The sequence below is a fragment of the Myotis myotis genome, unplaced genomic scaffold (assembly GCF_014108235.1).
Source record: "Myotis myotis isolate mMyoMyo1 unplaced genomic scaffold, mMyoMyo1.p scaffold_m19_p_6, whole genome shotgun sequence".
Classification (NCBI taxonomy): domain Eukaryota; kingdom Metazoa; phylum Chordata; class Mammalia; order Chiroptera; family Vespertilionidae; genus Myotis; species Myotis myotis.
In genome coordinates, this window is record NW_023416368.1 from 47,061,707 (window position 1) to 47,205,885 (window position 144,179).

Here is a 144,179-nt window from a genome sequence, read left to right on the forward strand (position 1 = left end):
CAAATTGGATAAAGGGCTTAAACATAAGACAGGAAACCATAAAAATCTTAGAAGCCATGGGCAGCAAAATAGCAAAATTTGTTGTAGCAATTTCTTTACTAATAAAGCTCCTAGAGCAATGGAAACTAAAGAGAAAATAACAAATGGGACTATCCTATCTAATAAAAGAGAAACATGGTAATTAGCTGTACATCTGCTACCCTTCCCATTGGCTAATCAGGGCAATATGCAAATTAACTGCCAGCCAAGATGGCGGCCGGCAGCCAGGCAGCTTGAAGTGAACAGGAGGCTTGCTTGCTTCAGTGATGGAGGACTCCAACGTTCCCCGCCTGCCTGCTGGGCTCTTAGCTGCTAAGAAACATTGTTACAAATATAGAAGCTAAACAAAACCCCAGAAACCTGTTTTCAGTCAGCCGGGATCTCAGAGCTGGAGTCGCAACAAAGTTTCAAATACAGAAAGTAAACAAAGCCAGAAACCTGCTTTCAGCAGCAAGGTCTCACAGCTAAAGCCGGCTCTCAGCTCCAGTGACAGCCATAAATCCAAGAATAAAAAAAAAAAGGAAAAAAGGAGCGGTTGGGAGCTTCAGTCACCTGCCATCCTGAAAACAGCCCTTAGCCCCTCACCCAGACTGGCCAGGCACCCCAGTGGGGACCCCCACCCTGAAGGGGGTGTGAACAGATGCAAACAGCCATCATCGCCTCATCCAGGCTGGCCAGGCACCCAAGCGGGACCCCCACCCTGATCCAGAACACCCTTCAGGGCAAACCAGCCGGCCCCCACCCGTCACCAGGCCTCTATCCTATATAGTAAAAGGGTAATATGCCTCCCAGCACGGGATCAGCGAAGCCGCGAGGCCTCCTGGTCCCTGGAGCAGTGTGACAGAGGGCAGCGCCCAAACCCCCTGATCGCCCCGCGGCTCTGTGTGTGACAGGTGGTAGGGCCACAACCTCCCTATCGGCCCTGCTCTGTTCGTGACAGGGGAAGGCGCCCCAACCCCCTGATCTGCCCTGCTCTGTGCCTGATGGGGGGAGCTCCCCAAACCCCTGATCGGCCCTGCTCTGTGTGTGACAGGGTGTGGCCCCCTAACCCCCCCATGGGCCCTGCTCTGTGTGTGACAGGGTGGAACCGCAACCTCCCCATCGGCCCTGCCCTGAGTGTGACAGGGGTTAGTCCCCCAACCCCCTGGTCTGCCCTGCTCTGGGGGTGATGGGGCGGCGCTCCAACCTCCCCATTGACCATGACTTGAGTATGACAGGGGGTGGCGCCACAACCCCCCAATTGGCCCTACCCTGAGTGTGACTGAGGGTGGCATCACAACCTCCTGATCGGCCCTGCTCTGTGCATGACAGGGGGGAGCTCTCCAACCCCCTGATTGGCCTTGCTCTGTATGTGACAGGGGGGAGCTCCCCAACCCCCTTATTGGCCCTGCTCTGTGTGTGACAGGGTGCGGAGCCCCAAACCACCTGATGGGCCCTACTCTGTGCATGACAGGGGGCAGCATCCCAACCCCCTTATCAGCCGGCTGTGTATGTGACAGGGGTGGCACCACAACCCCCTGATCTGCCCTGCTCTGTGTGTGACAGGGGGTGGTGCCGCAACCTCCCCATCGACCCTGCCTTGAGTGTGACGGGGGCGGCGCCCCAACCCCCCAATCGGCCCTACTCTGAGCGTGACTGAGGGTGGCATCGCAACCTCCTGATCCGCCTTGCTCTGTGCATGACAGGGGGTGGCGCCCCAACTCCCCAATCGGCCCTGCTCTGAGCCCGACCAGGGGCTGCACCTAGGGATTGGGCCTGCCCTCCGCCATCCGGGAGTGGGCCTAACCCAGCAGGTCGTTATCTCCCGAGGGGTCCCAGACTGTGAGAGGGCACAAGTGGGGCTGAGGGACACCACCCCCCACCAGTGCACAAATTTTTGTGCACCGGGCCTCTAGTATCAAAATAAAAAGCTCTGCACAGCAAAAGAAATCATCAACAAAACAAGAAACCCACTGCCCAGGAGAACATATTTGCCAACGTTATCTATAATAAGGGTTTAACCTCCAAAATTTACAGGGAACTCATACAACTTAACAAAAAGAAGATAAATAATCCAATCAAAAAATGGGCAAAGGACCTAAATAGTCACATTCGAAAGAGGACATACAGAAAGCCAAGCGACATATGAAAATATGCTCAAAGTCACTAATCATCTGAGAGATGCAAATCAAAACAACAGTGAGGTATTACCTCACACCTGTCAGAATGGCTATCATCAACAAATCAACAAACAACAAGTGCTGGCGAAGATGTAGAGAAAAAGGAACCATCCTTCACTTCTGGTGGGAATGCAGACTGGTGCTGCCACTGTGGAAAACAGTATGGTGTTTCCTAAAAATATTAAAAATGGAACTTCCATTTGATCCCGTAATCCCACTTCTAGGAATATATCCAAGAAAACAGAAACACCAATCAGAAAGGATATATGCACCTCTATGTTCATACCAGCACAATTCACTATAGCTAAGATTTGGAAACAGCCTGAGTGCCAACCATGAGATGAGTGGATTAAAAAACTGTGTCATATCTACACAATGGAATACTACGCTGCTGTAAAAAAAAGAATGAATTCTTATCATTTGCCTCAGCATGGATGGACCTGGAGAGCATTGTGCTAAGTGAACTAAGCCAGTCATTGAAAGATATAAATACCACATGATCTCACTCATTTGTAGAATATAATGAACAACATAAAGTAATGAACAAAAATAGAACCAGAGTCATAGAATCATTGAACAGACTGTCCAATCCCCAGACTGTCCCATGCCTTCCTGAGGGAAGGCAAGGGGTGAGGGGGTAAGAGATCAACCAAAGGTCTTGTATGCATGCATATGTGCATAACCAATGGACACAGACTGGGGGGTGGGTGAAGGCATGTGTTGGGGGTGGGGGTACCTTGGGAGAAGTCAATGGGGGAAAAAGGAACTTATGTAATACTTTAAACAATAAATAATTTTAAAAATAATAAAATTAAATATATATATATATATATATATATATATATATCTTTCATTATAAATTTATAAAAAATTGTGGGTTGGCATTCATAAAGAACTTCCAAGGTAAAATAAATAATTAATGAATATCTCAATTCATCTCAAACAAGGGAATTCTAAAAATGTATTATCAACCCTTCTGATAAGATTCCTGAACATAAAAGTATGAAGGGAAATACCAGATAAGCAGAAATGTTTTGCTAAATTAAAATAAGCTTTCTTCAATTAATTTTGATATCACTAGTTTTTTCTATCTCTGAATACAATAGCTGAATAATTTTTTAAAATTGCGAAAACTATTAACTCTTTCGCCCTTTCAAAGGATTACATGTTCCTAATTATATCTAAATATGTTCACATTTGCCTTAAAATAGCCACTTATTGCAGCAATTAAGTTAATATGCAAAAAATTGTTTCTGCTAATAAGAGAGATTAATATGCATCCTCACAGTTAAAAAATGGAGCTTAAATACTGGCTCTCATATGTTACTAAACATTTCTGAAAAAGATCACTTACATACTTGCATCAATATTTTGAATAATAATGGATGCTTGGCCCAAATATCCAATGAGTTTTACAAACTTTTTAAAGAGAAATCTTTTCTTTCTTGAATTCTATGCACTTGGATTAACAGAAGTAACCTAATGCATGTTAGCCTAATGAAAGAGAAGTAGTGAATCAAACCACATTTATTTCAGTTCACTTGTTCACAGGCTCACTCATTTGTAAAATCTAATGAAACACTTCTGGAATGAAAGGAGAAAGACAGAGAGGCTATAAAAGATTTGTAGGAAATCTGAATTAATTTTGAACAATAAAATAAAGAGTTTAAGAAATCTGATACTTCCTGTCAGAAAACTTTATAACCACTAATTCTACTGAATTCAATACATATTATTTCATAAAATTGAATTGAATATGTTAAGCCATGTTTCATTGTTACTAAAGTTTAGAAATAGTTACCTTGGGCTACTCATACATAGGAAGTGGAATTATGTATATTATTGTTCATTAATTGAAACACAGATTTTAATTAATTATTCACCTGGAAATCTATGAACAGCTCCAGATCACTTGGTTAATCTCAAATAATATTGTAATTAAACCTATTGGAAATTTTCAGCAGCTGGAAAGAGTGAATGTGTGTGGGGGGAGGTGGAAATCACAGCAGTCAATTTTCTGCTATCGTCATGATTTTTTTGGTCTTTTTAAATGGTTATTTGAGGTTTTGAGTCTAATCCAGTCTTGTGGTACTACTAATACAATTGTAATTTACTTGTTTTTATTATTTTATATATGCAGATATATGTATGAATATATCCTTCAGCTTAGCTGACTGCTGATAAATACATTTAACTCATTCCAAATCAGCTGTAAAATATGGTTGCATGTTGATTTTTAAAACTACACATATAACAAACCAATAACAAATCTGTAAGACTTTAGTTGAAAATCTGATAATGTAAAACTATCTGATAATCCTCCTTTTTTCACATTTTCTGTGTTAAGTTTGTATAGAAACACAGTAGAGTGATGTTTTAGAAAACTCAGAAATATGCAAGACAGGAAAGCATTCCAGAATCATTTTTATTACAGAACTCAGATGCCTTCTAATGAAACACAAAATAACAAAACTGTTTACATATGCTGGGTCCTGCTCAATACTAAAAACAGGAGATTATAAGAATGTCTTCCCCTGACACTTGATCTATCTATATAAAAATGTAAATCTAGTACATACCTTCAAGTAAGTAAAAATCTATATAATATTTTAAGGAGCTTCATATGAAACTAAAATATGGTACTTTCACAATGATTTTAGCCATTGCCCTCTTCATGAACATACAGATTACATCCAGGTTTTATTTTTTCCTATGAATACCGAAATATACATTCTCACCTTTGCATTCTTCTTATTGGGTTTTTACTTTTGCAGAAAAGATAGACAAAAATATTAAAGTCCTGAATCTAAAAATATGGGCATCTATATAATAAAAGCCTAAGCAACTGTTATGATGGAATGACCAAAACAATTGGTTGCTATGATGTGCAGTGACCATCAGGGGGCAGACGCTCAACATAGGAGCTGCCCCCCGGTGGTTAGTGTGCTCCCACAGGGGTAGCGCTGCTCAGCCAGAAGCTGGGCTCATGGCTGGTGAGCGCAGTGGCGGTGGTGGGAGCCTCTCCCGCCTCCGTGGCAGCATTAAGGAGCAGCGAGTAGGCGGGTGGTAAGGAGTGAGGGGTCCTAGACTGCGAGAGGGATGTACGCTTGCCAGCTTAGGCCCGCTCCCCACTAAGCTGGCACTTGGACATCCCCTGAGGGGTACTGGACTGCAAGAGTGAGCAAGCAGGACTGAGGGATGCCCCTCCCCCCACCCAGTGCATGGATTTCATGCAATGGGCCTCTAGTTTTAAAATAAAGCATATTGAATCATGTTCACCACGATCCCCTTATACGAAGTTATTCTCCATTTAATATTTATTACTTTTAATGATAAAAGTGGTAACTGTTACTTGTATTTGTTATTTATCTCCACTAAACAATGTATTTACCTGCTTTCTTTGACCCACTCTAGCCCATGTTTTGCAGTAGACCTTCTATAGGGTCTCTTTCTCCACTCCAATCCCCTCCAGTTCCTAGATGTTATCATGTTTATCAGTCCTACTACAGGTCATTAATAGTTTATTCCTTATAATATATACTCATAACACTGCAAGTGTGTTTAAATGCCTAATCATGCTTTCAATAACATCTATTAAGATAAACATGCATGTCAAAATGTATTGGCCATAATTATTTTCTCTTGCTTTTCTCCCTACCTTGATGTATTTCTGGTTTTGTTCAGTTGCCAGGAGGGCAAATTATTTTTTCAACTATTTTCTCTGATAGTATATGCCGGTAATATACTCTCTAATTTCCTTTCCCTAAATATTTTTCTTTATCCTAAAATAAAAATTATATATTTTGTGAGTATATTATTCTTTGACTGAGTATTTTTCTTTCTGTAGCATTGATTTTTACCAAGTTGTGCTATCAATGAGAAGCCAATGCTAACATATTTCTTTTTCTTCTATAAGTAATTTGTTGTAATACTGGAGGTTGTGGGTTGCTGTTTTTATCCTTGAAATTCAAGCTATTCACTATTATGATAAAGGCATTTTTTAAGTTACTCTGGCCTGGGACTTGATGAGATTTTTAAATCTTTCTTTGGATCAGATAAATTATCCCCTGTGATTCTTTGAGTCATTTTTTTTTCTATTCATTTACTTTTTCTAAAACATGTTATTTTCATATTATAACTCTGGCAGCAATCCTACAAACATCTATTGTTTCCATGAAGTGCCACCTCTATTTTTTCCTGTAGGTTCTGAGTTATTAATTTCACACGATCTGCCAGGCCACTAATTTTGTGCTGAATACTGATGACCCAGTCTTCCAAACGTTTCAATTAGTTTCACAAAGTTAATATCATGATTTTAATAACTTAATTGGTGATCCCCCAGGGCTTGTATCATCATGCTGTTAAGGTTGTTGTCTGCTGATTCCAATAACTCCATTTCACTGTGAGCAACTTCATCTCCGGGTTCTGTTGGTTATTCCTTCTTGTAGCTCAGTGGTTCTCAACCTTCTGGCCCTTTAAAACAGTTCCTCATGTTGTGACCCCCAACCATAAAATTATTTTCGATGCTACTTCATAACTGTAATGTTGCTACTGTTATGAATCATAATGTAAATATCTGACATGCAGGATGGCTTAGCCGACCCCTGTGAAAGGGGAAGTGATAAAGGTTGGGAAGGGGCAGAAGAGTAAGAAAAACCAATTACTTGTTTGCAAAATACACTGTGAATTCCCCCTTGCCCTCTCCTACACTTTCCTATTCTCCATATGCATAAATCCTACTTATGAAACACAGTGAGATGTAGCATTAGTGGAGACACACTGTGACTGCAGAATGGGTTCTAGAACCCCGTTAAACGAGCAGACCACGCGTAAAAGCTGCTCACATAAAACTGACCCCTTCACTCACATTGTCCTCATAAGTATGAGCACCATTCAGGACGCCTCCTGCAAGAAGCATCGGCTGGGCGCCATTGTGTGGGTGCCAGCTGCTTTCATTGGGTTTAGTTCATAACTCACAAGATTCTTATTCTCAGAAGTGTATAATAAGTGTTTAGAAAGAAGCTAAATTTACGGTGTAAAATAAACCTGTGAAGAGTGTTAAGCAGGTTAACTATTACTGCTGAAGTAAATATATCTAAAATCAAAGGCACAAGAATATTAGGAGTCTTTTGTGCACTTATTAACCTAAGAAGGTCGTAATGGGAGGGTTATCTGTTATTCAACACAGTCAATAAGGGATCCTGGTAGACAGCAGCTCTGCCATCTTCAATAAGTGGTTTCCACAATTGCTGTATGGGTTGTCTTCATTCTTATCAGTCAGAAGAGGATACAGCCTAGATGAATAGATCTGGGCACTTACACAGGTCAGTCTGCCAGTGGTTCTGAACACATCTACTCCAATTCTATTTACTTGACCCATCTAACTGCAAGGGAGGCTGGGAAATGGACTCTAAGCTCTACTCAGGGCAGAAGAGAAAATGAAGTCTTTGCTTCATGAGGTGAATTACTAAATACAAACATATTTTTAAATAATGTAATATGGTTTAAAGTTATGGATGGGCCATGCTTATATAGAAGCAATGATGAAAATGTTTCAATGTTTTTATTTTTTCTACTCTTATAAACTATACTTTCAAAATGTTTAACATGGGTAGCCTGCTCATAGTAAATTGTACTCTTTTTTTTTTTTTTTTCTTTTGAGAGAAATGTTATCGGTCACTCCAGCTTTGGGTGAAAAGGAAATAATATTAAGGAGAAAGGGATACATTTGGGGGATATCTACATTTTCTATACTATCATTCTGTTTAAGCAGAATTTCTCTTTGACTTTGCTTGGTGAAGCCTGAATTGCACATTGGGCCACTGCGCATGGTTCTTGTGGAAATGGCTTCAGCAGACCCACTCGGTGCCACATTGCAATGGAATGATGGGCATGTGCACCAGCGGCGTTAATCCAACGATACCGCTGGGCATTGAAAGCCTACCTGGAATAACACAAAAAATACTGACATGGACAAGAGATTCTGGTTAATTATCATGTCAATGCTCTGAACGAGAGGCATGCTCTGCTGCTGAGGTTGAGGAGCTCACTTAGATTTTTGTTGTTTTTCCTACCTGAAACCTTGATTTTAGGCTTTGCCTTGCTTTAGTGAGCAGTATCTCTCCAATGATATATTTAGTGATTTTTTTTAAATAAATTACTTAGATCCAGGATCTTTTGCTTCTGTCTGATGAAACTAACTATCTCAAACACCATCTGAAATCACCTAGGTTGGCCATTGAGGGAAAACATAAGACACTGGACCCACATTTGTAGTTAAAAAGATACAATTTTAGTGACTAGTCTTTTTTATTAAGTAAATTATGAAGTAGAATTGTGGGGATATATGGTGTTAGTGGTAATAGATGGCATCCAAGGAGGCAAAAAATAAAATAAAATGCAGGATTCATTAGGAAAGAAACTTTGCCTCTCTGTACAGGGACTTGCCATATTTCTCAGTGACATGAGGCATTGCTCCAGTGTGACTTTCAAACCTCCATTCCAAAAAAGGTTTAGAAACTAAAAATCCTCTTTTCAGGAATCAAAAGCTCACCAGATTCATGGCTTCAGCTTCCACCCAGAAGAAATCAGTCAGTGCTGCTAACTACCTGTCTATTTATTCTCCAGAGACTCTAGTTTTATGACCTTGAGGGCACATTATACAACTTAACTTTTCAGGTCAAGAACCAACAGTTGATAATTAATATTCTCTTGCTGCAGCTATTTTTATTTTTTGGCTTGAAAATATTTAATTAGCATGTGCCCTGAGGCTTTTTGCAATGGGTTTATCTCTACAAAGAGTTAATCATCAACATTAAGAGCAATTATTTTTAATTTCTAAGCAATTTAACTGTCCAACTTTTATGTATGTTGTAGTCATCTTTTTGTTAGTCATCTAAGAAAAGCATATTTAACAGATGAATGTCATCAGAGTTAACACAAAGGGGGCTAAGAAGAATGCAGTAAGTTGATTAAGGCAGCAATTTCAAAAATACCATTTGAAAAGAAAAAGTGAATACTATGAATTTATTTTCGAATTTGCCTCTTAACTATTCATTTTGGATACATGTTTATAGCAATGGCCTAAGGCTATCAAATACATATGTCAATCTCAGGTATGACAATATTAATATTCTAAACTCAAAACCATCTATATAACACAACAATCAAACGACCATAAACCTTGACTCCACAGTCAACAACCTTTAGCGTCCAAAGAAAAAGTAAGGTCTTAGGTATTTTGAGCATATCATGAACCAGGAGCTTCACATATGGCACAGCCATTCAAATTCGGGTTATTATCGCCATTTCCATTCTGAAGATAACAATGCTAATTCAAAGTCAGTCAATCTCTCTCTCTCTCTTCCTCTCTCCCTCTCTCCCAACCCCCATCTCAACCTCTCCATCTGTCTCACCCTCCATCTGTATTTCTATCTCTTTCCTCCACCCATTTGTGAAATCAGACTAATTTAATGCTTAAGTTTATAAATCTCCAATTCCAACTTTGGATTTCTTCCCTCCCCCCAGCAATCAACTATTTATTTCAGCCATTTGTGGGTTTGGGGGTTTTATCTGATGCTGTTACCTATCTATGAAGTTGGAACAAAGGCATGGAGAAGGGAAAGAGAGGACAGGACAAGCAAAAAGAGTCTATTCTGGTGTCAATATGTGAATGTGTTGCTGAGACTGACAATGGGTCTGTTCAGTCCTCAAGGGTTAGGATATGTAAGACTCAGCAGCAGCTGACAGTGTCAGAGGTGGTGCCCAACATGCTATCATGCAGCCCTGATCGCCCCCCGCCTTTCCTACTATCAATTCCACCATCCCACCAGAGGAGTGCTCCACCTGGTTTGTCAAGCCCAAAGCCAAGATGGAGCTCAGTAGCCTTGTAATTCACAGGAGAAGGGGGCCAGAAAATGCTTCCAATCTGGGGTGCTGGAGATGGCTATGATCAGGAATGGGTTTGTTACTGAAAGGATTTCTCTTAATGTCTGGCATAATGTATATTCCTTTTAGTTAGTAACGCACGTGCATGGGTATTATGTCAATGTCTGTATTGATCTATCTATCTTCTTGAGCAACAATGAAACAAAAAAGCACAAGGGAATCTCAAATACATTATGTTTGAGATATTTGAGATGCTATATCGATATGCCCACAGATAAAAGGAATTAAGTGAAAATTAGTTCAATTAAAAATTGAACAATGGGAAATACATATAATCTACAAAAATGAGAGAATCAAAAACAGTCTTCCTACTGTAACTCCTGGATCAAAAAACATCATGACAATTTTCATTATGGTGAGGAATTCACTGATCTCCAACGAGGCTGCAATTTCAGATCACCTCAGCCTCTTTTTAAGAGAAAAAGGAATATTGGGAAGGAAGCAGTTACATCAATGAGCAGGGAGATGAACAGAACACTAAGGCCAGATGCAGATTAAAAGATCATGATTTGGCAGACCTTGGCTTGGATTACTAGCAAGCCAAGTCCAAAGACTGCATTAAGAAGAAATTGACTGAGGGTTTTCAGAATGAGGAAGCCGTAAGCCTCTCTATCAGGGAGTAGAAGAGCAGACACTTATGATCCTCTCTAAGAGCACACTTAGGCCTTTAAGACACTTCAGGATGGAGCATCTACAAGGAAAATTTTCTGTTGCTAATAGGAATTACTTTTCTTAGGAAGACATCAATGTAATACTGTGCCAATATATTCTACTCCTCACTAGGAAGAAAATGAGGAAAACAGGGAAAAAATATTACTAGTAAGATTACTTTTGTTCCCTTCTCCGAGATCCAAAGCAGTTTAGCTTTACATAGTTATATACATTGAAACATTCTGTAACTTCCCTAAAATGTATTTTAAAGTGAAAATAACCACCCATTGCACTTTTAGAGCTAAGGTTGGTAAGTTTCCTGCTATTGAGAGTCCCAGGGTAACCTCTCATTCCTTTTGGGATCACGTTAATTTTACCATAGCTTTGTAAATACTCCATTTACTAAATTCATTTCCACAGTTTTGAGTGTTCTGTCTGATTCCTATCTGACTGATACAGAGTCCTTGGTTTCTCTTTTTCTTTCAGTCCTACAAAAAAAATGATTAGGAAACGTAGACATCCCTTTCAAACTATATCCATACTCCAAAGGTATGGATTTGGTCACTGCTACCCATTTGCCAGTGTTTCTCCTTCTATGCCATGGCATAAGGCAGTGATTTTCAACCGTTTTTATTTCATGCCATACGTAAACAAATTACTAAAATTCTGTGGCACAGCAAAAATATCTATTTTTACGATCTGACAAAAAAACAAAAGAAAAACAAAACAGGTGTAAGTTTGATTGAATTACAAGACAATAATAGTAATTACCTACTCTTTTTTCTCCAAAGTGACTTTTTAAAAAGTCAGGTGCCTATACGTGTATATAAAGATTTCTGGTACCAAGAACTAACCAATCAGATGCAATTTTATTATGTAATGTGAGAAATAAGATACACTCTATTATATAACCTATATATTTATGGGCATGCACACTAGACAGCTATTGTTATGTTGGCTGTTGATATATTTTTTTATTTGACAATTTAAGGAAAAAGAGGTCAGTGCCTCTGACTAAATAGTCAGATATAGCATGTTCTAAAAATTCTTGTGGCACACCAGTCAAAAATCGCTGGCACAAGGATATTAATACTAGTTTTCTCAACACTGAGGTATAAACAAAACCACAAGACTGCCTACAACTTAAGTGATAGGACATTGGGGACAGAGACACCTGGATCCACCAAGCTTCCCTTGAGGACTAAGAGGACTGACACCCCTGCACATAGCTAGGGAAACTGTTCTCATCTAAGCTACCATTTTCAATGCCTGAATTATGGCTGGAGCCTTCTATCTGCTCTCCCAACCCCCACTCATCCCCTTGGTCAGAGCAGTTGGGTTATTATTTGAATCCTGCTTCTTATCTTGTTTCCAGGCCTAAACCCTCAAGTTATTTTCCATTACAGGTGGAATAAAAACCAAACTACAAGAATCATCATATGGCCTGTCTTCTACCAACCCTCCCTCCCAACTCCTCATCTCCACTGCATTTAACAAGCACCTGATATGTTGTAACTCAGAAATCCCTTGTTTATACTCCTTTTGGCACATTTTTAGTTGTTCCTTTTCCTGAGGACACTCCCCTGGAGTTTTGTTACTTTGCATGCATCATACACAACTTCATTCAAGATACACCTCCTTGGAAAACTCTTCTCCGGTCCAACTTAAAATAACTTCCTGGAAAAGTCACTCTCCACCATACCATCGATTTTCCTCATAGTAAGCTTATCCTATACTAGAATCCTGGTGCACGAAATTCATGCACTTGGGGGGTGGTCCCTCAGCCCAGCCTGCGCCCTCTCACAGTCTGGGAGTTCCACAATTCATCGCCTCAAAGAAGTAGGCCCAGCCCACCCGGCTGGGGCTCTGCGATGGATTGCCCTGCAGGGGGAGGTCCCACCCACCTGCTGCAGCATCACTGCCAGGTAGCCTGGGCCTCCCTCTTCAGGGCGATCATGGGGCGATGGCCAGGCCCCCGACCAATTGCATTGCACCTCCCTTGGCTGCCCTGGCGCCAGTGGGTGTCATAGTGTGGTTGTCCAGACAGTTGTTATGCTGTTCTGCTGTTTGGTTGATTTGCATATTACTCTTTTATTATAGACTAGAGACCCAGTGCACAAAATTTGTGCACTGGGGAAGGGTGTGTGTGTCCCTCAGCCCAGCCTGCACCCTCTCCAATCTGGGACCCCTCGAGGGATGTCCAGGATCGGGCATAAACAGGCAGTCAGACATCCCTCTCACAATCCAGGACTGCTGGCTCCCAACCGCTCGTCTGCCTGATCACCGCCTAACCACTCCCCTGCCGGCCTGATCGATGCCTAACTGCCCTCCCCTGCCAGTCTGGTCATCCTAACTGCTCTCCTCTGCTGGACTGGTCATCCCCAACTGCCCTCCCCTGCCGGTCATCTTGTGTCCACATGGGGGCGGCCATCTTGTGTGTTGGAGTGATAGTCAATTTGCATATTACCTCTTTATTATATAGGATATTAGTTTATTGATTTTTATGTTTTCTCACAGACGCTTTTTGAGGGTAGAGATCTTTTCATGGATCAACAGCTGGAGGAAGAGGATCTGATTCACAGTAGGCCTTCAAAAATTCATGTAGATGGTTGCTGTCTGATTTGAGAAATATAAATCTCCTTTAAGCCTCTTATTACTTTCCTTTGAATCATACCTAACTGCACTGTTATTCTATCATTGTGTGGATTTGAGGATTAATTGACATATTTATGTGAAAGTGTTCAGTGTTCTACAACATGCCAGACACATGCAAGGGGTGTGTTACAGTGGTAGGCAGCAACCAGCGTCAGGCTTGCAGAAGCTATTTCATTTTCAGAAATTTTGTGAGCTGGCTGATAGCACATTATAGCATGAAAGTGGCCATGGTACAGGTAAATAGATCATGGAAATTAGAAATTATGAAAAATCAGGGCCATTTTGTCCTCAAGGATCTGGCTGTTAAATATTCATGAGCACATCACTGAATCTCAACCTACGTTAATAAATGCCTCTTTAGTATCAACACTACAAGGAGTGCATTGTGACAAGGTAAAACATTTTAAAATAATAGATTCATGAATTAGGAACCAAAATAATATTAAGAATAGTTTAAATTATATTTTATTTAATTGTGTGTTTGAAGTAACTAAGTTATACTTGTATCATCAAATATGCTATTTTAAAATGTTCAAAGAAAGCAGCATTCTGTCATTTCAAAGGAATATTTATACAATCTAAGATACTACCTTTCTCATGTAAGCCCTTCTTAAAATCCTAAGACAGTGGTTCTACTATTTCACTGGACATTAGAATCACCTAGAGAGCTTTTAAAATTTCAATAACTATGAATCAATGTCCATGACCAACTAAAACTAAATTTCTGATGATGAAACCTGATATCAGTATTTTTTTTTTAGCTCCCCAAGTGATTCCAATATGCAGACAAAGTTGAAACCCACTATCCTAAGACATGAGACTCTTTAAAATTGGGCAGTATGCCTTATAGATATGGATATAAATATAGATAGAATATTTCTACTTAAACCTTAAGCCAGTCAAGTTAAACTCTTGTAGATACATTATATCATTATCTCTGAAATGTGTTTGGTTGAAATCCAAGGAAGATAAATGAGCACCCTTCTTAGGAATGGTTTAATTTGGCAGACACTACCACTTCCACAAACAAACTGTTCAACAAATCAGCTCTTGGAATCATTATAACTTTAAGAATAGGAATTAAAGAATTATGTGGCAGTGTTATATGTAGTGGAGTTAAATATAATGGAAACACTCCTATTCATTTCATTATAAACAATATTAATTCTCAGGATGACTATTCACAATTTTAAGTATATATATATATAAGGTTGGCTTATCCATTATTCTCTACCATGGCCTAAACATACTCTCTTAAGATAAGAATGCACTACTATTATCTATATAGGGGAATCTCTAATAGTGTCAGTTAAAATGGATCAAGTGTCAATTATTTTATTAAGTAAAATAAATGCCATACCAAAATATTTCAGAAAAATATTCACAACTATTCCAAAACCCAATGTATTTATCTATAAGGATAATTTTTATCTATCTATCTATCTATCTATCTATCTATCTATCTATCAATCTATCATCTATCTATCTAGATTAGGTAAACTCATTTCAGGCTATGGTTATTGTTGCTATTTTCTTATATGTGAGACTCACATAAGGAATTTTAAAGCAAAATAAAGACAACTGAAGTGGAAAAAATCAGTTTCAGGAAACATCACAAGCTGCACCAGGGATGACAATAAAAAGTCCTTCTGTATTAGGTGAATTAAAGGTTTTAGCATCACTTCTCACTACTTTTTTTTTTTGCTCTGAAAGAAACAAAAATTGAATAGACAGCATTTTTGTTTAATTCTCAGTCATTCCTTTTTTTTCCCAAATGAAACAATGTATTTTTCCCCTTTTTTGTGTGTGACAGAGATTTCAAACTATGCTTGTGTATCTTGTAGAATGCCCAAATATATAAAATGTAGATTGCTTTCAATTAGTTTTTATGATAGGTTAAAAATTTGCTTTAAAGAGCATTCCTCTTATTTGAATTACCATATATGTTATTTAGAAATTTCTGTTTAAAGGAAAGAAGTATTTGAAGCTTCCTATAAAGGAAAGAAGTATCTGAAGCTTCCAATAAAGTGATTTCTAAATATTTTCTATTCCAGAATAATTTTCTTTTATACAATCTGATATATGTTCTTATGGAAATATTTAGGTTTTCCCAAGTTTAAAATAAAAACCATAAAATATGTAAATGTTAAGAAATAACTTTAAAATGTTTAGAAGATCAATATTGATGAATTATTGATGATTTCCAGCATATTCTGGATCATGAAAATATTGGAAATTATAAGACTTAAACCAGGTAGTCATTATTTCAAAGATCATATAAGAGCGACATGGAAAGATAAACTAGTGCATAGCTCTGGACTCCCTCTGTAAATCCACTTACCACACAGTCCACCTCACACAGAGCCCACCCATTTCCCTGGTGTACAGTCATGCTGAGATTCCATTGGATGGCATCCTCTTGTGTTGGTGGGGAGAGGTCCCTGTCCCCACCGGTTGCTTCTTGCAATATCCTGAGAAAATGGATTTTCTAAGACAGACACGGGAGGATGAAGTACTGTAGACAATACTGTGGAATCACAGCCCTGAGTTTCCAAGGCCCCATTTCCCACCAAGGAGGAAGCATAGCTGTGGCTTCAATAAGGCCAGAATCAACACCAGTGTTCAGATTTTCCCTTCCAGGTTTACATAGTCCAACACAACACCGGGCTAGCTTAGTTTGTGTTTCCCACTGTAGTCCATCAGTCCATCATATGAAGGGAACACTAGCAGGAGAAAAGCCAAAGGAACCAGAGAGCCAAGAGCCAAGAGCCACAAGAGAACAAACTCCTTTGTTTGGGGAATTATGCATCCCCAAATGTTTGTGGGCTGGTAGTGGCTCATTCTGGTCAATGATTTCAGTTACTTTTAACTACATATTAAATTACATTTAAAAGCTATGTTTCTTTGGAAAACATTAATATGGAATAGTCTTTGTTAAGTTCCAGTTTTATATAAACACATACATGAACTCAAAAAACATTGTGAATAATTACTTTCCTACTTGGGGTCATCTGTTATATTTATAAATGTAATCCTTACTTGCCTTTAAATACAGTATATATGATTTATATAACTGGAAAGGTTTCTAAGATCTATTTATTAATATCTTGTGCCATTCATTTAATTTTAAAGCATGTTTCTTTTGAAAGGTTTATTTTTATTTTCATTGTTTTGTTCATGTAATTGAAGAATGTAACATAGACATATTATAAATATTGATCATTTAACATAGAACAAGAGAACCTGTGCATTTGAAAATTATAATAATGATAAAAATGAATGTTGCTGAACAAATATAAAATTTTACCATATTGACATAAGCATGTGTCTTTATAGTGTAATAAGTGTCATTTTATAATATGTAGTTTCTAAGAATAACCACTGGTTAAACTTTTGCTTCCAAAACACAATTTCAGATTATAGAAATATGTATTCAACAACGTAGATAAACAGACCTGTACTCAAACATTGGAGATATACCTCCTCACACATATCTGCTAAGATCCTGATAGATTATTGTATCCCAAAGAACACAGATTAATATTTGCCTACCACAATGAAACCATGACCTTGATTTTGTCAACTGAGTTCAATGTAATATCTCTCTGCCTTAATTAATTTATTCATGGACACCTTATTATTTGGAGAAGACCCAAAGAAATGTAAACATTCCCCCACCTCCTCTCTGGAAACATTTAATAATATGTTCTCTCAGAAAAAAAAATCTACAATCAACTAACTTTAAAATAAATGGGGAAAAACAATACAACTTCCAGTATAATCCTTCTGAAGGTTCCTTTCAAGGTCTAATAAGGGCTGTGTCTGCATAACATAAACTATAATGAAATTACTGAAAATATTAATCAAATGTCTCATTTCTAAATCGGAAATCAAACTACAAGGGTGATATTTCCATACTTCAACTACTTAAATGTTGATATCATATGGACATAATCTAGAGGTTTTCTACCAGATGCACAATACATTTCTTTCCCGCATAAATACCGCTTTTCAGGGAATACTTTGGCATTGGTGCAGGTCCTTGATGTTGACAGTCTTTGTGTAAATGTGACACACCTGGCCATTGATTTTGTTCCCAAATAATGTTTTCTCATCTTTATTTTCTAAAACCACAGGTGAATCATCTTGAACAGAGCTTCAAAAACACCAGTTGTATGAAAATATCCAGTTTAAAATTCAAATCAAAGCATGCTCAGTAGGATGATGGGAGATATTTATGCACTGTTTATAAAGTTGGAGCATGCGTGCATTCAATACAAGTACAAATAATGAGAATGGGACAAAAGTATGTTTTCTTCTTATTAAATATGCTGTTACCCACTATTGGAAGAGGAATTTTATTTTCCAGACTTAATTTAAAAAGGGTATAATAATAATAAAAGCATTATATCCTAGGTTTCTCAGTACATATACATAATGATCATATCTAAAAGGAGAAAATAAAATTCACAAAGTTTAATAAAAATATCCAAAGCTTTTACCACAAAAAAGGACAGACTAAGGTTTAAATATACAGCCATCTAACTCGAAAACCTAGGCTCTTTGATTTCACCATACTTCTTTTTGTTAGTGTAAATTTTAATAGGAAGAAGAAAAATACAAAATTATATACTTATTTGGAAAACTTCGAGTGGTGTGTGGTTATGTGAAGGATAAAAGGAAGTATTTCCTAGACCAGTGATAGTGAACCTATGACACGCGTGTCAGAGGTGATACGTGAACTCATTTTTTTTTGGTTGATTTTTCTTTGATAAATGGCATTTAAATATATAAAATAAATATTAAAAATATAAGTCCTTGTTTTACTATGGTTGCAAAGATCAAAAAAATTCTATATGTGACACGGCACCAGAGTTAAGTTAGGGTTTTTTAAAATGCTGACACGCTGAGCTCAAAAGGTTCGCCATCACTGTCCTAGACCAGAGCAGTTAATAATGAACCAAGTCAGCTTTAGAAAACAGTTTATAGAGTTGTTAAGACCTATTTGGCATTGTTTTCCACTAAACTGTAGTTACAAAAGAAAAATTATTTTATTCCATACCAATCTCTGTTTCTTCAATTTTAATGTTAACAATATACAACACTTCTGTGACTTCTTATACCACTAGAGAAGACAACGAAAATGAGCCCAATGTGTAAAGTCCCAGTTTTAAGCACAGCATTTAATTTCAACCACTGAAAACGTATAGGGTTTGAAATGGTGAGTGTGGGTCCATCCAGTCAGAGGCCAGAAGGAGAAAGGCTGGGAGGCAAACACTCCGTATTCCTTCAGTTTGTAAACTGTGAGCTTTTATTAATTCATTTGAGGATGACCTAATTTTCAATGATCTCCGTATGCTCCTAATAACTACCCATTTCATCCCCATATGCTCCTAATAACTTATCTAACCTAGCTAGTACACGTTTGCATTACTCCTGGAAACATTCCGAGAATGATAGCGTTTCCAGTGAATTAGGCATGCCTTTTATTCTTGCGGGACTTCTGTGTTTAAATGAATACTCACACACTTCATTACAGTATCTCTAAAATACATGCAGACCCTGAGGCATGCCAAACTACTGAATTAAGGTGACATAATTCTTAGAAAAGGAGTTCAGTCCTTTGCTCCTAAAATGTACCGATGTCTCCAAGGTTCTGACTAATTTATACTGCTAGGGGAACTGCCCCAATTTACTTTGGTTTTCAATAAAATACCTCCAGCTGCCTCCAGCTAGAGCTTTGATTTGAGACAGAGGTACCGCCAAATTAGTGCTATCGTAGTATCATTATTTTTAATAGATCTGCGCTTCATCAGAGTGAAAAGATCAGGACCCAATCTAACATGTTACATTTGCTGTTACTCAGAGAGCTCAGCATGCTTCCAAATGGCAGATTAATATTAGTTTGCAGCTGCACTAAAGAAAACATGTTCTTCTCTATATAAATAACACCACCTATAAATCTGGGACAATTTTATTCATCTAATTTAGTTGTCTGAGAATTCACAGAAGTGCAGAAGATAGTTAAAATTGAAAAAAAAAATGGTGAGATGTTATGGAATGAAATAATTTTTTGTATGTCCATTAATTGACACAACTGGACTCTTACCTTTTGAATAAAATGAAGTAACATGATAGAAATATATTTCAAATGAAATATCAGGTATATTATTTCTGTAGCTTTTCTAAAAACTGAGTTATAGATACCAGGTGGGTAAAGCTAAAGGGCTTGGCTATAAACAAGGAAGAATTCTGTACAGTAATGAGAGCCAGACACACATGGAACAATTGGCTATTGGTTTTCAGTTTATTTGAGTCAACTGTTTAAAACTCTGATATACTCAGCAAGGCTGGTGTGGCTCAGTGGTTGAACAGTGAGCTATGAACCAGGACTTCACAGTTTGATTCCCAATCAGGGCACATGCTCAAGTTGTGGGCTGGATTCCCAGTGCAGGGTGTGCAGGAGGCAGCCCATCAATGATTTTCTCTCATCATTGATGTTTCTATCTCTCCCTCTCCCTTCCTCTCTGAAATAATAAAAATATATTTAAAGGAAAAAAAATAAATAAAGCTCTGATACTCAATTTCAAATCCAGCTCTGTGTTGATGCATTACGTAACTTGAAAACTGCATATCCAAAATGGAGCTGGGTCATTTATAAAATACTAGAGGCCTCATGCATGAAATTCATGCAAGAGTAGGCCTTCGCTGCCCAGGCTGTCTTGGCCAGCCCTTGCAGCCCCAGCTTCATCTGGAAGGTAGTCCATAAGATCATCCAGACGGTTATTCCACTGTTTGGCCTTTCGGTCGATTTGCATATTATGCTTTTATTATTATTGATGTACATAACCTTCTGTGGTATAGATAAAAATTAATCCATGAAGTATTGTTTGATTATTTTCATTATTTGAGTCCTCATGGAAAAGGAAGAAGTCCTCCTAGGCAAACAACTATACTCAAAAAAGCTTTAACAAGACTCTGGATCTTTCTTAATGGTCTGAGGAGTTCTGCATATAAACAAGAAGCCTCTGAAGTCACCTTGGTTAACCTTTCTGGGATGGTGAAAATAATGATGCAATTCTGGTTCCCCTATTACTATAAAGATTAAATTTGTGATTGCCTCACTCCCCCATTCATATTTTGTCTCTATGCTAGCCAAGAATTGGAAGTAGCTCCTGCCTTCCCCCCTATATTCAAAAGTAAATTTCTTTTGAGATATAAATTTATAGTTAGTAAATTACTTCTCCCCAAATACCAAATATGTTGTGTTTTCTGTTCTTAAAGATATGAAAAATTAACTCCTTTCTACTAGCTTACTAATAGTTTTAAACGATACTATTTATGATTTCTGATTTATTATTTTAATCTTCTGTTAAAATACTCATGAAAATCCAAAATAATTAAAACAGGTAAAATTTCAAGAGTTCTGTTAACAAAATTTACTGGGAACTCATCTCTCAGATGCAAAAGGACAGTCAAATCATATCTAAATCTTACAGGTAGCCCTAGCTGATTTGGCTCAGTGGATAGAGCATTGACCTGCAGACTGAAGGGTACCAGGTTCGATTCCAGTCAAGGGCACATGCCCAGGTTTCAGGCTCAATCCCCAGCAGGGGGCTGTGCAGGCGGCAGCTGATCAATGATTCTTATCATTGATGTTTCTATCTCTCTCTCCCTCTCCCTCTCCCTTCCTCTCTGAAGTAAAAAATATATTTAAATCTCTCAGGTAAAACTGAAAAAATTATTTGCCCTACTTGGTTTGGCTCAGTGGATAGAGCGTAGGCCTGTGGACTGAAGGGTCCCAAGTTTGGTTCCAGTCAAGGGCACATGCCCAGGTTATGTGCTCGATCCCAAGTGTAGGGTGTGCAGGAGGCAGCCAATCAATGACTCTCTCTTATCATTGACTAGAGGCCTGGTGCACAAAATTTGTGCACTCGGTGGGGGGTGGGTATCCCTCAGCCTGGCCTGTGCCCTCTCGCAGTCCAGGAGCCCTCAGGGGATGTCTGACTGATGGCTCCCTCAGGGAGTGGGCCTAAGCCATCAGTCAGACATCCTTAGTGCTATCATGGAAGCAGGAGAGGCCTCTGCTACCACCGCTGCACTCACCAGCTGTGAGCCAGGCTTCTGGCTGAGTGGCACTCCTCCTGTGGGAGCACACTGACCACCAGGGGGCAGCTCCTGCATTGAGTGTCTGCCCCCTGGTGGTCAGCGCATGTCATAGTGAGCAGTTGAGCGGCTTTAGCATATCATTAGCATATTACGCTTTGATTGACTGAACAGCCAACTGGATGACTTAGCATATTAGGCTTTTATTATATAGGATGTTTATCTCTCTCCCTCTCCCTTCTTCTCTGAAATCAATAAAAATATATTTTAAAAAAACTGGAAAATTATGTAGAAAGCAAACTAAAGTACTTCCATTTTATCCACCAATCCGATCTCTAGATGTACTAGTAAATACCAAAAAGTATGTGGGGTTTTTTGTTTGTTTTGTTTTGTTTTTTGGTAAGCCAAATGTAGGGAAGGCAATCTGGCATATGCTCTTTATAAGGGAGAGAGTGAGGGTAAAATGACAAAGTTTGAACACATATAGATCAGTTGAAAGCAATTGGAAAAATACTGGACATTGTGATATAAATTCTTGCCATATTGTGAAATGCTTAAATGGAGCAAAGACAATTATATTATTTCAATTAAGGACACACTTAACAATGAAGATTTTGTAGTCAGGAGTCTCTATCAGTTTTAAAATCAGGAATACCTGACAGAGTAATAGTGTACCGTGGGGTTTTAGGGCTGTATTCAGGGCTCTAATGGGAGCCATGTATATGGTGGTTAAAATCAAGGACACTGGAGCCCGATGTCCTAAGACTGAATTGAACCTTCAATTTACTGCAAATATGACCAAGGATAAATTGCTTAAGCACTCTAATTCTTAATAACAATATCACCAATAAAATTGTTGTAGATATTAAAATATAGCTAATATGCCTATTTACTGCTGCCTTGGCCTTGTTTAAGCATTAGAGTTGAAATTTACAGGTTGATTGTCAAAGAAAAGGGATATAGAGACCTACAAATTCTCAAACTCCAGTTTTTATGAGAATTACTTAGGAATGTAGATAATGATGCTGACTTATGATACTCATACCTATGGATTTCGATTCAGTAGGAATACAAGAGGTACCAGTCATGTCCATTTCTAACAACCACCTTAGATCTATCAACCACACTTTTAGAAAAGTCCACAATATTACTAGATTGCTTTTATTAATATATATTAAAAATTGAACATCACAGAGATAATAGATCTCATTATTTGACGAGTTCATGGAACACTTCAAAAACTGACTTTAAAAAAAGATGGCGCATAGACACAAAACACAATTATGACTCCAGGTGAAGTTGTAAAAAAATCATGTTTCCCCGATTAAAATGCCAAACTTTATAATATAGCAGAATTGTATTCAGTAGTTTTATGTGCTTATATTTTTAAAGGAACAGATGACATAAGATTTAATCTCAGTGAGATAGAAAATCAAATTTAAAAAAACCCTTTAAATTGAATAAAGTGGGTCAAAATAGTTATATAGGTATGCATGCATATGACACTGCCTGGTTGGGGGGGAGGGGCAGAGAGGGTAAGGGGAGGAGGAATGGAAGAAATCCTCATATTTATCGAATCCTCATCTTAGTAACTTATAAAGATTATAAAAACTTATTTTAATGACAGATAAAACAAGAAAATAAATAGTCCAAAACATTCCAAATTTTGGACATATCTAATTTAATCATCTTGGTAATTATTTGTAACAAGGGTTCTCATTATTTAAATTTTCAGAAGAAACTGGTGCATTTCAAGCACACTCTTAAGTATGAACACCATGATTAAAACATCAGCAAAATTACTTGTACTCTTAATATTTTTAAAACTCTTATTTGCTTTCTTGCCTCCTCATGCAGAGATAGTTGAATTAAAGTACTAGAATGCTTCCTGTTTATTATATATACTAGGGGCCCAGCACACGCATTTGTGTACCTTGAAAGGAATTGTGAGTCGTGAGGCTGTGGTAGGCACAGAGGCGGGTCTTGGCCCATCCTCTGCACCCCTGCCCAGCCCCTCCCACTGTGGCCCTGGTCCTCTGTCTGCTGGCAGTCCCGCTCTTGCTGCCACCGCTCGCTGGCACACATTGATGGTGCGGAGTGATTGGGGCCAGCGCCAGCAGCAGGTGCGAGCGGGGCTGGCACTGTCAGTGAGTGCGAGTGAAGGCTGCTGCCCTGATCACCCTTCAGAAGCAGGGGGAGGTGGAGAAGCCCTAAGGGGCAATCAGGGCTGGCAGCCGCAGCTCACACCCGCTGAGGGTGGCAAGCGATTGGGACTGGCGTTGGGCACTGGCGGTGGGTGCGAGCGGTGGCTCCAGTGACAGGTGCGGGTGTGAGTGGGGCCGCTGCTGGCAGTGGGTGCGAGTGCCGGGCAGGACCACAGCACGCGAGAGCAAAGAATTTTCAATAACCCCCAGAGGCTTGCCCCGATGACAGCGATGGATGCCTGCTTTGGTCTGAGCCCCCGATCACCTGCTCCACCATCCCACTGCGGCCTATGCCTGCCATGCTCCATGCACGCCTCCTGGTGGCCAGTGCACATCATAGCGACCAGTTGTTTGGTTGTTCGGTTGTTTTGCCGTTCAGTCTATTTGCCTATTAACCTTTTATTATATAGGATATGTTCTAAAATAATTATAAGGTGATACGATGGTTTCTAAAACAATCCTTATACCTTTTATTATTACATTATTTCTATTTCATAGAAGAGAAAGTGATTTCACTCATATATGGAATATAAAATTAAAACCAACAAATAAATAAACAAGAAAAACAAACAAAAACTCACAGATACAGATGAGGGTATGGTGGCTACCAGAAGTGGGGTGGGACATAGTAAAGATAAAGGTAGTCAAATATATAGTGACGGAAAATTATTTGACTTTAGTGGTGGGCACAAAATGCAATAAACCTAAAGATCATGTATCATAGAAATGTACACTAGAAACCTATATAATCTCATTAACCTATGTCACCCCAATAAATTTAATGAAATATAATTTTAAAAGGATAATGTTTGGAAGCATGTCTTGCTTTCTGGTAAAAACATACCCTCAAGTATCGGGTTGGTCATTTACCTATTCTCCTTAAACATTTCAATACATACTTATGGCTGCTATGGTGAAATTGTCAGGCAAAATTGGGATAGATTTGATATTTCCTGTGCATCTACACCTTGAGTCTTTGATTCCAAACCGGCACATTATTCCTTAAGACAGTATGAATATGAACTGCTCTAAAGCAACAGAAACACATGGACCAGCTAAAGAGTGGTTAGGAGTGAATGGGCGGCTCCAGCTTTTCCATGGATTTAAGGCCAGAGACGGAAGCAATAACAGAAGGTAGAGCTGCTGCTCCTTTTTTGTGATTTCACGGCACATGCATATTCATTTCTAACCAGCACCCCTCCATCTGTGTTCTCCTGTTCCATACATGTTTCCCTCATTAGCACACTTGTCTTTGAGGTGTTTGATTGAGGAGATTTGCTCTTTTTTCAACACACATATACAATGCCTTAACCAAAGAAAAACTGTGTATACTAAGTGTTTATAACAGAGTGTTATAATTAATAAATGCACTGAAGGGTAAAAAAAAGGGCATTAATCATATGTGCACACTATGAATTATTGCATTTTTCAGACACATACCAACCGTAAGTCTTATTAATAGCACACTATTAGAAAATAGACACTTTGAAACAAATGAATGTTATCTCAGGCATGGTGCTCTTTCATGCAACAACTGTTAAAAAACAAAGGTTTGTCATATTTACATATATTGTTTTCATATAAATGTATTATACACTGAAAATTAAACAGCTATTAAGTATTATATTTATACATATTTATTATTTTAAAAGGAAATAAAATGTGCACATATTTTATAGCTTCACTAATAAACTAATTCCAAAACAGACCTTTATGTTACTTGGAATTGTGTTTTCAATTTTATGTATGATTTTTTCCAATAAATACTAAGTTCAGTTCAATATCCATATTTCGTGCAGGATAGCTATGGCTCACTCAAGTGGGATAATGTGTAAGAGTTTAATGAAGGGAAGTTTGGAAAAGGCTAAGGGAAAACAATAAAGAAAGGTACATGTCTCTGGTGACCATGGGTGGATGGATGGATGGGTGGTGTCTGCTGGGCCTACAGAGGTTGCAGGTACCTGGACTGCAGCAAAGGGTAACTGGAGAATAAGGATTCACTCTGACTTCATTCTCCTCTGCCTCCTGGGAAAAGATCCCCTGCTGGAGCTCTAAATTTTCCAAGTAAAGATAGGACTTCATAATGATGTCTGCTGCTGGAAAGGGAAGGTAAAATTTCAAGTATCAGTTTCCATAGCCCCCAAAAAAGAAAAATTGAGGTTATATACAAAGATATAAGAAAGAACTGCATCCATGGAATAACTTTGTTTTCTTCTTATATATCTCTTTGGCTGGGATCAGCTCAGAAGATACAGCCCATCGAAGATCAGCATTCCAGAGCATAGCAGGGTGAAAGAGAATGGAGAAAGAATCTGGAGGGACAAATGGAATATACCCAGAACAGTCCATGTCTGTGACATTATCATTACACTAGAGGCCTGATGCACAGAATTCATGCAAGAGTAGGCCTTCCTTCGCCTGGCTGCCAGCATCAGCTTCCCTCTGGCTCCCGGGATCTAGGCTTGCTTCCCTTAGACTGCTGGTGGGCACCTGGGACCCGGGCTTGCGTCCCTCTGGCCTCCTGCTGGCACCTGGGACCCAGGCTGGCATCCCTCCAGCCCCGGCTTCATCCAGAAGGATGTCAGGTCTAATTAGTATATTACCCTTTTATTATTATAGATAATAGCAATAAAGAAAATTATTGCTCTGCTTTTATTGTTGCATGACTAAAAACAGATAAAATTATATAGATTTCCATTAGACTATGAAACATAAGCAATCACTAAAATATACACTGTGTGGCCAGATTATTATGACCACCTGACGTTTGTAGGCAAATTAGCCATACACTGCATTGTATGAGATATGGAAGCCGAAGGCCTGTTCGAACACCTTTGCTGTCTGCAGTTACCAAGATAAAACGTCTCCAATTCACACAGGAACATAAGGATTGGACAGTCAAGCATTGGAAAAAAGTCATGTGGTCCGATGAATCACGTTTCCAGTTGCATCATGCAGGTGGCAGAGTGAGAATTGGGCGGAAACAGCATGAAAGCATGCACCCCACATGCATGAGTACAACTCTTCAAGCTGGTGGGGGCAGTGCTATGGTTTGGGGCATGTTTTCCTGGCATGATTTGGGCACTTTAATTCATGTGGAACAACATCTGAATAGCACAACATACCTACATATCGTTGCTGATCAAGTTCATCCTGTCATGGTGATGGCGTATCCCAATGGAGATGGCTTCTTCCAACAAGACAATGCACTATGCCATGGTGCTCGTATTGTGCAGGAGTGGTTTCAAGAACATGAGGGAGACTTTACCTTGCTTAGGTGGCCCCCACAATCACCAGATCTCAATCCAATTGAGCATTTGTGGAGCGAAGTTAAAAGAGCCATCAGGCAGCTGGTTCCACAACCATCAAATCTCACAGAACTGGACAGTGCTATTCATCAGGCATGTTGTCAGATTCCTCGCATCAGCTTTCAACATCTTGTGGAGTCAATGCCAAGAAGAATTGCCACAGTATTGAAGGCAAAAGGTGGCCCAATGAAGTACTGATGGGGCGGTCATAATAATCTTGCCACTCGCCCTAGCCGGTTTGGCTCAGTGAGCAGAGCGTCGGCCTGCGGACTGAAGGGTCCCGGGTTCGATTCTGGCCAAGGGCACATGCCTGGGTTGCGGGCTCGATCCCCAGTGTGGGGCGTGCAGGAGGCAGCCAATCAATGCTTCTCTCTCATCATTGATGTTTCTATCTCTCTCTCCCTCTCCCTTCCTCTCTGAAATCAATAAAAATACACATTTAAAAAAATAATAATAATCTGGCCACTCAGTAAATATATATATATATATATATTCCACATTCAAAGGCTGTTAAATCGCATTATTTACCCATATCTTCTGAAAAAAATCACTTCTGCTGTCGTCGTAAACAACCTACTTCCCTATTTATAATGGTCTGGCCCTCTAGCAAATTCAGCGCGAAATTATAGCTAATTTGCCTACAAACGTCAGGTGGTCATAATAATCTGGCCACTCAGTGTATATAAAAAATAAATGTCTCATCCTTCTCAAAGTTGTGTGTGTGTGTGTGTGTGTGTGTGTGTGTGTGTGTGTTTAGTACAAATTCTAATCTTTATAGCAGTGGCTAGTTCACAGAACATAAGCCAGAATAATTCCCTGAGATGAATATCTGATTAAATTTGTCAACCAAAAAGATGGTATTAGATTAAACCACAATCACAATCACATTTTCATACATTTTCTTCACAGCTACTCAAATATTGAAACCTTCACACATCAACTTCCCAGAATGTCTCTGTACACTGAATTTATACACTAGAAAACATCAATGCTTTCCTATATATTTGTAATATAACCTTAATTATTTTGGGAGGGGCTATGATAACTTCTACTTAAATTTAATCTTACTTTCCTGGCAGCAGACATCATTGTCGGTACTATCTTTTTTAAAAAAATATTTTTATTGATTTCACAGAGGAAGGGAGAGGGAGAGAGAGAAAGAAACATCAATGATGGGAGAGAGTCATTGATTGGCTGCCTTTTGCATGCCACCTACTGGGGATCGAGCCCACAGCCCAGGCATATGACCCAGACCGGAATCAAACCCGAGATCCTTTAGTGCACAGGCTGTCGCTCTATCCACTGAGCCAAGACAGCTAGGGCTGTTAAGTACTATCTTTATTCAGAAAATTTAAATGTGTTTTCAATATATTGATTCAGTAACACATTATTTTTTAAACCCATTAATAGCATATCTATACACAATTTAACTTTACTTAACAGAAAAAACGTGTCTACAACAATTTGAACAATTTGAATCTGTTTGAACAATTATTTGTTCAAAACTTGTTTGGAAGCTGGTCAGATTATGGTGCTAATGTACCACCAACAACCCTGAATCACATAGAAAAATGGAATCAGCATTTTGCTTCCAGAGCAGTTTTCTTACAAGCACTTTGAAACAGTAAATTTAGGAGAACTAATGAGGTATTAGTGCATGAACAATGACTGTGTAGCTTAACCAAGCCAGGTCATCTAAGTAGAACTCAAGGAAGGAGTGGAGGGTTTCATAGGTCACACTGGGCAATTTTTCCAACACTGCCCTAGGGCTGAAAAGCTCCAAGTTGGGAAACAGGAAAGAAAAAGCAGGATGAATACAACTGGGCATCAATCAAGGAAAAGCCAGAATAACTCTTTTGAGGGTGACTTCTGGAGCTAACCATGAACTTAGGGGCATACTGTCAGTGACATGCTCCACAATGTCCAACAATTAAAGCATTATTTACAACTGTGCTCACGGTGGGAAGGACTGTTATTCATACATAGATAATTTGAGACACACATGTCACACAAAATTTCAGTGAATTATATAATTTCTTTATACCAAAAATGTAACATCATCTTCCCTTATATAGTGAGCAACAACATAGAAAACAGATTGTAGAGCCTTAAAAAAATATTTATAAATAACCACCTATATATATAAAAGCCTAAGCAACCATTATGACTGGACGACCAGACAACTGGCTGGTAGTTATGACGACACTAGCCACCAGGGGGCAGACTCTCAACACAGGAGCTGCCCCCTGGTGGTCAGTGCACTCCCACAGCCAACCTCCTGTGGTTGGCCAACCTCTGCAGTCCTTCCCCCAGCTGGCCAGCCCCGGCTGGCCACCTCGATAGCTAGCCAGGCTGAGGGACCCCACCTGTGCACAAATTCGTGCACCGGGCCTCTAGTTTCTTAATAATAGTTATAATCAGTAAATTGAGGTCAGTACCCAGCTTCTTTTTAGCAGTGAACTGATCTCTTAAAACAAAGAAAACGCCTATCTACCACTGTATTTATTATCTATTTTTCAGAACAGGCTTATTATAATGCTTATGGTGCTATAATCCTTAAATTCATGTTCATTTATACTGGAATTCCACTACACAGAATACTACCAAAGCCTATTATACCCATAAAGTAGGCTTTCCCTGTTCTTGTTTGGTGATCACATTTTGCCTTGACAAATAGCAGCTATTACAATAACAGGATATCATGAGTTTTATATCCATGTTGAAGCTATAGCTAATTTTAATACTTTTGTCTTAACTTTATTTTTTTAATCCTCATCAGAGGATGTTTAGAGAAAGGAAGAGAGAGAGAGAAACATCAATGTGAGAAACAGCTATCTATTGCCTCCCCTACATGCCCTGACCAGGGATCAAAACCATAACCTTTTGGTGTATGGGGCAATGCTCCAACCAAATGAGCCACCCAGCCAGGGTTCTTATCCTTTCTTTATACTAGAGTTGATTGGTTAACCCACCAGCATATTGCAGTATTATAGTATTCTGGGAAAAGACATATTGAACCTAATGTTGTCTTATAGTTCGGTTTAATTATACAGAATTTTGCTAATGATTACTTCTTCTCACTTAAAGTTTAGCATAAACTGCATGTTAAAAAAGGGAAAAAAAAGTTCAATAGTAAGAAAGTGATGCTCTTATCTGTAATAATAGAAATTTGGTAAATATGGTCTAAAATGGAAAAATAAAACATGACTGTGATTAACATAATAACCATGTAATTTTTGCAAATATGTGTATGCAAATAAGCCTACACAAGCGTTATGACTGGATGACTGGCCAGTAGCTATGACGTGCTGACGTGCACTGACCACCAGGGGGGCAGATGCTCAATGCAGGAGCTGGCCCCTGGTGGTCAGCGTGTTCCCACAGCCAATCTCCCACGGTCCCTCCTCCCAGTCAGCTGGCCCTGATCGGCTGGGTAGAGAGACCCCACCTGTGCACAAATTCATGCATTGGGCCTCTAGTATGAAATAAATTCCAAAAGAAACAATGTAAAGAGCTGAAAGAGGACTTCAGGAAAGGGAGAGGAATATGAGATCAAAAGCTCCTATTATTTGTTATAAACTTACAGTACTTTTTGGCTTTTCAAACCATATATTTGCACTATTTTAATACAAAAAATATTAAGTTAAAACAAAATATATCTTAAGTCAGGTATTTGATAGTGATATAAGAATTTATTATAGTCTTATATGGGTTAACAATTCCCCCCTCCCCCAAATGTGCCTCCATCCACATATACAATATAATATGCACTCTATTTCATTTGGGCTGACACAAATAAAGAGAAAGGATGGTAACAATTGTGAGACACTAAGACCATAAAAACAGAAATGCTTTCATTTCATAGAATGGTTATAACATATAATATTAGTTCCTGAAAGACCTTCAAGATCATTTAGTCAACTAACTGCTCACAGAGAATTCATCAGTGCATCATTGAACACTTTTCCTTATATGTATTAATTCATAAAGTTCAGTATTATTTATTAACATAATTGGGAGTCAAACTGATAAGAATTAAGAGCTATATTTAAAAATTTCTTTAACATTATTGGAATTTAAAATCTTACAAATTTACCAAAAATAATGTAGTCAAATTAATTAAGTTAGTTAATATAAGTAATTTTTTTAAAGGTTAAACTAATTTAAGCCCTGGCTGGGTAGCTTTCAGTTGGTTATAGCATCATCCAGATACGCCAAGTTGTGGGTTTGATCCCTGGTCAGAGCACATACAAGAATCAAGCAATGAATGAATAAATAAGTGGAATAACAAATCAATGTGTCTCTCCTTCCCTCCCTCCTTTCCTCTCTCTCTCTCTCTAAAATCAATAATTTTTTTAAAGTTAAAATAATCTAGAAATCAGTAAAATTACATTATTTCTCCTTGATTACTTAAGTCTTATAAAAATGGTGCTTTCTTTTGTGTTCCCAGCCAGTTCAGTTTGCTCCTCATGGCTAGAACATCTACCTACTGCTTTGAAAATGTATGTATACATTTAATGGAAAGCTATATGATACTAGCTTATAAATCTTGTCCCAGTGACATTTTAAATACAGATGTTATTTTTGAATTGAAAGTAGTACTAATGAGACCTGAAAAAAATGTGATTTTAACGCCATTCAAGTCTGTTTACAGAAAAAATGGCCTGTTGCAGCAATGCTTTTTTTTTTATTTTATTTATTTATTTTTTTTATGATTCAGATACAGTTCTCTGACATAGAAATATTTTATTAGAACACATTTTTAATGTTTAAAATTTTCACATTTTTAAAAATTTTCTTTAAAATTCTAAGTATCAAAGTTAGTCTAAAATTAGAAGCCAGGCTACTTCCCCATTTATAAGATGTGAGTAATTTAGTCATTTAATGTACATATCTTGTTTACTACATGGTATGACAAAATGTGATTTATTACTTAGAAGCCATTATTAATTAACATGAAGCTTACAGAGAAATTACCTAATGACCTCTCCAAGAATACAGTTAGTTTCACACCTTCTCTAAACACAAGAATGCCTTTTCTTAATGAAAAAACAAAACAAACAAAAAACAACAAAAAACCTTTAAGCTGTTAACATTCGAAGTATATTTAAACATTAAAAACATCATTTAACAATTTTTCTACTATCTATTGATTTTCAACAATTCCAATATCTCATGATAAAGCTACTTTTTAATCTTAATAACTGTCAGGAAGCTAAGTAAGAAAAAAAAAAAAACACAAAACCAGACCTGACCGGTTTGGCTCAGTGGATAGAGCATCGGCCTGCAGACTGAAAGGTCCCAGGTTTGATTCTGGTCAAGGGCATGTACCTTGGTTGTGGGCACATCCCCAGTGGGAGATGTGCAGGAGGCAGCTGATCCATGTTTCTCTCTCATCGATGTTTCTGATTCTCTATCCCTCTCCCCTCCTCTCTGTAAAAAAATTAATAAAATGTATTTTTAAAAAGGAAAAAACAACAACATACATTCCCATTTTAAATTAAGGGAACCTCCCAATTTCACTATACTGATGTTATTCTACCCTATATATTTCTTTAAATATGTAATATGAATGGTCTATGCTCTAGGTCACGTTTAGGGACATGTCAGCAAACCTAGTGGATTATATTTTATTATAACTTGGTCCCCATTGGAAATAAGAATAGAGCAAATGATAAACAGGCATTATAGAAGAAAAAAATGGACATATGTAATATTTTCAACAATAAAAATTTAGTTACAATAGTGTTATTCATTATAAAAAATGTAATAGCAGTTGGAAGACTTGTAAAAGAAGAAATTGAAAAAACTGTACCAAGTCCTCAATTTAGTATAAAGATGTTACTCAAAACCATTGCAAACTAAACACAGAATAAAATCCCAATGTGTGCTATATGAAGATAACTTTTCAGTTGGTTCTGTTTTCCTTCCATTTAACTGTGTTATTTCCTCTATTATTTCCCTGCCTTGTTTGCTGCTACCCAGTTTAGAAACACCTACTCAAAAGTAACACTTTAATTATGTCGATTACTTTCACTTTAAATGTGTAGTTAAAAATTATCTGTCATTTATTCCTTGTTCATGTAGCAGGAAAAAAAAAGTGATGACTATATATTTGTCCCCTTCTAGAGATGGGAAATTAAATTCCCTTCTCCTACAGAGTGACATAAATCTTATTTTGAATCATAGCACACCTGTTCTTTATTGCTTATCATGCTAGATAAATAATTAATCTCTCATTTTTCAAAATGCTAAGATCCATTTACTATGCATTTTTAACTAAAAGTATTTTCTAGGCTTTAAATATCTAAAAAATTATCCAATCATTCTAAAGCAGAGATGTATCATATCTCTTTAATTGATATTATTATTATTGAGCCATACATAATACTACCTAAAGTGTATAACTTCTAACCAAACCATCAATATTCATTTAGTTTCTTATAGCCAAGAAATCCTGGTTCCTTTTACACATGTTAAAAGCAACAAGGATACTTTATACTCTTTAAAGATTCATTTTGATCTCTTTGCAGTTAGCTTATGTTCTGACCTTCAGAATATTCTTCGTGGATTCTGGGTACTGCCCCATGCTTGGCCTGGCTTGACAGATACTGGGCGAGTTGTTCTCACTGGCACTCTGCCCCATGTATTTAAGACCCGGCAGTGACATCTTTCAGCTTAGAAAACCCAGCATGAACAACTGTGCTCAAAATTCTACACAGTGACATTCAAGAAAAGTTTACTTTTGGGGAAAATAAAAATTTATCCCAGCCAAATCAATGATGCTAGTTACAGACCACATATATTTCTAAAACAGAGAAACCTATTTATTTAGAGTTTTAAGGCAAAAATAATATTCAAGATGAAAATTGTTGAGGTCTGTAAACATTCATGACTTAATTTACTTAAAGGCAAATTTTAAGCACTCAAATAAATTTCAGCTCTGCATTCCTTTGTCATTTTTATTCAGTAACTCTAATTTAAGAAAGCACTTTATGTTGAATGGTTTATGCATCTGTGTTTTTAAAAAGTTTAAAACAAATAAAATCTTTATAAATCTATGGTTTAAATATTTAAAAATTATGTTTATATGTCCAACTAGATGCCTAATATGCAAGTTATCCCCATGGGAGTTCGACCGGGAAACCAATTGCTCACTATGATGTGGGCTGACCACCAGCGGGCGGTGCAGAATGAATAAAGGCCCCAGCCAGCAGCCAGCAGCCAGCAGCCAGGGAAGGGAGGCCCCGGATAGCAGCCAGAAGGCCCCGATTGCCTCACTGACGGTCAGACCTAGGGACCCTATCCACGCACAAAATTTTGTGCACCAGGCCTGTAATACCTACATAAGATGTTACTTAAAATTAGTTTTCTTACATTAAGTATTAAAAAGATAACTGAATATGTTTAAAACTAATCAGATGTATTATCTGTTAATGCTAAAAATGTTAAAAAGTAAAAATGAGATTCACTAAAATACTGAGAGTTTTTTCTTTATTTGATGTGGGAGAAGACAGTTCTTGCAATAATTCATTCCAGACTTAATTATACAGTCTATTCAAAAGTTGAAATACATCTGGTTTCATTGTAGCCTGATTGCATGATGCTACCCTCTGAGGCCACAGGCTGTGATGTGTTTTAAAATGCTTGAATCAGTGTTGGAAATGCAAGAGGTAGCAAGCATCTGTTATTGTCTAGAGAGACTATGCTATTTTGCTGGCTCCAACAATCTGCAATTAAGAATACTAGATTCCATGTAACGATATCTTTTACTATTAAGTCTAGAATCTTCCTTCTAGGTCTGAGCAAAGGAGAGCACATGTGCAAATGATAACTTAGTTATGTATCAATTTACAGAGGTTATGTTTAACTCTGCTAAAACTATTTTCATATGACAATTGTATTAATAGGGTATAGCATAATGATAGGAAAAAAAAAAAAAAACTAGCAGCTTAATCCAAACCATGTACTTAAGATAAAATTTCACATTTATCCTGCAATAAAAAAGAATGAAATCTTGCCATTTGCGATAACATGGGTGAATCTATATGGTATTACGCTAAGTGAAACAAATCAGACTAAGACAAATACCACATGATTTCCCTTATATGTGGAATATAAAGTAAAGTAAAATAAAATAAAATAAAATAATATAAAATAAAATAAAATAAAAACAAAGATGAGCCCATCTGATGTGGTTCAATGGTTGAGCATAGATCTATGAATCAGATCACAGTTTGATTCCTGGTCAGGGCACATGCCCAGGTTTTGGGTTCAATCCCCAATGGGGGCATGTAGGAGGCAGTTGATAGATGAGCCTCTCTCATCATTGGTGTTTCTATTTCTCTCTCCTTCTCCCTTCCTTTCTCTAAAATCAATAAAAATATATTTTTTAAAAAATCAAAGAAGAAATGAATAAACAAAACAAAAAAGAAACAGATCCATAGATACAGAGAATAAGATGATAGCTGCCATACTTGAAGTGGGTGGGTGATGTGTAAAAAAAATTTTATTCTGCTAAAATTTTACATATTTTGAAGCCATCTTTAAGGTATTGAGATCCTATCCTGTGTTTACCATCTTTTGAAACATTCTTTATTGATCACATATCACTGATATTTATTCTTTCATATTTTTCTACATTTTCATATTCAATAGAAGATGCATATCTGTCATAAGTATTTCACATCTGTCCTGCCATGCCATTGCACCTTCATTGCATTTGAAGTTGAATGTGTCCGTATGACTTATCTTGGGCAGTGACATGAGCAAGAGAGGCCGGTGTCACTTCTAGGTTGACATTTAAAAAAAAATCATGTGCACTTCATCACACTATTCCCCAGACTGAGGATAGAGTGGAACAGCACCTCCTGCTGGTTTTCAATGGATAGGTGGCAGACCAGAAAAATAGCCTTCATTTTTTCATTACCACATAAACTAAAGAATCCTAACTGACGAATTTGAACAGAAAAACTGCAAATAACGTGAATATATCAGACACAATCTCACTTTTGATTTTAACCTCTCCCTCTTATTCACAACATAAAATTCTTATTTTCAGAAAGTTTTAGGACTTTCAACATAAAAAGACATTTTATTAATTTTAATTATAACCTTTTTTTAAAAAAAGAATATGATTTGCTTATGTAAATTATTTGTGTAAAAGAGGTATGTAAAATCCTTGGACCTTTTATTTCTATTTTTGAATACCTTAATTAACATGAAATGTTGGGAATAACACAGCATATCAAAGGATGTTCAGAATCACGAAACTGGTAAGAACAAGATCTGAAGCAATTTTCGAACTCTTTCTTCCTAAAATTAAATTAACCTGATTCACCTACTGAGTATAATAAAAATACTAAAAGAATACAAATAAATGAATCATAAGGCCTTTCTACTTTTATAGCACTTTATGTATTTAGTTTAATAGCTTACTGCTTTTAAGGATCCCCTCCCCCCCACAATAGGAGCACTTAAAGCTATATTACTAAAAGAACACATACTGTTTGATAATCTTCAAACTGCTTGACTCTTTTGTAGCTAAATGACTTTATTCCAGGAAAGCAGATAAAATTTAAGTTGACTGGAGTTATAAATATGTCAAGAATCATTCTGAATCCACAATTAAATAAGAAACTACAATTTGAGATGCTCTACAAATACCGACAAAATATCAACTTTGAAGTTTTAAAAATAAAACTTTAAACCAGCCTTGGCATTAGAAATATGAAATTAGCACTCAAATATACATATAAAGCATTCAATTGCTTTGTATTCGCGATTATATCACATGAAGCATCAAGTTTTCCTTTATCAAAGTTCAATTAAAAGCACGCAAATGCTTTGATTTATTAAAATGCACTATAAATGTAATTTATATATGGTAATACCTTTGAATAAACTGGTATATGTTAAATAATCAAAAAATGTTAAAAATGTTCAATTAGATATCTTTTTTAGCTCATAATCTAGTTTGACTTAGTTTAATATTTTATTTTACATTAATAAACTCAGAATCATATTATAAATTTTAAATGACATTATTCTAACCACATTAATAGTTAATTCTCAAATTAAAAAAAAACACAGGAACATATTTTTAGTGTTTTCTTTTCTATTTTTTCTTTGAAATTCATGTTTCAGCATGAAAGGGCAGAATATGCCACTTCAAAATAAGCCACTATGGGATTCTTTTGAGCTGCAGACTACTGAGAAGAAGCACACACAAGACAAGTTCTTGTCTTCCCACCATTTGCCTAAAAGCAGGAAATAAATATACAAAGCTGTCCCTTCTACCCTCCTCCCCCACCAGGAAAAACAAAAGTTAATCCCTGGAGACAACTTTAGACTCTATCAGCCTGGAGAGGCACTAGAAGAATCTACATAACAGACCTAACTAGCTTTTTCCACCACTAGTTTCCCCCACATATTTACCTTCCCACAGTTTGCCACCCTTAGAGGCCTAAAACTACTTTCCTTTGCCATGTCATTTCTCCACAAATGTTACTGTTTTTTGATGAAGATGCTCTATCAACCAGAGGTCTAAGCTGTTGTCTTGAGTCACTCATTTTTCTCAGGGTGCCTCCCATTTATACCCGAGGAATGCATGGCAATCTGTCTTTTGTTATAGGGACCCCAGATAGAACTTTGAAAGATAGAATGAAATTATTTTTTCTTTGCCTAGAACTATTTAGTAAGAAATATCAAGAATGTGCATTCTAAATAGCAATCCTATCTAATAAAAGAGAAACATGGTAATTAGCATACCACCGCTACCCTTCCCATTGGCTAATCAGGGCGATATGCAAATTAACTGCCAGCCAAGGTGGCGACCGGCAGCCAGGCAGCTGGAAGTGAACATGAGGCTTGCTTGCTTCAATGACAGAGGACTCCAATATTCCCTGCCTGCCGCTGCCGGCCTCTGAGATGCAACTCTAAGCAACTATGTTACAAATATAGAAGCTAAACAAAACCCCAGAAACCTGCTTTAGTCGCAGGGCTTCAGCCAGCAGGATCGCAACATTGTTTCAAATACAGAAGGTAAACAAAGGCCAGAAACCTGCTTTCAGCAGCGGAGGCCTAAGAGCTGGAGCCAGAGCTAAAGCTGGCCCAGAATAAAAAAGAAAAGAAAAGAAAAAAAGGAGCGGTTGGGAGCTTCAGTCACCCACCAGCCTGAAAAGAGCCCTCAGCCCCTCACCCAGACTGGCCAGGCACCCCAGTGGGGACCCCCACTCAGAAGGGTGTGTGACCAGCTGCAAACAGCCATCATCCCCTCATCCAGGCTGGCCAGGCACCCCAGTGGGGACCCCCACCCTGATCCAGGATACCCTTCAGGGCAAACCAGCCGGCCCCCACCTGGGCACCAGGCCTCTATACTATATAGTAAAAGGGTAATATGCCTCCCAGCACCGGGATCAGCGTACCAGGGGGCAGCGCCCAAACCCCCTGATCACTCTGCGGCTCTGTGTGTGACAGGGGGCGGGGCCACAACCTCCCTATCGGTCCTGCTCTGTTCCTGACAGGGGAAGGCGCCCCAACCCCCTGATCAGCCCTGCTCTGTGTCTGATACGGGGGAGCTCCCCAACCCCCTGATTGCCCTGCAGCTCTGTGTGTGACAGGCTGTGGTGCCCTAACCCACTGATCGGCCCTGCTCTGTGTGTGACAGTGTGCGGCGTCCCCCCTCCCCCCACGGGCCCTGCTCTGTGATGGGGTAGAGTCATAACCTCCCCATCGGCCCTGCCTTGAGTGTGACAGGGTGCGGCGCCCCAACCCCCTGATCTGCCCTGCTCTGTGTGTGACAGGGGGCGGTGCCCCAACTCCCCTATCGGCCCTACTCTGTGAGTGACGGGGGGAGCTCCCCAACCCCCTGATCGGCACTGCTCTGTGCATGACAGGGGGGAGCTCCCCAACCCCCTGATCGACCCTGCTCTGTGCGTGACATGGTACGGAGCCCCAACCCCCCTGATGTGCCCTGCTCTGTGAGTGACAGGGGGCAGCGCCCCACCCCCAATTGGTCCTGCTCTGTGCGTGACAGGGGGTGGCGCCACAACCTGCCCATCGACCCTGTCTTGAGTGTGACAGGGGGCGGTGCCCCAACCCCCCAATCAGCCCTACCCTGATCGTGACTGAGGGTGGCATCGCAACCTCCCAATCTGCCCTGCTCTGTGCATGACAGGGGCGGCACCCCAACTCCCCATTCAGCCCTGCTCTGAGCCTGACCAGGGGCTGCACCTAGGGCTTGGGCCTGCCCTCTGCCACTAGGGAGTAGGCCTAAGCCAGCAGGTCATTATCTCCCGAGGGGTCCCAGACTGCAAGAGGGCACAGGCTGGGCTGAGAGACCCCCCCTTCCCCCTGAGTGCACAAATTTTTGTGCACCGGGCCTCTAGTCTATCTATAAAAGCCTAAGTGACCGTTTGACCATTCGACCAGTAGCTATGATGCGCACTGACCACTGGGGAAAACATTCAATGCACAGGTATGGTAACATGGAACAGACTGATGAATCTCACAAGGAAGGGGGAAGGGGGAAGGCTGGGAAGAGATTAACCAAAGATCTTATATGCATACTAGAGGCCTGGTGCACGGATTCATGCACTGGTGGGGTCCCTCTCCCTGGCCTGAGGGGATTGGGCTGAAACCGGCAGTTCAACATTCCCCGAAGTTCAACATTCTCTCCTGGATTGGGAGAGGGTGCAGACCAGCCCGAGGGACCCCGCTGGTTAAGATATAATTTTCAAAGTTGCATCAGATGGAACCTGTATCTTACAATATTTCAACCAGAAAATGAACAACAAACAAGATTTTCTTCTCCAGGTCTAATCTCCCACTTCCGAGACCATGTAGGTGTGTCTATTTCAAACAACTGTCAAACCTATCCTTTAAAATAACTTCAATAAAATTTACCTTTACTGGAATAATTCCCTCAATTTATTTTATTAAGTATTCATGCGTTAATTAAGTCATTCATGCATTAATTAAGTCATTCAATAAACATGTATCAATGCACACTATAGTGAATCCAGGAGCAGGCATAGAGAAAGACAATGTATGTTTCTCACTCCAGATGATGTCTCTTAGAATTGTACACTTGAAGCTTATATAATCTTATTTACCAATGTCACTTGTCAGATTTATCATAAATCTATTTTCATTCACATCCCATACAAATTATGAGCCGAAAAGTGATGAAACTAAAATAAATAATGGTTCAAAAGGAAATGAGGACACCATTAAAATTTAGCAACAAAACAGGAGCATGTGTAATAATCTAACTTTGCAAAACAAACTGAAGTTTTATCGAAGTGTTCAAAGCTTTGAAAGAACAGCACGAATTGAAAATAAAATGAAAACTAACAGAACTGAAAAACAAACATAAACCATATCTATCAGTGTAAATAATTGAATTTAATACTGTTAGGATGTGAAAAAAAATTAGATAAGCTGCATTTCCATGGATAAATGAATTCCATATCCAGGAACTACAAAATGAAAAGGTCAGTAATTATGTCTTGAATTGCAAAATGACTAAACAAATAGCACATGATCAGTAAGTGTGATAGTTGGATTTGAGGAATATACAACTAAAACCACAGAAAAGGAATTAAAACATTTTGACATTAATGTAAATTAGCCCTGATGAGAATATATTCTAGAATTATCTCCAGTGGCACTAACAGGGTAGAGTGATATTGTCAATCTTGTAGTGGTTGGGAATGAGGGTCGAGAGAGAAGACTCAAGGACAAATTCACGTTAGAAATTTAGGTACTGAAAGTACAGATGCTGACAGATTCACTGTAGAAAGTAAATAAACTATTTAAATGTGAACATTAAAGAATGCAACATACTAGAAAGTGATGTTGAAATGGAGCTAGTCTTGTTTGACAGTTTTAGGTAAACAGCGATTAGGGTAAGTATTAAGCATTGTGTCAATGTTGTTTGCTTTGACACCATCAGGTGACACATTTTAAAAGATTATCAGTATTTTGTTATTCTCAGGAAGAAAGACTAATTTTTAAGCAATCATTATCACCACAGATACATTCCCTGGGAAATTTTCTCAACATGTTCATTTCAAATAAAATATCTTTTAGCATTCACTGTGTAAAATAAATACAGTTTAAATTGTACAGTAGTGATAGAGGAGGATATCAGGTACAAATGTAAACAAATTCAAACAGTTTTGAATAAAATGAAATTAATAGTCAACAAGAATCCCTTGGCCCAAAATCTACATTACCTACCCAATGTGCATTTGCTGCACACCTGGCTTTCTCCTTTCATGATTTCCCAGTACGCAGTGGCTATGCAGTATTGGCTTTAAGGAATCCTTAGGCATTCCTCCGGTCTAGCTGCCTAGAGTTTTCCACCTCTGTTTCCTGTAAAAATTGTTCCAGTTCCTTGGGTGCCTTCACAGAGGTTGGAGAAGGGCACAAGAGACACAGTCTTCTAGATGCTAGGAGGGAAATGTTGCCACTAGAGTGGGCAATGAGCACGCTCTACCTAAATTGCTTCTTATTTCCCTCTAGCTGCCAATCAGGTTGCAATCCAGGTTGGTGGGTAAAGGCTTTGAAGACAGAGTCCTCTATTGCTCCCTCTAACAGAGGACTCTAGGTGAAGAAATAAAGCTTACCGTTTTGAGGAAAAATGTGAATGGGTTCTACTTTTTCTTTAGCTCAGAAGTTAGACTTCCCCTAATAAAGTTAACCAGAGACAACTACACCATCACTTTAAAATGTTAAAGTAGCAACTGACCAACAAAACCACATAAAATAAATAAATTTTTGGGCTAATTCTGGCTTTCAGAGGTCACTTCCTATTTTTACATGATAAGGTATTAGAATTGGCATTATTTACACACTAGAGGCCTGGTGCATGAAAATTCATGCACTGGAGGGGGTGTCCCTCAGCCCGGCCTGCCCCCTCTCATAGTCTGGGAGTCCTCAGGGGCGGGAGGCGACCCAGCAATCAGGGGAAGATGATGCCCCATCACACCTCTGCTGCTGCCACTGCCGGCAGCGCAAGCCTGGGCCGGCCCTGGTTACCTGAGCCTCGGGCAGCCCTGGGCGGCTGGGGGACTGAGAAGACTGTGGGACTCTGGAGGCAGGTAAGCAGCAAAGCCAGGCCCGCCTAGGGGCAGGCCTGGCCTTGCCACTCACCTGCCACCCCAGCAGGGCTGAGGGGACAGGGCGCCGCCATCTTGTGGCTATGGGCACCACCATCTTTGAGGGCGGGGCAGTCAATTAACATATTCCCTCCTTATTGGCTGTGGGTGCTGCCATCTTTGCGACAGCACGAGGGTCAGTTAGCACATTCCCTCTTTATTAGATAGGATGGATATATTTTTTTAATTTCCAGTTTAAGGAGATGTAAATCCAATGACTCAGGTTTACATTTATCTTCAAGTTACATTATATAAAAATAGATTCTAAACATTTACTGGTATACTCTTGGTTTAATGTTCCTCCAAAATTGTCTCCATAATTAAAACTTATTTATTCTGAAGAATGTCAAGGTCTATGTCTTGACCAACAGAGCACATGGGCTCCGTAAAATCAATGTGATGAAATTCACCAAGAAGGCATGGGGACAGGGAGAAAACAACTAGTAGGGGAAAAGGAAAGACCAATAAATATCACACCTAAAAGTCTATATATTAAAAGCTTTCCAATAACGTATCACACAATCTGTGTTTATTTCAGAGGACGCTATAGTAAAGACCCTTTATACATATATACATGGGAGAACAAAAGTATGTTTATAGTTATGAGTTCATGAAACAGAGTTAATTTTTTTATATTATTTATTTATTGTATTATTTACTTGTATCACAACTGTACACTTACTTTTGCCTACCCCTGTATTTAACTGCCAGGAGTAAGTAATTCATATGCTTCTTAAACTAGCCTAAAGCATAAAAGAGAGTTTGCAATCAATTTAAAAAGCTATCACAATGCAAATAAAACAGTGAAATGTCCTAAAATAAAAATACATAAATCAATACAGTATAATAGTACTGAAAATACTTAAATAAAATACTAACAAATTAAAGATTCTTTGGGTTCTTATTTTCATTCTCCACAATTGATACTATTTCAAAAATAGTAGTCATTTTCCCTTTCACGTTCATACACAAACACATATTTACATAAATAATTGCTGTATTTAGAAGAATAAAAACTGGGGGAATTTAGGAGTCAAAGCAATATTATTATTACCTGCTATCTGTTGAGAGCCTAAGCTCCTAACGAAATAAAATGTTTTATTTTCTTTCTTTCTATTATTCTCTTTCTTTCTCTCATTCCTTCATTCCCTCCTTTCATTCCTCCTCTCCTTCCTTCTCTCTTTTGCTCTATCAAGAGCTTTAATATTCTATTTAGAACATTTCAGACAGTAAATGCACCTCTTTTCAACTATATCCTCAATCCAGGTTTATAGTTAGGTGTTAAGCGCATAAGAAGAGCAAATATATCTTACTAATACCCATTTGGTCATCTTTACACAGCTAAAATCTCCTTACAGGAGATTTAATACAGCAAGAAACAAATACCTAATTCTTCACTCAAAGCCTACAGAAACTCAGCTCAGCTTCCTTGTGACTTCCTGTCCCTTGCTTTGATTTTTTAACTCATTGTCTCCCCAACCTTTTAAAAACTACATCCAATTTCTAAGCTTCACCTATTAATTGCATTAAATCTAGTTTGTCTCCACAATGGGTAAGGGTATGGGTTGCACCTTTTTCTGAAAATAGCACAGCATGCCTTTCCCCATGCCTAGCCAGTCGCACCTGCCACCCGAGTCTCTCGCTGCTGCAGTTCACGCATGTGCAGCTGTGCCCACTAGTCCCCAAATTCCTTCTTCCTCAGTGTGTTGCATCCTACACTATAAAAAGAGGCTTTTGTCTGATCAATATACAATCGCTATTTCTGAGGGAAATATCTGAGTTTATGAAATAATTTGCTCTTAACCAGAGTGAGAAACTATATTACATATAGGTAGACATGTTAGTTAAATCATTTCAGCAGATATACTCTCAATAGTTTGGATATTGACTAGCAAGAATTTCAGAACATAAGTTTCTCATTTTTTTCAAGAATATATTTAAGAATACTAAAAAATTAAAAAATGTATCCCTCAATAAAAAATGATCTTATTTATACAAGGAAAATATGCTCTTATTCAAAGTGTCAAAATAAAACTGCCTATATAGTGTGGTGTGATCAGAGACACACTTAGAAGCCTATAAATTCCCTGAATATCCACACTTTCTTGTACAAAGATGACACTCCCATGACCTTGAAAAAATTATCACCATACCTTCTGTTGATTAAATTATGAACTGAGAAGACATTCATACAGCACTAACTGTTTTACTCCCTTTCAGGCTTGGTGCCTTGACCTTCATTATAACCTAAACTATAGCTCAAGTACATTAGTTAAAAATTTCTGCTTCCCTACCTATCCTATATAATAAAAGCCTAACATGCTAGGTGCCCGGTCATCCATTCAACCAATCAAAGTGTAATATGCTAATGATATGCTAAGGCTGCTCAACTGCTCGATATGATGTGCACTGACCACCAGCAGGCAGACGCTCTGACTGGTAGGTTAGCTTGCTGCTGGGGTGTAGCCGATCGGGACTAAGCAAGACGGGCCGGGTACACCCTGGAGTCCTCCCGTGGTCCCTCCCCAGCTGGCTAAACTCCTGCCTCCCTCCCCAGCACCGAGGATGAGCCCTCTCGAAATCTGGGACTCCTCGGGGGATTTTAGAGAGCTGGTTTCGGCCCTATCCTGCAGCAAGAGACCCCACTGATGCACGAATTTGTGCACCGGGCCTCTAGTCCTATATAATAAAAGCCTAATATGCTAAGTGTCTGGTCATCTGTTCAACAAATCAAAGCGTAATATGCCAATGATATGCTAAGGCCTCTTAACCACTCGCTATGATGTGTACTGACCACCAGGGGTCAGACAGTCAACAGGTCGATCCGCTATGACGTGCACTGACCACCAGGGGGCAGACGCTCAGACTGGTAGGTTAGCTTGCTGCTGGGGTCCGGCTGATAGGGACTGAGCGAGATGAGCTGGACAGGTCCTGGAGCCCTCCCGTGGTCACTCCCCAGCTGGACAACCTCCTCCGTCCCTCCCCGGCCCTGATCATGCACCGGTGGGGTCCCTCGGCCTGGCCTGCACCCTCTCGCAATTCAAGACCCCTCATGGGAAGTTGGAGAGCCAGTTTCGGCCCTATCCTGAAAGGCCTCTAGTTTTTACACAAAAACTGACAATTTTTAAAATTGATTTATCCATATCTGATAAATATTTCTTTAGCCACTGTTAATATGCAAAACTTTCCATTTGTTTTTGTTTTTTTTTAATATATTTTATTGATTTTTTACAGAGAGGAAGGGAGAGAGATAGAGAGCTAGAAACATCGATGAGAGAGAAACATCGATCAGCTGCCTCCTGCACATCTCCTACTGGAGACGTGCCCGCAACCCAGGTACATGCCCCTGACTGGAATCGAACCTGGGACCTTTCAGTCCGCAAGCCGACGCTCTATCCACTGAGCCAAACCGGTTTTGGCTCCATTTGTTTTTGAAAACACAGAGATAAATACGAGAGTGTCTGTCCCCATGGAGCTTACCAACAGGTATCTAAGATTCCATTTGTCTCTCAATATTTATTAAAAAATCTCTGGCCATCTTTCACAGTTATCAGTTTTAAGGATACCAATATATTAATACATGGCATTATAAGGTATAAAACTGCTGGTAGTTTTGATGTGATATGGATCAGCTATCACCCCATGCCTTCATTTGCATTTCTAAGGTTCTTTCTCCAGTGAATGAATTGTACCATACCCATTACTGAGATCTTCACCCAAATCCACTTTTCATTTTACTGTACAACTGCTGATATTATTACTATCCTTCTCCCAAAGAAAATGCTGAGCAAACATGAGTTGTATAGAGAGTTCTGAGATGTGGCTTATCTTCTAGAAGAAGGAAATAGATAGGAATGTAGGCAGAATCACCTCACCTATTCCACCTAAAAAGAAAGCACAAGGGGCCAGAGATAAGGAGCTGTCCAGAAGCAAGGCTCTGAAATCTGAACGTCAGGGAATTAGCACTGCAGGAAAGACCGGAACAGATACAGTGACAGTCCAGCTCTAGAGCGCTACGGTCTAGAATAAAAAAGTTGAAAGAAGCAATATGATTGGTGAAAGCTAATAATTTATGTATTTACAAGTATGTTGTTAATTTTGCATTTTATATGTGTTTCTTCACAGCCCTTTCAGTCTCCACCAATAGTTTCCTGTCTTTCCAACCTTCCCCTAATGCAGTCCCACAGCCAACAGCAAATGCTTTGGGTTCTTATCATGGAAACACACCAGATTCGAGGGTGGGGAAAGAGGTTAATGCTAGGAACTTGAAAATTACATAGGGATGTCTGCATGCCAGGATGGGAGGACTGCTTGGCTAGTACTGATCAATGAAGTAGTTATGCAACAGTTTGGTAGAAATTGGTTTTCATGGAATGGTAAGACAAGAATTGGAGTTAGCAAATCGACTGTCCTTTCAAAGAGTTATGTTATTCAGATATAGAAATGGAAGGTAGCTAGACAATTCATTGGGGTCAAAAAAGTTTTTCTTTTGTTTTGCTTTATATTTAATGAAGAAAATTACAGCATATCTGCAAACTCATGGAAATAATATAACAGAGAAGGAAAAATTAATGGTGCAAAAAGAAAAGGGAAAACTGAGTGATATCTTCGTATGAGTATGAGAATATGTCATCCAGTGTACAATTTAATAATTAACCAAAATAAAAAACAGAGACAGTTTTTTTTGTGGTAACAGGAGGAAGAGTGGAGGATTGGACATAGATGCTATATACATGCTATATTGTGGTTCCGTGAATTTGATTAATTATTTAGTGACTGCTATTGTTTTAACTTCATCACATAAAAACTTCATTTTTATATGTTTTCTATACTACTTGACTTTCATTAACTATATTTTTATATAAATAATATAAATCATGTAATAAAATTGAATAAATAAAAAAATCAATGTTTAATATCACGAATTAAATACTGTGCCTTTCTTTTTAGTCTAACAATTTTCAGGAAATGTATAAAGTGACTCTCTTGCTATGATTTGTTTTGAATTTTATTGGTAGATGACAATATATGTTTCAAGGACATCATTTCTCCAAACTCATATGAAGAGAAATAATTCACAAGTTGGTGCAGCTTTGCACAGAGTATGGCCCATCATTATTGCCTACCATTGCCATTTCAATCAAGAATGTTCCCTATGGGGCTATAAAGCAAATAATATAGTATCAGGAAATCATCCCAAATATGAAAAACCCTGTTTTGACTGTATATATTTTTTCACATTGGATTTCAAATTTACCCAGGGATTTAAAGTACTCTGATTTATTTTATGTTTTGTCTCTATAAAACACAACTTGTCTATGTAGCCTTGCTATTCCAAATCATGTTATAGGTATAAATAACAGAAATGGCGATCTACCTGAGGATGTCTGCATGTGGTTATTATAGTTCCCGGTCGTTTCAGTCGGTGTCGCGCTTCTCCTGAGCACAGGGCCCGGCGGTGGTGAATTGTGACTCCAACAGTGTATTTTTCCTATGGCTTATGTGGGATTTGGATGAGGGAGAGTCACTACTAGTTAAAGTATCTCCAAAACTTCACAAATCAATCGTTCCCCAAGTTAGCTACACTAGTTAACGACTAGCTCTAGGTAGCTCTTTTGCTTCATTCACTCACAGGAAAGACAATGTTTTCTGAGATGTGATAGAATTAATTTAAAAAATATGGGAATCACTGGATATTAAATATCACTTGTCCTTTAAAGGATCTTGTAATATGAAATAAATACTAATTTAAAGGGTTCAAAATAAATAAATTATATATAACAAATATACATGTAAATTAAATGTTACACATATATGTATTTTATATATGAAATATATGTATATATAGAGACTCAGGATGACATTGGAGGAAACAGTATAAATGATGTGTACAGTATAATAAAACTGATTGGATGTTCTGTTTCAAAATTAATAACACATTTTACATAGTTAAATTTCTTATCAATATGCACTATGTCTAAATCTGAAGGACAAGTATCAAGATTAGAGTACTATCTACAAATCATCAAGCTTATACTTTTCCAATAATAAAATAATACTCCTAATGGGTAGCTTCAGCATGAAAATAGAAAGAAACTAGACATGGAACCTGAACTTGGTCTGAATCTAAGTTATTGGCTGTATGACCAGGGATGGCTCATGCAATCTCTGAAATTCACTTTTCCCATCGTAAAATGGAGAGAACAGTAACTTAACAGCTTTTCTGCAGCTATCATAGGAGACAGAGTACATGAAATTCAAATTTTCTCAAAAGTGTTAGCTAATTTAATTTAATTAGCTAGAGGTCATATTCTAATGCACTTGACATCTACATTCTTTTTCAGTCCCATTTAGAGTTAGGAGAAGTCATTTACTAATCATAAGGTTATTATTAAAAATTGTTTATAATTCAAAGGAGGCAAATGTTAATTAGGAAAATTACAAATGCCACAAATTAGAGCAACACTTACTTTCTGGGGTACTATTCATGGTATTTGGGAATTTAGTGTTAGATGATTGCAGTAATAACGATAGATAATTAAATTCATGTGTTCAAGTGGCCCTATTATATCTGAGTGTGTGTGTTTATATTCATGTGAATACAAAAAAATGAGCATTTTAAGATAATATTGTTCCCTGCTTATAGTTTATAAACATGAAAATATTATTAGCATAAATTATATTTGTCCAAATACAATGTAAATATAATGTCAATCCAATAAATATTTCATTATTAAATAAATTTAGAAATATAAAGAGAAATAATGTATCACCTTCTTCCTACTATTAAATCAAATTATATACATAAAGTTTCTTGTGAATGTATCTTTGTAAGAAAATATGTTTCTTTAAGACACATTCTAAAGTTAATTACTCCATATATTTTTTATTTAAACAAATTATCACAACTTGAAGTAGAAATTATTTAAAAATGCAGTCTTCCACTGGATCTAAAAAAAAAGAAAAGACCATTTTTCCAAAAGCCATTTTTGCTACTGATAATTAGTTTAAAGTAACACATCAGAACACAACTAGGAAAATTTATTCAACATTGTTTACAGTGCTCTTTAACTTCACCTTATTATTAAGATTGTTCTATAAATATTTGCGTAATGGTTTTGCTTAACACTGTTTAATTCACTTCATAGTATGTGATAATAAACTACTCTCCTATGCAAAGAATTTAAAGTTGTCTTTAGTATAAGTTAATTTAAAATGTTCACATTTTGAATGTTTAGCTTTCTTTGAAGATTTAATAAAAGATAAATAAGAAACCTTTCAAATGACAAGAGAAGCTCTTTTTATGCTGTGTAAATTCTGTGAATGTTATGTATTGCTTAATTGTAGCATAAAAGAGGCATTATCTACTATCTATTAAAAGAATACTTTGATTTAAAATAGAGAACTGGGGGAAAATAAGAATCCATTAATTAGTATCACCTGAAAACATCTCTAAATATGGACAACACCATCATTTTAAGCACACATATTCTTAAATAGACTAAAAAGGATGTGTAAGTATCATTGAAAGTTCCTCTTACAAAGAACAGCAGATTTTAAGTGACAACTCATTACAGTAAAAGAGGATGAAGTGTGCATTAATATTTTAAAGCAAACTATTTTTATGTACATGGGATAAATATATGGAATTTCTTTTTTCAATGACCCCCACCCCAATATTATTCATTGAGTTAAATAGAAGCATATGTGGGAATGATTAAAAGAACTATTGTCTGTAAGAGGACTGAGCATGTACTCTAATACCCTATTTGACTGGGTTTCTCCCCTGGCTCAGCTACTAACTAACCTGATCAAGTCTTCTAACCTCTCTAATTTATCCCATGCTGAAATGGGAAGCCTAACCTGATCTACCTCATAGGATGTACATGAGAATTAAAGTTACAGACTTTATACTAGTACACATGATGAGTGCTATGTAAGTTTAGCCACTGTCATTGAGTTACTTCACTGATATTAAATGCCTATAATTGCTTTTCAGTTTCCATAGAGAAGTATCCAAAAACAATAAATGAGTGATTTCATAATCAAATGCACTGATGAAGGAAACCATGTACTACAAATGTAGGAAGAACCCTGTAGGACATAAATAAGAGAGCCTGCATCTTTTTCCAACTCCGTTTTCCAGACAAAATTTGTGTTGGAAGTGACATTCGTTTTGGTAAGGCACTCCACCATCACTGTCCAAGAGACAGCCTGTCTCTAATGGGCTAGGACGGGTGGTGGTGGGATGGTGGTGGTGGTGGTTAGGCTTGGATTGAAGGCCAGCGGGCTAGTGCACGGAGTTCTTTGGATTGGCTGAACTGAAATTTCTGTGTAAAAATACTGCTTAGACATTTAACGTTTTTCATGAAAATATTTTATGCTGCCCAAAGTATCTCCTGTATTGCCTCTGTTTTCCTTTGATGTAACCTTTTTCTTTGACAGCATTCTTGGGTTTGGGCACAATGTTTCAGCGCATCTTTCCTGTTTCGTTTTGCAGCTACCGTTGCTCCTTTTATTGGTGAGAGGTATTTAGAGAAGTCACAGTCCAGATGCCACTCCATTACCATTGCCTTTTTAGGAGACAGAGCTAGTGAAAATGTCTTTTAGAACAAAACAAATGCATGCCCTCGTATTTCTCTAATTCAAGTTCATGACTGCAGAATTTGCATCTAACCTGTTTTATTTTAAACCTGTGTTTATTTTTTCTTATACTGAAAATTTTGGTTCCAGAATAAAGTCAATTTTATTATTTCTCTGCTTTACCTAATCACAAATAAATTAGTTTCAGTCTTTTTTAAAAAATATATTTTATTGATTTTTTACAGAGAGGAAGGGAGAGGGATAGAAAGTTAGAAACATCAATGAGAGAGAAACATCGATCAGCTGCATCCTGCACACCCCCTACTGGGGATGTGCCCCCAACCAAGGTACATGCCCTTGACTGGAATCGAACCTGGGATTGAGTCAGCAGGCTGACGCTCTATCCACTGAGCCAAACTGGTTAGGGCAGTTTCAATCTTATAACACCATTATTGCTAATAAAAAAAGAAAGTTTAATGAGTTTCAAGAGTTCTTTGCAGTTCAATTTTTCCTTGAAACATATTTCTCTGAGTTTGAATAGAAAAATACATTATGTTCTAAATTAACCTGGACAGAAAAAAAATATTTTTAAATAGACCTTGATAGGTAGTTAGTTTCATTAGTTTTGATTTTTAGGTACTTTACTTTCTGATTAAAGATTCATATTTTTTCATGTAAGACTTAGATTGTTACAATTAGAAATTACATGACAAGATATTTAGGTAAAAGCTTGCTTCCATTCCCTTCTCCTCTATTTTGACTCTTCCTCCCCATATAGATAATTGGAAAAAATTATATATGCCATTCTATACTGTTTCTTTTCCACATATAAGCATATCATAGAAATCATGTTACATCACTGTACAAACATCTTATTCATTCTGTCTTATGGCTACAGTGTATTCCACTGCATTATATATAGGACACAATCATTCAGTTCCCTATTGAGGGACAGTAAGTTGTTTTCAATCATTTGCTATTAAAAAAAACACCCACAAGTATATTTTTGCCAACATATGTTGGTGAGAGATTCATAAAAGTGGAATTGGAGAATTAATTTACTGAGTGATTTCACTGATATTACCAACTATTCCTCTAAACCATAATGTTTGGGTTTTTTCCACTCAACCCCATGAGTAATTAAGGAGACTACCCATTTCTCCATGGCTTCATTAATAAGATATTATGTCATGCTTTTGGAATTTTGTCATTTGCTGTCATAAAATGCTCATTCACCTTTCTCTGATTTATTTATTTATTTATTTATTTTAAATATATTTTTTCTTGATTTTTTACAGAGAGGAAGGGAGAGGGATAGAGAGTTAGAAACATCAATCAGCTACCTCCTGCACACTCCCTACTGGGGATGTGCCCGCAACCAGGGTACATGCCCTTCACCGGAATTGAACCTGAGTCCCTTGAGACCGCAGGCTGACGCTCTATCCACTGAGCCAAACCAGTTAGGGCACCTTTCTCTTATTTATAAGTGATGGTGAGCAACTTCTCATATGTTTAAGGACATTTTTTTCTGTGAATGCCTAGTTGATATCATTTCCCATTATGCTACAAGTCATTGATTTTTAGAGCTCTTGGTAGATAGGGATATAAACATTTTGGTCATATAAATTGAAAATATTACTTCCCAATTTGCTGTTTGGTTTTGACTTAGCTTATTGTGTAATTCCCCCAAGTTTTATCCATTGAAAAATTCACACTAATTTTCTTCTAGTTCATATATTGTTCCATTTTTTAAACTTTATTCTCTAATTAATTTGGAATTTATTCTGAGTGGGAAGGAAAAAGAATCCAACTTATCTTGTATCAAATAGCTATCCAATTGTTATAACATGATTTAAGGTCTTTCATTTAAATAAATATCTAAAATATGAAATTCTTTTTACTTCTGGCATATGTCTTAGAAATATGTTTTCCAGTTACAGTTTCTATAAAGTGAGAGAACTTAAATATAGATATGTAGAAACTGTATTTTTTTAGAATTCTTTTAGATACTAGCACTTAAAAGATAGTCTTAAAAAAGAAACTAAAACATAGAGAATATTTTTTAGTGATTTTCTGTTATCAAATCTTTATAAATAACTTATTTTTTAATAAAAATAACGAGTTAGTATATTCTTTTCTATATGATACTATACTGTATCATTTTAAATAATCAACATTAATTTTTAATGGTAATAATAAGTATAGTGGCATAAAGTATTTTATAAATGAACAATTGATTCATGGCATTAGAAATTGGCCAATTTGTCACAGGTGGTGAGCATATTCTATGAGCATGAGTTAGCCTTTTTCTCTTTGTCTTTTAAAATTAAATTTATTGGGGTGAAAATGCTTAATAAGGTTACCTATGTTTCAAGTGTCCACTTCTATATCATCTGTATATTGCATTGTATGTTTATCACCCAAAGTCAAATCTCCTTCCCTCACCATATAATTGACCTTCTTTACCCTATACTATCTCCCCTCACCCCCTTTCCCTCTGGTTAACTACTATACTGTTGTCTGAGTTTTCATTTATTTGTTTGCCTTGTTTGTTCATTTTATTGCTTTCAGCTTTATACTCCACATATGAGTGAAACCATATGGATCTTGACTTTTTCTGTCTGATTTATATTGCTTAACATGATATTCTCAAAGTCCATTCATGTTGTCACAAATGGCAGTATTTTATCTTTTCTGATTGTTGAGTAGTATTCCATTGAATATATGTACCATATCTTTATCCAATCATCTATCAAAAAACACCAAATTCAATAGCCTAGAAGAAATGGATAAATTCCTAGAAATATATAACCATCCTAGGCTGAATCATGAGGAATTGGAAAATCTAAATAGACCAATCAACAGTGAGGAAATTGAAACAATCATCATAAACCGCCCAAAAAGTAAAAGTCCAAGAACACTCCTATCCTTCTCAAACTCTTGAAAAAAATTGAAGAAGAGGCAATACTTCCTAAAATACTTTATGGAGCCAACATAACCCTGATACCAAAACCTGCCAAGGATAAGACACAAAAAATAAAACTACAGACCAATATCTCTGATGAATACAGATGCAAAAATTCTAAACAAGACACTAGCAAACAGAATGCAATAATACATTAAAAAGATAATACATCATGATCACTCCAGTGGGATTCATTCCAGGGTCACAAGGAAGGTTCAACATATCCAAATTGGTCAATGTGATACACACATTAACAAAATGAAGGATAGAAATCAAGATAATATCAACAGATGCAGAAAAAGCACTTTACAATATACAATGTCCATTTATGATTAAACTAGAGGCCTGGTGCACAAAATTCATGCATGGGGGAGGGGGTGAGGGAATCCCTCAGCCCAGTCTGCACCCTCTCCAATCTGGGACCCCTCAGGGCATGTCCTGCTGCTCTCCCCTGCCAGCCTGATTGCCCCTAACTGCTCTCCCCTGCTGGCCTGGTCGCCCCTAACCGCCTCTGCCTTGGCCCTGTCACCATGGCTTTGTCCAGAAGGACATCCAGAAGATGTCCAGTCTATCCAGTCTAATTAGCATATTACCCTTTTATTAGTATAGATTAAAACAATAAAATGGGTATTGAAGGAAAGTACCTCAACATAATAAAGGCCATATATGACAAACCCTCAGCTAATATACTCAACGGTGAAAATGAAAGCTTTTCCTCTATGATCTGGAGCAAGACAAGGATGTCCACAATTACTACTATTATTCAACACAGCTAGAAAGCAAGCATTAGCATTTTTAACAGTCAATAGAAAGTATCAGTTACATCAGATAGTTAAGAGGAATTATTTAAAGTAGCTTTTTTTGTACACAGATTCCAGGGATCATAAAAGTTGTTATTTTACTTTTGAAATAAATGAATTCATCATTTCCATAAATAGAAGATGAAATTTTCTCTACAACTATTCAAAACATTTTTCTTTGATTTAGAAATCAACAAATTAAAGCATCAGGTATGAGAAATCTATTGTTCCAGAACTATATTTTAGAAATAGTTTTAGAATGTTTATAAAATAATACTTGCAATAAAAACAGGAAAAAAACCTAAAAGTTTTAAGCACTGAGAAAAAGTTTCAATAGGTTTAAAGCTCATTTCTAAAATAAATTCAGCTTCTTAGAAAAGTCAGATATGAGTTAATTTTTATATCTAAATATTATTTAGTCTTCTTGCTTGTGTTGATGTATTTAAAATTCAAATGTATCACTATTCCAATCTTGATTTCAGGCCAAACTTAATGTGGCTACATCTCCCTGGATCTATGTTGTCTCAGGTTACTGGCCAATAATGACACCCTTTTCTGTCCCCGTTGGTCTTGCCTAAGGCACAAAACTATATTAATCACTACTGATGGATGATACAGTTGACTTCAATCTATACCATATTTACAGATTATTTTATGAATTTAATTCTTAGTTTCCCAGTAAATGACAAATTCTTTTAGAGGAGTAATTATAACAAAGCATTCTATTGCAACCACATACTAGTATACATTTAAAGTGTATGACATTGGAGGGTATAAATAGTTATGAATTTCTTACTTTCCTTTAGTTTCACTTTTATAATAACTGATTTTGCAAAACCAAATGCAAAATCTATAGGTTTATAATGATTGGTATACTGAGAAAAATAACTAAAATAAAGATCAATCTTAAACATTTTGATACAAATTATAACTATTATTGTTTTAAAAAGGTGTAAAATGGGTGCTTTATATACAGTTTGAATAAAGTGTGTGTAGTATAGATTTTTCTTGATGTATTACTGAATTTTAATAATCTAGATTAAACCACATTCTAATGTATTCAGTGTAGGTCTGACTTCCCTTTACTAATTTTGATGTGTTTAATACTATCTGAAGTTTTATAAGAAAACATGCAAACTACCATAAAATAAAGATTGACATTTTTTTAAATTCTTCCTATAGATATAAATATGAGCACAGAAATGAAAACAAAAGCTTTTATATATTGCAATTTATGAAATGTTTATAATAGTTTTGATACTATTGAAAGAATCTTCCCTTTTCACATAAAATTTATGATTAAAGCCAAAAAAGCTATTCTATGTGGTGTATAATCTACATAGAAGTGTACCTAACTAAATTGTCAGAATTATGAAGATTAGCTATCATGTATGTATTTTCCTTTTCTTTTACACATTGTCTATATACAAAAGACATGGGTGAAAATGTAGTACACTATTTAGTATTTAAGACAAAGTACGTTATATATCATAAAGCAAAGGAAACATGTTGGCATGCTATAATTTAGGTCATGAAGATTACCCTTCTCATACTCAGGATCTTTTAAGTGTATGTATATATTTAGTTATTACAAATATAATAACTAAGAATTTTTCTTTTAATTTTGAGATAGATAGTACATATTTGCCCCAATACCTAAATCATGTCCCTGGTAGTAAATTGTATAGTCATTAACATTTTACATAATATTTGAAATTCTTCAATAACCTGAAAAGTATTTTAAGTGGAATAGGCATATGATATGCAAAAGAAGTATATGCATATTCATAATATTCAGGACATAATATAGCAAATGTGTGTGGGCAACAGTGGGTGTTCTTATGATGGTTTTGCATTTCCACACTTGGTTTAAAATAGCCGTTGGTAATTTTATACACTCATGGAAAGATACTGATCCTTCTAGGACACTGAGATGCTAAAAGTCATTGAGATAATTTCTTACCTATTTATATTCCTTTAACTCTGATGAACTTCATTTTGCTTCCAAAGATGTCATTTACAAGCGTGGAACACTAGGAAAAAGAAAAAGTCACACTTAGGGATTGAAGATCATAGAGCGTGACTTCACCAGGAGCCACATAGTCTCCCTATTGTTTTCCAGAGGCAATATCAAATGAAAATTAGTTTCAAGGTAAGAAACTGGGAAAAGAGGTAGAAAAGTTATAGCATAAAGCTGTCATGCTATCCAGATGAGCTTCAGTCACTCCTACAGGGAATGTGTTGATTTTATTAAAGAAAGATTAGGAGATGAATAAGATTGAAAACATCCTGCTGTAGTTATAATTCTCCTTCACCTCCCCTGGCTTTTCCCCTAAATAACGTCAGACAGGTGCTAAATCCCCTGGGAAGGGGCAAGGAGGTGGCAGGAGACAAGTGGGTTTAAGGCCAGGACCAGCCCCAGTCGCCAGGGCAGGGCATTCTTGATTGGGAGGATTTTGCTCAATGGATGATCATGTATGGGTTGACTTGCCATCTGGATGATTATAAAATACTTCTTAAATTTCCATGTCTTATTTAATTTTTAAAGAAAATAAAGGCACGTATTTTAACATTAGAGTTAAATATCACTGATAGCTGTTCCACAGATGACTAAATAAAAATACTAATAATACTTTTAGATGTATTACCATTATGACCTTGTTATTCTCCATTTTATACATATGGGAAACATTAAGTAGTGGAGCTAGAATTTAAAACTTTATAGCATTTCATTTTATCATTTTCCATCTCTGGTCTTCAATGTAATAGCCAAATGCTAGAAACAAAAGCTTTTTTTTTTTTTTTTTGGTCCTTCTGGACTCATCCTCTAATTTTTAAAAATTTGTCCTTATTGTTAAAAGTATTACAGATGTCCGCTTTCCCCCTCACTGATCCCCTCCACCCCCTCATGCCCCCCCCTACACACACACACTCAGGCTTTCACTGCACTACTGTCTGTGTCCATGGGTTATGCATCTATGCATATTAGTTCTTTGGTTAATCTCTTCCCCCTTCCTCCCTCCTTCCCTCTGAGAAAAAAAAGCATTAAAAAAAATAGATAAAATTTGGGAATAGGTGTGGTCTTGTTTTTGTTACTATGTTCTTTGCTAAATTCCAGTCAGTAGCCATATTAAACAAATTATTCTATGAAAATCAATCCCATTTTTTAAAATGCCACTTGACACTGAGCAGACAATTAGACAAAAGTCTATGCCCTTTTTGAAAATTTAAAGCAATATTTAAGTCCCCTGTGAAATGCAACTGATATATTGAGGCATCCTCTGCACTGTGGTGCAATATAAGTTGCCTATACAAATATACCCAGGTATAAATATAGGGAGCCTGTCCATTTATTTTAGATAAAAAGGTAGATTAAGTATGCAGAATCTAGATTTTGCAGGTGAGGAACTAATCACCCATGGCAGCTGTCATATTTAGAGCAGCATATGAGAGGTAGGAGCGAAGTACAAGTGTCAGGGAAAGAAAAGTCCTTTTAAGCATCAAGATTTTTCCAACAGATGGCTTGGTAATTTATTTTTTATATTCTATGAGTTCTAATTTTCTCCATAGCAGATATATTTTACTAATGCCTCATGTGTTGAATTAATTTGCTGGAGAAATCAAATGATGCAAAGTAGGTTTACACAATTTTAAATATGGAACTGAAAAGCATTCTTTTGGGTTATGTGTCATACTGAAAGTCAGTGGTTGGAATGTATTGAATTTCTAGCCTATGAGATACTGTAGACATGAGGTTTAGGGAAAAGGCAGGGCAAAGATCAAGAGGAATAGGAAGAATGACTATCAAAGAAACTGGACTTCTGAAAGAGCTCCCAATGGCCAAAAGTAGCACTCAATGTACAAAATTAATAGTCATTTTGGATTATAACCCAATTATAAAGCACATAAACACAAGTCCATACTGATATAAATAAATGACTGAATAAGTGAATCAATGGACAAATGTGTGCAGAAGAATCCCAAATAATATACGTAGATATTCTACATCGCAGGGGGTGGAGCGTCATTCCTGCCACCCATCCTCACCCCTCTCTTCCTCAGAGGGTTCTAGACTTAGTGACTTGCTTTCAAAAGTAGGGTCAAGAAGGAAAAAGTAGTAACATTGCAATGAAAGAACCTGGCAAACACCACCTTACCTAGGTGGTAAAATGCATTAACCTTACCAGTGGAATCACATGGATATTGGTTACCCCTGTGACAGTGCAAACTTCACCTCTGTGGTATTCCAAAAAAACCCATTACCCTAGACCAGTGGTCGGCAAACTGTGGCTCGCGAGCCACATGCGGCTCTTTGGCCCCTTGAGTGTGGCTCTCCCACAAAATACCATGTGCGGGCGCGCACGGACAGTGCGATTGAAACTGCATGGTCCATGCGCAGAAGTCGGTATTTTGTGGAAGAGCCACACTCAAGGGGCCAAAGAGCTGCATGTGGCTCGCGAGTCACAGTTTGCCGACCACTGCCCTATACTAATTAAAAACAAAGGAAAGGCAACCCAAATTGAGTCACATTAATTTTTTTCATATTACAAACAATGCTGCAATGAACATTTATGTTTAATTTATATACAGTAGAAAATTTATCTGCAATAAATCAAAAAATCACAATCCCTATGCTCTCGAGGAGAAATAAGTTTCAGCAAGTTTCCTTTTCTCTTCCCTAGGCTAAGGGGTTTCAAGTTTTGTTTTACTTTTTTAAATTTTCTCTGTTTCAGTAACAGAGCATACTTTTGACGAACAGCATCCTATAGATAGATACATTGCTAAGTATAATTGAAACTACAAAGAAACAAGAGACACAATGCACAATATTTCATGATATAGGACAGACTGTGACAGGTGCACCAATAGAATCACCACCTGACCTAACAGAGATTTGTTTAAAAGATTTTTTATTGATTTTTTTTAGAGAGAAAGGAAGGGAAAGGGAGGGAAAAGGAAGAGAGGGGGAGAGAGAGAGAGAGAGAGAGAGAGAGAGAGAGAGAGAGAGAGAGAGAGAGAGAGAGAGAGAGAGAGAGAGAGAAACATTTATGTGAGAGGGCAATATGGATCAGCTGCCTCCTGCACACCCCCTACCGGGGATGGAGCCCACAACCAGCAATGGAACCAGCAATTTTACCGTGAGCAGGATGATGCCCAACCAACTGAGACACACTCCAGGGCCAGATGGAGAGGTTTTAAATTTCAGTCAGAGGAATAGGGTCACCTCATGAGTATTGTGGTTTTTTAACTTAAGAAAATAATAATAATGTCAATAGAAAAATAGTTTTGAGGCATTACAAGTGGAAGGAAAACATGTTTCAAGGCAAATGAGAGAAAAATTCTAAAACTTGTTCGAGAACAGTGAATTGACAGATTATTTTAAATGGAGCAAAAAAAAGTTCTCAAGAGTCGTTATGGGAGATAAAATTGGAAAGGTATGCAACAGCCAGTTCATACAGGTCCTTAAACGCAATGCTATGCGCGTTATAATTCTGAAGGGACTAGAGAACAATTAGAGCAATAAAGTGATTTGAGTTGCAACAAATATGCTTTGGGATCTAAATAACAGCCCCACATAAACGAACTTACCTAGTATATAAAGGCTTTAAATGTAAGTGGTTTGTTATATTACATAAGAGTTACTATACGCAGTGCGGTTAAAGGTCAGCAAATCCACTCTCTCAGTGAATTCATTAAAGACCATGGGCTCTCCATCCATAGGCCTCATCACTGCACCTGCTGACGGAGTCTCCTTCGTGACTGAAAGGATACTGTACCAGTTCTGGGCTTCGCATGCAGGAAGCTGATGTCCTGTTAAAAAAACAGGGGCATTTTCACCCTTGAATCTCATTTAACCCATAAGAAAAACCATTCCCAGAAGGTTACAGATTTCCCATCAGCGACAATTTGGTAGAAATGAGTCACAGGCCGTGACAAAAACAATCATGTCAAGGGAAGGAAAACAAACCTGGACTGACTGACAAACCTGAGGAAGTACAGTCATTGTTACTAAGGACAAAGGACAGTAAACGCTCAAGCAGTGCTAGGCTTACCCAGTAGAGAGGAAGGTACTGGTGTGGGCACACACACACACACACACACACACAAAAGCATTATCTGGCTTCTTTGTATATAACACTTATGGGAGGAAGGGATAGTGGCAATAAGCTGGTCAGTGCAGGGTCTATTTTAAGAGTTGCAATGAGGGCATACATCAGGACAGTAACAGTGAGGAATGAGAAGATGAGACAATCTTCAGGAGTCTCATCTTTTGACGGGAGTCTACCTTTAGGGAGCCAACTCTAAACCAAAGTCAGGCATTTTATTTATTTATTTTTAAATATATTTTTATTGATTTCAGAGAGGAAGGGAGAGGAGGAGAGAGAGATAGAAACATCAATGATGAGAGAGAATCATTGATCGGCCGCCTCCTGCATGCCCCACACTGGGGATCGAGCCCGCAACCTGTGACCTGATCAGAAATCAAACCATGACGTCCAGGTTCATAGGTCGACGCTCAACCACTGAGCCGGCCGTCTGGGCAAAGGTAAGCATTTTAATAGTTTTGAGCTGTACCAAAAATGAGGGCCAGATAGAAAGTCTCAGGCCTGTGAAACTAAGGAGACACGAGAAACTGCCTCCTAACAGCCTCCTGCAAGATAGGAAGCAAAGGAGAAATGGCCTGCTCATAAGACTGCCTGTCTCAGTCCACATTCCACCAGCATTTGGCTCGGAAAGTGTTTGCTGCGTGCCATGGCGGAGACTACTGCATGCAGGAGTCATTTTGGTTCACTTCTTACTTTCTTTTAAAAACTTCTTTTCTAAATGTCTCTTGCACCATTATCTCCAAGAAGACCTATTTCTTCACAAAGATTAAAATTTCATGACTTGTTGCTTTTACTTAACAAAGACACTGACATACTTTCATTTCTCAGTGCGATTACTTATTAAATCTCAATGGTATGACATTTCTTGTTAAAGGAGTAAATGAATGTATTTTCATACCTTTGTCAATGTAAAATGATCAAACCTCTATATTAATGGCTCACATCAAAGACATTAGTCTAAATCACAAGCATAAAATGGAGATCCCTATTAAAATGAAAAGGGAAACTGTAACAGTTGAAAATATGAACAAAAAAGATGCGTATGCAGAGAGAGCTACTAATCAAATTTATCTACTCAGGATTTCTTTAGAGGGAAACGCAGAACAGTTGAAAATGAATGAACAGCTCAATGAGCAGGCAAATGAGAATGATTATAAAAACACATTCTCTTACATAAAAATAGGAATATGTAAAATAAAGTGTATGTGCATTTTATGCACATTTTGTTAGTTTTACTTAATGGATTCTGGATTTTTAGCTATTTTTTAAAGTTCGTACATTAAAATTAAGATTCTTAGATTGACATGTTGATCCCTCAATTGCCTTCACTCATTTCCATTCCCAAGGCCAAAAACCCCCAGAAATACCTGTACAAGCCTTTCTGCTTGACTCCAGATCCAATTCTAAGGAGACTATAAGGGGAACTGGAGACTGTGCAGGAGTGTTACTCGGGGTTCTCCAGAGAAACAGGACCGTTAGGACATAGGTATATGCGTGAGGGGATTTATCATAGAAAATGCTCACATGACCATGGAGGCCAGTAGTTTCCACAATGTGACCTGGAAGCCGAAGAACCAGAGAAGCTGGTGGCGTGACTCATTCTGAGCCCAAAGGCCTGAGAACCAGCATTTCTGACGTCCAAGGACTGGACTTCAGCGTTGGCCGTTGGCAAAATTGAGTCCAATTAGTGAACATGGAGACAGATATGATGAAAAGAAGCAAGGTAAGGCAATATTACAAAACGTTCCCTGAACTGGAGACTATCTTATAGAATATAGCAGAACCAGCTCACCAGACTTAACCCATTTTATCGCTGTGCTTTTCAAAGTCACACGCACAAAACAGACAACAGTTCCAGGGGAAGTGAAAAAATGCTTGAGTACATTTTTTGCTACTTTGTGATGACATTGAAGCCAATTTAAATAAAGAAATATACCTGTAAATATACTATTATAGCTATTGTTTTATTATAAAGTTACCATTGTTATTAGCTAACTTAAAATACCAGACATGATATTCTTTCTGTAGCTACTGTGAATGCAAGCAGGGAATTTTAGGAAAGCTCACGTGTAACTGTACAGAGTTTGTTTTTTTCTCATGAGAATTCTATCTCTAGTTTTCAGTCTCTCAAGGCATGAATAATTAGTATAAATAGATAGCTTGCATATTGAGGAGCTTTGGAACCAAACATTTTTTTGAAGTTTTTTGTAACTGGTGATAAGAGAAAAGAGTGCATTTCTTCTGGAGCTTTTTAATAGGATACGTAAAGGTTTTTTTTAAAGAAGAGTACAGTAATGCACACTTACAGGCAAAGGTATATAGTTTCAGGAATTACATGAAGGAAAAAAAAGTTTATTCATTGCAACTTTATTCATTTTAGTTCAAATACTTTAAAAAGTTTACAAAAATGAAAGATTTGAAAACTGAAGTTATTGAATTTATGATGCTGAACTATACTTCCAATTAACCAACTCATTGTTTTCCAAATCTTATGTGGATTATAAAATGGCATGGAAAAATATGCTAAGACAGTCCTGTCTTGTTTATTTTATCCTCTCATCTTCCTTCATTTTCATACTCTCCTGTCCCATTCTATTTTTTTCTCCTCATTGTTCCTTTTATGAAATTACATTTTAAGCCCCTATTAAAAAGGCATTTTAAGTAACAGAAGAGTCTCTGGAGGCCAAGCCTCCTTATCAGCATACAGGGGAAAACTTACAAAACAGTGAGCCCACCCGTTTAACTACCAAGGGAACAGCCCATGCTGTGGACACATCTCCATCATATAACTCAACCTGAAAGCAGGCAGCTGGTAAGGTATTCATCTCAACAGAGAGGTACCTACTTCTCCTTTGTACACCCTGGTGAAGACCCTCTTAAGTTCTTCTATCATAGTATCCTGGCTCCCCCAGTGCCTGCCTGGGACATTGGACAAAAACTTTCAGAGCCCCTCTTTCTGTCTCCATTGCATTATATCTAACTTATTTCCACAGCCATTTCTCTTTCACTCAGCCATCTCATTTTCCTGGAGGTGGCATTAAATTGGTACCATTGTAGAAAAGAAATAAATTGTGAATGGTCACGAAGTCAAAGATTTCTCATGGGAGGATAAAATACAGCCAAATTGCTATAGTTCATTTTTAATGACTGCTTTTTGTCCAAAAAAGAAAATCTAATAATGACTAGAGGTCACTTCAATAGGGTTAAGTATTTTATAGTGGATCAAATTAGCCCTAGAAGGTTTGACTCAGTTGGTTGAGCGTCATCCCATGCATTGAAAGGGCCCAGGCCTGGGTTGCAGGTTTTATACCCTGTGGGGAGTGTGCAGGAGGCAGCTGATCGTTTCTCTCCCACACTGGTGTTTCTCTCTAAAAATCAATAAAAACATATTAAAGTGGATCAAATTATAGAGGAAAACAGGATTCAAAAAAATAAACACATATCATTATAATTTGGTATTTCAAGAGGCTCTTGGAATCTTATTTAAAGTCTATCCATTTTAAAGTATCAGAGAAAATAAAAGCATAAAGGAGAATTTTCATTTTAATCCTTTAGCCTGTAACTAGCAAAGAGACAGAAAGAACAAAGATATGAACAAAAGAAAATAATGTAGGCACAGCCATAGAGCAATGACAAATTCCTCCTAAATAACCAAAGACAAAAAAATTTAAAAGATTGATAATTCTCAATGTAGTATAAATCAAATTTTCCATCTATCAACCAGGACCTATCTATCTATATTGTTACTGAAGAAAGTATCATTTTTTTGACAAGCTGTTGCTCTTAGCAACAAGTCATCATGATATTTTCTTTGATTATAACTAAAGAGCAATATCCATTCTTGTTACATGGGTGTAAAGTATAATTTAAAGCTCATTAAAAGTGTAGCAGGTGTTCATGTATAAAGTGCAAAAAAAAAAAGAGAGAGAGAAAAGAATTTCTCTATGCCTGAGCTGTCAGCGCTCTAAAAGCCTAATTTATTTTGCATAACCTTTTAGAAAATAGACATGATAATAATAGAGAAAAGAGAAGTGGGAAACAAGAAAGTAAAGGGACTTAGCCTTTTGATTTGACCTCGATTCCCACCCTTTGAAAATATTATAGTCTTTTAACAATTGCAACTTTGACATATAACACACTTTTCTTCCCAGGAGATAGAAGTTCTTCAGACATTTCCTTAGCATAAAAGCTGCTCTAAAGTAGAAAATGAGTAGGTGTATAAACTGAAATGGAGTCAGTTTATATTCACTGCAAAGCAGGAAGGGAATGAATGTTCAATTGCCCGGCTTTCCATGGATGCGTTTTTCATGTGGAAAGTTCCTACTCGGCAGAGAGAAAATGCAAACTTGAATTCAAAAGTGAGTAAAAGTCTAGCAATTGCAGCTATTCCTCAGTACCTTCCATTGTTGGCACAGATTAGGCAAATGGCGAGAAAAAGACCTAAGTACATCAGATCTAAACGCAGATCTGAAACTGAAAGTTAAAATTGTTAACGCAGTGACACAATTTGCACTGTGGATTTGCATCGTCCTTTCAACCGGTAACTCTAATGATAACCCAGGATTGCTGGAAGTCACTGGATTTTCAATAACTCAAGTTATTAATATTTTTCTCCTTTTAGATAAAAAAAGAAAGAACTATACACTTTTTTAAAAAGGCAGGGACATATAAAAGGGACATATAAAATGGTGGTATTCGGAAAAGAATGGTGGGAAATTAAACAAAATTGCAATTGAGTTTTGATACTGCTTTTTGAGATCTATGCTGTGGTTAAAATTAATTTTTGAAATATAAAAGGAAAACATTCAAAGCAATGAAAAAAATCTGAAAGTAAAATTCTTTATAATCTTAACAAAACCTAAAGTGGGTTGAGGACAAGAAATTTATATTTATATACAATTTAAATTAAGGGAGAATTAATAATAAGTATTTGCTTACTTTTTCCACCAATGTCACTGGGGAAACTGGTGCATTGAAGAATATGAAGTAGCTATACTGCACATGTGTGTAAGTAAGAGTTTAGTGCAGAGATTCTACAAAACTATTTTGTTTGTCTAGAACAGAGGCAAGGAACTCCTGGCTGGCCCTTGGTTTTAAGGCCTGAGAAGTCATGTGGTCTGGCTCTGCAAAAGCATTTGCGGTGAGTGAATTAAATGTTTGACCAAATATAGCAGGCTAATTTTTAAGTTGATAATTTTGTATAGCCGATGGATTATGTTATAAATATCCAAATAGCCCTTGGCAGAAAAAGGTTCTCCACCCCTGATCTAGAATAATGAGCCAATAATTTATTTACTATTATACTAGAAGCCCAGTGCACGAATTTGTGCACTAGTGGGGTCCCTCGGCCTGGCCTGTGGGATCGGGCCGAAAACTGGCTCTCCAACATCCCCCGAAGGGTCCCGGATTGCGAGAGGGCTCAGGCCAGGCTGAGGGACCCCACTGGTGCACGATCAGAAAAGGGGAGGGACTTGGGAGGTTAGCCAGCCGGGGAGGAACCATGGGAGGGCTCCAGGGCATATCCAGCCCGTCTCACTCAGTCCCAATCGGCCAGACCCCAGCAGCAAGCTCACCTACCAGTTGGAGCATCTTCTCCCTGGAGATCAGTGCATGTCATAGCAACTGGTGGACCGGTCAACTGTCTGCCCCCTGGTGGTCAGTGCATGTCATAGTGAGTGTTTGACCTGCCTTAGCATATCATTAGCATATTCACTTTGATTGGTCGAATGGCTTTTATTATATAAGATAGATATTTAAATAGCATTGAATAATTAGATCTTGTAACACTGGGGTTCCAGGCCAAAGTTGGTTGTATACAAACATTCTTCAGAGTTGAAAAATAATTGTCCTCCCTCCAACCCTTTAGAAATAATCAATTCTTCTCTGGGTTGCCACAATGTCCCTTTTAAACAATGCCACCATTTATCTTCAGACAGCTCTGTGCTTTCCTTTTACTTGCTTATCCTTTGTGGATGTTTGAATCTGTCACTCATAAAAGAGCACAAAATGCTTTTATTTATTATTAATAAAATCCCAATCTATGTCACTCACACTTTCCAATATTTTGCATGTAGAAGTTAGTGAGTAAACATTTGCAGAACTACACTGGCCTTTTTAATCATGATGATGTGAAAACAGTATTTCAAGTAGCGTATTATCCTGGTTCATCTAGCTTTGAAATTTTTAAAGATGATAAAATTCCATATTGTATCAGGGGAATATTTAGTGTCATTTGGTTTCAGGCAATGCTACAACAATCCCTATTCTCAGTATCATTCTCTGAAAGTCAACCCTTTTTCCTATTATAAATAAACACACCATGGACTTAAACAAACCACAAAGCTAACTCTCTGCAGCAGATACATATCAGTCTTTGTTCATCAGAAGATGATCTAACATGGAGATTTCCTCCTTTTTGAAAAACCTGATGTCAAGAATGCCCATTTCATCAAGTCAGCATTTGTATTAGAAATCGTGTCTTTACTTCCTGCAGCATACAATAATATGATCACACAATTACCCTCCGTGGCTCCTCGGCAAATATGAGATGTGGTTCCCTAGTAGTGCTCATAGCGGTCTGCACTGTGAATATCCCAGTGCCCTCGAAAAAGCATCTGCAGAATAGCATTATGGGCTTGGAGGTTGAAACTATACACTGTGAGAGACAAAGTTCTCACAGAGGATTAATAATTCCAATTGCTCTATAATGATGTTAATGAGAAATCAGGCCTTCAAAAATGTCATAAGTTTATTGGAAACCTTTATGGAAATGAAACAGGGAGAGTTATATTTCATTATAGCATATTTTGGGCCACCAGAATTATAGTGCACTTCTCTTGAGGGCCATCTCTTTCATTTGCTTTAAGATAGAATAAAAATATCTGTAATCATAAGAGTACAAGTAAGTAGGCTACTTATATAAAATACATTATGTGTCCCCAAACTATCATTATAAGTACAGGGTCTCCTCAGATTTTAAAGTGGAGGCATATTTAATTATTTACCAGTAGTAGTCTGCACTAGATGTACTCTGCTTCGGCTACCCAGTTTCTAAAATTACTTTTTTCCGCTTAGTCTATAAGCAGTACATGCTCATTAAATAAATTTTCTAAATACAGGATGATAATGTCTATATCCCTGAAGATACTGTTTAGATGACCAGGAAATCACAGTTACATACAAATTCAAGGTTTTGTAGTAGGTGAAATGGCCCCTGAATAATAAAGAACAAGTAATCTCTATTGATTCAAGGGAATTTTATCATAATGAATCAGACTGAGATCACCTGAAATCATGTTTGATCCCACTATCACAATAAAATTAAATATTACCAGATGGAGGCAAGATAGCGAGTGAATCCGATATGGTAAAGAATTTAGATGCTGTTGTTGTGCATGAGGACAGGATGCCTACTGTACCCCTAACGTCAATAGAAGAATAAATATTTGGAGGGTGAGGTTGACGCATGGGCAAAGGAAAAGGGAGAGTCGCCTTCATCCATGTGATAGTGCAGAGTTCTATAAGTCTCATTGGGAAGCCCCATATCTAATGTAGAACATGAAGCGTAGATTAACAGAGGCTAACGAACATTTATAATTGGATGGAACAGAATTCAGCCTTATGAAACTCATAAATGCACCACAATGTTGCAAGGAAAAAGCCAAGAATTCTTGAGCTGCGAGCCTTGTTGGGTCAAGGGGAGAAGGGATAGTTGCCTATAAATGCTTAGAGAAACTAGGAATCAATGAAACCACTGAAAGCTCCCCACCCAAATTTTGTATAATGAAAGTTCAATTTCCACTTAAACAATCTATTTTTAAATTAGTCATTGATTTATCAATAAAGGCACTGTTAATGACTTTTGCCTAATGTTTGCTTAACTCAGATGAAAAATATAAAAGTCTGTGTATGGGAAGAAATCTTTTGCTTAGTATAGGAAAAAAATATCCACAAATATATTAGCAGAATTAAACAGTACATCAAAGAAGAAGAAGAAGAGAATACACAGGCTTCTGCTATGTTCTTTTATAGCTGTTGCCTTGTCAGCTCTCTTTGCTTCTTAATATCTTTATCTACCACGACTGCCACATTTTCTTCCATTTTAATTTCCAATGTATTCTCTATTATGTTCAAAACACAAAACTGCAAACTCCAAATCTGAATTTCATAGACCAAAATTTCTTTCAGGTTAAAGTTACTCCTCTAAATCAGTTCCCTTGGCGTGTAAAGCCTAAAGCAGCCCTCATATCAGTCCCCCTCAAAATAGAAAATCTTTATTGCAAGTTGGGATTTTCCTTTTTCTATTTCCTATGAGAAAACAATCACCCTAACAAAAGGCACAAGGTGTGATGTAGCCTTTCTTTGTCTGACTCTTTCCAGAGTTGTCCTTCTGCCCTTCCTTCATACTACACTCTGGTCTTCCTACTCTCAGCTACACTCTTTCAAAAAGTTGCTCCTCTGGTGATGACCCGAACCTTGCTCTACATCTAGAAAGTATATGTAGTCATTGCTCAACACTCATCTATTGCCCTGTGGAGTTTTGGATATAACATGACCACTAATAATGCTAAGAGTGGTAATATATTGTATGTGCAGAGAAGTCCATACCTAACATATCCTTCTAGCAATATCATGAGTGATGCAGTATGATTAACTAAATTTTATAGATGAAACTGCAACTTAGCGTAGACTGGCAAATTGCTCAAGGATTTGGTCACAGGTCAGCTTGGCTCTAATCTCCCATGTTTGCAGATCCCCCACTCCTTCGACAAATTCACCTCCATCCTTACACAGGCTACCTAGGATTAGTTGCTTACTCAAAACAGAACAAATAGCCTTATGTTTTCTGAAAGCTAATGAGGCTGAAAATGGATGTGCAGGTAACCAGCCTAGGTCTGGAAATGGACATCCACAGTCCAGATTCCACTCATCCCTTAGGATGCCATCTGGGCTTGGCCTACCTTACATGTTCTCACCCATTATTTCTTTATAGCCTGATGTCATACTCTCCATGGGAAGCTATCATGCCGATACCAAGTGGATTATGGGCCCAGTATATCAATGAGAATGCCCAGATTGATCAAATTAAATCAATCAAAGTCAGCTTATTCTGCTTTCTTTACAACCAGTTGAGAAAAGTAAACGTTAGCACTGATCTCTGTAGTTAAATATTCTATGCATTCTGTTTTCAGTCAATTCCTCATGCAACATCACTGTTCTCTGGTGGCTAGTCCCCGCCGGCCACCTTTGCTAAGTGACCTTTAATGGCATATCATTGGAAATGAAGTCTTTAAACACTACATAAATTGGACAAAGAACATTTTTTGAATTGCAGACAATTTTTTAAGTACAATGAAATGAATAGCTTCATTCTAACTTACACTATGATCATACCATCTCATTTCATCAGATATTTTTTTACTTGACACAAAAATACTTAAAAAGGGGAAAAAAATAAAATCATGAGAGTAAAACAAGAGTAAGACAGAAAGAAAAATCACTAAACAGAATTTTAACATTACCATATGAACAAGTTTATACCCGAAATTTTATTTTGAATACCTTTCCATCAGTGTTATTGCCAACCCTTTAGAAATATTTTAATGAGTGCATGATTTTCCACCAAGAATAAATTCTACAGTTTATTGAACTCTTTCCTTATCCCTTAGTATTCAGGTTGGTGTTAATGTTTGTTTATATTGCTATATATGTATGCAAAATGAATAGCTTTTATTTATAAAACAACATCTGTTTTAGAATCATATTATCATATTTCCAATTCAAAAGTAAATAGGTCAATTTAACATTTTAAGACTTACCACATATTTAAAGATTCTTGATGCTTAAAGACATTATTTTCCCACTGAATGAATATATATATATATATTTGATGATCCAGGCCATTCAGCATGAGCTACAAATACAGAAATTATTACTCAAAGTCCTTGGCAAAAAAAGGTGATTAATGTCATGTGCACATTGGAAGACACATTGACATGTCTTGGGACAGCACTTGAGAAAACATGCTGAGATCTTGAGATTCTGAGAAAGAGCTGAGATCATGTTCCTCATCCACATTTGTTTTTATATTTACTAAGACAAGTTAGTTACTGTCTTTAAATGTGTCTAATATATGAAGTGTGAATAATAATGATTCCACCCCTTAGTTGTGTTTTAAATAGTAAATAATGTACTGATCTAAAGGTCACAACAAAATGCCCGGCATATAAGGAGCCCTCGTTAAACGTAAGCGACTTCTAACTTAGCAGAGTCCTGTGACATGGTGCACAGGAACATGTGCTCTGGAGACAAGCTGTCTGAATTTGAATTCCAGATCCAGCCTGTACCAGTTGTGTGACCTTCAGCCAGTTATTTGAATTCCTTCTATTGCTTCTGTTTCTTCGGGTGTAAAAGCTGGAATAACTATAGCACTTACTTAAGGGTTATTGTCCATATTATGAAATCATAAAGTGTCTAGGACAGCGGTTCTCAACCTGTGGGTCGCGACCCCTTTGGCGGTGGAACGACCCTTTCACAGGGGTCACCTAAGACCATCCTGCGTATCAGATATTTACATTACAATTCATAACAGTAGCAACATTACACTTATGAAGTAGCAACGAAAATAATCTTATGGTTGGGTCACAACATGAGGAACTGTATTTAAAGGGCCAGAAGGTTGAGAACCACTGGTCTAGGAGAATCTGGCTTACAGTAAACATTAAATAAATAGCATTTTAAACTAGAATTTACCAGTGGTGACAGCTTTCTACTCTGTTTTTAATTAGTGGTTCTTTTCATTAACAGGAAATAGATTGATTAGCAATAGTCACAAAGAAAACAATTACTTAATTTTTAAAAGATTATTTCCTTTTTATTACAAACTACCCAGGCTAACTGCTACCAGAAGGGCATAAATACTGTATACAGATAAAACAAAGACAGAATCATGCACACAGTGGCCAGTACACATTCTACACTCAAAAATATTGCTGAATACGATTTTAGAATCCAATATTAAAATAAAGTCTTAAATAAAAACGCTTATTTCAGAGCATTAAGAAAGACAGAATTTAGTATAATAGAATGCTTTTAAAATAAACTGATAAATATATTTTTTCATGTTAAATTCATCTTTTCCCCATTTAAATGAGTTCTCAAGGTTAAAATAACTCTGACAGTTCCATTTTTAATTTTTTGAGGAAACTCCACACTGTTTTCCATAGTGGATACACCAGTCTGCATTCCCACCAGCAGTGTACTAAGGTTCCTTTTTCTCTGCATCCTCACCAGCACTTGTTGTTTGTTGATTTATGGATGGCAGCCATTCTGACAGGTGTGAGGTGAAATCTCATTGTCATTTTAATTTGTATCTCTCTGTTGATTAGTGACTTTGAGCATCTTATAATATGTCTCTTGGCTATCTTCTTTAGGGAAGTGTCTATTTAGGTCCTTTTCCCATATTTAATTTGGATTGTTTGTCCCAGTGATCCCACTTCTAGGAATATATCCTAAGAAACCTGAAACACCAATCAGAAATAATATATGCACTACAATAGGTAAGATCTGCAAACAGCCTAAGTGTCCATCATTAGATGAGTAAATTAGAAAACTGTGGTACATTTACACAATGAAATACTATGCAGCTGTAAAAAAGAAGGATCTCTTACCCTTTGAGACAGCATGGAGGGACCTGGAGAGTATTATGCTAAGTGAAATAAGCCAATCAGAGAAAGACAAGTATCACATGATCTCACTTATACGTGGAATTGAATGAACAAAAACTGATGAACAAAATAGATCCAGAGACATGGAAGCATGCAACAGACTGAAGGGTCTCAAAAGGGAAGGGGAGAGGGGGAGGAAGAGATTAAGGAAATACTTTGTATGCATATATGTATAACCCATGAACATAGACAATAGTATGGTGAAGGCCTGGGGAGGTAGTGGGAGCAAGGTGGAAGAGATCAAAGGGGGGAAGAAAGGGGACATCTATAATACTTTCAACAATAAAGATATATTTTAAAAATAGCTCTGTGATTTTTAGAAACACACACAATATGTATAATTTAAAATTTATTTCTAAATGTAAAAAAATGACATTTTAAAAATATTTTTTATTTTATTTCAGAGAGGAAGGGAGAGGGAGAGAGAGGTAGAAACATCAATGATGAGAGAGAATCGCCGATTGGCTGCCTTCTGCATGCTCCATACTGGGGATCAAGCACACAACCCAGGCATGTGTCCTGACTGGGAATCAAACCATGACCTCCTGGTTCATAGATCGACGCTCAACCACTGAGCTATGTTGACTGGGCAACTTTTCTATTTCATTAAAATCTCTCCAAGCATTCATAAAATGCCAAGACCCTTATTCATTTATTTATTTGTTATTTATTTTGGAGACCTGGACCTTCTCCAAGCAAACTAAGAACATCATATAGTTTTTTATTATACTTTTTTATTATAGAATTCCAAAAATACTATCAATTTTATGTAGATAGAGTTCTTGTTATTATATAACTCTGAATAAAATCTCAATTGCACATCTTTAAAAATAATTTTTATAACAAATTATCAATCTCCAGATTATGAAAGGTACCTTAAGAGTAGGAAACCATACTGAAATCAATTACCCATTATCAATGAAATTAATAATTTAGATAAGCCATTCTTTTTCAGCACCCTTAGTTTTGGTTTAAAATACAATTCCAAAATGACTATGTTTTTAATAATTTGAACTTTTCCCACATACCTCTTTTGCAAAAATAAACTTTATAGCCATTTTCCTAATTCAAGTCCTCAATTTGGCCCAATTGACCACTTGCTAGTGGTGAAAGTTTAGTTTTCTTTATGTGTTAGGGACTCTTGCCCTCTTAGAATGCCACAGGAATTGGAGAGTTTATGCATTGCCAGAACACAGGGATAGACCTACACCTGTTTCATTGTGGTGCTATACATGCTGCTCCTTCTGCAACACGGAAATGTTGCCCAGCTGACATGGCTCAATGGTTGGATCATCGATCAATGGAATCCCTTTCCTTCTGGGGCCCACAGATGCTCTGAATGGGCTCAGAGATGCCCACACAGCAGCCTCCCCACAGAGGGGAGACTTCCCCACAGATTCTCCCATTCATTTTTCTGTCTCTCATGTGCATAGACATTCTACAGGCACATAACCACATCAGGGTAAGCTGGATGTTGGTTTGCTACTCTTAAAAAAGTCCTAAAACCCTTTCAGTCTCAGGCTCAGTAAACTCTCCCTGTCATCTTGCATTAGCCCTCTACAAACCCCCTTTCTTCAGGACCCAACACTATCTTTATCTTCTACACCCGACACATGGGACAGATTGCCTCTGAAATGCTTTTTGGCATCTCCTGTTTTGCCCTGAAACATGACAGGTGTTAAAGTCTGCCCGAGGAAAGTGAGCCCCAAATCAGAATAGAATAGAGTGTGTAAGTGAAAATAATTCTCCATTCTGCAAGTCTCCTACAACAGTAAGGACACCATGAAAACTGTTAACTCTATAAACTATCTTGCCATCTATCTTTTATTTGTATTGAATCATGTTGTACTTTAAAAAGAGTAATATTGTTAACAGTATGGCAGAACTGTTTCAATATACTGGAGAGAAATAAAAAACACATATTGTATCTGGATTGACTTGTAAGGACAGTTTTCTTAATCAATGTTTCTTTCAACAGATAGATATAGATAATTCAGAGATGAAAGAAAGAGCTTTCAGCTTCCAAGTATTTTCTTATCTAGTTTCTGCTGTGGGAAATTGTGTCAGTACTTGAAATTGTTTAAATCTGGAATATAATCATTATCATGGTGAAATAGGTGGAGTTTTGTTTGTTTGTTTGTTTGGCCAGTAATTAATAGATAGAAACATTTCTCCTCTACCTTTTTTGAAAAGTGAGAGCCTTGGTACAAAAGGTAGTTTGCACAGATTTGTATTTGAATGTTGAGTAGGCATAAAAAAAAAATCTGCCAAGAAAGTTTCTCCTCTCAAGGTTTATAAAGGAACATGAACTGCCTCAGAATACATAAGAACTGTGTTCTTACTGTCTAAAGATATTATGCACACTATGTGAGTGTTTTTCTACCAAAAGATCACCATCCAAATCATATTCAAAATTTCTGACTTCGATGAATCCTTGCTTCATCAATACTGTAGATTCAGTTGTCCTGTTTTCATTCTGAAAATGGTATAATTCTAGCAAAGTGAAAAGAGCAGTTTTAACTTCCAGCATTATCTCTGTGTCCTAAGAAGGCCATCCTGTAAGTTTCTAGTGAATGTACTGATGGAGAAATTAAATGCAGATTACTTTATATCTTAGTCATCATATTTCTAGGTTTATAATTCCTTAATTTTTCCACTGGAGTTTTGGTTTCAGTTTTAAGTGAGAGACTGCCTTTGTTCAGAGAAATCAGCATTAAGGAGCCCTGAGAATCACAGGCTCTGACATCCAGGGAAGATGTGAGAAAATTAAAGACTCTAACATGTGGTAATAACTTGCAGCCAAGTGCACTCAGCACACTTAATAAGTGTAAGGTCAATTCCAAGAGTGAGATAAGACTGAGATGATCATATATTAAATTCAAAAACATAAAATGGTGATATTATTTTTGCACTCATTAAAAATTCATCAAGATGCCTTCAGAATAAAAACTAACAATCAGTAACTTCTGTATTTCAAACAAAGATCTATATTCAATTTGCTTTTCTCAGTATGATCTTGCCTTTGAAATTAAGCATGAGCAGTTACACTTCTTAGTGATGAATCCAAGACAGCAATCCAGTTCCTTCCCCTAAATACCATCTAAAAAACTGGCTAGACTGAAAAATGGGTAAAAGCCTCTATGGCCGCAGGGCTCTGCAACGCAGACCCAAGCATATTATTTTGCTTTAGAGACTCCTCTTTAGCCCTGTATGATCAATGCTCAGCCACCACGGAGTCATCGTGGTTGTCTTAGGAACGGCTTCTCCACAGGCATACTCCTTTACATTCATGCAGCCTCCTGGCTCTTGTGCATAGCACTGCATGTGGAAGTGTCACCACAGACAAAGACTTGAACTGGTGAAGATGAGCTCAGCCACAAATTTTAGCTCTATAGCAGCCTCCCTGGTACTGGGTTCCTTAGCTATAAAATGAGCAGGTTGAAGAAAGATGGGCAGTTCCCCAAATCAGCTACACTTCAGTATTACTTGAAAAGCTTCACAAAAATATAAATTCCTGGCCTTATCCTATATTATCATATAAATCACCTGACCATGGGGCACAGAAATGTCTATTTTCTAGGAGCTCCAGACATAAGCTTTGGATCTACATTTGGAAACCAGGAGACTAGATGAAGCCTAAAGTCTCTTTCATTTCAAAAAGACTGAGTTCAAAAATACCAAAGAAATAAGCTATACACTCCTAAATTCATACATCTTTATATATTTTATCACTGGCTTTTGCCAGATGCCATTCTATGTATAATACTGGTTGGTTTATGTATAGTATTTTATTTAACTAATTCTACCACCCTATGGGACCATGTTATTTCATTTGACAGATCACAAAACCATGGCCAACTTAGCCAGATACATATGACTCAGATGGTATGGCCAGTATTTAATCCTAGAACAGCCTTAGAAAATACAGGAATAAATTAGAGCAGTAGGAAATGAGGTCACAGTTGTGTATGTGTATGGCTTTGTTTCTGTTTTATCAGGCATTTTTGTTTTGTGTTGTTTTTTTTTGTTTGAGAATAGGATATAATATGCTAAAGTTGATTAATCCAGTATATTTATTCCCAGTGGCACACCTATTATCTGCCCGTTAAATGAGTTCCCCAGAATCTATACTTGCCAAGGTCATTAAAATAACAAAACATTTTAAAATTATTATCAAGGAGACAGAGAAAGCACCACTACAGAAAGAAAAAACAACACTGGGAAATATCAGAAATTATAAAAGGAGATGAGCAACATTGAATATCAAAAGAAACTGCCACAGAGATAACAAAAAGAGTAACGTTGAATATTTCATAGTGAATGGTAGCTATGGAATTGCCAACATCAATACTGAATTCCATCCATCCTTCTGCCTCATCTTGCAAAACTTCCCCGAGGTTTTTAGGCTTTGCAACTTTGTTTCCCAGAGCTGTCCAGGAGTTATTTTTATTTGGCTATTACTCTTATCATGTCAATATCGTATTGGAAAGAGGAGCTGTATACAAACAAACTCAGTTGGTCACTTTGAACAGAATGCCAAAAAAACCTTTATGGTGTGTCTATAATTTAAATATAAAAATATTTAAATATTTAAACCTTCAGAGCCATCTTTTTAAATTGAATTGTTGGTATTTATTAAAATGTGATTTACCATTGGGGAAAAAGGAGACATATGTAAAACTTTAGACAATTTAAAAAAATTTGATTTACCATATTTATCTCATCAGATTTTCGAATAACTTTAAGCCAATAATTTCACTTTTATGTAACTTACTTTCACATCACTGGCTAACAGAGGGACAGTGGGATCCATGAACAAAAGTGGAAACAGATTTTTAGCCAAAATTGAGTAATCTCTTATAGTAAATTTATGGTTCTTTAAGTTATTTTGACACTTTTATGAGGACAGCATTTTTATGTTAGCTAAATATACCAATAAACATGGGTGCAAAAATCTCCTTCCACAAATGTTAAAAATTTATTTTCTGATATTACTAAATGTTCACTAATATTAAATACAAGGAAGATTAAGTGTTTAATTATATAGCAAGGAGAACCTGGATTCTTGGTTCATCTGAAAAATACAGTAAAATATGTTTTCCCAAAATACTGTGGTTTTCTCAAAATAGTTTTAATAACTGAATTATGAGAAAAGCACCTCAGTGATCCTGTCTTCAGTCTTTTCCTGGTTGTCCGCCAATCTGTGTCTTATTTGTCTGCTCAAAACAAATGCAACTCAGGTGGAAAATTCATCAGTGAGTCCAAACTTTCACAAAGACAAAAGTCCAAGTTTGTAATTTGGAAGTTCGGGTAATGCAGTATGCCTCTGTAAATGCCATTTTCTGTGTTTAGATTGTTCTGTCTATTACCTCATACCATGGCAGGAAAGGACTGTTCAAGCTCATATTGCCTTAAAGTTCAGATCATTATGACATCAGCAACAAGAATGGGATGACTAGTACTCTATCAACAACCTGGGATAAAAGGAAATATTGTGCCTTGCAATGAAGAGCTGGAATGAGAGGGAGACAGAGGCAGTATGCTAACCCTAGACTCTTTATCTCTAGACTTTTATGTATGTGAGAAAAAATTTAAAATCTTTCTCATGTAAACCCCTGATAATCTGGGACATCTGTTACCTGCAACTGAATTTAATAGAATTTATTCCTCAATTCCAAATAATTGCACTGATTTACTCCTATTACCATTTTCTCATTTGCTTATTGCAATGTATGGCCTTATAGTGCAATAACTTGTTTATATACCATTTTGTCTAGTCTATGTGCTCAAAATATTATGAAAAGTTTAAATACATTTTAATAATTAATATTTTATTTACTTAGTGTTTCATTTATTTAAATGTATTCTTTCATTCATTTAAGCATTTATTGAATGCTAAACACTACAATAAGTACAAAGAATGAAGAGATAAATATTACACAGCGTACCTTTTTTATAATTGTCTAGCACAATCCCTTATAAAGGGTGCTAAGAAAGCTTTATTGCATAAATAAATCATATTCACACTCAAAGAACTATGATGTTGGTTAGTGTAACTTATTTACATTATACCAGAGATTATTCAACTCAGTTGGTGGAACACTCTGAAAAGCATCTGTTACCTGAAACTGAACTTAATATAAAGATTCACTCCTCAAATCCAAATTATTGCATTGATTTTACTCTTATTGACATTTTCTCATTCACTTATTATAATGTATCTCCTTGTGCTGAAATTAGCCAAATTAGAGTTTCTTCACCCACAATAAACCAACTCAAAATTAGAGAATGAAAACAAGTGAGCCATTAGCCGTATTGTTCCAATCTGGTTAAAAATATTATGCAAATATCTGGTAAATGTAATTATAACTGCCATGATATGTTTTCAAAACAAGACAGTATAAAGTATTTATATAAAGTTTAAATTGATATATTACTATTCTGACTTAAATTTTAATTTCAAGGAAAGAAGTCTTAAATGACAGTCTGATAAAAATGTTAAAAGTTATTACCAAACACTGCCAAGATGCAATTAAATAGTTAAGACAAAATTTTCCCCAATCTTTTCTATGGAGAAGCTTTTACAAAATGCTCACCTTAGAATATGTCCCTTATCAACAACACTTTGCTACATTTTTCAAAATAGGTATAGCCCCATTCAGCAAACTTACATTTGTGCTCTAGCATAGGCTGACACCTATGAGAAAGCAGTTTGAGTAAAAAAGATACCAAACTGGTGTGATTTGATGGGTCTCAGCAAGACTGCTTCTGAATATATCTGACTTAAAGATCAGCTAACAAAGTATTTTATGATTAAAATGTAAATTTAAAAGTATCACTATATATAATCATGATTACGTTGTTAATTAGTGGAATGTAAATTATGCAAATTTACAACCTTACAGTTAGGCATGAATACTTTTTATTTACATATATTTAAATCTAGGTAAACTGTAGGTAAGAAGATATAACTAGTTTACTGAAGTAGGAATATTTTGAGCAGCTGCTTGCTCTTTTGAGCAAGAGCATGGTGGGTAACTGGATAAGAGAGTTTCATGAGCGAAAAAAGAACTCTTTAGATGAGGAAAAAGAAAAGAGAGAATGAGGGGAGGGGATGGAAAGGGAGGAGAGGAGGGGAGAGGAAGGAGAGGAGGAGAGGGGAGGAAGGAGAGGAGAAAAAAAAAAGTCAGGCTACCCAGGAACAAAGATGCAAATTCACAGCTATGGTGGGGCTGGCATTAGTTTTCTCCTTTGCATTCTTTGCTCTTTAGAGAGCTATTTTTCGCTTAGAAAACTTGATTAAATATTTTAGAATATTATTAATACTATACACAGAATTATACACTTTACAAAAAGCATTTATTTACATCATTGGTACATCATTTGATTCTCTTTACAAACTACACAAGTCCATTTACAATCTTGAAGTAAACACCAAGGCTAATGATTTAACCTCCACTTTATATAGACAAATTAAAAAGATTTTAATAAACACTGATCACATACTATATAATTATTGACTCCCTAAACATTATTATTAAGACCATATTATCATATCCATTTTACAAATGAAGTTTACCATTAAATGCAATTTAGGAACACTCTGAAACACATAGTTTTCTAAGGTTCATGATTAGTCCAAAGTGTCACAATAATGCAGATGTTTGAGAAGAGGTTTATGGGATAAAGTAGTTATAAGGGCAAATATGTAAATAAAGTATCAGGTAAAATGAGTTAATGAAGTGAGAATCTTCATTTTTAAGGGTTGAAAAGGAATGAAAAGAAAGACACTTTCGTAAAGCAGAGGGGGTGAGATAAGGAGTGGGACGAAATGTGAGAAGAAGTGTAGGAGGGAAAAAATAGAGGATATTTTAAAAATAAAAAATTGTTTGAACTTACTGTAAAGGCAGGGAGGAATGCAATATGAGTGTGAAATTTTGTATACTGCAAACAGTTTATTTATCCACCAGGTACCGCCCTGATAGTAGGAGAACTGAAATTCTCAGCTTTCTTTACAAAAATTAAAGTTTTTAAAAGTATATAATTGTAGATTATAACTACGTGAGAAAATTCAGCTAACCATGTTGGAAGCCCCAGTAGAGGCTGCAGCCCATTTTCTAACATCACTTACTAAGGGGCAGGAACCTTCATCACTATTTCATTTGAAGACCTTTCAATCCCCACTGTAAATCAGCTGTTTCTTCCCACAGATTTACTGAACTATAACTGGCAAAGTAACATTGTGTACGTTTAAGGTACAACCTGTTGATTTGTGTGTGCATGTGTAAATATGTGTACACACACACACACACACACACACATACACACACACACTAGGGGCCCAGTGCATGAAATTTGTGCACCTAGGAGGGGTCCCTCAGCCTGGTCTGTGCCCTCTCGCAGTCCAGGAGCCCTTGGGGGATGTCTGACTGATGGCTTAAGAATGAGTGGGCCTAAGCCTTCAGTCAGACACCCTTAGCGCTGCTGTGGAGGCGGGAGAGGCTCCTGCCACCATCGCTGCGCTTGCCAGCCAAGAGACTGGCTTCTGGCTGAGCAGCACTACCCCTCTGAGAGCACACTGACCACCAGGGGGCAGTTCCTGTGTTGAGCGTCTGTCCCCTGGTGGTCAGTGCACATCATAGCGACTGGTTGTTCCGCCATTCGATTTGCATATTAGCCTTTTATTATATAGGATATATATGGCAATATGATTGCCACCACAGTGCTAGCTAACACCTCCAACATCTTCATGACATCACATAACTAGCATCTCTGTTTTGTGGTGGGAACATTCAAGATTTACTCTCTGATGTCCATCCATCTGTCAGAAACGTAAATTGGCTCTCCTCATAAATAAAGAACACGGTGAAACAGAACTTTTCATACTATATACCAAAATGCAATGGCACTAAAATCTCTATTCTGAAATTTGGATATGATTGGACTAGTAGGTATAAAGAGAATTATTACTTTTTTTGCTACTGTATAAATGGTATTCTTTTTATACAGGAAATCTCTGTAATTAGAGTGATGTATACTTAAATATTTAGGAATAAATTATCATGTTGTCTATAATTAAGTTAAAGTACTTCAGCAAAAATAAAATGCTTTAAACTATTTGTCAAATGTACATAGTTGTTTACCAAGGTGAAAGTTATATGCCTGTTCACTATCTGATTCTCTCTATCCTGTGGGATCGGGCCTAAACCGGCAGTTGGACATCTCTCTCGCAATCTGGGACCGCTGACTCCTAACTGCTCACCTGCCTGCCTGCCTGCCTGATCACCCCTAACCACTCTGCCTGCTGGCCTGATCGCCCCCAACTGCCCACCCCTGCCGGCCTGATCACCAAAACTGCCCCTCCCCCCCGCCAGCCTGATCACCCCCACGGCCCCCTCCTGCTGGCCTGATCAGCCCCAACTGCCTTCCCCTGCAGGCCTGATCGCCCCCAACTGCCCAGCCCTGGTGGCCTGATCAGCCCCAACTGCCCTCCCTCCCAGTCTGATCGCCCCCAACTGCCCCTACCAGCCAGCCTGATTGGCCCCACCTGCCTTCCCCCGCCCCCCGCCACTTCCCAGGCCAGGGACACACACAGGCAGCATCAGGTCCCTGGCCTGGGACGCATGCAGGCAGCGTCATGTCAGCACTGGGTGGGGACGCATACAGACAGTGTCACGTCCCAGGCCAGGGACGCACACAGGCAACATCACATCAGCACTGGGTGGGGACGCACGCAGGTAGCGTCACATCCCTGGTGGGGACGCACACAGGCAGCATCATGTCAGCACTGGGCAGGGACGCACATAGGCAGTGTCACGTTAGCACTGGGCAGGCCTCTGTGCACCTCCGCTGGGGGCCACCCCCAGGCCAGGCCGTGAGGAAGTCCTACACATGTCTCCGCTGGGGGCTGCTCCTGGGCTGGGCTGTGTGGAGGCCCCCCTGGTGATGGATTGTGACGGTGTGACACAAATCCCTGACACTGCAAGTCACCGCCCAGCCACGCCTGCTGCACATGCAGCCTGCTGATTGGTCATTATGCATGAGGGCATCCCAACCAATTTGCATATTGCCCTATTATTAGTATAGAAAGAAAAGTGGCACCACTGTAAGAAAATACGTGTACAAAAACTCACAGATTCCAGCTGACTCTTCCTTTGAAAACAAATAGCTATGTGTTTTGAATAGCAAAAATCAGTTAAAAAAAAAAAAAGTATTTACTTTCTTTATAAGCCAATAATGAGAGTAAAAATAACAAAGTAATTCATACTCAGCAGCCAGAATCAAGAGGCAGGAAAAAAGAAAAAGAAAAACCTTATTAAAAAAATCAATTAGTACTCTGAATTCCTCACAAACAAATTCAATGAAATATAAATTAACCCACTGCAAAAAAGAAACTCCACTTAGTCCACATTCTCTAATAATGACTCTCAACATATACTAATATCTTTACATCAATTTTTCTCTTTTCAGCTCTTTTTGTTTTCAATGCAAAGTGACTTCTTTTCCTTTTCAAGATTTAGTATGTCAACCACAGCCTGCTCCATTATACAAAGATGCCTGGATACTTGAAAGACTTTGATACATCTGTGCTATTCCCTGTGTGCTGATATATGTCTACTTGTAACAGAGAAAAGAAACTTCAAGGATGAGCTCTACTCATTTCCGTAATTGGTATTCCAGCCTGCTAGTTCAGATGGATTATTGTTAGCGAGATAGGCAGCTAACATTAATGTCAAATTAACATAAACTATAAGGATGATAGTATGCTGAAATTTGCATAATTTTCATCAGAATCTAAAGGCTTTTGAAATTGATTCTCAAGGACTAATAAAGACATATTAGTTTACTTACTGTAACATTTTTGGGATGTTATTTAAAATGTCACATTCTAATTTTAAGTCAGTGATCTGCAACTTAAGATAAAGGATAATGGACATTATATGAAATTTAGACACACATTAAGTAATTTATGTGAAAATATGAACCCCCAAAGTTATTAATCAGCCTATGGACAAAGGAGCACCATTTCTTTGATTTTTTTTATATAGATTGCTACTCAAATCTAACCCCTTATTAATTACATTCTAGGAATTCATTGTGTATATTCTTAGGTCCCTCAATGTAGTCTGTTCAGTGATTCAAAGTCAAATGTTAATGATTTTGTTCCAGAGACTTCGTAGCAGCAATATTAGTAAACCAAAATTTACAGCCACGCATAGAGATATATTTAACATAAAGCAATGAGTTGGAACACAAAATACTTTAATTAATATATAAATGCCAAAGGTTATTCTTTCACAAATATCAACCAACCAGAAAAACTCTTCAGTCACCTAATAAAAAAAAAAAGAAAGAAAAAGTGGAAAATATAAAATAACAGAGAAATGATCATAGAAACAGAAAATTTAAGAATCAAGTGAAATAAATTTGCTTTGAAATATGCAAATAATCTGAAAATCTGTTCAAAATAGATAATTTGTAGGAAAATATAATTTCCCTAAACTGACCTGAGAGAAAAAATGATCTACACATAATGATTTCCATAAAGAATGTCACCCCAAAACAGTAAAATAATAACAAAAATTAAATAAAACAAGCTGCATCAAAGCCTTAGGGGATGAGGGAATTTTCTGGAGGTAATTTTAGTAAATTTCTAAAAAGCAGCTAACTGAAATTTTAGGAAAATATTCCCAGGGAGACCTTCCAAATTCATACTATGAATTGAATATATATTAATACTAATACATGACAATAATTTTACAGAATACATAAAATCAACAAAATATCACTTATAAATGTTGATCTAAATTCATAACAAAATACTTTAGCAATATATTTAAAAATAAATGGAACATGACTTAATGGAGTATTTATTCCAGGAATTCAAGCATGTTTTCAATATTGTTAAATTGATTAATATAATTTATCAAATCAATACTATTATAAAATATCATATAATTTTTGTAGATAATTAAAAGTATTTGACTAAATTGAATAGTTTTTAAATAAAATTTAAAAAAATAAAAAATGAATATTTTTTAAGATGGTAAAAGATATCTATTGTAACCTCAATTCCCCTCTTATTAGGCTATGTTTCATACTTGAGTTCCAATCAAAACAATTAGAGGTGGTCAAGTAAATTGCGCAAAGTACAAAAAAGTAGAAAAAAACAAGGAAAATAGAATTATCTATTTTATGTAGATGATATGACTACATATTTATAAAATACAAGGGAATCAACTAAATTCTAAACAATAAAATAAATCAATACTGTTTTAAACAATCAAATGTAAAAACAATTCAAAATTACTATTGGCCTTTATAAGTTAATTATTTTAGAATTTCTAACTATGTAAAAGATCCTACTTACAATAGCAAAAAAAAAAAGTTAAGTAAACCTATGAGTTATATTAAATAGGAAATAACCTAAAATCTATATAAAATTTTTTTAAAAAACTGCTGAAGGCAACAAATAATGCTCTAACAAATTCAAAATTATCTCATGTTCTTGGGTGTTATTAAAATTTTAATTCTTTGCAAGTGAAGTCATTAATTAAATACCATTTTTTAAGTAGGGGCATTTTTATAAAATTTACATGGAAAATGAGCAAACAAGTACAAGGAGAAAGCTAAACTGAAGAAGTGCACAGAATAAACACTAGCCCTGCCAGATACTAAACATATTACCAAATAGAGCAATGGAAAAGGAAGAACTTCACATAGAGCAAAGTTAAGCGGACAGCAACGGACAAGGGAGACATTCCCAAGCTACAGAACCAAGGCCCAGTCAAGGAACACTAACCACACCCAGAATAGCACTTATTGCAAAATCTGGCTTTCAGAATTGACAAAGACTGCTATGTACCTACCACTCTTCCTCTTTTTAAATGGGAGGGCCCATACGGGTTAACTGTCTGTGTCATCACTATACACTGGGTGCTGGGAGGGGAAGATAACTTCTTTCTTTAGTTTTTCAGATTAAGAGGAACTATAAACAAGCCTCAACCTCCAGACCTAATGTAGATCATGAGATCTACGTGGACTCTGAGTGTGATGATGTGATGCAATGAGAATTTGCTGATTTTGAAGAAGTGAGCATATTTTGCAAATGAGATGAATGTAAATATTAAGGCCAGGGAGTAGACTGTAGTAGTTGATTCCAATTTTTGATTCTTGCATGTACCCATGCCCTTTGCAACTTGAATCTGCAGTTCTTCCAAAAAGTGGTCGTTTACTAACCTACACTTTGAATCTCAGTTGACTCGACACATGCCTTTGCCAAGGTAATGTGGTAGAAGTGATGATGTGCCAGTGCCAAGCCTCTACCATAAAATGCATCAAACATATCCACTCTCTTTCTTTGTCATGTCTTTCCCCAAGAATATGTGTTTACACACTCACTTTTTTGGTGGGTGTCATACATATATAATCCAGGCCATTGTTCCAGCCGAGGCCTTAGACGTGGAAAAGTACACTGGCAGGTGACTGGCAGCTTGCTGCAGGGACATGAGAAAGCCTTGTGGAGATCAACTGAGACTAGCAGAACCAGGCAGCTGACCCATAGACTGGTGCACAAAAACAAACATTGATTGTTGTTTGCCTCTAAAGTTTTGTGGCAGTTACTCAGCATTATTATGTAATAAATAATTAATACAAGATGTTTCTATTGAAGGCGTTCAGTGATGAGAATAGGTATTCAGGCTCTGTGGTCACACAGAACTTGTTTAAATCCTTATTCTCCCAAAGAGTTCTTTAAAATGTTGGAAAGCTACCAAACTTCTTTAAACCCAAATTTTCTTGCCATGGAATTGAGGATAGCTGACAGCAATAGCATCTACCTAATGAGAACTGTTTTGACACTTAAAAGTGATAATGCTTCAAACTGCACTGCGGAGAGGGGGCACATAGTGAGTGCTAAATTAATTCTAGTTATTATACTTACTTTTCTATTATTTTGAAATAATTTATAAACTTTCTGTATAATCACCAAATAATTTTAATCTGAATTTAAATTTAACATTAAAAATTATGTGAAATAAACAACAGGGCAGAATTATGTTTATAATTTATTATTTAAAAAACACTTAAATTAAGAAACAGGCTCCATAAAATACTGTAATTTCTGCAAGGGCAAAGATGAAGTTTCATTCAACTGTTTTATTTCCATCACTCAGCATATTTGCTGCCAGATTGTGGGTGCTTACTAAATATTTGTTGGATTGAAATTGTGCCTAACAGCATGGACTTCTGTTTTTGCCGCCACCACATTGAAGGTTGAATATATAATTAATGTTAGCTAAAAATTAATTCTAATTAAATAACCACATTATCTTACACATAGTGGCCATTCATTGAACTGACTATGAAAGCAAATAGAAAAACATGCAATGGTCATGGAAATTAGATAATTAGCTTTTGAGAGGTGAACAGGGCAATATGAATTATTCAACATGGTTTCTGTATTTCTAAATAATTGCTAATAAATGATTTGTCAAATGTAAGCAAGAAAAAAACCATAAACATATAAGTAAACATCACCACTAAGAATCTCAATTTTAAAATTTAACAAACACAAATATATGCTTAATTATGTTAATATCTACTTTTTTTCAGGAAAAAATCAAAAATTTGTTGAGTACCTTTTTTTTATTGCCACGCATTATGGTATTATAGACTATGATAAAGGAAGAAAATGAGTGAGAAACAGTCATGTTATTTAAAGAAATTATAACATAGATAAACAAATGAATATTCAAATAATTATAATTCCAAAAAATAGATGCTATATTATATTATATTACCAAATTATATTGGAGTGCACTATATAGGATGACTGCCAAAGAGTGAAAGGGCAAAGAGTTTCTTAATATGCAATGTTTGGGGTAAGTATATTTGCAGAAATTTTATGGAAATTTTGAGCTTATTTAATCCTAGAATAATTGGGAGAAGAAAAAAAAAATATGTTCATTGTGGGGGGAGTGTTATTTATAGAACTGAAGCAAAGTTATACATTTAAAAGAACCAAATTACTAAAAAAAAAAAAAAAAAAAAAAAAAAAAAAACTAACAAACAAAAAAAACACTCTGGCTTATGCTATGTTAATCTTTACTCTTTCCTTCCTAACAGAAACCTGGTTCTATTTCCAGTGTCAATGTGCCCATTTAAGAAACTGTCTTTTCCTGATTCCATTACAGTTAGGAGTGGTCATGTGAACAAATTTGGGGAATTTAGATATAAGTAGAATTAAACATTTAAGCTCCTTAAATGAAGAGACTCATGTGGCATAAAGATTTTGTCTTACTTACCTTATGTGTTCTTACCTAATTAGATTTGATGCTGTAGGGAAACCACCAAGCAAATACCATGAAGTACTAAGCATGAGGCCCAAGCCATATGTTCCAATGGCTGAGTGAAAAATAGAAAAATCCTGCATTCTCAAAGACAACTTAGTGCTGCTATTCCAGACCCGGTCTGAATATCTCCAGCCTTCTTAGCTCAAAGCCACATTTAGTCTTATCTGACAGAACAAGGTTCCATAACAACCCCAACAGAAAAAGAAGAAATGCTACCTCTACTGCTAGAAGGGCTAGGCTGAAGAAAACAGAAAGAGGGGGAGAGGGGGTACGGGAGGCGGGAATGAGGGGAGTGAAAGGAAAAAAGCTTCAGGCTGATGGAAAATGTGACAGATGCTACCTGACGTGAAATGCGAGGAACAAGGTGGTGAAAGGAAATCAACAGTTTTCACAGTGATACAGAATTGCAGTACTATTTTTTTTTCTTCTTAAAGAATGAGAAAGGTAAGCTTTCCAAATTTCTACAAAAATAGGAAGGAAGGAAACCAAGGCAGCATCAAAAATAAAAAATATACATATAAACAAAATTAAAATTAAATGTTATATAAATCACACAAAAAGGTAAGAGGACACTAACCAGCTACCTTATGTGTGTGCCCTAACATTTCTGAAATAATTGCAGCCAAAAAGCTTGTCATTCAAATTGAAGTGATTTTGTTGAATAGTTCCATAGTCAGGATCTGCCTAAATAGAGAATGAAATAATATTACTTGTAAATTATTTTTCAACAAAATAATCGTCTTCTAGTCCAAAGCAAAAATGAAAGGTAAATGATTTTATGAACAAATAAAATTTAATGAGCATTATGTTTTACTTAATGGTGTCTTTCTCATTTCAAATTTTGATATGGAATTAAATATGGAGATAAAAACCATTATTTAATCAAGCTGCATTCTCAAATGTGAGTATACTAATGTCTGAATTACTAAATATGAACAATGCTGTGAATGAGTTTTAAACAGTATTGAATCTGATCTCTTTTTGTTATGTGTGCAAAATTGAAAGTAGATCAACTAATCTTACATTTTAGTCCACAAAGCTCACATATTAAAAAGTAATGTTAATGTTAGTCATTGTTGTAAGTATCATTGATGTACGTTGTGGTGGGCTGGCCACATTGGGCACCTTATGTGCCGCGCCAGCTCAGCCAGTTTTGGTGACGCTGAGAGGGGGCAGTGAAGGATTGAGAAAAGACAGACAAGAGAATGAAAGCTGGGTCTCAGTGGGATGCTGCCCTCTCTGATGGAGAGAGACAGTGTCATGGACTACAAGCAGTGTCTTTATTTCATAGCAAGATTCCACGAGGCAAAGTAAGGGCATGGTCAAGATGTTTAAAACATTCTCGTGGGTTTCCATCCTACTCAATTACATGCACCTGAACTCTATCAAGCCCACATCACTAAGACACATGGGGTCACGTGCTCGGACCATAGGTTCAAGCTTACAACTATAGCTGTTGGCTATAATTGTGCTGGAAGGGCTTTGCTCTCCAAACTGGGACTTACACATGGCCATGAGAGGGCTGTGCCTTCTCATTAGTCCAAAGCTTGAACCTGTCCAAACACGGTAGCCGCTCTCCACAGAAAGTATCACTGTAATACAGGTCTTTCCACCTGTTACTTACCTACCAGCTACAAAGCCTAAGATAATTTAAGAATCTATAATAATAAAAGCGCAATATGCTAATTAGACCGGGCAGCCAAACAACTTTCCGAATGTCCTTTCGAACGACCTTCCAAAGCCACAGCTGTGAAGGCCGAGCCCTTGCACGAATTTCATGAATCAGGCCTCTAGTAAATAAAAAAACCTCTTGGTTGACTCTAGCTGGGTTTTTATACTTGCAGTAATATATCCAAAAAATTCCAAAACAATAACAAAATACAAAAGGTCCAATGTTGCTCAAATGTTGGACAATTAGTATCAGTTGCCTAATAGAGAGTAGACTTAGGTTTTTAGGGGGTAATATAGAAACAGTGGTTGCTCCTCTTCTAGAAACATAATTGTTATTCATATCCTAGTCCTTATATTAGAGTAGGATAATTAAAAATTAGAAAATCACATTGTTGGCATGGCTCAGTGGTTGAGCGTTGACCTATGAACCAGAAGATCATGGTTCCATTCCAGGGCACACGCCTGGGTTGTGAGCTTGATCCCCAGTGCAAGGTGTGCAGGAGGCAGCCAATCAATGATTCTCTCATCATTGCTGTTTCCATTTCTCTTCCTCCCTTCTTCTCTGAAATTAATAAAAATAAAAATAAGTAAACCTACTTCACGTAAATTAATCCACATACCATTGGAAAGTTACTGTTACTCCCATAGAGAATTCCCAGAGCTAGAGGCTAGGTAACATTCTCAAGAGCACAGTTCTAACATGAATCAGGTTTAGTTTTATTCCTGATTGTGACCTTACCTACTGTACATATGCCACTGCTTTTCTAATATTAGGCTTTCGAAGAAGGAAGTTTAAGACTAGATGCCATCCCTTGTAAGAGACAGGAACAACCTAATGGACTGGGGAAGGAGAGCCAGAGGGAGGCTCTGCTCACTTCACTCCTCACACACTTTAGAACTCTCTGGTTGTTTTACCAAGATATACTAAAATAAAGATAAGAAAGAGGAAAGAAGATAATAAAAAATTAAAAACAATAAAAAATAGATAACATAAAAGGAAATAATTAAATCAATGCCTAAAGGTAATAAGAAAAAAGTAAACATGAGATAAAAAGAAGTCTTATAAAAAAAGTGAGAAAAGATAAATCAACTAAGAAAAATTAACTGTGAGACTGTAAAAACAAAAGGACTATAAGATTAAAAGGAAAAGATAAGTATGCAAAAAATGTTTAATAAATTCAAAAGAGAAGAGAACAAACTAGGACATAAAATACTAACTGGAATAAAATAAAAAATAGAAGTACTACAAGTTCCAAAGATTAACTCAGGCATACATTTATGTACTTAGCGGTAAAAATGATTGAACATTTTAAGTAGATGCCACACAAAACTGTGCTCTGCTCACTGGGGGGCAGGGGGAGGAAGGAGATGGGGTACAGTGTCTTCTTTGGCTTTAGTCCTCTGGGAAACTGGAAGAGACTTCATGACCATTCTATTGTTCTTTGACCTCAGCTCAATCTGTGCCCAAGATGCTGATCAGCCATCTAATTGCTTCCACAGAATTTTCTACAATGAGCTCAAATCCTTGTTTCTCGTAGGATATGCTGCTCCAGCCATGAACTAGTCTTTTGCTAAGAGGAGTTAGCATGATGCCATTGTATGTTTATCGGAGATAGTGAAATGCTGCCATGTTAGCTTCAAACTGTTGTTAAAAATGGGTGGGTCGTTTGGTGAGTTGTATTAGTAATTCTAGATATTACATCAATCATTTTCATATAACAGCCTATGAAATTATGCATGTAGACATGTATACAAAAGAAAGATAAATAAAGGTATGGAAGGATAATACGGTGATATAGTCACTGAAGCACTGTTTTGTCTAGCATCACTCTCCCTGCCTATCACCTCTCATTTTTGTCATGAGGCATGAGGCGAATGGAAACTGTCAGAGAAGGGCCTGAGAACATACTAGTATGTGAGAATTATTAAACTTCTGAGTGAAAAAGCTGTGTATCTAGATTTAAGTCTGATGTATTTAAGAAATGAAATATTGAAAATTCTCACTATAATCACTGCCCTCACTTTTTCTAACTATTGTCACTGAACTATGGAAGAGAGAGAGACATGGGAAATTGAGGAAATAGCATTTGATAGATATTACAGGAGACACTGCTCCCATCCCCCACTTACTAGAAATAGGTTCCTGGAGAAGGCTTATTCCACTCTGACTTTCAGGGAACTACAGGGGACAGTGCCCAGATGCCAGGTGGAGTGCAGGAAGCCAGCAAGTATAATAAAGAAGATGCCTGCTGTCAATAAGTGGCAGATGTAGAGCAGAATAGTGTTGCTATGTGTGGAGACACAGGAGGACTAGAGATAGTTCCCTGACTCTCTCCTGGAATTGTAACCTGGCATTGGATCAAAATGACTCAAATTGCAGGCCAGCAAAAAAATGCTATGATTAAAATGAGCAGGTATAAAATCATACATAATATGTTTGGTCAATACCTACAGGATGTGAGTGAAAATAGAGCTACATTTCAGAAAGCCACACCGGGGAGTGATAAAGAGCAAGTTAATGTCCACGGATTGACCCACAGTCATTCACTGCATCACCTGGCCTCACTGTGCAGACGACCAGACAGGTTGACTTTGGCATGAAGACAAGCCTCCAGCATGAGAAACAACCTCCTTCCCAAAGAAGCCATCCTTTAAATGGGGGTGGATGGGACACTTAAGAGTTTTGTGGAACATCAAGGGTAATTAGATTGTATCAGTAGTAGACTGCCCCAGTGAAAGATACTCCTTAGTATTTGACACCTGCCTAGAAAATGAATGGATTTCTCACATCTTTATCTAGATTTGCTATTTTCAACATGCATTTTGCTCTTTTGTCTTATCTGTATGTCTTCTATCTCTGTCTTCATTTTTTTTTTTTTTTTTTTTTTTTTTTTACTTTTACTTCTCAGAGATACATTTGTAGACTCTGGAGCAGGGAAGGAGGATATGGAAGATGAAGAGTGGGAGAAAAAATAATTAAAATAGCATTTAGGAAAACTTGAATGAAAAATACCAGTTATTATCCAACCAGTCTAGCCCAAAGGACACAAGGTTGTATTTGTTGTCATTTCATCTATAATCCCACTATATATATCCCTACTAAAACAACCACAGTAGCACTGAAGAGTGAAAGCATTCTAAATCAAGCAGAAAATTTTCATTGTGTTAGGTCTTACATATTCTGCATTCTGCTCCATAATATATTTATGTTCTTTAAAATGTATATTTTAAACACATAAAAAAATAAAATAAAATAAAATATTTTTAACTTTTCTTAAATGGCTGTTTATTTCCTCTTTCAAGTTTTAAAAATAAGATTAAAGAACAGTGATTTCAGTAATTCTATTACTGATTCTTGTGACAAATGTGCCATTCCATCCGACAGTTGGCTGGGGAAAGAGGATCCCAGAGGAAACAGAAAACTGCCATTGTATGGCCTTCAGCCACATAGCACTGCTACAAGCAACAAAAACTTGGTCTTTAAGATACCTCAAGAGGAATATCTGAGTTTATACTCTCTTGATGGAGTTATCACTTGAGGAACACAAGGGCATGCTTTATAAACCAATATTTGATAGATCATTCCCATAATCCTCTAGATTGTGAAATGGAAGAGGTGAATTACAGTGTACATCAAGGTGTAAGGGAGCATGGAGACTTGGTTGGAAAGTTTGTAAGGAGGAAATTCCAACCTAATGGAGTTGGCTGAAGTTGGCCGCTCCTAATTGTTCCCTGACCTTTCCAAACAAGTCTGTGTAAGTGTGGACCCCCAGGTGTTTAATGGAATCTTTATGCTTAATCTTTAGACGTCCTTGCTTAAAGGACATGCATATGTCCTCCCAAGAATGCTTACCCTACTTGATTGTATCTAAAAATTAAACTTTATCTCAAATTGCTGTTATAATGAAAGCCCAAAGAGGCAAGTGAATGAGGCTGTCTGGTTCCTATAGTCAGACAGTCCTTTAGCCCTCTCTTTCACAGCAATGGTGTGTCAGAGTAATCATTCATCTGTCACTCGGGGTCTGCTGGTCCCTCATCAAGTTATGCTACTAGGTCTTGAGAATTCACAAGTTAACTCAAAGATTTGGACTTTGTCTTATGCATAATGGAGAGTATACAAGGTCCCAACCTCCTGCTGCTGAGGTCTGTTCTCTTTCTTGGAAATATTTTTATTTGTATGTTTACAGCTTTTCCTCAGACATTTGAATTTCTAGATTCTACTGTAAAACCAAACCCCTTTCTTTTAGCTAGTTTCTATATTTGCACACCTGTGGTCTTTTTTTTAAATTGTAAAAGTGTTCTTTTCTTATTTCTCTGTGCTACTATTCCATCAAGCCTTCTCGAAACTTATTAAAATACAGAACAGATTTCTAAAATATTACAACAATAAATCATTTTTAAAGAGTACACTTTTCCTTTCATTTGCACGATAGGGTTTTCTCTTTATTGGACTGCAATATATTTCCATGAGTCCAACTTTATTTTCTTTCTCATTAGTCATCCTCTAAGGAGCTCATATATGCCTAAAATTAAACTCTGCCAACTAATCTCTGTGTGTGAGGTATACAATGTTCTTTTTCTGGCACAGTGTGTACCAGTCATATCCCTTTCTCTTTAGTACAGAATGGAAGTTAACGAAAAACCGCAACAGCAGTAACAGTGCCCAGAATTCAACCTCAACTACTGTGCCCCACACTCCTGATTTTTCCTGCTGGTGTCTGTTAACTTGATTGGATTACACACCAGTATGCAAATGTCATTCTTGAAAGGCCATCCTTCCCCAACTCAATAAATCTCTACAGCTGGTTAGTTCCATGCTGTATGTTCCGTGCCAACAGGCATGTTGCCATTGGCTGGGATTTTCAATTCAATTGCACAGGCTTGCAAAAAAATAGAAATCCCTTCTTAAATAGGGATGGACATCAATTTAATTTTATCTCATTTCCAACTGTCATCTTTTCCTATTTTCCCATTGAGATTTTAAAGCACAGTTAGAAAGACTATCAGATCTGTCCTGATAGTAAGATACTCTGTGTTGGTATTTCAAACTTAAATTTTTAAGCCTGAATTCGAACTGTTTCTTTTTATTAAGTTTCAGTACATTAATATATCATTCAGGTTTGCAGCAGTTATTTCACAAATGTGGTTATTTTCTTCTGTAAACATAAGTGAAAAAAAGAAATTATTTGTATATTCAATGGAATTTTGATACTGCCATTAGAAACATTATGAAAAGGCTTATAGAGTAAATATTCAACAATAAGGAAACCGGCAATTTCCAAGACAAAATTCAAGTGGGATCATTTAAATTTAGGATCACATCTGTCGTTTACATATATTCCAAATAACCATTAATTCTATGGCTAAAATAAAAAGTATTTAATGCCCTGTATTAATACTTTCAACAACAAAAAAATACTGGGCATCTATAATATAGCCTACACTCTATTTGGCCCTTGTGAGATACAATAATAAGCAACAAATTATCCTAACTTTTAGTATCTCATAATCAAGTACACTAGTGTGAATTTTAGGAGTTAATTATTATGTACAAGTCTTCAAGTTATTTTTCCAGACTTAAAGCAACATGGAGAAAGTCAGGTACAACTTGATACCAGAACAAGATTTGAGTTAACATACCCTATATTAAAGAGCGCGCACACGTGTACACACACACACACACACACACACACATTATGTATATATGCTTCTGAATTCTTTTTTAAACATAAATATTGGCTTCGTCCCTAATGTGATTTAAAGTTATACTCAAAGAAAATTTGCTTCATCTCCTATCTTGAATTACCTCATGACCAGGTAGAGTGTTGTAAGTGCAAGTGAAAAATCATTCATTGAGATTGTGAGGTTAGGGACTAAAAACCTATAAGATACTAGGGAACTAGTGTGCTTTGAAACATTCAAGATGAATTCTGAACCTTTTGAATGCGTAAGATGCAAAATAAACCCTTTAATGATTCATGTCTTACATTCTAAAGAATCTGTCATAGCTTTCAAGGCAATCAGACACATACAGAATCTCAAAAATAGTTTTGCATTTTTTAGATCAAGAAAAGGCTGTAGGCAGTTGGAAATGAATAGTAGATAAGACCTGAATGGCAATAATAATGAAAGCTGTTAACACGCAGATTCAATTCAGAATAGCAAATGAATTATTTTTTAAGCAAATAAGAGACTCTTTACTTCTCCAAGATTAATTTCTCTTGTTTTGGTACCCAGTTCACTTACACCTATAGGCTTTGGGAGCAGTAATATACCCACAAATCGTAATTGCATATGCAAAGGCTTAACTGTCAAGTTTGCTTTACCATCATCAAATTACCATTTCTGTTTTCTATACAACAGAGTAAAAATTAATCATGTCTATTTAGTTGCCCATGTAAAATACAATTTAACAAGATACTTATATTTGCTAAGTATAATTTAATAGTTTTAAAATATGCAATATATATATATATATATATATATATATATTCAAAATATACATAGTATTTCCCATGTCATCTATTCAAATTGTATTGTAAGTTGTATTTTAATAAATCTTGAATTCAGGTTATCATTTATGAGCACCTTACTAGGTTATTATCTAGTCTAATCTGAAAACAAAGATTGTTATTTTTAACCTCTCCATTTGCTGCTCATTGAAGATAGATTTAAAATTTAATAAATTAAGAGAAAGTGTTGGAAGAGATTAGATGACAGTGTTCATGAGTGACAAATCCAAGGTAATTCTTTGGGTCTAAAGGAATAAGGACTCAAAAAATTTCACTACACCAAAAATCTTTATATTTTCAGAAATGCTATACATAAGAACCAGGAGTTACTTGTTAAAAAGTCTTTGGTTAGTCGTTAACTAGTAAAATAGGACCTGAATACTCCCTATTATGCAAATAGTGATGCTCGTCTTGTCTGGCCAAAACTTAGAGCATCAAGACTTTGACTTCTCAAAATAGTTCATACCACTGGATTGATATATTCATCTAAATAACTACAATTAACTTAGATTTTTTTTTAACAATGCAATAAAATTTGTCCCTGAGAAGACAATCTTACTTAAAAATCTATATTTAGATAAATGTATAAATATAGAAATGATAGTTATTTAAAATAAATATGTGTATAATGTATAAATTTATGTAACTATATATATATTTCAATTTGAAATGATATATGGGAAAAATTACAGTGTAGTTCCAAGTTTTAGTGTCAAATGCTTCCTGTTTTATTACTGGTGAATTTGTTATGTTTTGGATTTTTTTTTTTCTTAGCTCCATCTTGCTTCTGTATCATCTGCTGATTGAGCTCTCTTTTCATTGCAAGTTCATTTCCTACTTAGGTCCTCACCAGACTAGCCATTCCTTTTATCAGTGCACAATTAGTCAAATACCTTTTTCTCTAAAGGACTCAGAAGCAACACATGGTGAGCACCCCCGGCAGTCATGTTTGTGCTACACTCTTTCTAATCTAATTGGACTAGAGGCCTGGTGCATGAAACTCGTGCATGCAGGAGGGGTCTCTCTCAGCCTGGCCTGCACCCTCTCCAATCCAGGACCCCTCGGGGGATGTCCTACTGCTGGTTTAGGCCTGATCCCGCAGCCGGACATCCCTCTCGCAAGTCAGGACCACTGGCTCTTAACCGTTCACCTGCCTGCCTGCCTGCCTGATCGCCTCTAACTACTCTGCCTGCTTGCCTGATCGCTCCTCACTGCTCTCCCCTGCTGGCCTGATCGCCTCTGCTCTCCCCTGCCAGCCTGATCACCCCTAACTGCTCTCCCCTTCCAGCCTGATTGCCCCTAACTGCTCTCTTCTGCCAGCCTGATTGCCCCTAACTGCCTCTGCCTCAGCCCCCACCACCATGGCTTTGTCCGGAAGATGTACAGTCTAATTAGCATATTACCCTTTTATTAGTATAGATGGATACTTGACTGAAGTAGGGCTGATCATATCTTCTCTTCTAATAATCTGAAATTAGAACAGAGAAGAGGCCAATCTCTTGAGCAATGAAACTCAGGAATTAGAAAACATTGTTTATTCCATGAAGGAGACATAAAAGAAGGAAAAGTCACCTATGGGGAGAAAAGAGAATGAAGTAAATGTAATAGGAGTAGCTCTAGTTCTCCTGAGATAAGACTCCCTTATGGAACTTATATAATATATCTCTTTAGTTCAAGTATTTTTTAAAAAAATTCTTTTTAGAGTACTCTACAATCATAATAGGAGGTAATAGTAGTTATGATGAGTTAAGTGAGAAAATTTTCTAACATTGAATTCAATGCTCTGGATTTCTTAGTAACAATACTGTCTTACATAATTCCAATAAAACAGAATGTGCCTAATGTGAATTTCAAAGTAGCTTAAAGTATACTGAATCTCTGAGAGAAGTCTAGATAACCTCTTCCACTTCAGTGGCCTTATCTAATTATTATTCCTGTAGTGTTTCTGGAAAACTTTCATATTTAAAATAAATAACTTATGGAAAATAAAACTAAATTTCTGTATGAACATAACTGATTTTACTTCCAATATAACAAAAAATGGGAAATTTATCTTTTTAAGTGAATATATTCCTGTGCAAGTTTTATTCTTTTCATCACATTAGAGCAGTGGTTCTCAACCTTCCTAATGCCGCGACCTTTTAATACAGTTCCTCATGTTGTGGTGACCCCCAACCATAAAATTATTTTCGTTGCTACTTCATAACTGTAATTTTGCTACTGTTATGAATCGTAATGTAAATATCTGATATGCAGGATGTATTTTCATTGTTACAATTGAACATAATTAAAGCATAATGATTAATCACAAAAACAATATGTAATTATATATGTGTTTTCCGATGGTCTTAGGCGACCCCTGTGAAAGGGTCGTTCGACCCCCATTGCCCACAGGTTGAGAACCGCTGCATTAGAGAGTTAGCACCAAGAAACTAGCTGACTGTGAGGAAGTTCTAAGACATATCCTTAGTAAATCATCATTAATAAATAGTAATATCATTAGCAAAAATTTCAAATTACAAAAGTTATTTTAGTGCTCTTACCATTTTTTATACTTTTATTAGTCTTTATTCTAGAACACTGTGTTTCAGCACAGAAACTTTTTCAAGTATATAAATCTATACATTCTTCTGCAACTGAAACTTACTTTTGCTGGAAACTTTATTTTGATAGTCAAGAATTCAAAATAACTAATTACTTAACATGTATTACACCAGGAATAGAATTAAATAGGGATAGAATGATGCCCTAAATATAAATGATGACACATACTATTTCTTTTATTAAGTAAAGGAGGTGAGTAGAGGCAGCATAAGCATCACATCACAGTAAAATTGTTTTGTAGAATTATATCATTCTCCTTGTAATAATCTCCTTATATGAAAAATCAAATGTCACCGTAAAGCAACATTGAGAAGTGACATTTCCCCCTGTTATTTCCAGGTATTTGATAATAAAGATAAGATTGGAGCTGATTCCTTTGATTTGCTTTGATGTTTTTAGAGCAGGAAATGCTCTCAAATCATTTTCTGTGTGTAATCGAAATGCAGGTAAAGAATTCCTCAACTCTTCAGAATGCTAATTAAACGTAATAATAATTTGTGTAACCTGCTGTGAGACTAAAGTGGCTAATAGCAATCACTTGAGTTTCCAAAGGAGGAAGAGTTTGTTTTAATGCACATGTCTAATTTAAGAAGTTAACTATTTTATTATCACATAATATTGTCATTTGCTGGAAATTATACAAGGTTAATAGGTGATCGCTTCTTAAGAATTTATACTTTCTTGTAAAATCAACACCAATAATCTACTTCCAAAGAAAGAAATATCAAAATTAAGTAATAATTTAAAGATTAATGGGAAAATTCTCAGGCACCTCAAAACAAGACCTAGATTATTTTATTAATCCATGATGTTGCTATAGTAAGAAGGGCTCTAAATATACAGATGAATTCTTGCCTCGCTACCTTAATATGTGGGTGCAGGTGCTCTGGATACAGCACAGCAGATATAAGGAAGCAACTCCGTGCCCAGAGAGTGAGTGGTGAGAAGTTACATGATGCTCAAATAGCTCCTTCTTTAGGAAAAGGGACACTATCCAGAAAGTCACACACCTAACAAAATCTATTGGAACCTTGGGACTCAGATATTTTATAAACCTATTTCCTCCTTTTATAGAGCTATTTTGCTTGGAAAAATCATCTTTGTTCAGTAAGAGCAATATTCTGTAATAAACGATACTATAAAACTGACAGAACTTTTTCATATTTCACAAATGTTAGTGTGTGTTTTTCCCCCCAGCACTAACTTAAAATGCTGTCACCAAATAACCAATCAATAAAAATGAAGCCAAAGGTTTGATGCATCTCTTTGCATTTGGTTATAAAAGTTTCCTCTAATATCCATTAATTGAGAAAATTTAAAGCCACTAGCTTTTATTGGGACTCGTAAACAAAAGACTGTGTTGCAGTCTGGCTGAAGTTCAAGCTACCCTGACACTTACGCTATCCATGATAATTGAGGGCTGACATGTTTGTGGCATCTAAAGATCCTTTATGGAGGCTCTTGCAAAATAGGGAAATTACAATGCCTAGCTCCAGGATTTGGGAGCAAACCATGGAAATCCTCAGTCTGGGCTGACCTCCTATATATCTATTTGATGTTTACTTTTCCTAAAAGATATGATGGCCTGGGGTACAGATGTATGCTGATTTACGGCTCCTTATAAGAGTTTAGAAAGTGAATATTGGAATTCTGGTGATAACAGTGGTTGAGATGAAGGCATACTTCCAGCCCTTTATGTAATACGTGCATGAAGTGTGAGAATTTTCTGTCCCATATAAATACTCACAAAAGTTCTCCCACGGTAGAGGAGCCTCTCAATAGTCACATGGGTAAGATGGCCTGTTTGGCGGCTATTCATGGAGTGGACACTTTTCTCTAGATGAGGTCATGGCTCTTCCATGTGGAGCTCCCGCCAGCCCCAACATTCCTAAGCTTACTCACCACTGCTTCATATCATACACATGATTGCTTCTCACCAAGGAGCTTAGTTCACCGGAAAATAATGCAAAAAAGGCTTTGTATCTATGGCGTCACATGACCTCCTCAATGCCCCATTATCCAGAAGCAGCTCTCCAGTAAAACAGTGGAATGATTTACCAATTTCTCATTCATGTATGGAGCCATCTGGGAGAAAATACCCTGCAGGATTAGTTTATTCTGCTCTAGCTGAGCAAGCACAGACCTCTGGTAGAAATCAGAAGCAGTCTCAATTGATGTGCTTTATCCCTGGGAAACACTCTGAAATTGAGGCTGTTTGCAAAGTCTCAGAGAGAGGTTAGAGTCCCAGAGTGAAGAGGCAAGGATTCATAAAGTCAGAGCCCTAAATCCACAGGGGCAACAGAGGGCTGGGTACACAAGAGGAAGCATTATAACGTCCTGTCACTTCCACATCACTTAAAAATAAAATCAACTCAGAGACTAGTGCAAAGAAGTCCAGCCAAGTTCTTTTCCATAGTAGATACTTCATGCTTATCTTTTTAAATTATGCTTTTTTTTTTTCACAAATGGAATTTTTGTTTGCTGTGTTGTGTCCTGCCTGGACTCTGCATGAGCTTGACCTTCTTACTGGGTAATCCAGCACCAGCAAGACCCTGTGTTACAAGATACCCAGAGCTATCAACGTTCCTCCTCTACAAGAATAATCCCAGAATTTGCCATATGAAGTTCAAGGAGACTGTAGTCTACTTCATAGAGCAATGAATTTGCTGCCTGATGTTTACAAACATCCCATAGACGCTTCCCATTGTCTTCTGCACAGACTGTGAGACTGCCACTCAATCCTATGTCTTCATACTTTTGAAAATTCTACTGTGCTGTGCATAAGGAATCCTAGATAGTGTCTATGTGATCTAAAAGTTCATACTTTCCTTCCATCCAAATATTCTGGATAAAACACTTTCAAAGCAAAGAGAAAGGACTTTGTCTCTCCTTATACAGTGAAACATCTGCTCCCTGGAGTATCCTTCTGCCTCCAATTGAAAAATGCGTCAGATGTCAATGGTCTCCTGCTGAGTAACATGGGCCTCAGTTCTTAGAAAAGGATGAGGAAAACATTCCTAGAAGGTAGGACATGGTTAACAGTCAGGGCTGCCCGTTTTCAAGTTACTCCAAAATTGTATATATATATATATATATTGTATATATATATATATATATATATATATATATTACAACTGAATAGTACGCTCATGAAAACATTTAATGTTTGCCAGGCAAAAAGCTAAGAACCTCTTTCATTTAATACAAAGAACACATGTATGAAGTGTGCATTATTAAAGACTCCTTGTGTAGGTGAGGTATGAAGACTAAGAGGTAACAATACTACAAACTGACAAATCCAGGATTGTCTCTGATGTCCACTTCTAAGTTACAGCATTATGGGTTAATTTTTATATTATGCATTTTGGTGATATCTTTTTTTCTAAATGTTCTTTTATGAGGAAAAAAACCTTTTATGAAAATTTTTTGATTATTTTTATGATATTAAAAGCTTAAACAAAAAACTTTCAATTGTCATTTTTATATACCTTGGCACGAAATGCACACAGAGTCAGGCCACTGGCACTTCTGTGTAAACCATGTTACTTGGTGATAAGAGATGACAGCTAGTGGAGGGACTAGGACAAACTGCCAAGTCCATGCCTTATTGCACCTGAGCTAGTGAGGACTCGGCTTGAGCTAAGTTTTGTCCTGCTGAAATCGAGCCACTATTCTCATATGTTCTGATTTTTTTTTTTTCATTAAAGAAAAAGAGGTTCCCATTTCTGGGAATTTATGTTCATTTTTCCTACTGTAAATACTGTCAATTAATTCAAAAACATATGATAACATTGTGCTGACCAAATACATGCCAGTTTTTGACCTTTCATGTCGATAAGGACTAAAGTTTTAATTCACTTTTTAACTTATATATCTTTATCAATGTACAAAATTGGCCTATGATATAGTTAACTTGCTTTCTACACATTAACCCTTTTAAGTTAAAGGCTTTTACAAACACAAATTAAAATTAACCTTCCCTTTTTCTCTCTCTCTTAATGACAGTCTTCTAGAAGTATAATGGCATTTATTTCACTTCATTTTGTAATTATGAGTTCTCAAATTATTTGAGACCAGAGTTTAAGGTTTAACTATTTCAATATGTACCATAAATTACTAATCTAAATTCAGTCTTTCAGCGACCTTAATAATTGGGAATTAGAAAACATTACCTCATTTATTTAATGCCTACACTTTCTTAAGCATTTGAAATACAATCATAAAAGCAAAACTTTTGTGTACTTTAAAGTCAAAGATTCATTATCTATAAACACATTTGGGACCATTTTTTATTAATTATGCATAAAAAATAAAATTAGAGAAAGAAAAATATTTTATTTACATGATACTTTTTACTTAAATCAAAATATTTATGTAATTTTATTTCTTAAATATTTCATTTCTTCAATAGATGTTTCATTGTGCGAAGTGTACTTGAGTGATCATTAGTAGGAAGTATTAGAATGGATATCCCCTACAGCAGATCCTCCAATGAAGTAGTATCACATTTCCTCCCTATATTTCTCTAAAGGTATCTACATCAAGTATTTAGACCAAGACATTTTTATGCACTTTGTGAAGTAATAAATTTCTTAAAGGGTTTTTCCTCCTCATCTTTTACTTCCTACATAAAACATACTTTTTGACGTTTCTATCTAGTACTATTATTTTGGGGGAAAAAAAAAGGCACAATTCCTCCACTTGATAACTACTGCAGCATTTTAAAACCAATATTTATACTTCACATATGATCTATATTATTCCCCTCTATTCTAATCCCTACATACTTTTCTTTTTGTAAATTTCTAACCTCATTTTCATTTATTCGATTTTTAAAGTCTCCTCTCCCTTCCTTATTTCACTTTGTTACTGAATAATGTTCTCATTGTGTCTATTTCTGCTGCATCCAGCTCATGTCATTGTCCCACTAAAACCTGACAACCTTTCCCTATACTGTAACACTCAATATTCATGCCCCAAATTTTTATTCTCTTATCTTCCAGTACCTGTACTTCTTCACCATGATGTTGAAATATTCATGCCATTAGTGACAGCTGGTGATATTAAATTTAAAAGTAGATGTCTCCATAATTATACTCTACAACACTTTGTAAAGTGATTGTAAGAGAAATTTTACTGTCTCTTTGCCACGTGAAAATTTTTTCTGACTTTAGAGGCTATTGTAATTTGACATCTGAATATTCTGTTGTGCCATACTTTTTATTAAAAAAAGTCAAATTTACAGCATTCAATTCTATCCTGAATATACATTAATTCAGGTCAATATAAGCGATAATATACTAAGAAGATGTTTGCATGTTCAGTGTTCATTCAAATAACATCCACGTTTGCCTTGTCTATAAATAATTAACTTATTTTGTCTGTCGTTGACTAAGTGAGATGTTTCTGTAAAATGAATCAGAATTGTTGCCACCACATTCAAAAGAGAAGTAAATTTGGGTCATTTAGTTTTAAACATAATTCCACAGGCTTCAGTTGATTGTCAGCGTTTGCACAATCAGGTGGCTTTTTCCTTGTCCCCTAATGTGTAACATGCAAATGGCTTTTTTGCAAGTAAATGCAGATTCCCAATCTAGCCAATTCTGGAATCTAATCTCAAAGGACCCAAAAAGATTGGAGACAGAAACAGATAGATTAATGGATAGATATCAATACATGCAGCTTCAGTATATTTCACATGGCTCAAGAATCAACTAAGATCTCTGGCTTTGATTAGGTAGCAAAACAGAGTAAAACAGGCATAAATATTTTTTATATAAAAATGATAATTTAGAAAGGTTCTGTTAGTTTTCCATTGGAAATAAAAACACTTCATGTACTTAGTTCAACTGTAGCCAATAAATGTTTATATCTTGTTTATTTTGTGTCTTGCACTCTGACAAGTCCTGGACCCTACCCTCAGGTAACTACCTTGAGGTATGGCTGACTCAGAGATCTGGATAGCACACCATAATGTGGTTGGTAAATGCTATAACTGCAGAACAGAATTCTGCCAATGGCAGTTTAGTTCACACTATAGTTCAAATGCAGTTTTGGAAATACATATCTCTAATTGACATTAACTCTCATGCTCTCCCACTCCTTTTTTCTGACAACAGCTAGCATTGCAATGAAGTTCTGGTATCCTTTTAACAATTCAGGTAATTGCTTCACCATGATAAGGGCAGAGACCTGCTGATCCTGGTTACTTTGTCTGTAAATACTGAGGATTATGTTTGACAAAATGCCTGTAGGATGCACTAGTCTCCAAAGTAATGCAGAAGATGCTGGAAAGGGGGCACCTGTGTCACTTAGAAGTTAAGTTGCAGTGGTCTTCTGTTGGTCAGGCATGATGGAAGAGATGCTATTGTAAAACTGGGCTTGCTGAGTCAAGGGGATACAGATAATTAAATGTATAGAAAGATGAGATTGGCAGCCATGGGCAGTGTGACCTGCAGAAAGCCATGGAGAATATTAGCATGGCAGGATGACTATAGGGACAATATACATAGGCAATCAGCAAAAGCAATCATTCTGCACAAAGAAAATTAGGAATAGATCCTCAAAACAAAGTCATGATTTTTCACCAAGTTTCCACGTAAAGAGCCAATTTAGGATGGGGACACTTCCAGAAGTGAGGTCACTTCCCTCAGAAGCATGGCCTGTGAGGTAAGAGAAATCATAGTGTGGAAGGCAAACGGAAGCCTCTGATACTGATTTTACCTGGCTGAGATCATAACTAAAACATAATAGTGCATCCTGGGAAGATGAGTGGCACAAATTAGAGATATTTCCATAAACCTACGGAGGCAGAGTAGTGAACCCCATCCATTAATTCACCAGCCCGACCCCTGAAAAAAGGAAGACTGTGTGCAATCATAATTGCATGCAAGTATTAGACCTGATAGAAGCTATTATGTCAGAAGTAGTATTTTTTCTAGAGCATTTTAGCACTATTAATTATGATGTTGACTGCATTTTTATAACTTAGTCATTGCCATTTATCCCTGCTTCATAACAGTTTAATAATGAGGATATGTTGAACTTTATCAAACATCCTATCTTCATATAAGTCGATAAATTTAAGTGGTTTTTGGTTGTTGTTGTTTGTATATTAATGTGAAGACTTGTTTTGGTTGGCATGCAAATCTTTAACCAATATTGTATTCTTAAAATTGAACCAATTTGCCTATGAAGAATTATCCTGTTTATATTTGGGGGGGCTCACATTTTGATTAGAGTGTTTTCATCTATGATCATGAGAAATATTGGCCTTAATAGGTAATATTTTAATTATGATAAAGTATAAAAAAGTATGACAATCCTATATAACAGTCCTATATAATAAAAGCCTAATATGCTAAGTGTCCGGTCATCCATTCAACCAAAGTGTAATATGCTAATGATATGCTAAGGCCACTCAACGGCTCACTATGACATGCAGTGACAACCAGGGGGAAGACGGTTGACCAGTTGCTATGACGTGCACTGACCACCAGGGGGCAGATGCTCCAACCAGTAGGTTAGTTTACTGATGGGGTCCGGCTGATTGGGACTGAGGGAGAAGGGCCAGACATGCCCTGGAGCCCTCCCATGGTCCCTCTCTGGCTGGCCAACCTCCTGCATCCCTCCCCAGCCCCAATCGTGCACCCAAGGAGTCCCTCGGCCTGGCCTGCACCCTCTTGCAATCCGGGACCCCTCAGAGGATGTCGGAGAGACGGTTTTGGCCCAATCCCGCAGGCCAGGCCGAGGGACCCCACTGGTGCATGAATTCATGCATGGGGCCTCCAATTCTATCATAATGTTCAAAATGTTTTATAATTTAATGTTTTTCTTTAATCCTTGAGTTTTTAAATTTAGAAGTATATTGTTTGATTTGCTTATATTTAGAAAATTTTAATTTATACCTTATTAGTGATTTCTATCTTAACTCTACTGTGGTAAGAGTTATTCTGAGTGTGTTTATACTCCTTAAAATACATAGATACTTCATGGACAAATCTACATAAATTTTTCCCCATTTGAAGATAATGTATTTATTTTGTTAAGAACTTCTCTTCAAATTTGGTTCTCAGTAGTTTCACTTTGCTATGCCTAGAATGATTTCATTTTCACTCTTTCTCTTTAGGCTTAGAGCATTTTTGTAATCCATGGCTTGATGTTTTAATCACCTTTGAAGAAATTTCAGTCTTTATCTTTTCAAATATTACTTCTGCACATTCTCCATTTCTATTATACTGGTGTTCTAATTGGAAGTTTGCTTAATTTTTCACCCTTCTTACGCCCCACACTACCTTATTCTTATTTTGTGCTTCAGTCCAAATACTTTCTAGTGACCTATATTCAAGTCTCTTTGACTTTAGCTGAAAGGCTTCTAATCCTATATGTACAGAGTTCTTCACTTAGTTGTTGTAGTTTTCATTTCTACATATTCCACTTGAATAATTCTATGCATGTCAGACCTGTGATGAAATTCTACATCCTATTATCTGTTTTGAACATATTATAGTTACCTTAATGTCCAAGTCTAGTCACTCTATTATCTCAATCACCTTTGATCTACTGTCTGTTTCTCTCCCTTTATATAATTTTTAAATGAATAGTAAGCATTTTATTTTTTAAATGTTGAGGCTGACAGATGATACTGTCATCTCAGGAAAAGATTCATCCTATTCTTTTTCAGGCAGTGAGATGGGCAGATCACTACACTCTAACTGGGATCTGAAATGATTTAAAATTCTACAAACCTCTATTGTGATCTTTGGTCCCCCTCCTGTTTAGACCCATTTCTAGGATACCAGCTAGAGCTTAAAATACTTATAGGGTCTCTTCTCTCAGTAGAGCTTGAGATTTTTGTCTACCCAGAATTGAGGAACTAATATACTGTGCAATGTTTTTTAGCCACTTTCTGTGCAGGTAGTCTCCAGCTCTGCAGAACTTAAGCAATGTAGAGTTAGGCTGACTTTAGAAGCTTGTCCTGATTTTGGTTCCTCAAGATTTGACTGTCAGAACAATTCTCCAGTGCCTTCACACATCATTTATTCTCATGTTTACTTTGGATTTATAATTGGTCTTGGTCAGAGTGCTGATACTATAAGCTACTGCATCATAGCCATGAGTGGACTTCCCCCAAGTGCTACAAAATCTGGGGTGAGAAAACATGACACACAATGATAGCTTTATGAGGTAACTACAGGACACATTCTTGTCCCATGTAAGCCCATCCTTATCTGTTCCTCCAAATTGATTTACCTGAAACATAAATCTAAATATAGCATTTACCTATTAAAATATTTGAATGAAAATCTGCTGCATGTCAGAGGAATTTTATCCATAAGATGTCTATCATTCCTAAGGTCTTTATAGCTTTAAACATTTTATAAAAATATTTGAAATGTGAACAGAATTAATTTTAGTAAATATTAATCTCTATAGAGGTGATATGTCAATGAACCATTTTATATAAATATTTTATTGTAAAATGCAAGAGCGTTTTAATATTTTAAATAATACTAGAGGCCTGGTGCACAACATTTGTGCACCGGCCTATGCCCTCTCGCAGTCTGGGACCCCTTGCTCTTTACTGCCCACCTACAGCGGAGGCGGTGGGAGAGGCTCCCGCCATTGCCGCAAGACTGCCAGCTGCAAGCCCGGCTTCTGGTTGAGTGGTGCTGCCCCTGTGGGAGGGAGCGCACTGACCACTAGAGCACAGCTCCTGCATTAAGCATCTGCCCCCTGGTGGTCAGTGTGTGTCATAGCAACCAGTCGTTCCACTGTTTTGTCGATTTGCATATTAGGGTTTTATCATATAGGATAGAGTGGGTTTCAAAAGTAAGCTAATGCCATCAAAGTTACTGATGAATCTTGATTTTTAGATAGTGATGTATGATTTGTTGCCTACTGTATAATTTTATTTTATAGTGTCTTACCACCCATACGTCCCTAACTCAAATACAGTGTGCTATATCTGAAACTATGTAAACATACTTGAATACTGCCGTCATTCTTTTGTATGTATCCATGTCTTTATTTTCCCCTAAAGGCTTCATCTTCAAACATCAACACTTTGGGTGTTAAGGCTTCAACATATGAAATTTGGGGGAGGGCACACAATTCAGTCTATAGCTGTGTGTGTGTGTGCACGCATAGAACTTGTTTTTTCTGCTGAGAATGTGTCTTTCACTCTGAGCTGATAAAATGAAATAAATGTATATACATTAGCTAAAAATAAGATTATGTCCTTGTCCAAATATCCCAGTATGCCATAGAAACCCAACCTCTTTGCCTCCCAGGGCTAGAAAGAAGCATTGTTAAATGGAGAGCTCCCCCAGGAGGCCAGTCTCTGCCTCTGCAGCATTCAACTCCTAATCACTTCAGCTGCATATGATTGGCCCAGGTGGGTGGGAGGGGAGTGTCATCTGTTCTCTGCAAGTTCTTTGGCTTTGATTCCCTCAGCAGCTTTTTGAATGCCAGCATATTGTGGCTTTAAGCTTTAATTAAAGGGATTAACATAACAAATCCAGGAAAAAGATAACCTTATTATATGGCTTTGGTTTACCAGTTAGAACATAAAAATAATTAAGATAATTTGATTTGATGCCTTTGGAAACATTTTTTCTAGATATATGAGTGCTAAACAATGCGCACAAAAACCAGTAAGCAGAGACCAGGCTTAACAACATGTTCAGTACAGAACACATGTTAAAATGTGTTGATTAATACTACTGATTTTTAGTAATCACAAAAATGTAATCAGTCACTAAATGTAGTAAATAGTAATCAATATATTTTCATATCCTTGGCTTAGCTGGGAATTTTCAGGCCTGTGAAGATGCTAAAAACTCTGTTACCGTTGTATGTTTTTAAACAAAATTTATTCCCACTGTTTTATGTTGGCAGTACTGTACTCCCCCATATCCATGGAGAATATGTCCCACGATACAAGTCCACATCTGAAACTGCAAATAGTACTGAAAAACTATGTGTTTTTTTTTCTACACAGATACCTATGATGAAGTTTAATTTATAAACTAGGCACAGTAAGAGATTAGCAACAATAACTAATAATAAATTAGAATAATCATAGCAATGTATTGTAATAAAAGTTATATGCATGTGGTTTCTCTCTCTCAAAATATCTTATTATACTGTACTAACTTTTACACTTAAAGGAAGTACTTTACAGCTTCTCTTTGAAATGCCAGTGCCAGTACTCTTGTTCACTGGGGCCATTATTAAGTAAAATACAGGTGACTTGAACACAGGCACAGGGATACCAAGACAGTCCATCTGATAACTGATATGGCTAGTAAGTGACTAATAAGCAGGAAGCATATACAGTGTGGAGACTGGACAAAGGGATGATTCACTTCCCAAGTGGGATGGAGAAAGATGGTGTGAGATTTCATCACACTGCTCAGAATGGCACACAATTTAAAGCTTATGAATTGTTTATTTCTGGAATTTTCCACTTAATATTTTCAGCCTATGGTTGACCTGGAAAGCAAAGTTACAGGTAAGAGAGGACTACCATATAGATATATAGCAGGAATGGGATGAAGCAATGTGCATTCTTCTCAGTGTAAATGGCTAACGGCTTGCTGGGGTTAGTGGTGAAGAGGGGATTTATCTATAGAGGTGTTTATGTTTTCAAAACTTTCTTAGGTCAAAGTACTTCTGCAAGGCATCAGTGAGCCTCATACTGTCCAGGGTCTCTGCCAGATAAGCAAAGCACATATCAGGAGGTGATCGAAGCTTTGGGGGCATATGTCCTTCTCATCCCAGCCCCAGGTATCTTTTCATCCAATATCTCATACAGTAATGGAATAGATTAGGGATAGATGCAAAGCTAAACTTACATCCCTTTCCACCTTTACTTTATTTGGTTCAAATAGCAGCTTTTCATTGACTTCATTTATTTTTTTTTATTAAATATATATTTTTTATTGATTTTTTACAGAGAGGAAGGGAGAGGGATAGAGAGTTAGAAACATCGATGAGAGAGAGACGTCAATCAGCTGCCTCCTGCACACCCCCTAACTGGAAATGTGCCCACAATGAAGGTACATGCCCTTGACCGGAATCGAACCTGGGAACCCTGAGTCCGCAGGCCGATGCTCTATCCACTCAGCCAAACCGGTTAGGGCGACTTCATTTAATTTTAAGAAGGCATGCAGTTGATATCTTTACACTTTTCATTCATAAATATAAATAATAGAAATAACTTTTCATTTGACGATAGTTCACAGCTCAGGTATATATGCTGAGTAGGAAAATTCCTCACATTTAATTTTCTTACAAATTCAGAAAAACAAATGCAGCATGGTGTTCTAAAAGTACATAAGCAAATAATAAACAGCCTGCTCAGATATCCCTTTCTCAAATTCCTGGCCATCAAATCAGTCAGTTAGATGTCCCATGCCTTCCCCATGAATCTCTGTGTGAATAAGTATAAATTTTAAAATGTAGAAGTTTAGAACAAGTTTCCCCCAAATCTGCCACTTTGGCATGTGAATTATTTGAGCTGAAGGCAATCAAGACCCTGCAGGCATAGAAGAAACTTTTGCTTCTCCCTTAAAGAATTTAAATTAGAGGCCTTGCCCATAATAAGAGTTATCAGCAGAAATAACTTTGTGTGACCTATCAATAAAGCAGGGCAAACTTCTAATTATAGAATATCTGCTCTTCTTATCCTCCTGCAATTACCTTCCTCCTCTCTGAAGCCCTAAGGTGATCCTTAACTCAGAATGTCACATATACCTCATGTTCCTTTCTGCCTTTGAACCTCTCATGCATGTGCGTTTTCTATGAATACATATGTATTAAGTTCGGTTATTTTCTCTTGTTAATCTGTCTCATGTCAATTTCATTATTAGTGCAGCCAATAGAACCTGGGGTGGTAGAAGAAAGTTTCTTCTTCTCCCTCAAAATCTTATTGTTTTGTGTGACCATATTGTTTAGGTGGCAGTGAGGGGCAGAGGTTTTGCAATTCTACCATGATCTAAAAACCAGATGAAAAAGGAAATAAGAAGACAAGTTTAAAAGGAAAAAATAATTATATGAACAAATAAATCAGAATATGAGAGCAAGATATGTTTACTTGATTATTCCGTCAACCTCAATCAACTGTATAATTGTCTTTGCACTTAGACTGTTCTGCACTTTTCAAACTAACACTGGTGGCAATACTGCCTGTGAAACAATGGTCCACAATGGGAACCGTGGTTTTGCAGATCATGGCCCTTGTAATTTTTTTTTTTTTGTCTGGGGTCAACAGTGAAAATAAATAAGAGATTGGTCATCTGTGGATATCTTTCCAATGTCCATTCTAAGACACACTTTTAAATATCTCTCAGATGCCTTTCCTTGATTCATCAGAAAGAAAATCAATAAAAAATGCTCTCACTAAAAATAAACTCATATTCAATTTTAAGTGAAGGGATGCTGAAATGACAGAAGCATTTGGTTACTGACACCAAGAAAGAACAAATAAAGAGTAAAAAATCAGTCGGTGTCCGTTTAGGGAAAATTCATGTGAGAATGTGTATCAATTCAAGATTATTCACCTTTGAAATTCAGTTAGAAAAGATCATTTACTATCATAGGAGAATTTGGGTTTTAAACAGAAGAAATGAGACAGATAAGCAGACTTAGATAACAAAAGGGAATTATTGTTCATGTAATTACCTAACAATAATCTTGGCAAGGATTTGTCTGTGATTCAAATAATTTCATTTCACTTAACCTCCATTTACTTCCCCTAATTCCTGGATTTCCTTCCTTGGGGTAGCTGCTAGAGGTTATGAACTTCCCCTCAGGCTATAAGCTTCCTTGCTCATGTCCAGTTCAAAAGGAGTCATTTGCTTCCAAGGACTTCCAGGAAATGCCCTGATAAATGTGCATGAATCTGAAATAATTGCATAGGATAAGATTAATATCTCTTAGATTCATTATGCCCTCTCCCCTGGAACAGGGATGTGATTAATTTCATGCAAATTCAAGTATCTTTAAATGGTAGCGAAAGATATCTTCCTCAAGAAAACTTGAGGTGCTTTCCAAAAATGAGAATGGGGTGGGAAATTGATGTCCGTCACTTAACTGTGACAGACAATTATGTTCACCGAATAAGACAACGTTAACACTTAAAAAATAGAAACTGTTTACCTTATTGGAGGTCCACTTTATTTTTTAAAAATACATTTTCATTGATTTCAGAGAGGAAGGGAGAGGGAGAGACACGTAGAAACATCAATGATGAGAGAGAATCATTGATCCTCTGCCACCTGCAGATCCCACACTGGGGCTCAAGCCTGCAACCCTAACATGTTCCCTGACAGGAAATCAAAGCATGACCTCCTGTTTCATAGGTCAACCCTCAACTACTGAGCCACACTGGCCAAGCTCCATGTCTACTTTATCAGCACAAATTTAGCAGCTGATAAAAAAAAAAAAGCACCCATTTTTTAATTAAAATAAGGCATATTAAAAATTTTAAGAGTCTGAGCAAAGATAGTCAAATTGGGCAGCATCCAATCTGGCAGATAGAAAAGAGCTCTGAAATGCTGTACAAAATGAATAACCTTTAGAAGCAAATGGAAGAAGGAACAAGGAAGTTATACCAGGCCAAAAAAAAGCAGGTTGTTTATTGCAAGGTTGCTTTCAGGTAGGTTATCTGACTAGTGCTATTCAGGTGATGGCTGAATGACTCTTCTTAGATTTCATTTCAGGAGGAGCCAAAACTATAATTAACTTAAAATCTCAGTTTGGAGACGTAGGCTTAGCATAAGTGACTCCATTTTATTTTCATCCCATTTCATTCTATTTAGAATAACATGTGGCTAATATAAAAATCAAGATGGTGGCCAGGCTGATTTTTCCTCTGGAGTCTCCCAGCAAGTAAGTGCTCACATATTAATCTTTATGTTGGCAGAATCCATTTATTTTCAGTTATACAGTTCAAATCCTATTTTCTTGTGAGCTGGAGTCTGGAGTAGACTTCAGCTCCTGGGGTGCACTCCCACTTCCTTTGCTCATGGCCCTCTCCTACAAGCCAGCAATGCTCCATGAGTCTTTCTGGTACTCCCTATCTCTGACTTGCTTTTCTACAATTACCTGGAGAAACACTCTCATTTGAAAGAGTAATATGATTGGATCAGGCCTACCCAGAAAAATCTATTTTAAAATCAACTGTTTCATAATCCTGGGAGCAAAACCCATCATTTTCAGCTGGAGGATCACCCAGGACATATATCCCAGAGAGAGCAGGAGATCTTCAGAGAAACTTAGAATTCTCTCTCACACATCCATCTAATTACTTTTTGCCTATAAACTGATCTCTTAAACAAGGGATTCACATTAACCCACTTTAGAAAAGTCTTTTCAATTACCATGCCAGGTACATTTTAGTTATAGCAGTTAATTATCATTCATGTTTAGTAATTAGAGCCTTTGAATCTCAAGTGATTAAATTGATAAATTATTTTTTCTGAACCTGTCATTTGATGCATCAACCAGAGTAGTCAGTGTCTGAGTCCCTCTTGAAATGGTCAGTTACCATCTCATCCCTGACAATTACAATTTGCTTAATTGTCCTAGGTTAAATTTTCCCTCTCCATTATCTTTCCACTTATACTAAAATTTGATTGCTAGTTAAATAAATGTTATGTATTCATAAAAATAAATCCCATATGCAATGCCTGGTTTTAAAAGGTCATTTAAACAAGTGGGTAGAATATAAAAGCTTATGATGGAGAAAGGAATATTTACGGTGCTTCTGTGAATGTGAGTGAATTGAAATATTGAAGGTTTTAGTGTACAAAAATAACTAAAATAATGCATCAAAAGATTTAGTCACATATTCTCAGAATGTCTCCTTTATTCTTTTCCTTTTGTTAGCTTTAGCTTGTCAAAGGACTTAATGAAATGTAACATGTTAAAGATTAAACTCAATTGCTTCAACCCTAATTCAACACTGCACATATTTCCCATCTCTTTCAGCAGTACCAGCTTTCTCTAGTTTTTCCTGCTTTGACTTCTGCTCCTTCACTGCTCTTTATATTCAATGATAAAGGCATTCCCTTTGAGAATCTGATAAAAATCCACTGATTTTCATCCCATATATATATGAATATATACTCATCTACACAACATTTTGCTTTCAATTTGGAGACTCACTGATCCCCTAAAGCTATCTCCATTTCACATCTCTAAAGTTATGCTATTATTTCTCTAAAAGGTTTTATATCCATATCCCCTCTCCATTTCCTGAGTTCTCACCCTTATATCTCATTTACTGCAATCATACCCTTATTCTTTCCAGACACTAGTATACCCTTACTTAATGTACCGTACACACAAATAAGGTTCAACTATTTTTTCTCAAAACACTTCCAATACATTCATTTACTCGTAAGTCTCACTCTTTGAATTTTTCTCATCTAAACTTACAAAGCCCCTTTTCATCTCTTTTCCCTAAACATAATGCTTCATCCTATTACCTAATTACTGGTTATGAAAAATACTAAAGCAGGTGTTTTCCTGGCTTCAACCAAATTCAAATACTTTCCTCTAAATGAACGTAACTTCATGCTTTCTGCCTGCATGCCTTTCTTTGCAGTAGCTTAATGCTCTAGCCTCACCTATCTGTCCTCCTGCAGTATATTGATCTTGCATGTGTGTATATATGCTGCTGATATTAACCTCAAATCATTTTTACTTTACTCATTTTCACCATTGCTACACTGAAAAGTCAGAGGTAAAACAGGGTCTGTGTCCATTGCACCTGTTCCTCTATCTGGCCTCCCTTCCCCACTTCTAATTAAAGCATTATGCTGTCTGTAAAACCATATGTACATGTGTAGTTAAGCACTAGGGGTGAACTTAAAAATGAGTCAAGGAATCATATTTCCTATATTTTTCAAAGAAATAAACTAATTTTAGTAGAACTGAACACAGTTTGAAATCCTGTTAAAGGTCCACAGTTAATTATCTTTAAAAATATATTTCATGCAACACAATACCTAAACATACATACATTCACATGTATATAACCCTGAAAATAAAGTGAAGGTGGTAAGATGTTTCATTCCCCCTGACAAGAATATATGGAATGGGGAGAAACCAAGATGGCGGCATAGGTTAACGCCGGAGATTGCTGCCTCGAACAACCACTTCAAAAAACAACTAAAAGACGGAACGGACATCATCCAGAACCACAGGAAGGCTGGCTGAGTGGAAATTCTACAACTAGGAGGAAAGAGAATATCATACCCAGACTCAGAGGAGGCGCAGTGCTGAAGTGAAATACTAAGGTGCGGAGTGCGTGCAGAGCGGGCTGGAGGCGGAGGGCGCAGTTGTTGTTTTCAATCTGGAGGGAGTTTCAGACTCTGAGCTCCAGATCTGGGCGAGTCGCTAGGGACCCAGACTCAAACGGGAGAAGTGGGACTGTCTGGCTTCGGTCGGAACTCAAAGGCAGCTTTCTCTCCCAGGTTTGCAGCGGTTGCTGGGACTCTGTGAGGCAGAGCCCCTAGGGACGGAACTGAGAGCAGCCATAACTACTCGCTCGGCCTGCCCTGTAGATCCCCCGGGAACCCGCCCCGCCCAAGCCCTGAGCAGAGCCATTTGCCGGATAGCCTCAGGCAAACGCTAGATTAGCACTGCCCTAGAGATCCAGCACAGAAGCTCTCCTACTGCAGACACAGTGGACTCTCATAGCCAGTTAGCCTGGAGGTCAAATCAACCCCGGTATTGCCGACAACAATCAAGGCTTAACTACAACAAGACTGCACACAAAGACCACTAGGGGGTACACCAAGAAAGCATAAAAAATGCGGAGACAAAGAAACAGGACAAAACTGTCAATGGAGGATATTGAGTTCAGAACCACACTTTTAAGGTCTCTCAAGAACTGTCTAGAAGCCACCGATAAAGTTATTGAGATCTACAAGAAATCTAATGAGACCCTCGATGTTATGATAAAGAACCAACTAGAAATTAAGCATACACGGACTGAAATAACAAATATTATACAGACTCCCAACAGCAGACCAGAGGAGTGCAAGAATCAAGGCAAAGATTTGAAATGCAAAGAAGCAAAAAACACCCAACCGGAAAAGCAAAATGAAAAAAGAATCCGAAAATGCAAAGATAGTGTAAGGAGCCTCTGGGACAGCTTCAAGCGTACCAACATCAGAATTATAGGGGTGCCAGAAGATGAGAGAGAGCAAGATATTGAAAACCTATTTGAAGAAATAATGACAGAAAACTTCCCCCACCTGGTGAAAGAAATAGACTTACAGGTCCAGGAAGTGCAGAGAACCCCAAACAAAAGGAATCCAAAGAGGACTACACCAAGACACATCATAATTAAAATGCCAAGAGCAAAAGACAAAGAGAGAATCTTAAAAGCAGCAAGAGAAAGAAACTCAGTTACCTACAAGGGAATACCCATACGACTGTCAGCGGATTTCTCAAACAGAAACTTTGCAGGCCAGAAGGGAATGGCAAGAAATATTCAAAGTGATGAATACCAAGAACCTACAACCAAGATTACTTTATCCAGCAAAGCTATCATTCAGAACTGAAGGTCAGATAAAGAGCTTCACATATAAGGAAAAGCTAAAGGAGTTCATCACCACCACACCAGTATTATATGAAATGCTGAAAGGTATCCTTTAAGAAGAGGAAGAAGAAAAAGGTAAAGATACAAATTATGAACAACAACCATGCATCTATCAACAAGTGAATCTAAGAATCAAGTGAATAAATAATCTGGTGATCATAATAGAATCAGGGACATAGAAAGGGAATGGACTGACTATTCTTGGGGGGGAAAGGGGTGTGGGAGATGCGGGAAGAGACTGAACAAAAATCGTGCACCTATGGATGAGGACAGTGGGTGGGGAGTGAGGGCGGAGGGTGGGGCAGGAACTGGGAGGAGGGGAGTTATGGGGGGAAAAAAGAGGAACAAATGTAACAATCTGAACAATAAAGATTTAATTAAAAAAAAAAGAATATATGGAATGGGATAAGTTCTCAAGACTTGCTTAGAGGTTTACTCTCTGACAAAGAGCAATTCATTGACAAAAATAAACTCCAATGCAGGAAGCAGAGTTTCTGACTCTGCATTATACCTAGATCTTGATGTCCAGTAACAGAGCAGAGAAGGAAAGAAGAAATCGCGCATCACATTAGTGACTGGCACAGGGATATGGTAATGGTAATATAAGGAACCTCTGCCATGAAAAGGCCCAGATGACATGAAATCGGGGAGTGATGGGCTCGGTGACTGTGAGGAAGACATAGTAAAGGAATAGCCCTCTTAGTGGTAGTAAGGTTCCCCAGTTTATTCCAGGAGCAATGTCTGCATTGGCTCCCATGGCTCTTTCCCGGTGCCATGGTCCAGGTCAGAGTTGACAGAGGGTCTCTGGTCCATGGTCTCCTTGCACAAACAGTTGGTAGTAATGCAGTTAGCAACGGATGCACAGGTTGTCTGGGAAGTATGTCAATTCCCTAAGTGACATCAGCAGTCAGTCAAGAATCATGCAGCAGCTTGGAAACAGAAACGCCTGCAGAGATTATGAGGAGAAGGGAGTATTTCAGACATAGTCAAAATTGGCCAGAATAGTAGCTCCTTCCACTTTTCAATGTTGAAAAAAGAGATTAAGTGATTGGATGCAGAAAAATTGCTATGCTATTAATTTGCATCATAACTGTTTCTTTAAGCTGGTGGCCTAAGAAAATAACTGTTGTGTTTATATTTATCTTAATTGGGTATAGATTAGGCATTATGGGACTTCAGAGTTTGTCAAATTAATACTATAAAGTGACATTATAACAATCTTCCTTGGGAGATGCTGAAAAACCATTCACTTTAGAATGAGAGATTTCCTACTTCCTTCTCCACATTGCAAATTAGGAATAGCTTCTATACTTGCCATTGAAAAATGTTAATTCATTAATTTGAAGAGTAGCTTTTTGGAGGTAAATAATATTGCATTGATATCATGTTGTTCATTTTCTCTCCCTGTATTACCTGTGGATTTTTAATTGAAACTCATGAGATAATATCAGTATTTAGCAGTTCCTGGATATGATTAGATGTTAGCCTCTTTGGAATAAACCCAAATTATTTATCAGGGGAAAGTGAAAATCAAAGTTGAAGTGACTTGTCTAAAATGTTTAGGATAATAACAGTGATATTATTTGGCCTGTATTCCAAATATGGCAACAGTTTTTAGAATTCAAAGCTTACGTAGACAATAAAAATGTAAATTTTATACAAATAGACAGGTAACTTTTATGCTACTACAATATTTGGAATTGGTATAACATTTGCAGTGAAATATTTCACTAAAGGGTAGGATTTGGTTTCCAATTCAGTTTCTGCAAGTTAATGCCTGTAAGGTTTTGTCAATTAACTGAAATATAGAAACACATTTTTATCTATTAAATAGAGATCAAAAATTCCTATCTCACAGGTTGTAATGAGGTTTAAATGAGAAAATGAGGTAAAATCACATTGCAAGAGATAAATTCTAATTACATTATTGCAGTTGTTAAACGAGTACAGTTAGGATAAGCATACAAAATATTGTTTTAAGTGCTAATGCATAAAACACAAGCTAAAATGTTTAAAATGACTTTATAAGGGCATTTAAATATTGAAAATAAAAGCCACATGGTGGATAAATAATGAAAAGTGGATTGGGGTAAATTTCTGGCTTTTTGATAACAATAATATTAACTTCAATGAAGTGCTTCTTAGATAAATGCTTTGTAAATGTGTTGTGGCATTTTTATCCAAATATTGGCTCAATATTCTGGATTAATCATTACAATACTGCATAAGGTAGCATTGTGTAGCCCCAGATGACAATGTTGCCTATTGAGAAACAGTGGGAAAGGAGCCATGGAGATCTGCAGTTAGTGAGGTCAGCACACACCTCTGACCTACCTAAAGCCTGGGTCATCCCTCTGACTGATACATAAAAGAAGAAATAAAGGCCAATATCATAAACCTCTGGACAAGCTCCCTGTGCATATAATATGAACTGTTTTTATCACTCCAAGTAAAAATTATAAAAGAAGAGGGAAAAGGGGAAAATGTCAGGAAGATTATATTCATTGTCAGGTCTCTTGCATGGAGAGATAGAGACGGGACTGAGTCATATTGGACAATTCAAGGGACCTATCTATGTTAATTCTCTCCCTCTCTCCCTCCCTCCCTCCCTCCCTTCCTCTTTCCCTCCTTCCCTCTTTCCCTCCTTCTTTCCTTCCTTCCTTTTTATTTTTATTTTCTTTGAAGATAGTCATGCAATTACTATGCCAGTTACACTGATGATCAGTAGGAAAAATACCTCATTATGTATTTGAATGAACTCGTTCACGTCCTTGAGGATGTATTCCATTAATGCCCATGATATATGGAGGAAGCACAAGAATTCCCATTTCTAGCTATTTATCTCCGTTTTCTGGAATTTATCTTGAAAAACTCCTTCCTAAGGACCACAGGGAACATTAATTTAGGTTGCTATATATTTTGCAAAATTATGTAAATGTTGTATCTATAAATGCAGTGTACAATATCTACCCATGGAAAAAACTATAAAATGACTTATGTTTGAATGAAGCAAAAATCTTCCTGGCTTCTCTGTGTAGAGGAAAATTAGCATGTAAATGTTCCATAATAAATAGGAATAATAATACCAAAACATAACAAGAAGCACTCTTCCTCTACTCTCATCATGCTAATTTTTAGCTAATTATGACTGGTAATTCTGATGTTTTCTTTAGCTTTTGCAGTATTAAAAAACTGAGTCTGTTCAAACTCGAATTTATTGAGCTAAAAGTGTGTATTTCAAAATTTTTTTGACATGCTCAAAAACAATGGAAACAAAGTACTCTGATGTGGTTAGAGTATGTGTGTTTCTTGAGCTCACCTCTTCCTCCAGCTATTCCAGCTATTTATTTATTTTTTTCTTCAGCCTGATTCACTTTTGAAATTTGTTTTGTTTTCTGCTTAGCCCTATAAGGCACCAATTTCCACACCAAACTTTGATTTTATTCCTCTTAACTTTATTCATACTCTCCTTACTTTTGCAATGACAAAATAAACTGATGCTGTTAAACTGAAATACAAATAAAAGTAGGCAATTTTTCTCCTTGCCTGTTAACTACCTATGGCCACTGGACGTTTCCTTCCTTACCCAGGTTCCTTTTTAATATTCTTTCAAATGAAATGATCCCTATTATTCCAGAGCACTTCTTTATATCACATCAATAACAGAAATGCTAGGCAAAAGTTTAGTGATATGACTTCGTATGGCAGGAAATACGAAAAGCTTTTTTGAGTACAAGAGGCTGTGAAAGTTCACGGAAGATATATCACATAGCTGACTATCTGCTCTACCAACAAACTGAGATGGCCAACAGATAGTATACAGATTGAAACAGAATTAAGATATCATGGTTCATTGGAAATAACGTGCAAAGTAAACTCAGTATTCCTCAAAGAATACATCAAGATCGACAATAGTATGTCAATTTCCTTTTTGATATATTGGACAGGAACCTGACATTTCCTTTATGGTTCATGCTTTTTGTGTCCCAAGCTAGGAAATACAAGCTTCCTCTAAAACACAAATATGTTGAACCATTTGATATTATCCTAGGTTCTTGAATATATATATATATATATATATATATATATATATATATATATATAATAGTCAATCTTAATTAATCTCAAATTTCATTCATAGTGTAAGATAGAAATTATTTATTTTTTCTTTCAATTGAGATATCCATTTCTCTAGCAAAATTTATTAAAAAGCATTTCCTTTAACCATAGAAATGCCTGACACTTTTCTTGTAAATCACTTGACCATATATATATGGGTCTCTTTCTAAACTTTCTATTCAGTTTCATTATATATATATATATATATATATATATATATATATATATATGTTCATTCTATTCTCAAGTCAATACCATATCATCTTGATTGCTGTAGCTTTTTTACAAAGTCTTTAATCAAGTAATATAAAGCCTCAAACTTGTTTCCCTTTTCTAATTTTCTTTTGTATATTCTAGGAACTTTTAAAGCATGACAAATGTATCTTCACTAAGGTTATTCCAAATAAACTTATAGTAAAGTTAAATATAAAGTACAATAAAATTTACATGAATATTTAATTCAGTTAATTTGCTTTTCAATAAAAGTAGTAAAAGTAACAGTAAGGTAACATAACTATTGTTGCAATAGAGTTTGCTTTACTGAAATATTTAGTTTTGAAATACAGAGAGTCAAAGAGGTATTTTGATTTCAATTAATATGTCTCTTTACAGCAATACTTACAGGTTATTTCTAATAAGCCAGAAAGTAAATAATAGTTAAACATTGTACAGAGTGGTCCTTGGTCAGTTTGTCAATACGCAGGATTGACTGGCTGCTGAACTACTAGCTGCCTCAGGAGATATTAAAATGAGCTTCAATTTTTATATTATAATTAGAAATTGCAGAACCTGTTGTTCCATCAGTTTGTAAAGATGGTTATATCCAAAGAGTAACAATTTGCAAAAAAAAATTGCTTGTGACTGTAAATATCTACTGATAGAAAATTATAAGAAAAAGAAAATAATTTTTAAAATATATAGAATCATTCAATTATTTATGATCTTTTGGAAACTGCCAGTTTTCAAAATCTTATTAAATTTCATTCTAAAGCCATGAAAAAGAAATGTGAAGTAGACTATCATTATGCCAATTCTAGCTTATTTTTATATTTTATATTTAATATGTGTATCACAAATTAATAATTTGCATATTTAAATACTATTTGCAACACTTGACAAAGAAGTTAATACAACATGTAATATATCAACTATGTTTCTTGAGCCTAGAAATAAATAAATATTTAATATAATAAATGTTTTGGAGGTATAAGTTTTTTTTAAAATCTGTTTTTAATGAAAATAATCATAATCCTATCTAATTAAAGAGTAATATGCAAATTAACTGTAACTCCATGACAAAGATGGTGGTGCCCATAGCGGTGGGGCAGGCATTGCCTTGGCGACCCGCAAGCAGGTTGCCCGGCTCTGGAGCAGGCAAGCACGGCTGCAGGCAGCCCCCAGCAGGGCCTCCTCCCAGGTCACCATGGTGATCTGTGAGCAGGAAAGCTCATCCTGCAGGCAGCACTCAGCAGGACCTGCTCCTGGGTCGCCGTGGTGATCCGCGAGCAGGAAAGCGCAGCCTGCAGGCAGCATCCCACCCTGGCCACAGCTCAAGGGAGAGAACAACATGCAGGCGAGGCCAGGAGCCTGAGAGATCAACACAGAGGGGTGCCTGCTCCAAGCCTCCATGGTGTGGCTGGGGGCAGGCCCCCAGCGGGGACACACACACGCACACACACACACGGGGCGCCTGCTCCGAGCCTCTGCTGCCAGACTGTGGCCATCAGTAGGACATCTACTGAGGGCTCCCGGACTGTGAGAGGGGCAGGCTGGGCTGTGGGACCCCCAACCCCCAGTGCACAAATTTCGTGAACGGGGCCTCTAGTATTCTATATTAATACTTATTTACAGTCAGTATAATTATTTATAATATTCTCTCTCAATGATAAGGGAAGGCACACAAATACAGAGGTCATGTCACTCATTAATTTATTTACTTAGGTAATTATCAATTTAACAAATCTTTACTGAAGACCTATCATATATGGTAACTATTCCACTTATTAGGGTTGAAAAAATGATCTCACTCCTCAAAGACATTGCACTTGAATTGGTAGAAAGTTTATTTATTAAAACAGAAAATGAAAATGCCCTCAAGTCAAATTATATTTACCTTTCCAGACTTAGCTTTCTTCACATTATTCCATATATTTTAAACTTTCATTAAAAAACCAGATCTTTGGTTTCTACTACCACTTTAAATTTTCAACATTAGACCATCGATATGAACTACAATAGTCCTTTTAATTTCCTGCAAGTATATCTTATTGTCACAAATTTCCACTTTATAAGGTTTGATGATGTAGTATAAGGTATGTGATGTGGTATACAGTATGTGCCAGACTGTTTTTTCCTGTGTTTAAAACTAAAGTAAGAAAACTTTACCTACATAAAAAAGGTAATTAAACTTGACTTATTTCTTGAAACTACTCTTTATTTTCTTTTCATAAACTTAAAGAACTTATTATGAAAATATAATAAATTACTATTAAAAATATTCTTAAGCCAAAATAAGATTTATATTTTTCTAATCATAGGTTTGATAGATTTCATGTAAATATAGTCTGGAACTTATTTTCATCAATTTTTTTACAACATAACATTTTATTTACATGGTAGGTAGTGAAACTACACAAAACAAGGCAAGGCAATATCAACAGAAATACAGTTTAAGACAATCTATATCTATCTACATCTATATCTATATCTATATCTATATCTATATCTATATCTATATCTATATCTATATCATCTATATCTATATCTATCTATATCTATATCTATCTCCTAGAGGCCCGTTGCACAAAGAGATTCGTGCTATAGGCCTTCCGTTCCCCTGGCTGCCGGCACCAGTTTTCCTCCGGCACCCAGGAACCAGGCCTTCGCTCCAGCCTGGAGCCTTCCATCTTCGCGGCTCTGGCCCTGAGCCTCCTGTCTTCACTGCTCTGGCCCAGAGCCTTCTGTCTTAGCTCTGCCACTTCACGCCTACATATGCAAATTAACCACCATCTTTGTTGGGTTAATTTGCATACTCTCCTGATTGGCTGGTGAGCATAGCTGAGGGATGGTCAATTTGCATGGTTGTCTATTATTAGGTTATATATATAAAAGCCTAAGCAACCATTACGACAGAAACGACCAGTCAACCAGTCTCTATGACGCGCACTGACCACCAGGGGGCAGACGCTCAATGCAGGAACTGCCCCCCTGGTGGTCAGCGCACTCTCATAGCCAACCTCCTGCAGCCCCTCCCCACGGCCGGCCAGCCCCCATAGGCCCCTGGTGCTAAACCATTTGTAGAGACCTGCTTCTGGGTTGGGGTTTCATACGTAGCAGAGCAGCTTCCTCACTGCTATCTCTTGAAAGTCAGCCCTCGACACAAGGGTTTGTCTCACTCCCAACCTCTTCCTTTCTGAGGGCCGCCTGCCCGCCAAGATGGCAGTGCAGTAGTAAGGGAAGGAGGACAGGGGAGACAGGAAATTGCCTCCTCCTTCCCATTCCCTGGGGGCTGCCTGCTCGCCGCAGTAGCGGTGCAGTGGTGAGGGAAGGAGAGGGGGAGGAGGTGGTTCCTTCTGCACCTGGCTGGCGACCATCACCTCTTTCCTGATCCCACCAGGGCCTTCGGGCCCAGGCTGGGACATGGAACTGAGGGTGGTGGCAGTGGACACGACCCCTTTCCCAGAGGGGCCAAGGACTGGCTTCCTCCTTGGGGCCGGTGGCCAACCTCCCGTGGCCCCCTCCCCTCCCCCCCATGCATGAATACGTGCACTGGGCCTCTAGTTTTATATAAGTCTTTGAAAAGATATTTTCTTACTAAATAACATGATCAGCTTCAAATATAATCATAGGAACTATTAAATTATCTATCTATCTATATAAAAGCCCAGCGACCAGAACGGCAGAACCAGAATGACTGGAATGACCAGTAGCTATGACATGCACTGCAGCAGCTACCCAGCCTGATCCGGGCCCCAATGAGCCCCACTCCCATCCGGCCCGGCCCCTAATTGGCCCCCAACACCCTGATCGGGGGCAGGGCCAGCCAGCCAACCAACCACCTGCAGCCCCTCCCCCACACTGGCCCGCCCCCAGGGCGGGCCAGCTGGACCCCACCTGTGCACAAATTCGTTCACCGAGCCTGTACTTGTGTATATAACTTGGTTTCTTGATCTCCTCAATTAGCCTGTTTATGCATAAAAAAGTATTATTTTTAAACAAAATTTACCTTTTTTCTAACAATTGTCCTTGTCTTTTTGTTGTACAAATATTCAATTCTAGGTAGACCTTAAACACAGAGAACTGAAATAAGGTCATTTTTTTCCTTGCTTTTGATACTTGTTCACATATGTAAAATGTTGAAAATTACAGCAAAATATTTATTGTATTCCTGTGAGTGTCAAAACACACTTCTTTCACATAATTGTGGAACAGGGCAGGTCAGCAAATCCCATCCTCACTCTATGGTTAGAACACAGCTCACAAAGTTCTTTCTGTTGTCTCAGAGTCTAGTTCTCAGTCTGAGCACAAGATTCAGAATAAGGTACCTCACCCATTTATACCCTTGCATTCAGAGGAACTGCACACCCTCTTCAATGCTCTCCAAAATCCTCTCAGGTGGTTCTCAACAACACCTGAGACTTGCTGAGTCCCTTCTGTATACTCAAGTCCAAGCAAAGTGGACACACTTTAATTTCCTTTTGCAGCTTATTTTACAGGTTTTGGTTTCCTTTTACAACATATTTTGCAAGACCTCACAAAGACCCATTAAACTGGTCCATGTGTCCAAACAAATCTGCTAAGCCGACCAGTGTTAGCAGCCACACTTCCCCTTGAAATTCTGCACTGAATCAAGTCTTTTATTTCTTTTGGAGCACTCCTCTGCCGGGGTCCAACCCCAGCAGGTCCAGGGGTTCCCAAAGGCGTAGACGGAGTCGGCGAAGAAGGATGGACATGGAGACAGTGTTCAGTTGATCAGCAGCCTAGCCAGGATTTCCAGCCAGGATCTCTAGCCAAGTTCTGGTCTGGATCTCCAGAGAGGTTCTGCTTAGGATCTCCAGCCAGGTTCTGTGTCCATGTTCTCTTGCTAGGTTCTCCAGGTTCTCCAGCCAGGTTCTGTAGCCATGTTCCCTCGCTAGGTTCTCCAGCCAGGTTCTGTCCAGGTTCTCCAGCCAGGTTCAGTCACCAGGTTCTAGTCAGGTTCTCTTGCCAATTTCTGTAGTCAGGTTCAGTCCAGGATCTTTTGCCATGTTCTCTTCAGCGAAGTTCTTCTATCTCTAGGTTCTGAGTAGGTTCTGTGTTCGGAGTTCTGTCTTGTTACATCTGTATTTATACCAATTGATTCAATCCTATCAATCTCTATTACAAAGGTTAGGGCGTTTCTTATCTCCATTCCAGGGAGTAAAGATTATGTAGCTTAAGCATGATTGTTCCTAGTTAAAGTGATTAATTACCCACCTGGCACTTAGTTGAGGGGTTTTATTCCCTCCCTAACTTCAGGGGAAAATCCCTACCTGGGGAAACAACCTTTCTCAAAGAGGAGACCTTGGTTAAAACACATAGTGCCAAGAAGGTGAGCAAACATTTTAAGAACAGTATGCCATATATGCCAGGTCCTTTGAAACAGCAAGCATGGACCGGCTCCCGGCACTCCTCTAACTCACCTATTTGCTAAAATACTCTGCTGAGCACTCTCCGCCGACTGAGCCACCACATTTCTGTGTGTAGCACACACATGTTCTCTTGGCCTGGTCTGTACCCATTTAAAACATATTCTCAAGTAAACTGGTCTTTGTTCAGTAAAGTAATTGTGTAGCATCAGTTAGAAGTTGTTGTTTTTAATTCACCACCAAGAACTTCTGTCACCAGCATTTCTCCGTAAGAAAAAGCATTGTTGTGACCATGTCAGGATTTTCTTTTATTTAAAGAGATATAAAACCTCCCACAAAGCCAAGGATTTTCTTTTATTTAAAGAGATATAAAACCAAGCATTGATAGGGCACCATCAGCACAGATGTCAACAGAGTTCCTTTAAGACCAACTCTTTGTTTGTGGAGAAGAGGAGAAACATTAAAAACACCCTGGCCTTTGATTGTTGTTTCAGTTTGCTTTCTGTAGTAGAAAATAAAAATCATGAATCTCACCATCATTCACAAATCTTACAAAAGCTACAGCAAGACATGTGCTGGGAGAAATCTCAGGACTCATCAACCAGGTAGTGGAACTATTATTTTCAGATTATTACATACAACTGCTTCAGCATTATGTGGCATGATATTATTATGTCTGGCATACTGTTCAAGACTGGAATCTTTCCAAATCCCCATATTGTATCCTGTCCTGGCATTTTAATCACTATAGTTTTACAGATTGGCATTATTAAGTTTCCAACAACTGTGTGACTTTTCCTTCTCAGGGCAATATGTTTGACTACAAATAACTTGCTTCCTGAGACTCATATTAAAGTGACTTTTCAAAATGAAAACTTTAGTTTGTTTTGTGGTTCTAACATCCATTAAAATAACCAGCACCTTTATATGTCAAAGGTGTGACTTGTAATGAGGTATATTTTCAATTCCGCTGGAGCCATTCCTGCACTTTTAGTTTATTTGCCACAGTTGACACAAAGTAGAATAGAAAATGTGAATTATTGGCTCAGAAAGAGTCCACAGAAAAGAGACTTTCATTGTGTGTGTGTGTGTGTGTGTGTGTGTGTCCCTCGTTATACTTTTCAAATGACTCAGAAGATTACATTGTTCATTGCCAACCTTTGCAAAATTGTTCATTGCCTTAGACCTAGAATCCACCTCTTTCTTTCACCTCATCTTCAAACACCACCACATTCAACTCCCAGATACCTGTGTTAAAAAAAAAAATAGGATGGGGGACAGGCTAATAAGATATAAAAAGAAAGCATATCATAATTAAAAATTAAATTTCAAAAATAAAATATGACAATATCACAAACAATTCACTTCTTCAGGTCTAACCTACACAATCCACATTATGCAATGCTTGCAATTGAAAAAGAAAAGAAAAACAACAGCAAAGCATCTAATGGGGAAAGTAGTTTACAACATACAAAAATTCCTTCTTCTGCATTAAATGTTCCCTCTGGCTTTCTTTTACAATTGTAGAGCACATTTGCTCCTATGATTTTCCTAAATCAGTGGGTGGTGCCTAAGAGGAGGATAAGGTAGATAATTGGGAGGGAGAGTCTAATGCTGAGGACTTCTTCCTGCTCTGGGTAACCAGGGCTTACCAGTTATAAACAGCTTCTCCTCTGTGGCCTAGCCAACTGAGAAAGAGCATAACCAAATGAGCACAGTGCTATATGGAAATGAAAAAAACCTCTAATAATGATAATGGAGATGGTCCATTATTTCAAGTGTTAGAATCTTACACAAAATTCAAAAATAACATTTGTGTGTGTTATGATCACACTACACATAAAAACATTTAATCTAACCCAGAAACACAGGTTGGGAAACCCTATTATATACCCACATTGATTAATATGCCATTTATCAATTTATATATATATATATATATATATATATATATATATCAATAATTTGTATGTTAATTATTGAATCTTTGCTTGAATATATATTTAATAGTTGAGCATATCCTTTTAAGTGCTAAAATATAGATAAAAGTCATAAAAAATTTTATGGGTACAATAATCTGTTCTAAGATTTATCCAGTAACTGTCCATAATGATTTGGAATCAAGACACATAAGCTTATAATCATATCGACAATAATGTTGGGAAACTCATATCTGTATGGATGCTATTCCACAAATCAAGAAAGAAGACAGAACAATAATATTAGATAGGTGGCTTCATCAAGACTGTTTCCACTTTAATGCATGTTTTTGGAGTTCTGGTAAAACAGGCAGGCCTTTCACAGCAGAACCTCCTTTATTATTTTTGTCATAAATTCTTATGTTTTTTCTTCCTTCTTACCACTTGGAAAGTTATTCAGGCATTTTATGAGATAAAGTTTTTATGAAACTCTATACTGTACATATCATTATAGCTAAATCTTATTTTACTGGCCTTCCTGAAAAGTGAAACCACAAACTGTCACTAGATTAATCAAATCACAGCAACACTCCCTATTCCAGTGAAGCTATGGTTGAACAGATGATATCAAAACTTCACTAAATCACAATACAGATACTGCAGCACAAACATCAAAGCAGAATTTATTTGTAGTTGTAGACTCCAGCCACATCATATACACTAGTCATCGTGTCCATTACTACCTAGTTCTCAAGGTCAGGGTGGTAGTTAATAATGTCCTCAGTGTTGGCAAATGTCCTAAATTCTGTCTGAGACTAAGGTTCACAGATATTATTAAACTGCAATAAGATTACATGCAGCCCTAGCCGGTTTGGCTCAATGGATAGAGCTTCAGCCTGCGGACTGAAAGGTTCCAGGTTCCATTTCCATCAAGGGCACATGCCAGGTTGTGGGCTCAATCCCCAGTAGGGGGCCTGCAGGAGGCAGCCGATCAATGATTCTCACTCATCATTGATGTTTCTATCTCTCTCTCCCTCTCCCTTCTTCTCTGAAATCAATAAAAAATATATTTTTTTTAAAAAGATTGGAGAAAACAAGATGGCGGCATAGGTAAACACCGGAGTAGGCTGCCTCAAAAAATCACTTCAAAAATACAACTAAAAGACGGAACAGACATGGCCCAGAACCACAGGAAAGCTGGCTGAGGGGAAATTCTTCAACTAGAAGGAAAGAGAACAGCATATGAGACTCAGAGGAGGCGCAGTGCGGAAAATACAAAGGTGTGGAGGTACTCGCGGAGCGGGCTGGTAGCTGAGGGCGTGGTTGTCATTTCCAATCCGGAGGGAGTCTCAGATTCTGAGCTCCAATTCTGGGCGAGTCTCTAGGGACCCAGACTCAAACGGGAGAAGTGGGACTGTCTGGCATCGGTCGGAACATGAAGGCAGCTTTCTCTCCGAGGTTTGCAGCGGTTGCTGGGACTCTGAGAGGCAGAGCCTCTGGGGACGGGACTGAGAGCAGCCATAACTGCTCCCTCCACCCGCTCTGTTGATCCTGTGCGACCTGCCCAGCCCAAGCCCTGTGCAGAGCCATTTGCCAGATAGCCTCAGGCAAAGGCTAGATTAGCACCTCCCTAGAAGACAGAAGTTTTCCCACTGCAGACACAGCTGATTCTCACAGCCAGTTGGCCTGGAGGTCAAATCCCCCTAGTATTACCTACAACAATCAAGGCTTAACTACAACAAGACTGTGCACAAAGTCCACTAGGGGGTACACCAAGAAAGCATGAAAAATGCGGAGACAAAGAAACAGGACAAAACTGTCAATGGAGGATATTGAGTTCAGAACCACACTTTTAAGGTCTCTCAAGAACTGTCTAGAAGCCACCGATAAAGTTATTGAGATCTACAAGAAATCTAATGAGACCCTCGATGTTAAGATAAAGAACCAACTAGAAATTAAGCATACACGGACTGAAATAACAAATATTATACAGACTCCCAACAGCAGACCAGAGGAGTGCAAGAATCAAGGCAAAGATTTGAAATGCGAAGAAGCAAAAAACACCCAACCAGAAAAGCAAAATGAAAAAAGAATCCGAAAATACGAAGATAGTGTAAGGAGCCTCTGGGACAGCTTCAAGCGTACCAACATCAGAATTATAGGGGTGCCAGAAGATGAGAGAGAGCAAGATATTGAAAACCTATTTGAAGAAATAATGACAAAAAACTTCCCCTACCTGGTGAAAGAAATAGACTTACAAGGCCAGGAAGTGCAGAGAACCCCAAACAAAAGAAATCCAAAGAGGACCACACCAAGACACATCACAATTAAAATGCCAAGAGCAAAAGACAAAGAGAGAATCTTAAAAGCAGCAAGAGAAAGAAACTCAGTTACCTACAAGGGAATACCCATACGACTGTCAGCTGATTTCTCAACAGAAACTTTGCAGGCCAGAAGGGAATGGCAAGAAATATTCAAAGTGATGAATACCAAGAACCTACAACCAAGATTACTTTATCCAGCAAAGCTATCATTCAGAACTGAAGGTCAGATAAAGAGCTTCACATATAAGGAAAAGCTAAAGGAGTTCATCACCACCAAACCAGTATTATATGAAATGCTGAAAGGTATCCTTTAAGAAGAGGAAGAAGAAAAAGGTAAAGATACTAATTATGAACAAAAAATATGCATCTATCAACAAGTGAATCTAAGAATCAAGTGAATAAATAATCTGATGAACAGAATGAACTGATGATTATAATAGAATCAGGGACATAGAATCACTATTCTTGGGGGGGAAAGGGGTGTGGGAGATGCGGGAAGAGACTGGACAAAAATTGTGCACCTATGGATGAGGACAGTGGCGGGGTAAGGGCCGAAGGTGGGGTGGGAACTTGGCGGAGGGGAGCTATGGGGGGAAAAAAAGAGGAACAAATGTAATAATCTGAACAATAAAGACTTAATAAAATAAAAAAAATTTTAAAAAAGATTACATGCAAAGCAAGCATATATCAAATTGGCACTCTAAAATTAATGAACATGTGTTTAAAACTTCAAGTTAAGCACATATTTATACACTGAGTGGCCAGATTATTATGACCACCTGACGTTTGTAGGCAAATTAGCTATAATTTCCCGCTGAAGTTGCTAGAGGGCCAGACCATTATAAATAGGGAAGCAGGTTGTTTATCACGACAGTAGAAGTGATTTTTTTCTGAGGATATGGGTAAACAATGTGATTAAACAGCCTTTGAATGTGGAATTTATTTGAATGTGAGTGGCCAGATTATTATGACCACCTCATCAGTACTTCGTTGGGCCATTTTTTGCCTTCAATACTGTGGTGATTCTTCTTGGCATTGACTCCACAAGATGTTGAAAGGTGATGCAAGGAATCTGACGCCATGCCTGATAAATAGCACTGTCCAGTTCTGTGAGATTTGATGGTTGTGGAACCAGCTGCCTGATGGCTCTTTTAACTTCGTCCCACAAATGCTCAATTGGATTGAGATCTGGTGATTGTGGGGGCCACCTAAGCAAGGTAAAGTCTCCTTCATGTTCTTTTTTTTAATATTTTATTGATTTTTTTACAGAGAGGAAGGGAGAGGGGTAGAGAGTTAGAAACATCGATGAGAGAGAAACATCGATCAGCTGCCTCCTGCACACTCCCCACAGGGGATGTGCCTGCAACCAAGGTACATGCCCTTGACCAGAATTGAACCTGGGACTCTTGAGTCTGCAGGCCAACGTTCTATCCACTGAACCAAACTGGTTAGGGTTCCTTCATGTTCTTGAAAGCACTCCTGTACAATACGAGCACTGTGGCATGTTGCATTGTCTAGTTGGAAGAAGCCATCTCCATTGGGATACGCCATCAACATGATAGGATGAACTTGATCAGCAACGATACTTAGGTATGTTGTGCTATTCAGACATTGTTGCACACGAATTAAAGGGCCCAAATCATGCCAGGAAAACATGCCCCAAACCATAACACTGCCCCCACCAGCTTGAAGGGTTGTACTCATGCATCTGGGGGGCATGCTTTCATGCTGTTTCCACCAAATTCTCACTCTGCATGATGCCACTGGAAATGTGATTCATCGGACCACATGACTTTTTTCCAGTGCTCAACTGTCCAATCCTTGTGTTCTGTGTGAACTGGAGACGTTTTATCTTGGTAACTGCAGACAGCAAAGGTTTTTGAACAGGCCTTCAGCTTCCATATCCCATACGATGCAGTGTATGGCTAATTTGCCTACAAACATCAGGTGGTCATAATAATCTGGCCACTCCCGTTCAAATATATTCCATGTTTAAAGGCTGCTTAATCGCATTGTTTACTCATATCTTCAGAAAAATTCACTTCCACTATTGTGGTAAACAACCTGCTGCCCTATTTATAATGGTCTGGCCCTCTAACAAACTTCAGCACGCAATTATAGCTAATTTGCCTACAAACGTCAGGTGGTCATAATAATCTGGCCACTCAGTGTGTGTGTGTGTATATGTATGTATATATATATATATATATATATATATATATATATATATATATATATATACACTTTTGTTTGTATTTCCTAAATTCCTAATGTTGAGCCAATTACAATGTTGGACTCAATTTAGAAAATCACTGATCCACCTTGTCCTCAATCTGACTGCACATTCAAATCCTGAGTAAAAATTAAAACAAAGGAACCAATATATAATTAACAGAATCCACCCTAAAACAACAGATCAGACTCTCTAAGATTGAGGACCGAAAAACAGATTTGGTAAAGCTCTGCAATTGATGAAGCATAGACAGCGCTAAAATTCTCTTGGGACCAAATAATGTAAACATTTAAATAAAAACTTTGTACAATTAGCAAATAAATGGCATTCATAATAATTTTGTCAGAGCTGATGCTACCTACGATGAGTGAATTCATTCAGTCATTCATTCCTTCAGGAATTCATGCATGAAACTATAATTAAATGACTGTTGCAGACATTATATTCTAGGAAGTGAAAATGCAAGAATGAATTAGGCAAGGTTCTAATTTTTAAGAAGCTCACCCTGTTACAGAAGCCAAGTACTTAAAAAATTATAATGCAATGTGGTAAGCTCAATCACAGGCTGCATCAAGAGGGGAGAGGAAGGGTGCTTGAAAGTGTTTCAGATGTAAACATCTTAAAGTATGACTTACACCTTTTTTAAAAAAAAGTAATGTGTGTGAAGGACACAGGCAGAAAAGCATCTTCAGAAGTAATAACAAATGAAAAGACAAAGAAGAGTAAGAGTTGGAAAGGTTGAATGGTATACATTTGTTTAGAGATTATAAAAGAGAGGTCTGGAAAAAATGAGGCCTTGAACATTGTTCTTAGGGATCTTTAACTTCATTGAGTAAGCCAAAGATTACGAGGACTTGAATTCACATATAAGTAAAATAAAAGAAAAGGAAGTTTAAAAAAGAGCAAATAAAAGAAAAACAGAAATGAAAAGATGAGTGTGAACCTAGAAGACTGTCAGATTTGTAGTTTTACAAGTAAGTTAGGAAATAACACCTTCATGAGCACCATTATTTCAAACCTTAAAAGCCATTTTAAAGTCACACAATTAGATAATGATGTAAAAATACAGGGTAAGTTGATGAACTGAACACATTCAGTTTAATGCACAGTTTGTGACTGTCCTTTGTTCTCTTCTGTTTAAAGACAAGTACTAACTTCATCAGGGTTTTGAGAATCACTTGGGGGATGTGGAAACTTAAATCTGGGGCAAAATTAGATTTTATTTTTATCAAATCAATTCTGTCAGGGTGGAAGGAAGTATGGTGGGGGATGAGATTACTTCTTTTCTTACAAATTGTTAAGATTGCATTTGGGTCAAGTTTGCTCTTCCAAAATGTTTAACTTCTTTTAGCCAGAGGGTATAATTTAAAGCATCAACTTTTAGAACCAAATTGTTTGCATTTGGGTTCATTAATTTGCCATCTTCTTCATACGGACAAAGCTCTGTGCTTCAAATCATTAGCAGTGAAATAGCAATCACATTGAAAGCTATTTTAAAAAATAAAATCATCCAATATGCAATAGCATGTTCATAATGATTGGAAGAATACAAAAGAATCTAAATCAAAATGAGCCCATCTCATTTTTTTTTCACTGTAAACCCAAATAAGAGCGATCATTGTCCTTTTCCCCAATTGATTTTTAAAAATTTGTTAGCAAGCTCCCTTAACAGGGATGCACTGTTTTCTGAAGCCACCAAACAATACATTTCTGGCATTGACACTACAGTATGCTTAGCCTTTTACTGTTCTGTAAGGTTCTTTTCCATGGATCCAATTACTTCAGAAGTGTAGAGTACAAGCAGCGAAGGTGAACATACAATGCAAGAGTTTTGGGCTCTTTGTGGCATTGTCAAAAGTAATACATGCTATTAAGATCTATACACCCTATGTATAATTATTATATGGAATAATTGCTCTAAATATATAGTACCTTGATTTATATCGACTGGGAAAGTTAAACAATGAACATTTATTTCCCATGGTTCTGGGAGCTGGGAAGTCCAAGATTTAGTTCCTGGTAAGGGCTTTCTTCCTGACTACAGAGGACTCCATTCTCATGTACATGGTTTGGAGAGAGAGTGAGCTGTGGTCTCCCTTTTCTTTTAAGGACATCTATCCCATCACGGGGTCCCCAACTTCATGATTTCAGCTAAACCTAATTACTCCCCAAAGGCTTCACCTCCAAATACTACCACATTGGTGGTGAAAGGAATTTTTAAGGGTCAAAACAGGCAGGTTTAGGAAATTTTAGGAATTAAGGGGTCCATGGAAAATGTTCAGGGCTACAGAGCTGCAGAAGGTACATTTCCATAGAATAAGGAAGCTGGGAACAGCAGAAGGTACACATTTCCATCAAATAAAAAAGCTGGGAGCTGCAGAAGGTACACATTTACAGAATAAAGGGAAGGAATCTCTTCGGAGAGAGGATTCAGAGAGGGAAAAGGAAAGCCCAAAGGGACTAGGAAAACAATAAGGGAGAAGAAGAGGAGAACCTCATATACATCATGTGAGGTTTGAGCTCTGAAGTTGCTATAGTGACCAAAGAGGACAGTAACCAATCAGAGGAGATGTTAGGGCACAAAGAACTGCAGCCTTTATAAACTGTAGAAAAAAGGGACTCAGCGGAACTCTCTCTCCCTCCCCATGTGGGAATCTGTGCTTGTTTCTCAATAAATTTCTATCTTTCACTACCACCTTCTGTCCATGGTTTCATTCTTCGACTCCACCTGGACAAGAACCTGGGAATCATCCTGCCTAGAGGAACACCACGGGTTCCAGTTCAATTTTCCCATTTTAGTGGATAGGGCTTCAACATATGAATTTGGGAGAACACAAACAGTTCATAAAAAAAAAAAAAATCTCTGACTAGACAACTTCAGTTTAATTTTACAGTTTTCTTTCATTGGAAAGCTGAGACGAGCTCAAAGATTAGATAGAAATATTATATGGTAGGACCCTAATTTTTCCCCTGGAAAATTGCAAATTAATATAAAACTAGTGCCCTATCACATTGACTATATTCTAAATCTAACTATTTAATATTGGCATTAGTGAGAATTCCTAGATTGCATTTCTCAAATGAATAAAAATTCTGATGTATAAAGCAGAATATCAATAAAAATATTCATTTAAAATTTGATTTTCTCATGGAAAGTATTTCAGTGGTATAGATTAAAAAATATTTACTTCATATATTGACTTTTCTTTTACATGCAACTCCTTTTCAGAATGGGTATTTATGTGTGACTCTTTGATCATAACACACAGTGACAAAAAGCAGGCTACCATAATTTCCCACAATAAGAAAAAAGCAGCTACTTAACATAAGTGTGGATTATTTTGCAACATTCACATATTTCTATCAACTCCTGCTCATGGGAAAAATTTAGGCTGTTTCTAAACCAAGAAATATGGAAAACAGGGGAGAAGGCGGGGGGGGAAGCCAGATGATGCTATAATTGAAAGAAATTAAAGGTCAAGTAAGGGGCTTGAAAGGCATACAAAGTGGTAAGAGTAGGTTTTTTTTTAGGAATGCTGTTGGTATAATAAACAGGGCTAGTATCCTTGGAGAGACCAAATGCAAATGAATTCCATTTAAATTACTTTGACCATTAATGTGAATCCACTTAGAAACTAATCCAGGTAATAAAATCCCATACTGGTAAATGGTTTCTTTTACAACAATTTTCATTTGCTGCTAACCAACTTTTGGGACCAAAGTTATTATATTCACCAGTATTCTTGATTAAAAAATGTTCTTGAATAAAATGAAAATATGGCTCTTGAATAACATAAAAAAGTCAAAGAGACAGTGCAGAAAATATTCTGAACTTGAGGTTGCAAATTGGGAGAAAACTGACCATTAGTTATTGTAGACACTAGCTAGAAAATGGAAAGTTTGTACAGCATAATACCCAATCACTAAACTGTGGACATCTAAAACTCTCCTGCTAGAAGTAGTAAAGTGAAAATTACCCATTATGTCCAATTTCCAAGGACTCTTAATTTACATTGAAATTGGGATTATTTGGAGATAGTGTGAAGACATCAATATTGGGATTGGTTACATTAGTTCAAAGTTCTGCCTGACTCCCCAATCAAACCAAATACTTATTATCCTTCAGGTTTTACAACTGCTGGTGCAAGTTAGCTTCAGTTCATAACTTGATACTTTTTTCAATAATGACATGGTCAAGGACCAAAGAAAGGAATTTTGAATCATGGTGAGAAGATGTCATAATCAGTAATGGGCCCTTTTAAAATGTGAACCTAGAATGTTGTTACCAGAGGTTGTTTCTAGACTCGACATTATACTAACTGATGTCCCTGCAGACAACGGCTTCAGAGCCATGGACTGTTTTGAAGCCAAGGTGGCTACCGAATGGGATTATAAATTACAGGTCATCAAGCAGAGCAGACATCCATCAGGTGTTGATGGACCCAGACTGCAAGATCAGAAGGGCATAATGAATATGCAGAAAAAAATAATAATGGATAGAACCACTACCCAGATATTTTCTAATTCTTTCTGTTGGTGAAAGTAATCATAGTTGAAGAGGAAAAGAAGGCAACTCCAGTAGTCTCAAGACATAACAGAATAATAATGTTTATACCCAAAACTAGAGGCCCATTGCACGGAGAGATTCATGCAATAGGCCTTCCCTTCCCCTGACTGCCGGCACCGGTTTTCCTTCAGCACCCGGCACCCAGGCCTTCGTGGCTCCGGTCTGGAGCCTTCTGTCTTTGCTCTGCCGCTTTGCACCTACGTATGCAAATTAACCGCCATCTTTGTTGGGTTATGGTGAGTGTAGCAGAGGGACAGTCAATTCACATGTTTGTCTATTATTAGGTAAGATTCAGGGGCAGATTGGGAAAGTCTGAGTGATATAGGTACACTTAAGAATTTTGGAATTCAAATCTCAAACAAATAAATCCAAGTGCATAGGAATAAACAAAGTCTCAGTTGGATGCTCTAAAAGCAATGACCATCTACAACAGGGGTCCTCAAACTACGGCCCGTGGGCCACTTGCAAATACAAATATTGTATTTGTTCCCGTTTTGTTTTTTTACTTCAAAATAAGATATGTGCAGTGTGCATAGGAATTTGTTCATAGTTTATTTTTTTAACTTATAGTCCGGCCCTCCAACGGTCTGAGGGACAGTGAACTGGCCCCCTGTTTAAAAAGTTTGAGGACCCCTGATCTACAGACTACCTCCATTTGGGGACCTAGAAGACATCTGGTCTGGGCTTTGTTTTGGCAAAGGATAGCTGAGTGACTCTGCATGCTATTATCTATTGGTTATCACAAACCCTTGCTTTCCTGAAGGAGGGCTGAATGTGGATGTTTGTATTCATTATTTAGGAAGCTGCAAAGTTCCAGCCTCAACCTTGAAAACAAGAAACCCTCACTGACCCCACCATATTTGACATAGCAGCAAATACTGAGAAATTAGAAAAGAATCCATTGGATACACTCTCAGTTAAATAAGAAGAGAGACCTGAAGATCTGGGATTGTAGAGAGGCGTTCTCAATCCCTGACAATAGAAGAAATGTGATGATACATTTTTTAATAAAACAATGTGAGAATATTTGCAAAGTTATATTTCTCTCTCCTAATTTTCTTCCTTAATACTTTCCAACTCCTCCACCCCCAATTTTGGAGATGTGAATAAGTATAAATATGATTTCATTATAAAAGATGAGCCATATGTACTTTTCTGGAATTGTAAGAGTGACAGTAAATACATAAGAATCTCCTTCATCAATCAAATTGTATCCTGTAAGCAGGCCTTCTGGAGGACATTCAATGAAGCTATTTATTTCATTTTATTTTATTTTATTTTTTACTGCTTCTGTATCAGGCAGAGCCCAATCAGGGAACAGAGTATAGAGCAGGGGTCCTCAAACTTTTTAAACAGGGGGCCAGTTCACTGTCCCTCAGACCGTTGGAGGGCCAGACTATAGTTTAAAAAAAAATATGAACAAATTCCTATGCACACTGCACATATCTTATTTTGAAGTAAAAAAACAAAACAGGAACAAATACAATATTTGTATTTGCATGTGGCCCACGGGCTGTAGTTTGAGGACCCCTGGTATACAGTAATTGAGACAAGGAAAGTTACTGTTAGAATTGTTAACGTGAACTGGGGATTGGAGTAATAGGTCTTTGGCTATTAAAGGGTAAAAAGATTATTAGAAAAGCACAGGAATATCAAATATAAGGAGCAGCCACTAAATCCAGGCTGAGAGAGCTCCCAAGCAAGAGTCCTCTACCAGGGCTTAGACCTCACTGGCAAAGGTAGAGCCATAGATCAGTGGATGATGGATGAGTCTGCTGAGGTTCTATGTGGGCAAACTTCTGCCCTCTGAGATGCCAGGTGAGGCATCCACAGAGAGACAGAGATGCCATAGATGGTACCTGAAAGCCATTTGAGTGAGTTGTCAGCATCATTATGATGTGAAATGCTGGAGAGAGCAGCTGTCCTCTCTGCATTACAGGAGCTTGTGTTGGAAAAGCACTCCCGTCCCCACACTCACCCTTCCCACCCACACTCCTCAGAGGATCCTGGTAAGAAGAGCTCATGACCAGCAGTGGGATGGGGTGGGGGGGCGGGGGAAGGTGTTTGGAGGTGAAGATGGAGAAGGTATAGTAGGATAAATGGTGATGGAAATAAATAAATGCTATTTTTATAAACTCTAAAATTAAAAGAAAAAGAAACCGCTTCCACTTCCAGTGCCCTCTACTGACAAAGCTGAATATTTCCCAGCTGATAAGGAATGCAGAATTGACTTCCATTATTGCAGAGCAGGCAATCAAAGGTGAGCCTGGAGCTAAGAGGCAATAAATTGACAACTGGCACAACATCCCATTGCTAAGTGTGAATTATAACTCACAAGCTTTGCTTTTACATGGCTTGATTATTCTTGTTCTCTACTCCAATGATTCTGACCCTTTTAGCCAAATTTCTCACACTCTATTGAGTAAATGTTTCTAGAACACTGTACAATGTAATATCATTTTTGTCCATGTATTGCACTGCTCTCATAGTTTGGCATTCACATAATTTTAGTTCCTGCATGGACTCTCTTAAACCTCACCAACTTTCAGATTCTTTTCATTTTTCCCAAATCATTTTCTTAAGGGAGAATATAGCAAACCCAGTTCAATCCTATTTTGGTAGAAATCTGAGCAATTTTCAGCAATTGAATCATTTATGAATTGACTTCTCTAGGTTAGATTCTTAGGCTGGTACAATCAGTTTGGGTCAGCAGAGGAAAGCACACAGCAAGTCTGTAATGGGCAGTGTACCGAAGGCTGTTAAGGTAAAGACGTTACTCTGTATGAAATATCAGATCTGAATGTCCAACGTAGTTTGGGGTGAGGCTGATTCCAGAAACTACTCAAAAGACAGTTAGTTCCTTAGTAGCTTGAAGAATAGTGGAGTGGGGTGCAATCAAATGAAAAATATATATGTTCATGTTCCATAGCCTAAAAAGACCATTTTCATGTTGTGCTTTGGTATGCCCTAAATATTGGAAAGTTCATTGATGTCTTGTTTCATTTTTGTGGAAATTTGAACTCTCCCAAACATGGGAGTTGGGAAATAAGTTTTAAAATTGCGGTTCAAATTTGGATGTTTGCTAAATTAGAAACATAGTGTTTGAGTTGAAAGTATTGATTTACAAGGTCACATATGCTTTACAATCGTTCATTTTGTGGTAAGAATTGAGAAATACAAAAAAAAAAATGGGAGAAAAGGTTGGAAACTATTTTAGAAGTATTGAATTAAATACTTTTAATAGCTAATAAAATCACATTTAAAATCTAAATGAATCTCAAGTAGTTGTCAGAAAATTAAAGCACTTTAGTTAAAAATATATATGAGTATATGTCCAATGTGCTGAGAAAGACCCAGTTTTCCCATGTGTCTGTCCTTTAGTTTGACTTTAAGACCACACTCATAATACTTCTGACACAGATATGGGGGGGGGGGTTTCTGTCACCAATTTTCCAATTTTCAATGGACACTGACAGGGTGTCCCTCAAATTTAACTCAATTCTGTCACTATCTACCTGAAGACAGATCCCACAGGTTAAGGGTTCAGTCCCACAACTGTGGCCCCTCATTTCACATGCTGATCAAAAGTCCAGGTTGTCATCTGTGCTGATTTCTGACTGACTGGCTATAGAGTGGAAGTTCCCAAAACTTCCTCCTCCAGTTCTAATTAATTTGCCAAAAGACTGAGAGAAGCATTTAGTTAGTAGACAGCCACTCTGTTATAAAAAGATATAACTGAGCAAAACCCAGGTAGAAAAGAGGCAAGAGCAAGATATGTGGGAAGGAGCAAGCCACTCTCCCAGCACCTATGTGCTCACCAACCTGGAAGCTCTCCAAACCCCATCCTTCTGTTTTTTTATGAAGACTTCCTTACATAGACATGATAGAATAAGTCACTGGCCATTGACTATTGATTCAACCTCCAGACCCTCTCCAGTCCCTGGAGGTCTGCGGTGGGGAGAAGAAGGGGGCAGGGCTGAAAGTTCATACTAACATGGTTGGTTTCCCTAGCAACCAGCCCCCATCCTTAGGCACTTTCTAAAAGCCACCTCATTAACATGAACTCCAATGTGGTTTGAAAGGAATCTATAATAATAAAAGCGTAATATGCAAATTAGACCGGACATCCAAGAGAAGCCCAGGTCCTGGGTGCCTGCTGGTGGCCAGAAAGAAGCTGGGGTCCCGGGTGCCAGAGGGAACCAGTGCTGCCAGCAGGGAAAGGAAGGCCCACTCTTGCATGAATTTCATGCATCGGGCCTATAGTTTGTTATAAACATCAAAACACCTTTATTGCTCTTATCACTTAGGAAATCCCAAGGGTTCAGAAGTTCTGCAGAATAGGGGACAAGGACCAAACATACATTTCTTATTAAAAACCACAACATCACAATGTGAAATCATGATACAGGATAGCAAAAATACCAGAAATACAAACAACTAAAGTGATTCAATTTTATTTAGAAAAGGCCTGCCTTCAGGCTTCTGCTTTGACATTTGACACTGAGGATAGTTCAAGCCAGGATGGCTGATGTTGTATTTGACTTTTGGAGATCAAACACTAAACCGAGAAAGAGCTAGAAATGGCAGTGAACTGGTTCAGAACGGGATTCCCCAAAATGTGCCACTTTGACATGAGGATTATTTTCGAGTTAAATGCCATGGAGACCCTGCAGGCCCAAAAGAAACTCTTTAAATAATGTAAACAGGGGGCCTTCCCTATAATGAGCTACTAGCAGAAATATGACTTATCTGTATGGCACAGCAAACATCTAATTACTGCACATCTGCTCTTCTTATTGTCCTGTGAATTCCTGTCCTCTCCCCTGAAGCCCCTGGCCTGTATCCCATTCCCTGACTCAATATGGAATATATTCCTCATTTTACCTTTCTGTCTTAGAACCTCTCATATAAGTGGGGTTCCCAGATGCATAAAAATTAACTTTGTTTTTCTCCTGTCAATCTGAGAGAGGACAGTAAGAAGCTAGGAAAATTCCTTGCAAATAGAATGGGGAAACTGAGACAAGTGGCTGACTCAAACTGGCCTCATCCAGTACTCTGACTCATCTGCCTCCTTCTCCCTTGCATGTCCACTTCCTTAATCATTAAGCCTCAGATCAATGAGCTTCTAATGAGCATCAAATAATCTTAGGAACAATGCCTCAGGTCTATGGACCACAGGGACAGGGTTTTGGTCAAACTAGAAATGACATCTAGACCTCAGTTGTGCTTTAGGTCCCGGCCCAATAAAGCAAAAAACAAAACAAACAAAAAAACAAAAAACAGACAAAGTGATGCCATGGCTGACATTAGGACCAGATGCAATGACCAATGACCCCCTAACCCAGGGGTGGGCAAACTTTTTGACTCGAGGGCCACAATGGGTTCTTAAACTGGACCGGAGGGCCGGAACAAAAGCATGGATGGAGTGTCTTTGTGAACTAATATAAATTCAAAGTAAACATCATTACATAAAAGTGTACGGTCTTTTTTTTTTCTTCTTAGTTTTATTCATTTCAAACGGGCCGGATCCGGCGGGCCGTAGTTTGCCCACGGCTGCCCTAACCTATTGCCAACTAATCAGTAGAGACTCTGACCCTGAAAGGACACACCTGGAAAGCTGAAGAGTATTCTATTGAGATCCTCCCCTGAAAATTTCCCTAAAATTCCTGCCTTCAGAGAACAGAAAACAACAACAACAACAACCTTAAGGCACCCTAGGACCCAGGGAGCAGAGAGCGGTGAGCATGTGCTCTTCATTCCTAAGGTGCATATCCTTGCTTTCTTTTTCCAAAGCTCCAAAGGCCCTTCTTTTGCCACTGTAACTTGTTTCCTGATTCCACACTGGCCAGCTGGCTCACTTCTTCTGCTTCCATGATTTTCCTTCTAAAAAGCTCAATAAACTTCTTATGCTAGAGTTCTTGGCTCTGAATTCTTTCTTTGCTGAACTCAAGAACTGAGGTCTAACACTGACGCTAACAAAACTGTCTCATGTCAATGTGATTATGAGACCAGCCAAAAGAACCTTTCTAAGGTAGAGGAAAAATTTTCCTCTCCAATAGAAGCAACCATAAATGGGCTCAGGAGCAGAAATTCTCTGCTTCCCAACCTTGTTATTTTATTTGAAATGTTGTGATGTATGACACAGTCTACGTGAATTCTTAGAAGCAGTGCAAAAACCTTTTAAAGCTCACAGCTTCTCCCTTAAACATAAGCTACACCTTTCTCTGCTTCATTTTTT